The sequence below is a fragment of the Sorghum bicolor genome, chromosome 2 (genome assembly GCF_000003195.3).
Source record: "Sorghum bicolor cultivar BTx623 chromosome 2, Sorghum_bicolor_NCBIv3, whole genome shotgun sequence".
Lineage (NCBI taxonomy): Eukaryota > Viridiplantae > Streptophyta > Magnoliopsida > Poales > Poaceae > Sorghum > Sorghum bicolor.
Genome location: NC_012871.2, coordinates 60,063,220 through 60,207,398, shown reverse-complemented (window position 1 = coordinate 60,207,398; position 144,179 = coordinate 60,063,220). Strand labels below are relative to the sequence as shown.

General features: G+C 42.2%; 8 protein-coding genes and 1 long non-coding RNA gene across 14 annotated transcripts; 5 read left to right on the top strand and 4 right to left on the bottom strand.

Moving 5' to 3' along the window:
- LOC8056008 lies at nucleotides 16,229–17,491 on the top strand. The gene has a single exon (XM_002462378.2). It carries the CDS (start codon nucleotides 16,449–16,451, stop codon nucleotides 16,923–16,925), a length of 477 nt encoding a protein of 158 aa, XP_002462423.1. The 5' UTR covers nucleotides 16,229–16,448; the 3' UTR covers nucleotides 16,926–17,491.
- On the bottom strand, nucleotides 45,023–57,870 carry LOC8060291 (pentatricopeptide repeat-containing protein At5g10690). 2 transcript variants are annotated; one of them, XM_021453760.1, is made up of 12 exons: nucleotides 57,580–57,870; nucleotides 57,284–57,475; nucleotides 54,829–54,961; nucleotides 52,293–52,384; nucleotides 52,056–52,241; nucleotides 51,883–51,951; nucleotides 51,334–51,466; nucleotides 49,061–49,293; nucleotides 48,220–48,297; nucleotides 46,705–46,773; nucleotides 46,447–46,623; nucleotides 45,023–45,878 (listed from the first exon to the last, which is right to left on the bottom strand). In XM_021453760.1, the coding sequence occupies exons 1-12, from the start codon at nucleotides 57,799–57,801 to the stop codon at nucleotides 45,594–45,596; spliced, it is 1,869 nt and encodes a 622-aa protein (XP_021309435.1). In that variant the 5' UTR covers nucleotides 57,802–57,870; the 3' UTR covers nucleotides 45,023–45,593. The 2 variants fall into 2 exon arrangements, with proteins under 2 accessions (XP_021309435.1, XP_002460248.1); XM_002460203.2 differs by having other exon boundaries at nucleotides 45,040–45,878; nucleotides 52,056–52,217; nucleotides 57,580–57,869.
- LOC8060290 (transcription initiation factor TFIID subunit 10) lies at nucleotides 67,353–74,639 on the top strand. 3 transcript variants are annotated; one of them, XM_021454512.1, is made up of 8 exons: nucleotides 67,353–67,705; nucleotides 68,361–68,535; nucleotides 68,621–68,685; nucleotides 68,823–68,885; nucleotides 71,149–71,206; nucleotides 71,313–71,363; nucleotides 72,114–72,228; nucleotides 74,157–74,639. In XM_021454512.1, the coding sequence occupies exons 2-7, from the start codon at nucleotides 68,392–68,394 to the stop codon at nucleotides 72,195–72,197; spliced, it is 465 nt and encodes a 154-aa protein (XP_021310187.1). In that variant the 5' UTR covers nucleotides 67,353–67,705; nucleotides 68,361–68,391; the 3' UTR covers nucleotides 72,198–72,228; nucleotides 74,157–74,639. The 3 variants fall into 3 exon arrangements, with proteins under 3 accessions (XP_021310187.1, XP_021310189.1, XP_021310188.1); XM_021454513.1 differs by having other exon boundaries at nucleotides 67,389–67,705; nucleotides 68,340–68,535; XM_021454514.1 differs by lacking the exon at nucleotides 72,114–72,228.
- LOC8056007 (transcription factor MYB36) lies at nucleotides 88,260–90,488 on the top strand. Its single transcript, XM_002462376.2, has 3 exons — nucleotides 88,260–88,791; nucleotides 88,929–89,058; nucleotides 89,245–90,488. Exons 1-3 carry the CDS (start codon nucleotides 88,656–88,658, stop codon nucleotides 90,086–90,088), a joined length of 1,110 nt encoding a protein of 369 aa, XP_002462421.1. The 5' UTR covers nucleotides 88,260–88,655; the 3' UTR covers nucleotides 90,089–90,488.
- On the bottom strand, nucleotides 90,635–97,432 carry LOC8056006 (glutamate receptor 2.9). Its single transcript, XM_002460202.2, has 4 exons — nucleotides 96,632–97,432; nucleotides 93,210–94,474; nucleotides 92,018–92,725; nucleotides 90,635–91,382 (listed from the first exon to the last, which is right to left on the bottom strand). Exons 1-4 carry the CDS (start codon nucleotides 97,014–97,016, stop codon nucleotides 90,828–90,830), a joined length of 2,913 nt encoding a protein of 970 aa, XP_002460247.2. The 5' UTR covers nucleotides 97,017–97,432; the 3' UTR covers nucleotides 90,635–90,827.
- Nucleotides 100,576–108,904, bottom strand: LOC8060289 (glutamate receptor 2.8). Of its 2 annotated transcripts, XM_021452433.1 has the most exons (5): nucleotides 108,522–108,904; nucleotides 107,089–108,416; nucleotides 102,076–102,391; nucleotides 101,573–101,967; nucleotides 100,576–101,464 (listed from the first exon to the last, which is right to left on the bottom strand). In XM_021452433.1, exons 1-5 carry the CDS (start codon nucleotides 108,793–108,795, stop codon nucleotides 100,835–100,837), a joined length of 2,943 nt encoding a protein of 980 aa, XP_021308108.1. In that variant the 5' UTR covers nucleotides 108,796–108,904; the 3' UTR covers nucleotides 100,576–100,834. The 2 variants fall into 2 exon arrangements, with proteins under 2 accessions (XP_021308108.1, XP_021308107.1); XM_021452432.1 differs by having other exon boundaries at nucleotides 107,089–108,904.
- On the top strand, nucleotides 110,473–117,532 carry LOC8060288 (glutamate receptor 2.5). Its single transcript, XM_021453546.1, has 7 exons — nucleotides 110,473–111,323; nucleotides 112,408–112,618; nucleotides 112,811–112,904; nucleotides 113,118–114,527; nucleotides 114,732–115,047; nucleotides 115,896–116,302; nucleotides 116,652–117,532. The coding sequence occupies exons 1-7, from the start codon at nucleotides 111,017–111,019 to the stop codon at nucleotides 117,210–117,212; spliced, it is 3,306 nt and encodes a 1,101-aa protein (XP_021309221.1). The 5' UTR covers nucleotides 110,473–111,016; the 3' UTR covers nucleotides 117,213–117,532.
- On the bottom strand, nucleotides 119,600–128,371 carry LOC110432246. 2 transcript variants are annotated; one of them, XR_002449657.1, is made up of 5 exons: nucleotides 128,099–128,371; nucleotides 127,191–127,419; nucleotides 120,409–120,721; nucleotides 120,196–120,303; nucleotides 119,600–120,113 (listed from the first exon to the last, which is right to left on the bottom strand). It is a non-coding gene; the product is annotated as an uncharacterized LOC110432246 (long non-coding RNA). The 2 variants fall into 2 exon arrangements; XR_002449656.1 differs by having other exon boundaries at nucleotides 120,196–120,721.
- LOC8056005 (glutamate receptor 2.8) lies at nucleotides 120,579–128,080 on the top strand. The gene is made up of 5 exons (XM_021452259.1): nucleotides 120,579–120,733; nucleotides 121,107–122,431; nucleotides 122,858–123,161; nucleotides 123,448–123,854; nucleotides 127,184–128,080. The coding sequence occupies exons 1-5, from the start codon at nucleotides 120,610–120,612 to the stop codon at nucleotides 127,736–127,738; spliced, it is 2,715 nt and encodes a 904-aa protein (XP_021307934.1). The 5' UTR covers nucleotides 120,579–120,609; the 3' UTR covers nucleotides 127,739–128,080.

The window sequence follows — 144,179 nt, the reverse complement described above, 5'->3', positions numbered from 1 at the left end:
GTGTAGAAAACCCCTTGGTGTACATGGTTCCAATGGTGGTCAAACAGGAGCAGATCGTTGTTGTGGGCTAAACCTCGATTATTACTTAGTGGTGGGTAGCCAATAATTTAGGTCACACGTACAACAGAATACTCAACTCGATCCATGACTACCTCTCCCCTTCTGCTAGTACAAGTTCTACATCGACATATTCAAAAACTGTTCATCTCTGTCCACATTTTCATGTTTTTAGGCTCCAATGACGTCCTCCTTAATCTCTATATGGCATTAGACAAATTTTAGTTATACTAGTTTTATGATTATATTATACATATTTTCGCTACAATAAAAGATAATATATAATCAGTCATATAAAATATTGATCTATTCTATGGTCCACTTTAGATATATTATTTTTTTTAGACAACCACGAATGAAGATGTCTTTATCAAATGATAGGTACTAGCCACATATGTGGCTATGAAAAATACACTATGCAAGTGGCAGGCCTCATGGAATACCACAATACAAGTGGTCCAATTAAGACTTGTCCTCACATAGTAGGTGGGGGCATCTAGCATGTAGAGTGACAGAACGATGTGTCGGAAGGAGAGGTGTTAGGTACTAGTAAAAGAATTAAACAGAGAGACGAATTTATTAAGTCTAATATATCTATTATTAGCACATGTAGATTATTATAATAATTATAGATAAATCATAGATTAATTAGGTTTAAAATATTCGTCTTATAATTTACAACTAAACTGTATAATTATTTTTTCATTAATATTTAATATTTTATGTATGTGTTCAAACATACGCAATGCATGAAAAGTTTTTCGGTGGCTACTGCAAGATGTACTAGTAGGACCCATGCATTTATTGCATTGCCGTATGGGTACCTCGAGAGCTCCACGATTCGATCCGTTTCCGTTTCTCAAAGGAGAAGGAGGTACTCCTAGGTTCACTAGCTAGCTTCTCATCACCAGTGGCCTATTGGGCTTTGTTTAGTTTTTGAAGAAAAAATTTTATGACACTATAGTACTTTCGTTTGTTTGTGGTAATTATTGTCTAATCATAGACTACCTAGACTCAAAAGATTTGTCTGGTCAATTTCGACCAAACTGTACAATTAGTTTTTTATTTTTATTTATCTTTAATACTCCATGTATACGTCTAAAAATTCGATGTAACGAGAAATCTTGAAAAATTTTGAGTTTTTGAAGTAATAAACTTAGTTCCCAAAAAATTTCAAGATCCCCGTCACATCGAATCTTGCAACACATACATGGAGTATTAAATTTAGACGAAAACAAAAACTAATTACACAGTTTGCATATAAATCGCGAGATAAATATTTTGACCCGAATTAGTCTATGATTGAACAATATTTGCCACAAACAAACGAAAGTGCTACAGTATCCAAAATCTAAAATTTTTGCCAACTAAACAAGGCCTTAGCTCATTGCCTACAAGCAGGCCTCATTTAGTTGAAAAAAAAATTGTACAAATTTTTTAGATTCATCGTTACGTCAAATACATGTATGAACATTAAATATATATGAAACAAATAGCTGATTATACAGTATATCTATAATTTGTGAGACAAATATTTTGAGTTTAGTTAGTCCATAATTAAATAATATTTGTTAAATATAAACAAAAGTACTATAGTGTCTATTTTGTAAATTTTTTTAAAACTAAACAAGGCCTAGGTTAGGCATGCAACGGGCGATAGAATTTATTTAGAAAAATTTATATCTTTCTATATCTAAATCTGTGAATACTTAACATTCTATCCATATCCAAATAATTAAATTATATATTTATGATTTCAACATCGTATCGGTTTTCATCCACCGGTGAGCAGTGAGCTCGCTAGCCGTGCGGGAACTGCTGAAGCCGCACGCCGTATACATGGAACTGGGAGCGGGCGCTCCGGAGCAGAGTTTCCGTTCCACGACTTGACATCCGTAACGTTTCCAGAAAAAAAAGACTTGACATCCGTAACCGTAACAGGTTAAATTCCGTTTTGGCCAACGCATCTGACAGACGTCGTGCGCACATGCACTTGTGGATGGATGTGGCCTGTGGGCCAGCTAGCATGCAGGCGGGGGGCAGCTGCGTGAACCAGACAAAAGTTGCCACAGCGCGGTATATAGTTTAGCTGTAAAACACGAGATGAATCTTTTAATTCTAGTTAGTTCATAATTGGATAATATTTATCACAAACAAACGAAAAGTTCTACAGTACCGAAAACTTTTCACTTTTCGGAGATCTGAGTATCCAATTGTAGTAAATACGAGTGTATATTATTACTATACGATATTGATTCAGTGTCCACACGTTGACAAATGGTTGGTTATATAGAAAAAAATATATTATACTAGTTCACAACATTATTTTTTCTACACATACACAATTTAAAGAATTATTAATTGATATGAGACAGCCTAAACTAAACTTATTGTTCATGTTGTCACGGTGGGAGTTTCATGATAGTTTTATTCACATAGATAATTTTTAATGATATGACAATGTATTAAGAAGAAGAGAGAAAAAATAAGTCATTTTTTATATGATTACCAACATTCTATGACTCGTGAAATTAAATGATTATAAAATTATAGAATGAAACTTTTTTATTGAGAGTGGATGTTTTGCTCCATCATGGCAGCATGTATGCCCATATATCTATATAATAATATACTCCATGGTGGTGGATATGGTGACTGGTGGGGAGGTGCCTGGTCAACCACCATGGTGGTGAGCGCGAGCATAACGCGACTACAGGTAGCAAACACGTGTGATGCGGTGGCACAGGCCCAACGCGACTACGGGTAGCCGACACCACTACTACAAAAACGAACTTCCATGATATTGTTACTGTTCATTCTGTGGCGGGCGTTTTTTTTCTCGCTACGGTAAATCGTGCGATTTACCGCAGCGGGCACTTTTAATTAACCGCGACGGACACTTTTGCTCGATGCGGTAAATCGATTTACCGCAGCGGGCAACCTATCATGCCCGTCACAGTAAATTTTAAAGGCCAAATAGCCCACCAGCGATCCGATAGCAAGGGTCATATATATACGTGATGCTAGGGTTTGCTTGTCGAGTGTCCAAGTCCTCCCTCTGCCCACCTCAGCGCCGCTCCAACCTCCACTCCTACGCCTCGTCTCTCCACCCACAGCCCAGTCGGCTCTCTCGTCTCTCCCTTCGTCTACTCGCCTCCGCCGCTCCATCCTCCTTACGCGCGGCGGGTCAAGGTCAAGCCCCACTATCTTCGCCTCCTCGGGTGGCGCGGCTAGGCGCAACGTGCGGCTGCCCGCCCCTCCCTCTCTACCTCCTCGTGCGGAGCGGCTAAGCGCAACGTGCGGCGGCGCGGACGGAGCATGGCAGCACGATGGTGCGGATGGAGCCTAGATCCACGGCGGGGAAGGCGCCAAGACGCGGATCCCCCTTTGTGTCGACATGAGGTACGCCGCTGCTGCTCCTCTTCTTTCCGTCCCCCTCTCTTTTTCACTCATCTCACTGTTCTTCCTTCTCTCTTTCTAGATCCGGTAAAGGAGCCGCCATGAGCCAGATCTGGGAGGTGGAGGCTGGTAACGCCCATCTCCGGTGGCGGCGGGGGTCGTGTCTCTCCCTCCTATGTGGGGGTTGATTGCTTCCAGCGTGAGAAGGTGGATTAGAGCGGATCCATGGATGACGATGGCGACGACCTTGGACCGGTGACGCTAGGGTTTCCCTGGTGGCGGCGGCAACAGCCTGGATGGGCTCGGCGGGCCTGTCTAGGGTTTTTTTGTTTTTAAATCATTAGCCATGACGGGTAACATAAGATGCCCATTGCGGTTAATGGGATTAACCGCAGCGGGCACCTTATGTTGCCCACTACGATAATTCTATTTTCTGCAGCGGGCACAGGCGCCCGCCACAGTGTGGCCACGATTAACCGTGACCTTTCATTCGTGGCGGACGCCAATGACCGCTGTAGTAAACGTAAAGTGCCCGTCACGGTTAACACTTGTGTAGTAGTGCACGTGTGATGCGGCGACGCAGCCCTAGCGAGTGGCGGCGGATCCAGGCCTAGATGCAGGCCCAGTTTAGGCTGCGGGCTTTTTTTTCCTTTTCTTTTTTGTTTTTTAATTGATTTACCGAGATAGACCTTTGAACTGCCTTGGTAGATAACTTATTAACTATGACCTTTAGATTAGAGGAACTCGATACCTACCTCGGTTAATGTAGTGTGCCTATCTGGGAAAAGTTGTTTTGGTAGTAGTGACATACTCCCTCCATCTCAAAGAGTGACATTTTTATTTTCGGATATGACCATTCGTCTTATTCAAAAATTTTATATAAATTATAAAATAAATAAATAATTATTAAAATATATTTAATAATAAAATAAGCCATAACAAAATATATGATATTTAGGAAAAAATTTGAATAAGAAAGATTATCAAATAATATTCCTAAAAGTCAAAAACAACATTTTTTTTTTGACATGGAGGGAGCATATACATAGTCCAGTTCATAGTGCCATTAATTAATTCATCCGCACCTCCTTTCCACTCAACTGCAGTGTCAAGGACCTTTGTCTTCCTCCTTTCTATCGTTTGGTCATCTCTAGGCCATCAGTTAATCTGTACCCGGTGAAGTTTTAGTTAAGCAGCCAGGAAGGACAGGATCAGACTTGCATGGGTGCTTGGCAAGCATCCAAGCATGAGGAGTGTGCAGCGTTGTCAATCAAGCTTATAATAGAGGACAGACGAAACATCACAGCACCACGGGCGGATCCAGAGTATTAGGTCAGTTTCAATTAGACGTTTTATGAGGATGTTATGCACATTTATTAGGGTGCCACGATAGAAGATTTGGCCTTTTTACATGAAACGAAGAGAAGAGAGAAGAAATTTATTTCATCCCCACGACACGAGTTGGGTAGCGTTTCTAACACTATGAAACGAGATCGAAACTCCCACTGAGAAAGCAAACGAGTTTCGTTGGCACAGATGGACGCTTTGGGTAGGCGCGCAAGCGAGGTCGTCCACCGCGCAGGCGAGGCTCCACCGCCTTCGCCCTGCTGCCTGCGAGTTGTTCGCCTCCACCGTGCCACGAGCAAGCCGTGCATGAGCAGGCTCCTCCTCGACGCCTCGTGTGCTTGCTGGCTGCGTGCATGGCGCGAGCGCTGCGGGCTCTGTAACGTTCCGCCTCCACGAGACCGGGCCCACTTAAACATCTGACAGCCTCCACGAGACCGGGCCCACTTAAACATCTGACAGCTTTTTTAAGACATAGTCAGCCCTCACAGGGCAACACCAGTCTTTTCTGCACACTTTGTCCTCACTCATGTGCACTCGGAACAGTCTTTTCTGCACACTTTGTCCTCACTCATGTGCACTCGGAAAGAACTTCCCGGTCGGTCACCTATCTCTAAATTGCTCTAGGCGAAGCACGCTTAACTTTAGAGTTCTTTCGAGATGGACCTCCGGAAAAGAAGTTGCAACTTGTTGGTCCTATTAATCTGTGGGTCGGGTGTTACAGGCTCCACCGGCCGCAAACCGCGTCGGCACCGCCGGCCACGAGCACGGGCGCGAGCCGCACGCGCTCCGCCAACCACGAGCAGGGCGTGGGCTCAGCCGGCCGCGAGCACGGGCACAAGCCGCGCGAGCTCCGCCGGCCGCGTGCACGGCGTGAGCCGCACGGGCTCGAGCCGCGCAAGCTCCCCCGACCACGAGCACGGGCGCAAGCGCTTCCCTGCCACCTCCTCTGTTTTCTTTCTGGCTTGCTGCGCACAGACTGTGAAGAAGAGGTAGGGAGAGATTGGTGGGACCTGAAAAGAATAAATAATCTCTGAAACCGTATAGTAAAATTATACATTGAAAGAGAGATCTATTTTATACTAAAATTTGGAAACTAGGAGATGAAATTTTACATTGAAACTGACCTTTAGTATTGCTATCACCTGATAGCAATGATTACGTAAAATCGATGAAAAGTTATTGTACATATAATAAGAGGCAATGATAAACATGACCATAGCATCAAATGGCAGTGACACTAATACATGCTTTGCGATTCTAAATTCTGTGTTCATGCAACAAACAGTGAGACAGCCGCAATTAGCGTTTGTTGTTTATTTTTTGACTTATTTATTAAATGTAAACGTGTTGGCACAATTTTCACATAATTTTGAGGTAAAATAGTCGAACAGTTTAGTTCTGGAAACGATCATATATATCAGGCTGGCAGACTTCGGCGCGAGGCCTGGCTTAGCGTCCGAGCTGACGGCTGCCTACTACAGACCGAGTTTTAGTTCGTGCGCCTCCCTTGCTACCATGTCTACTCAGTCAACTGGAAGGGAGCTTCTGGACGGCACGAATAATAATGCACGCTCAATTTAGGTATGAAAATTAAGGTTTGTTTAGAGTTCCTCGCATAAAATTATTTTATCATATGCATGAAGCATTAAATATAGATAAAAAGAAAATTAATTTCACAGTTTAATTATAAATCGTGAGATAATTCTTTTAAGTCTAATTAATTCATGATTAATTATAACTGTTACAGTAATCTATATGTGTTAATAATGAATGAATTAGGCTTAATAAATTTGTCTCGTGGTTTCTAGACAAGGTATGCAATTTATTTTTTTATTAGTATTTGAAAATCTCTCCCAACATTCTTCTGACACATCTAATATGATTAAAAAAATTGCAAACTAAACAAGACCTTAAGTGCGCGAGGAGTTAATAAAGAGGAAACTTAGAGCTCGGCAGAGCCATATAAAAATTAAGTCCCTATTTTATGGGTATCATCAAATAGAAAATTTTCTCATCTTATTATTCTCAGTGCATTAGCGTGGGAGCTGGGAATCTTCAAGGCCGTATACTAACACTGCTGGAAAACGAAGTACTCATGTACATTTCACCAAATTTCCCGACGGAAAAATTACATTTAACCTCACAATTATAGGAAAACACATAAGAAAATAGTGTAACCGACCGAAAAAACAATTTTCTATTGTGTGTTAAAAGACATAGGAAAACAACAAAATTTACGTGTGTTGGTATTTCTTAACGTATGTGAAGAATGCGCAAGCGTAAGGATATACTCCCTCCGTACTCGAAAAAGAAATTATTTTGGACAAAGTTTGTGTCAAATATTTTGGGAATATAAATCATGAATAACTTTTAAGTTGTTGAGTTTGAAAATGTGAAAATTATATGAATAGTTTTGTCTTGAAAATACTTTCATAATAATATACATATATCACTTTTTGATAAATAATTTTACGAGAACAAGAAGTCAAAGTTATACTTTGAAGACAATATCACTGTCCAAAATGACTTTCTTTTTGAGTACGGAGAGAGTACTGTTGTAGCACTTAACCCGAAATTATTAAGTGTATTGTATTTTCATAAGGAACAAAGGTATAAAAGTCTAGGCTATTGGTTCGGCGTAGGGAATAAAAGGACGATAACGTGGAGGATTACAAGGGACGAACAGGGCTGTCACCACCTGCCTCCTATTCCTCAACCAAAGGGAATGATGCAAACAAAGGTAACTTTTAGCTTAGACACCATGTCTATGCTATTGGTTACTACTTAGCATTGGCTCGAAACCTCTATCTCTATCAGGAGTCCTCTACTAGAGTATTTATTACTAGAACGAACGACGAAGCCACAAGTATGTAATAAACAAGACTAACATACTTAAGCTATATTATTTTTTAGATTTTAAACTAAAAATTTAAAATTATTTCCAAACCACCTTGAATGTTTACATGGTTAATACCAAAGTTGTAGTGGCACTCAAGCTATAAGTTTGTTGGTGATAAGTTTAAATTTGAGTTTGTTTACAGTCTTGAATATTTGTTTTGTATTCATATATTTTGAGATTCAAATTTGTAGTTATCACTTTTCTATTTGGAATTATTTAAGGACTGAAATATGTTCAATACAATATTACAAAATGTTGATATATATACAAAAAGCTAGCTGTCTACTCAATGGTAGAGAACAATAATAAGTTCTAAAGGTTACACACACTAGAAACAAGAGTATATATATACTAATGACTACCAACATATAACTAGATCAACATCCATGGTCTTGGCAACAAAATGTAATGACCACCTATGCAATATTCTAACGTTGCACCACATCATGGTAAAACTAAAGCCATATGAGCTTACACATAGGTTAGATCTTGTGCGCCCATGATGGGACTAAGGGTGTCTGATCTTTTGTTAGATAAAGATAACTCTCAATTTGGTAGGAACTTGACACACATGATGTGGCTTTCCGATCACAAACATGTAACCTCTACAATTGTAGTACCATATTTTCTCTAGTTATCAATCATGTGATATTCTATCGACCTCGCTATAAAGGCTAATCTCTACATGTGAATCAAAGAACACAAGCAAGAATAAGAAAGAATGCAATCAGTGTTGACAAATGCAGATTCAACAATTGACTAGGGACTATACCCTGCCGAATGATACAATGAAGTATCAAGGACCAACTAGTGGATCATCTAGCAGAGCGTAGTTTTCTGGCAGCCTTTTTCATGGACTTGGGTTAAAAGTTTTTCCAATGTTACCATGACATAATTCAATTTCTACATAAATTGCAAGCATTACTCATCTATTGCCACATTTACCTTTCTGTACATACTCTTGTGCAGCTTGTGTGTGTTAGGGCCTAATGGTCCCAAGGGACTGAATTAGGGCTCTAAAAATCTATCATGACAAATCTTAGCTTATCAAAACTATTACTCCCCACTTGTGGTGCTTGGCCTAAGGACAAGATCAAATGAACAAAGAGTCCCTAGGGCCATCTTGCTAAACATGTCCTTAGCAAAGAGCACACTAAGATATATAAGGTCCTTACTTGTAGAATTTTAAGCCCTAATGCTAACATTGTAGCCTACAATCCTAGTTGTCACACAAAGGTTCTTGCACACAAACTAGCACCAATACTAAGCTGGAACAAGTAAGTAATGCAAGACATAAAAGAGGGCAAAGAGATAACAATTGCTAAAATGCAACCCTAGTCTATGATGGACCTCCATTGAGATAGGCTCCTAAACAGTATGTCTCTCCTAGTCTTGGTGTTTGCTTCCAACCAAAGTCAATGGGAGCCATAGTCTCCCTATGCCACTCAAATAGTGTATCCCAATCTTAGTGTTGAACTGCACCTAACTAAAGTTAGCATCATGAATCACTACATCTCATAATTAACACCACTATCACCTAAAATGCTTATGATGTTGGATCACAAATAAAAGGGGGTGCGAGTCACTAAGTCTTGCTTTCCATTCTCCACCTGCTCAACTAGTAACCATGGTACCATGTCTAGAGTTTCTCCATAGAGAGAGAGAGGGACAAAGAGTCTACTCACCTCTCGCACACTGATACCATGCTAAACCTTGTGACCCTTGGAAGGTCACTGCCATGAAGACCACTTATATTCATTGAAAGATAACACATGATGTGAAGTGCTCCACCTCACAATTGTTAACTCTTGTAGCTACCTCACACTATACAATACTGGAACCATTCATCTATATATGTGTGTTTGTCATGCCAACATATGGCCCTCTAACACACTACATCTCTCACTTTTCTCTCTCAATGAGTTCCATACACCCCTCCATTGAATAAATGGCCAAAAGGCACTAGGAAGACCCCTCAAGGCATATTTATAGCCCAAACCTTAGACATAGTCATTGAAAACTAATGGCAAATGTGCCCTAATGGTCACATGTTGCACAAATGCAACAGTCTGCATTCTTTGGCCATACAGTCTAGTGCATTCCGTTGCAAGTGTCCCTCAAATGGCTAGTATTGACACCCCCAATAGCTAGTTGATGTCACATGCTAGTTTTTTTGGTGCTCACATAAATGACAACACCAAACCATCTCTTGATCACAAAAGCACGGTCAACTTCCAACACCTCTGACAAGATTGTCCAACACTCACAACTCCTTCTGGCTAGACCATTTGGTCAACTTAGTTCTTTAGAGACACCAAACCCTAGCCTCTGTCATTTGTCTTTGGATCATTTGGTGCTCATAATCCATCTACCTAAACTATCTAGTATTCTTTTTTGAACATTGTCTTCACATAGTGCCACTAGGTAGACTCCAACTTGGTAGTCTAGTGTGTGTGCTTTTTCCTTAGTGCCAGATTGTACCTTGAGTGTGCTTTGTTCTATTCATTCCTCTAACTTCTTCTCACAAACTTTGATTGAGGCAAAACTTGTTCTGTTGGATTCCTTGCACCATAACTACGCTCTCTAGACTATATGTTCATCAAGATTGCACCACCATGAGGACTTGAACATCTACTTGAGCCTTTGCTCAATTAAGCCCCCTTCACTGGCAATCCTAACTCTTGAAAGGTCTTCATCCTTGAGTCTTTGGTTGCAATACTTGACACCTCCATGATCCACTTGATTTTGAGTTGTTGATTGCTTGCTTGACTTCTTGATTGACCTCATTGTTCAATCTTGTTCTTCAATTGTCTTATCATCAACCATTGGGGATTTCTCCATTCTTCATGCTTTGTGGCCTAGCATTAACATCGATCCTCCAATCCATATGCTAGCCACACATGCTATGTTGTCCTCAACTTTCTTCTTCATCAATGCTTGAGGACACTTCTTCGTATTCATACTTTATGACCAAACATAAACATGCTTCTCCAAAACACACACATTAGTCACAAAAGCAATGTTGTCATTAACGATAAAAACTTGGGGGCTTAGAAGCTTACAGTGTGCCTTTACTTCTTAGAGTAGCTTTATAGACTTGCTTGGTAGGCTTCGCTCTAGGTTGGAGATATTATTGTGCGGTGAGTAAGCATGCTAGATAAACCATAGAGCAGAACTAGATAGGCATGGATAGGTTCATATTGAGCAAAGTTTTAGTTGCAGCCAAGATAATCTTGGATACATATTTAGATAGATAATGGTCCTTCCATCGAGTTGTTACAAACAACAGTAACTTGGTAAAAGTTGTCCAGACATTTGCAGGTTTACTTTGAAGGAGCTCATCCATCTGATTGGTGAATGATCAATTATTAGGTTTGTTCGATTTATTGTGACTTGAGCTTGAGGAATCTGAGCTCATGACCTGAACTTGTAACTTGTCTATATGTTGTTTGTGATGGTAAAGATGTACTTACCATGTTGTTGTGATGATGTGTAATAAAATGCATATGATGAAATTGGCACCTGTGGAAATTTCTAATGAAGCTGCCTGTAAATTAAACCTATAGTTGTGCAGTTGCATCGGGAATATATATGTACATTCATTTCTCAATGATCAACTTACTGTATATGATACCGTTTTACAGTCGGTGGTGCTATAAACCGACTATACAAACTTTATTTCTACCGTCTGATCCATTTGTTCAAGCAAACTGACTTTACAGATGTATTTGCACCATGGGTTGATATTGTAAAACCGATAGTACAAAATGCATTTAAATTGTTATTAATTGCCTTGCCTTCTTGTAGGAATAGTTATTTTTCTAGTACGTTGAACTGCAATCGTCTATCCAAAACTACCGTATGTAGTAAACAAGGTCCTAAATTGACTGTACTAGGCCGTGCTTTTCTACGGTAGTGGGAGCATATAGTGCACGAAGGAAGCGGAGTGCAGCCGCGGGAAGAGCAAGGTAGTGTAGGAGGAGAAGGAATCACTACCAGAAAGCTGAGATTTCGTGAGAGTGGATTTACTCTCACGAAATACGGTTTTACCCTCACGAAAATGATTCGTGACGAGCAACCATCACACATTAGTTCTCACAGTATTAAGATCAGAAAAATACAATTTGCAGGAGAATGAACCGTCATGATTTATTTTCCTGGTGAACATTCATGACGGCGATCTCCACGAAAATTACATACATCAGGTTTGTGACAACCTTTTCATGGCGGTATTTTGTGGAGGTAGCCGTCATGAAATTAATTCGTGAGAGCCTCAAACTCACAGGAAAATAGTATTTCATGAGAGGGAGGCACCACCACGAAATAAGTTTAAACCTTCATGAAAAATAAATTTCATGAGAGCCAGAAACCATCACAGAAACATGTTCAGCCCTCATGAAATATGTTTTATCTAGGAGTCCAACGCCACCAGGAAAACATGTTCAACCCTCATAAAATATGATTTTCAGTCCAACACCACCAGGAAAACATGTTCAAACTGTCATGAAATATGGTTTTTTTTCCAATAGTCAATCCAAATCATATTTCGATACATTCATGTATTCAACTAATTTCAATCTAGACATATCACAAAGTGTCCAACACTTGCACTCCAAGCATATTACATAGTCTCCAACACAACTACATTAATAAAATACAATATTATCTCATAAGTCATAACCAACTAACATAAGTTCCAGCAGCCAACACATACATAGCTCAAGGTCAACTAGTACAACACCAAAAAGTTTTATTTCAACCTAGGGTCGCTGATTAGCAAAATATATAAGCCTAGGTTAGCAAAATAAACCTAGCATCCATGACGGTCAGTGTCCACAACAGCACCACTAACATGTACTTCAAGTGGATTAGTACTGACATGTGATGGTCCAGAAACCTGCAGGGGATCAATCATGGTCTTAGACTTCAAGAAAAAAGGATAGTTAGGTTTACTATTTTCAATACACAAAAATTTCACAAACCACAGAAGTTAGGTTTAGCTATTTGAGCTCACCAGGGTGGATGTAGTCGCCGAAGGAGGAGGAGCTCCTTGGCCGCCGAGGTCACCACACCCTGCATCGATCCAGGCTCCAAGCCCCGTGCCGCTACCAGACTTCATTATAGCATATGTATTCAAAGCAACAAGCTAGTTATGGTGATAGCATGTATAGTTAATAGAACAACACTTTTGTATCACTAAGCTATTGCTTGACAAACCATGACCATATAAGAAAGATATCTAAGTTTGACAGCATTAACTAAATCTTTGCACGCCCTACTACTGCAATACAATAGTCATGAAGATAATGATATCTAAGTTTGACAGTACAATAGTCTATGGAGATAATGATATAAGAACCCATGAAGCTGCAAGAATTTAAAATATTGTTTACAAATTAGGCAGGGGCAAACTTAAATGTCTTTCTAATTAGTTAAACTAAATCTTTGCACTCCTTTGGGATTTATAATTAATTAATTACTGACTTTGGTTTAGGGTTTAGGGTTTAGGGTTTAGGGTTTAGGGTTTAGGGTTTAGGGTTTAGGGTTTAGGGTTTTCAAATATTGTTTAACTGAAGCAATCAACTTAAAAATTCCATGCTATTCAGATTTACACTTTGTAGATGTTGCATTGTTAATTATTGTATTTATACTATAAACTTATAATCACCAGTGTTACCTAATCTTCCATAGTATACGTAATGCAGACACGAAATGATAATGGAATTAGGCAGGGGTGTGCGAGTACATGTACCTGCGAGCTTGAGTTTTGTCGGATGGGTGCAGCGGTGGCCACGGAAAGTACTGCCCGCAGAGGAGGAGCGGTCGAGCGCCCTCTGCCGCCGCTGACTCCCGAGCTCGCGTTCGTCATCGACTCCATGCCTCTAGATCCACAACGAAGCACAGTGCGGGCTGGGGGAGAGGGTGGCGCGGTGCAGGGCTAGGGGAGGGGGTGGCGCAGCGCGGGGCTGGGGAGGGGGCGGCGCGGCGCGGGGCTGGGGAGGGGGCGGCGCGGTGCGGGGCTGGGCGAGAGGGCAGCGTGGTGCAGGGCTGGGGGAGAGGGCGGCGCGGTGCAGGGCTAGGGGAGGGGGCGGGGCGGCGCGGGGCTGGGGAGGGGCCGACACGGTGCGGAGCTGGGAGAGGGGGCGGCACGGCGCGGGGCTGGGCGAGAGGGCAGCGTGGTGCGGGGCTGGGGGATGGGGAGAGGGCTAGGGTTTTGGCTCTATTTTATATACTTGTGCTTTTGATCCAACGGCTCTGATCCATTAGGGGTTCATCCAACAGCTGGAATACATTGGGCCACATAGTGTTTGCCCAAAAACCGTTGAATGGGCTGAATTGCACTCTTCTTTTCCAAATACTCTCTAAATTGAATAAGACATAATTTTTAAACTATAAATAAATTCAAATAAAAAAAATCAACTACAAAATTTTAGAAATTATTGACATTTACATCTTTTGTGTCAATCATTTCTCCATCTGAATTTAAATTTTAAAATACGAAAACTTCAAACAATATTGTTTGAAAAATTCAAAATTCAAAATTGAGAAATTCAAATGTAGTTTTCCATGACAAAATGATTTCAAATGAAAACATTGTGAACTACAAAGTTCTATAACTTTTAAAGATCTAAAACTTTCATTTTGGTCATCTTTTCAAGTGACATTAATTTATCAATTCAAAATTTGAATTTAAAAAAATGTCAACTTGAAACAACATTTTTAGAGAGTAAATGATTTTAGGTGATAAAGTCATGAATATACAAGTTGTACAACTCATCAAGATCTACAACTTTTATTCTGGTCATTTATTCATCCGGCAAAGTAATAGTAACATTGTTCATAAATTTTACATATCTCTCATATAGTTTATGAAACTATATCAGAGATATGTAAAATTTATGACCAATGTTACTATTACTTTGTCATATGAAAAAATGACTAAAATAAAAATTAGAGATCTTGACCAGTTCTACAACTTTTATGTTGATGACTTTTTTAGCTAAAATCATTTACTGCTTCAAAATGTTGTTTGAAGTTACTATTTTCTGAAATTTAAATTTTGAATTGATAGAACAAAGTCACCGGAAGAGATGACAAAAATAATAGTTGTAAAAACACAATAAATTGATAGGGCGTAATTTTAGAAATATCTAGGAAAAAGAATCACTACATTTGGAGTTAGCATGAGGGAGAAAGACTAGTTACAAAATTTCATTGCAGATTAAAAAGAGAAAACTTTTGTTCATGTTCTTTAATTTCTAGTATTTATGTAATTTATTTTTGTACTGAAAACTAACGACCTATTTTTCGTGGCGGTTGGAATGACTCTCATGAAAATAGACAATTTCGTGGCAGGATAGTCATTTCCATGAGGGGTACTTAAATACTCTCACAAAAACAGCTGATTTCATGACGGTACGTGGAGCGCTCTCATAAAAATAATGTTTCGTGACGGGATTTATGTCACTCTCATGAAAAGGAATATTTTCGTGAAAGTGTGTTTTAAATTCTCACGAAAAAATGTAAGCCTCACAAAATCTCTGTTTTCTGGTGGTGAACAAAGGAGAGGGAGAATGATTCGCACGCTCAATCAAGAGATAAGCTGGAACTGGAAGTCGCGCGCAGCAAGCTCTTAGCTCTACACGGCATGCAGCAGGAGCAAATAGCCGATCGACACCAGATCGGAGCAAATAGCCGATCGACACCAGATCCGCCCCGCCGTAGGACCAAATGACACCATATACGGCCGACTGCTGCCGGAGCCTGACACAATAATGGCGATGCTCTCCGGCCGCGAGGTGGCGAGAGAGAGAGCGCCACCTGCTGGTCCCCGGCCAGTCGGGGCTGCCCGCTGTAGTAGCACACACCGTTGATGCGCGAAGGCAAAGCCGAAGGCGACGGCGACGGCCGCATGCATGTCCTCTTTTGTTTCGTTTCCAAGTCATGGCATATATATAAGCTGTAGTGAAACGCCTTGTCGTTGCTATTGCTACTACCCACCGGGAGGTACGGTGGGGGCCGGCCGACGCTTATCTTGTATCTGGGATCTTTATATTCGCTGTGCCTGTGTGACCCTGTTCGATCTTTGTTTTGTCAGTTTGTCGGCCACTCTGTGCAGCATGCATCTCGGTAAAACGTAACGGTGAGGATTCGTGTGGTAGGTTAGTTTGCTTTGCTTGTTATCTGAAACTAGTGTCATATATAAGCTTTGTTATCTGAAAGTACTGTCCAAGAACAATGGTTGGAGTTCCCCTATATCACTTTGTGTTTTATTATATATATATATATATATATATATATATATATATATATATATATATATAATGAGAAAGATATGCAAGTTTCCTAAAGTTTTTGTCTGACTGAACTTGTGCACTCCGGGCCGGTTCCGGGGGTCCGGGCCTCAAAGCGGGGCAAAGCAACTTGACCTGATGATTCTTCTTCCGTTCCTTATTGCCACATACCTACCAAACGGAAACGTGCGCGAGCCCCGACCACTTGCTGTACTGAGATCTCCAGTAGTCTCACCTCATCTCATGGAACAATGCAACACAAGTTTGGAGCTGTATTTAAACTCGCTTAGTAACATGATTGCTGTTGCAAACTCTATAGTCTCTCTCTCTCTCTCTCTCTCTCTCTCTCTCTCTCTCTCTCTCTCTCCTCTCTCTCTCAGACACACAAACACACGCACAGTCGGCACACACACCCCTATCACCAAGACTGTGCTAGTACTACCGGCCGTGTAATGGAGCAGGAGCTCAACCTTGAGCTCACCCTCTTCCACCCCTCGGTCTCGCCGGAGCCGCCCGGCTACTTCATCTGCATGTACTGCGACCGCAAGTTCTTCAGCTCTCAGGCTCTCGGTGGCCACCAGAACGCGCACAAGTACGAGCGCAGCCTGGCCAAGCGCCGGAGGGAGATCGCCGCCGCCCTGCGCGCGCACGGGGCGGCCGCCACCGCCACGGGCGCCCGGGACGCCGCCGCTATGGGCTTGGGCTCTCGCGATGTCCCCGCCAGGCCCCAAGGCACGGGTACCGGAGTCGTCGTCGTCGTCGATGAAGATAAGAGTGCAACAAGGATGGATAAGGAGAAGGCTGCTGCTGCTGCTGCCGCTGCCGCTGCCGCTCCCGCGCCTGCCCCGCCGAGCAACAAGAGGAGGTCGCCGGACTCCGGCTACGGGGTCGAGCGCGCCGAGGAGCTGGACCTCTCCCTCAGGCTTTGATTGCTGGTTCCTCTTCCTCCTCCACCTTTAATTGGCCCCGTTGTTGTTTGCTTAGATAATTCGATCTGTATGATGAGTGCAATAATCTTTTTCGAGTGCCTGGTATCTCTGGATCCATCAATTCCTCATGTAGTTGTGCAGTTATATTCTTCGATCTGATGATGCAACTTATCGGCAAGAACTATTGTCAGTCCATCCTTCTATCCAAAGGGCGTGGTATTTGGTGTGCTCATCGGTTGTGCCTTGAATCCTCCTTTGTGCGCAGTTTTTATTTAAGCTTTAGCTCGCTTTATTTTCGAAAGGGCCGCATGAGTTTTGCCGCAATGTTTGGAGCTTTTTCAAGTGATTCTAAATTGCGCATATGCCATATATCAAACTTTGTCCAATTTGTGATGTAGTAGTAATGCTTCAACTCTGCTTGATATCTCGCTTCTCGTGTGTCCCAGAGTATTATGATTCCAGTATATCTCGTTGTCAACTAGAACTGTGGCACTAGTACAGGTATCTATTGTACATCATTGAATTGTTGTATCATAGGAACTGAACTTCTCCTAGGATTCCAGTGATGTTTTTTCTCCTCATGAGTTTGCTTGGAAGGCATAACTATCAATTGAACTCCATATATATATATAGGAATGAATTCCCATTTTTTTCCAGTAAGCCACAGAAGCACATCCTCACTAATTTGCCAAAAAAAAAGAATTTGGGGTGAGTGGGGGCCGGGGGTCTTCTGAAACCTTACACAGAATTCCATGATAAACCCATCTCATACACCTTGCCTTCTTGACCTCATGTGTCCCATACTAGGCATATCAAGTGAAATTGAATTGGTCCAAATCCTCTGAACATTCAAGTCAAATATAGACACTCCAATATTAGGGCTTGTCATCCCATGTAATTAATTCAGTTGATGAATTTGAGCGTTGCATGTAAATTTGCTGAACCTTTTTCATACCATACTCCATGTTATTTTCAATATCTCTATCTTCTCCCAAAAGTCAAGTACTCCCTCCATCCTGCAATAGAGTGCATTCTGGCATTTGAGAGGTGTCCCCAAATATAGTGCATTTGGAGAACAAGAAGATAATATTTACTAAAAATATGGGAGACCAAAGTAATTAAGTGCTTACTATTTTTTATAGCGAAACTTAGATTGCACCCTTTAATCATGCAGAATAGAATCAGATTTTAACAAATTAGGAAGTTAAGTGAGGGGTACATGCGTCTATTGCCCTCTCTCTTATTTTATCTAAAAATAGCCACAATGTATTGTATTCCGGGATGTAAAGTAATGTGTAAGTCATTTCCTTTTTTATGCAAGTACAAATAGTCTCACTCAAAACTAAATGTCTAGCATTTGCATAAGATTATATACCCAACTTCTTGAAACTTATTAACACATAAAGAGCTTATGCTTTAGTGAGTTTGTCCATACATCACAAATACGAACCACTTACATAAAAACAAGGTTTACCATGACCACAACAATATAAGACATGAAAGGCACTTTTGTGAAGAGAATGTATCACCTAGCAAAATTAAGGTGAACTTCAATATATTGAGAAAGTAACAATGCACAAGGGATTTACAAATGAATTGATTCTATGTACTCATCCATGTAACTTAGAAAAGGTATATGCGTCGATATATATGTACTTCCTTTGTCCCAAAAACATGGCACGTTAAAAAATTTCCCAAAAAACTTGTCATTCTATCCCACTAACATGTAATGGATCCATCCAGATTAATTTAGAGTACTAATTAAACTCAAGGATATCAACTAATTTGCATGTGTGCATGTGGTTCATTAATTATGTGGGTACAAGTTGTTATTGTGAAAAGTTACCTAGGCTATGGCAACTATTTTTAAGGGAAACGTCTTTAATAAATAGGCGCACCAAGGTGATACTAATCTACATGAAAAATCATCGGATTTATGTTTTTTTTGGAATAGATAGAGTATGATTAGTTCAGGTTGAATATGAATATCAACAAAATCCAACAGACCCAACTCTCATACATATATATCTGATTCATATCATACATCATCGCAAATGGTTTGATTTGTCAAAATGGAGAAGTAAATAAGAGAGTACAAAGGAAAGATGATGCGATCTACATGAACCCCTCCAAAGAAAAGGATCAGAATGTCTTACTATCCAAAGACAAGACTGGCTTCTAAAGGATGTGAGAATGGACCGGAACAGGAAGAACATAAGGAAGCATACTTGACGACAAGGGGGCCACTCCCTTTGCGCAACCACTTCGCTTTCTTTCCTAGCCAGACCTACGGGATATCTCTACTCTCTCTACTCTCCGAGATTAGCTCGTCTTTTAGCTTACTTTGCCGGTTCCCTTCCGGTCGCCTCCACACCGAGAGTGTTACGGCTATCCAAGTAACGACTTCCTTTAGCTGTTATTTGTATCCAAGGTTAAAGGTCGCAACTTGGACTGCCGTTTCAGCTCCATCCTAAAGGATTTAAACTTTGGTCGTATGTGGATTCCTTATATGGACTCATTTATATTCTTATAATTTATAGTACTGATTAAGGGTGAATTATTTTTTGTCCTTTCATTTTAGTAATTCCTTGAATATCTTGTTTTTTCCATTAACAACGACACAAAGTATGTCATCTATGCATAGTATTATGGTACAATATGAAAATTATAATACTCCAAATAGCAAATAAGGAATGCTGGAAGAGAAAGTGTAAGAATAATGGTTTAATCTTGTTTCCATGAGCAACCTATATTACCATGCATGGTCAAATCAAAGTAATACATGACTATCGATACAATATATGTCTACCATTCTCTAGATACTACCTTACCCATTGAGCTTATACTACGACCTAGGTGAGCAACACCTGCATTGAATCTATCAACATTATCAGATAAGTCCAAAATAGGCATTGTCTACTACGGTGTGTGGATAATGAAAATATACTAATCTCTCTTGCATGCGCGCAAAGAGAGAGGATAAGACATGAAAGCACATGATAGTTTTAAAACAAATAGCAATAACTGTATTAGGAATTATGAATAAACCTATCGTTGTTAGCGTTGCAATTGCAAATAATCAAAAGAGAATTCAAATATGATGATCAGGACATGTTCCATGGCATGAGCACCCGCTACCATGCATACATGGATATATGGATCTCTCCAAATAGCTAGTACTAGTTGACGAAAAAAAGCAGTAATATGATATATATATTTTTTGTTATATATGAAAGCATTTCTGATATTTAATGTACATGCATTCAATACTCAATAATTCAGTCAAACTTAGTAGACATAAGCAACAAATAATTAATACAACAGGTTATTTTGGAAACTCAAAATTAAGTTACCACAAATGCACTACAAAATTTGTTGACTACTATTCAAAAAATATTTTTCTCTAAAAGAGATAAATATTTTTCAGATTTAAAGATATGAGTAAATAGAAACAATTACGGAGATTAATTGACCTATTGTTAAATAAACATCCCAAAATTTCTCAAAAATACTTATGGCTTAATCCGAATTTGATTATTAGGTAGCTGAGCAAGAACATAGATATTTATTTTTTTAAAAAAAAAAACTTCTTTAAGAATGATATTCGAATTGATGTGGATTTAGAGCTAGCATAGTAAATTTATAAAACTATTAACTAATCGATAATAAACTGATAACTATATTGGAATTCTTGTGTTAATGTAGAGATTATTAGCCCATTATTTTGTTAACTTATGATCAATTTTGTTCAATATTTTTTTAGTTTGGAAAATGATAATTAGAAGAATCCATCAACAAAAACTATTAATTCACAGGTGATAATGACAAGGCTATAGACTACACGTATATGTATTCAGGAACAAAATTTTTCAACAGTCACTAGTTGAGCAATTTTTACTGGAGCAATTCTATTTATTTGCTAATGTTGTTTTTTCATCGAATAGGAGAGAGAACGAGGAATAAGCAATTGAGAGGATGGCCAAGAGTCCCCCTACACCTTGCCCCCCACTCCACACACACACCGCCTCCACCTCTTTTATAAGGAAGGTAACGTTTTCATTATTTTCTTTGGTGGTGGGGCTCACAATTGCAAACAAGTCCTTAAAAATTACTGCTTGATCCTAAACACTCATCAATGAGCTGTCAGGCCGACTAATTAATTAGGCTCTTTTACACTCTATAAAGTGGTTCCTAACATATGTTGCTTCCCTAACTGTTAATAAAATTAATTGACATATATAGATCTTGTTAGCTCGTGCATGGTAACTTGCAAATCTTGTGGAAAAGAGGATGATCTCTAAGTTTAAAGGATATGGAGCAACTTCAACAATTGGTTAGCAGGGGAGACGCTCAGTTAGCCATCATCGCAAGCTTTTCGGAGCTCCATATGTATATGTATACATGGTAAATTAAATCTTGCGGATAAGAGGAGGGTCTCTAAAGAACATATAGAAGTACTTCCTCCAGATGGTAGTAGTTACCATATCTTTGTAGATGCCCCAATTCCCACGTGCTTTTACTGTATAGAAATTAAGTCTGTTTCAGGCTTCAGAAAATGGAATCTGTGAGCAGTACTGGTACGGTGAGCATATATATATACACAGACATCATCATTCCCAACCTCCAGATCGAGCAGACGAGCATAGAAAAACGCCACATGTACTAAGTGTGTTTCTGTTTTTAGAAACTTAGGCCTTGTTTACTTCACCCTAAAAACCAAAAAGTTTTCAACATTTCCCGTCACATCAAATCTTGCGGCACATGCATGAAACATTAAATATAGAAAAAAACAAAAACTAATTACACAGTTTAGCTGTAAATCACAAGACGAATCTTTTGATCGTATTTAGTCCATGATTGGATAATATTTGTCACAAACAAACGAAAGTGCTACAGTATCGAAAACTTTTCACTTTTCGGAACTAAACAAGGTCTTACTGGGGTACAGAATGTGAAAGCTCAACAATCAACATATATATGCTTCTCAAAGACAGAGGTTGCCTGTCTTGGAGAGCTCGAGTTAACAGTGGTCCTCATGATCCATCGATGAACTCGCAGCGCGCACGCCCAGAGCTGTGGTACGGTAGTCAGCCAGCACACAACTACACAAGTTTTTTTTTTGAGACGCACACAACTACTACTAGTACACAAGATATTGCGCGCACGATGGAGGGGCTGCAGATCTTGTCGTGAAGCGTGACGCTGTGACAGTCCGTACTAGCTCAGATATAGCAATCAATGGGAACTGAATCGATCGAATGGACAAGCCAACGATTACGCCCCCTTAGGCCTTGTTTAGTTACCACAAAAATCAAAAAAAAATTCAAGATTCTCTGTCACATCGAATCTTGCGACATATGTATGTAGTATTAAATATAGACGAAAACAAAAACTAATTGCACAGTTTGCCTGTAAATTACGAGATGAATCTTTTGAGCCTAGTTAGTCCGTAATTGGACAATGTTTGTCAAATAAAAACGAAAATGCTATAGTATCGAAATCCAAAAAATTTTCGGAACTAAACAAAGCCTTAATAAAACGGACAGTTTTTCGTAAAGCTGCTGTCCATCGCAATGGTCCAGACGAAGAGGATTTGATTTGTCCATCATTGACACACTCTCTCTCTCCTTCTCTCTCTCTGCCAGCCACAATCTAAGTAGCTACCAATAATGCAGGTCCAACTGTCCAAGTTCAAATCATTTTTGCATAATAATATACAACACGATCGACATTATATTGTTGAAGTTGAAGGCACCAATTAAGATCAGCTACACCTATACACCTACATGATCGAGTTAGCTCCCCCTCTCGCTATACTTACTGCATTGCTGTGTCATCTAAAACCATGCATGGATCTGTACGTGCTTCCAGTCTGATGAGGCTGGCACTAGCCAGATGGCAATAATATAATGCTTGTTAATTTGCTACTACTACGGATCGACGTACTGTACTACGTTCACAGTGGTCCTATGAATGCTGGGAGCACTTCTCTTATTGTCTCCGATCCATGAGGAAACATATAGGACTATATATAATACAATGAAAAAAAGGGATCTGACAGTGTGCTTTCCCTGGTGAACCCTCCCTGAACAGATATGCTTCCTCCAATCTAGTACTCCATAATATAACTCTAGCTATTTAAGTTTATCCTAACTCAAACATGTTTACCTTTTTGACTATATATTATCATACATAAATTTTATAGATCGACAATATATATACTAGCATTCCAGTGAAACCAGTTAATATGATATAAACAAACCTTTTCATTTTCAGGTATACATGTTTAATTTTACACATTATATTACTAGTCAAAAGAGCATTATTTCCAGGAGAACTGCTCCCTGCATGTGAGGACGTCACATATGGCTGCAACTGCAGCTGCTGATTGCTGCGCGCGGAGCAGACAACGCGCGACGTGTCATAGGGGCAGCCTGCAGCGGCTCGCCAGCGCCCAGCAGCAAAGTTGTCCTCGCTTAGGCATTGTTGGGAGTTTTAGTGAGTTTCATTTATATTAAATACGTTGTTACATAAATATTTTTGATGATATGACAGTGTATTTAAAAAAAGAGAAAAAATATGTTTCATCTAGATGAAATTATCTTGACATGATTACCAACTCTCTATGAGCTTTAGAATTTATGAAACTCTATAATGGTTTATTTAAGTTTCATTTCATTTCACATGACATGGCAGACTTAGAAAAACGCTATGAAACTACCCACTGACGCCATCGCTTTAAAAAAATAATCTCCACCGAAGCTACTCGAGATGGAGGTTCTCCTCACCTCCCTTCTCCTTACCAAAGATCCTGACGCCATCGCTTTAAAAAAATGATCTCGACACCATCCTCCTCACCTCCAACCACCTCTCCTCCCGTGCCTCCGCCATCCTCTTCACCTCTGGCCACCTCTCCTCCCGCGCCTCCGCCATCTTCCTCCTCAACGAGTCGAGCCCGCGACTTCGTGTACCCATCGAGGTGGATGGCAGCACCCTTTCCTGTGACGGTGGATGGCGATAGCCAGGCCCGCAACGGCGGATGCTAGTGCCCCTTGCTTCCAGCCGCTGGCCATCGGCGTCTCTTGCTTCTGGTTGTCGGTGCCCTTGATGGCTTATTGCCGGCTATGCCACGCCAACCTATAGGGCTATAGGGGATGATGGGGCTCGCTCTCCATCCGAATCGCGAGCGGTGGCGGCAGCAGCAGAGAGTGAGGAAGAAGAAGATGTGATTGAGATGTTCACCCTAGTGATGTGCTCGATGAAATAGCAATGAGGCGAGGAAGGTGGTAAGGTAACCTGGTTCTTGATGCAGGATAACGTTACACATGTTGAGCCACATAAACAAACATTATCTCGTTCTTAGACCTTGTTTAGTTCCTCTCAAAAACAAAAAAAAAATTAAGATATAAGCACGTGGGTACAACCCCTGCACGTTGTGCTCAGTCCACCAACTGCATTTGCGGCACATACACGTATATGCGTGGCATCGATCGGTCTGCGGGCCGGGGACGATTGGACGGTGAAAAGTGTTTAAGCAGTACATTACAGTGCATAAACAGTATCACAATAGATGGGCAGTTGTAACACCCAAAAATTTATTTTCAATCAATAGGAATTAATTTGATTTAATTAAGCATTTTTGGTGAGCATTTAATCTAGTGAATAAAATAGTTTTGGTTAAAATTAAAATTTATTATAAGTTTAGAAAATATGGTTGTGCATTTCATGCTGGTGCATATTTAATTTTGTATCGTTTGTCTCTGGTTTGAATTTATTTGCACTCAAAATTTTATTTGGAAAAGGTTTTTGGAAAGGAAAACAGAAAAGAAAGAAAAAAAAAAAAAAGAGAAAAGACCCCAACCCCTGGAAACCAGCAAGCCCAGCTCCCCCTCTCACCCCTCGCGCGGCCCAGCTCTCTCACCCGGCCCATTCTCACAGCCCAGCGCGCGCCCCCTTCCCCTCTCTTCTCTCTTTCGCTGACAGTCGGGTCCCGGTCCTCTTTCTTTGACAGGTGGGGCCCGCGGGACAGCACCTTCCTTCATCGCCCCCGTGTGGCCGAGCCGGGCTCCTATTCCATCCGGCCGGAACCGATCCCGCAAAGCACGGGATTTCTTGCTTGTGGAGCCAACCAATGCCCTATAAAGCTCCCCAAATCAACCCGTGATACCCCTTTCGTCCCAAAGCCCAAGAATCCGAGCCCTAGCTTCGTGCCTCGTTGGATTTAGATCTCGCCGAGACCGAAACCAAGCAGTCACCGCGGCGAGCACTTTCTGTTTCTCCTCAGCGCAAACCAGGTGGCTAGGCGAGTTCGTGGTGAGCCTCTCGTTCGTCTGGTGTTCTTCTTTCGGAGTTTGGTGCCGGGAATCGAGAAACCTGCGAACGCCGGCGAGCTTCCAGGCCGCAGCAATGGCGCGCCGCCGCGGGGAGGCTTGGCTCCGGCCGGCCGCCGCCGTTTGCTCCCTAGATCGACCTCAGCCGTTGGATGGAAGATCCACGGCTGAAATAGAAAGATACCCCTTCGGGGGCATTCTTCATAAAGAGTCCCTGTATAGTTTTACAAATTACCCCGCGGTCCTTGGCGTATTCTGCTAAATACGTTTCTCCGTTTTAAACACGTATTTTCGTCGGTTCAAGTGAAAAGGCGCAATCAGATATTTACAGTTTTGCCATTGGAATTGAATTGGTCGTAAAATATTCATTTTAACTCCGTTTTTGTCCATCCAAATTTCGTTAGATTCGTTTCACCGAGCTCTACATGTTAGAAGTATTAGGGTACTGTTTTGAAACTTTTTAATTCTGCAGTAGCATTTAATTAATTATTTCTCTATAGGAAATCTTAGAAAATTCATAACTTCTCCGTTTTAACTCCGATTTTCGTGAACTTTACGTTTGTGTGATCGTAGCGCTGCGTAGAATATTTTGATAAACTTTTATATTTGTTTTACCACTGTTTGGTGTAATGTTCTAATTATACCTTGTTTGCTTTGTGTATGATTGCCTCCATTGGATTGCGTGTTGTTGATTGATGTTTGGGAATAGACGGTGAGCCGTACGTTGGTGATCAAGACCAAGCTTTTGAAGACCAGCGGGCTCAGGAGAGCTTTGAGCAAGGCAAGTATAGCATTTGGATTTTATTTCTGTGACCATGATCTTGTGACTTGATTAATGTTTAAGCAACAAATGATAAAAATGACTCTTTAGCCACTTGATGATTTATCTGTAAGTGATAACCGGGACAACAGTGCAACCATGAGGGCTATAATGGCTCTGGCTTTAGTTAAGTATAAGTAACTTTTCTAGCTCGTTAGCGGTTACCCGTTGTGGCGCAATTGGGGAATAACAGACCGTGGATTCCTGCAGGTGAATCACACGGACTGACTAATGAAACCAAGCGGCCCTAACTTGTTAGACGAACCTTTGAAAGACTTCATAGTGATCCCTGCCGACCTCCCTAGGAAGGGGGTTAAGAGACTAGCTACCTCGGGCGAAAGGGTAAATCATGACTCATGGGTAAAGATGTGCAACCTCTGCAGAGGGTTAAAAACTGGTATACTAGCCGAGCTCACGGTCAGGAGCGGCCTTGGGGACATCTACATTAAGATGATGAGCTTGTTATGTTATTATGTTCATTTGATTATTGTTTATGCTATGAGTTAATTATGCTTACATTGATCATGGGATTAATTGATTATTTATGCTACCTTGAGAATTGCTATTTAATTATGAACATGCTATCCACTATTAAAAGCTAAATGCAGTCAAACCAGTGTCAGCTATTTGAGCCTCATGAACCCCTGATTATACTTGTTGAGTACGATATGTGCTCACTCTTGCAATTTCCCAACACCTCAGGATATGATAACGAAGATGACTGGAATGAGGATTACCGTTATGAGTACTAGGTTTGGAGTCAACCAGTCAACAGTGTCCCTGTGTGGAGCTTCCGTCGAGAGCGTTGTTTACTTTATGTTATCATTTTTGTATGAGACCATGTGATATTTTATATTCCGCTATGTAATAAACACTGCGATGGTACATTTGAGATTTGTCTGCTTATGTGTGCGACTGTTTCTGGGGCACATATGAGTCTTTTATGCATCCTATTTTGTTCTTAAAATATGGGTGTGACAAATTGGTATCAAAGCTTTGTTGACTGTAGGACGCAAACCTAGTTAGCAAAAGGTCAAAAACTTAGGTCCTTATTTTACTTACTTCATGCTTCCCACTATGGTCTTGTTATTTGCTAAAAATTTATGCTTCTCTATCTTGCTCTATTGTGAAATTATTGCATCCATCTGATCTATGTCTAAAAACTTTTTGTAGATGCCGCCTCGTACCCGCAGTGCTGCACGCATGGCTGCTGAGGAGTACCGTGCCATGTTCAACCTAGGAGGACAACGTGTGGATGGAGTTCCTGAGCTGGAAGATGAGGAATCAAGGGTGGAAGCTCAGGAGGAAGGGCCTGAAGATGAGGAGATGCAAGATCCACCTCCATCACAGTCTGCTAATGCAAGGATAGGATGGACTACTGAGCTGTGGATTCCAGAGGCAGATCCCAAGGCTTTCTTCCATGAGAATTTGGTGTTGACATTGAAACACCATTACCCGGATTTGCAGGCCACACTGGAGTATAACTGCACTGAGCACAAACACCCGCTGAAGAGATCACTTTGGGTTGCAGAGCTGATAGTCAAGACACTGGATGCCACCAAGGGGATTCGAAAGGTGGAATCAAAACACCTCGCTCGAATCAGCCGGGACACGATGAGAGAGAGCATGGCAGATGCAGCTTACCAGGCATTGATCTTTTACCGTGGTAGACGCTTTGAGGATGTTCAGTACAATGCAACATACCACTATCCTCGCTTTGTACCAGAGAAGATGACTTGGGCCATAGAAGTTGCAGATGCTTCACAACCAAAGCTTCAAGCACAAGTGGAGTTGACTTATGAGCTGACACTCAAGGTGATAGAGTTGGAGAATGAACTACACCGTGAGAGGAAGCTGCTGGAGAAAGAGCAAAGGGAAGCGGATGACCTTCGAGCGGAGTTAGGCCGCCCCAAACTTCATAAGAGGCTGCATGTTGAACCCATCTTGAAGGATGCTGCACCCGAAGAATAGAAAAGAACCCATATGTAATAGTAACGTTAGTAGTTGCGAGTTATTTAGAGTCTTTTGCTAGTGTGGTGTGAACTTGGTGTGCTTGCTGATTTGTTATTATGAATATGTGTGATTTGGATTTTTGTAATGAGTGCTGGGAATTTGTGGGCATGTCCACAAGTTCTCTAATTAAGAACCTTAAGTAAGAACATGAATAAATAGTAGTTTGGGGTCATATCCTGTTTCTGTCTTTTGCTGTTTTCTGGACCAGTCTGCAATGATTCTGGAATAAATCAAATTATGCTCGTGCAATGTTCATCAAATTTTTCTGGGAAAAAGTAGACTTTCATATATTTCCAATGCCGCAAGAATGACCATATTATCTATTATGAGCTGTGAGTTATGACTGTTTAAAGTTGAGGTTTCTGCGCAGTCTGGAATTCTGGAACAGTTTCGGTTGTACACAGTTTTTGATTAAACTAACGTTGGAATCTGGTAATATGATCTAAATGAAAGTTGTAGACAATTTCTTTATCTTTCCAACGGTGTACAGCATGTGTCCTTTTGAATTCTGGAACTCGAGATATTACTGATTTTCTGATCTGCTGATGTTGGATGTTACCCAGAAAATTTCAGATTCGGTTAACTCTTGTAATTGTCATGTTGGACATTACTAAGATGTGTTTATATACCTTGGAATGCAGATGGCAGCAAGGGGAAGAGGCAGAGGCAGAGGCCGTGGCAATGGCAATGACAATGGCAATGGTGGCAATGCTCCAATCACCGTGGAGGAACTCATGCAAACCCAAAATCAGATGATGCACGTTTTCATGCAGCACCTGCAGCAACAACCTCCACCAACACCACCACCTGTTCATGTGAGGGACAAGCGTGGAGAGTTTATGAAGGGAAGACCTCCGGTATTTACACACTCAGCTGATCCCATGGAGGCAGATGATTGGTTACGTGCTGTGGAGAGGCAGCTAAACATAGCACAGTGCAATGACTTGGAGAAGGTGTTGTATGCTTCTGGACAGCTTCAAGGTGCAGCTCAGACATGGTGGGAGTCGTATCAAGCTGCTCGCCCCAACAATGCTTCTCCTGTCACATGGCTGGAATTCTGTAGGGACTTCAGAGCTCGACATATAAATGAAGGAGTGATGGAGCTCAAACAAGAAGAATTCAGATCACTCAGGATGGGCTCCATGACTGTGGCAGAATATCATGACACATTTGAACAGTTGGCTCGCTATGCTCCAAATGATGTCAGGGAAGATGCTGATAAGCAGCGCTTGTTCATGAAAGGCTTGTACTATGAACTCAGGCTGCAGTTGGCAGGAAACACTTATCCTACCTTTCAAGCTCTTGTGAATCGTGCTATCGTGCTTGATAATATGCGGAAGAGTCAGGATAAGAAGAGAAGGATGCTGGTACAAGGATCTGGCAGCAACAACCGTCAGCGTTTCAGTTCTCATCAAGGTCATCAGCAGAGGTTCCAGGGACCAGTTAGTCAGTGGAACCGCAACCAACAACCCCAGCGTTTCCAGAATCAGTCGCAGAGTGGGAACCAACGTCCTTCATTCCAGCAACGTAACCCTCGACAGCAGCAGTTTAGTCAGCAAACACCTCGCACCGGGAATTCAGGTGCTACCCCCATGATAAGAAGTGCTTCTAACACTCCTACCAGGTGTTTCCGTTGTGGGAAGGAAGGACATATGTCCTATGATTGCCCAGAGAAATTTAATCCGCAGTACAACGACCGGAGATCCACTCCTAATTCAGCAAAGGTGAACAACGTGGCAGCAGAAACTGTTCAGGAGGGACCAGAAATCATGATGGGTACGTTCAGCATCAACTCTATCCCTGCTACAGTTTTATTTGATTCTGGAGCTTCGCATACATTCATATCACAAGCATTTGTTAGAGTTCATAGCCTTCCACTAGTTGCAATGAAAACTCCTATGCTAGTTAATTCACCGGGTGGGACTATACCAGTTTCTTTATGTTGCCCCTCGGCAAGTCTTTCTTTAAGGGGGGTAGATTTTCCTATCAGTCCCATGGTTATGAGAACCTCAGGTATAGATGTGATCTTGGGTTTGGATTGGATGAAGCAACATGCGACAAATATTAATTGCAAAGAGAGAGTAGTGGCTCTGACAACACCAAGGGGAGAAAGAATCAGTGTCGGTGTAACAATGCAAGCACCACTCACAGCTAAAGTGAACCAACTGAATGTTGATGTTGATCCTCAAAATCTGGTAGTGGATGAGTTTCCGGATGTCTTTCCAGATGAATTGCCAGGTATGCCACCTGACCGAGACATTGAATTTATTATTGAATTACTACCTGGTACTGCACCCATAGCTAAAAGACCATATAGAATGGGGGTTAAAGAACTAGAAGAACTTAAGAAACAAATTAAAGAATTGCAAGATAAAGGGTTCATTCGTCCTAGTTCATCACCGTGGGGTGCACCGGTTATCTTTGTTGATAAGAAGGATGGTAGTCAGAGGATGTGTGTTGATTATCGGTCACTTAATGAGGTCACTATCAAGAATAAATATCCCTTGCCTAGAATCGATGACTTGTTTGATCAGTTAAGAGGTGCTTGTGTGTTCTCTAAGATTGATTTGCGTTCTGGTTATCATCAATTGAAGATCCGGAATTCAGATATACCAAAGACAGCTTTCACAACAAGGTATGGGTTATATGAGTATACAGTTATGTCCTTTGGTTTGACCAACGCACCAGCTTACTTTATGTACATGATGAATAAAGTATTTATGGAGTATCTTGATAAGTTTGTGGTGGTCTTTATTGATGATATTCTGGTATTCTCTAAAACCAAGGAAGAACATGCTGAACATCTGAGATTGGTCTTACAGAAACTTAGAGAACATAAGTTGTATGCTAAGCGTAGTAAATGTGAGTTTTGGTTGGAGGAAGTTTCTTTTCTTGGTCATGTTGTCTCTAATGGTGGTATTGCAGTGGATCCTAGTAAGGTGAGAGATGTGTTGAATTGGAAACCACCTACTGATGTAAGTGAAATACGCAGTTTTCTTGGTTTGGCTGGTTATTATCGTAGATTCATTGAAGGGTTCTCAAAACTTGCAAAGCCTATGACAGCTCTGTTAGAGAAGAATGCTAAGTTTGTATGGTCTGATAAGTGTCAAGCTAGTTTTGAGGAGTTCAAGAAGAGATTGACTACTGCACCTGTGTTGGTTTTGCCAGATCTGAGTAAGAGTTTCTCTATCTATTGTGATGCTTCTCGTCTGGGTTTGGGTTGTGTTCTCATGCAAGAAGGTAGAGTTGTTGCTTATGCATCTAGACAATTGAGGAAACATGAACTGAATTATCCTACTCATGATTTGGAGTTAGCAGCTGTGGTTCATGCATTGAAGATTTGGAGACACTATTTGATTGGGCATAAGAGTGACATATACACTGATCATAAGAGTTTGAAGTATATCTTCACCCAGACAGATCTGAATTTGAGGCAACGAAGATGGTTGGAACTGATAAAGGATTATGACTTGGAAGTGCATTATCATCCTGGAAAGGCGAACGTCGTAGCTGATGCACTTAGCAGAAAGAAATATGCTAATGAGCTACAGGCGACACCTGAATCTGAGGAGTTGTGTGCTGAATTTGCACATTTGAACTTGGGAATTGTAGTGAATGCTATGGAAATTGAGGTCACTCCTACTCTAGAGGAAGAGATATTGAAAGGACAGTTGGAAGATGAGAAACTAAAGGAGATAGCACAGAATGTGGCATTAGGCAAAGCACCAGGATTCAGAATAGATGACAATGGTGTATTGTGGTTTGGAAAAAGGATATGTGTTCCGGAAGTGAAGGCTATTCGTGATACGATTCTGAGAGAGGCTCATGAGTCAGCATATTCCATTCACCCTGGTAGCACCAAGATGTATCTAGATCTGAGGCAGAAGTACTGGTGGTATGGTTTAAAGAGAGATGTAGCTGAGTATGTTGCTTTGTGTGATACTTGTCAGCGAGTGAAAGCTGAACATCAGAGGCCAGCTGGACTGTTGCAACCAATGAAGATTCCGGAATGGAAGTGGGAAGAAGTGGGTATGGATTTTATAGTGGGTTTACCACGTACACAGAGAGGGTATGACTCAATATGGGTGATAGTAGATCGTTTGACCAAAGTTGCTCACTTCATACCCGTTAAAACTAAGTACACTGGAGAACGCCTAGCTGAGCTGTATATGGAGAGAATTGTTTGTTTGCATGGGGTACCTAAGAAGATTGTGTCAGATAGGGGTACTCAATTCACATCTCACTTTTGGAAAGCAGTGCATGATTCATTGGGAACCAAGTTGAATTTCAGCACAGCATATCATCCACAGACAGATGGACAGACTGAGAGGATCAATCAGATATTGGAGGATATGTTGAGAGCTTGTGCTTTGCAGTATGGGGCTAGTTGGGACAAGAGTTTGCCATATGCAGAATTCTCCTACAACAACAGCTATCAGCAAAGTCTGAAGATGGCACCGTTCGAGGCCCTATATGGTCGGAAGTGCAGGACACCTTTGTTTTGGAATCAGACGGGAGAAACTCAGGTGTTTGGGACAGATGTGCTTAGACATGCAGAACAACAAGTGCGGACTATTCGGGATAACTTGAGAATTGCTCAATCTCGTCAGAAAAGCTATGCAGATACGCGTAGGAGAGAGCTGGCTTTTGAAGTGGGTGATTATGTCTATCTGAAAGTGTCACCTATGCGGAGTGTGAAGAGGTTTAATATGAAGGGAAAGCTAGCTCCAAGGTATGTTGGTCCGTTTAAAGTATTAGAAAGGCGTGGAGAAGTAGCATATCGGTTGGAATTGCCTGAAAGTTTGTCTGGTGTGCACGATGTGTTCCATGTGTCACAACTTAAGAAGTGTTTGCGTGTACCTGAGGAGCAACTGCCATTGGAAGAACTCTCTGTTAAAGGTGACCTCACTTATGAAGAGTATCCGATCAAAATATTGGAGACAGCGGAGAGAGTCACTAGAAGTCGGGTCATCAGAATGTGCAAAGTACTGTGGAACCGGCATTCGGAAGCAGAGGCAACTTGGGAAAGGGAGGATGATCTGAGGAAGTCATACTCATATCTGTTCGAGTAAGCACCGTTCAATCTCGAGGACGAGATTCTTTTAAGGGGGGTAGAGTTTGTAACACCCAAAAATTTATTTTCAATCAATAGGAATTAATTTGATTTAATTAAGCATTTTTGGTGAGCATTTAATCTAGTGAATAAAATAGTTTTGGTTAAAATTAAAATTTATTATAAGTTTAGAAAATATGGTTGTGCATTTCATGCTGGTGCATATTTAATTTTGTATCGTTTGTCTCTGGTTTGAATTTATTTGCACTCAAAATTTTATTTGGAAAAGGTTTTTGGAAAGGAAAACAGAAAAGAAAGAAAAAAAAAAAAAAGAGAAAAGACCCCAACCCCTGGAAACCAGCAAGCCCAGCTCCCCCTCTCACCCCTCGCGCGGCCCAGCTCTCTCACCCGGCCCATTCTCACAGCCCAGCGCGCGCCCCCTTCCCCTCTCTTCTCTCTTTCGCTGACAGTCGGGTCCCGGTCCTCTTTCTTTGACAGGTGGGGCCCGCGGGACAGCACCTTCCTTCATCGCCCCCGTGTGGCCGAGCCGGGCTCCTATTCCATCCGGCCGGAACCGATCCCGCAAAGCACGGGATTTCTTGCTTGTGGAGCCAACCAATGCCCTATAAAGCTCCCCAAATCAACCCGTGATACCCCTTTCGTCCCAAAGCCCAAGAATCCGAGCCCTAGCTTCGTGCCTCGTTGGATTTAGATCTCGCCGAGACCGAAACCAAGCAGTCACCGCGGCGAGCACTTTCTGTTTCTCCTCAGCGCAAACCAGGTGGCTAGGCGAGTTCGTGGTGAGCCTCTCGTTCGTCTGGTGTTCTTCTTTCGGAGTTTGGTGCCGGGAATCGAGAAACCTGCGAACGCCGGCGAGCTTCCAGGCCGCAGCAATGGCGCGCCGCCGCGGGGAGGCTTGGCTCCGGCCGGCCGCCGCCGTTTGCTCCCTGGATCGACCTCAGCCGTTGGATGGAAGATCCACGGCTGAAATAGAAAGATACCCCTTCGGGGGCATTCTTCATAAAGAGTCCCTGTATAGTTTTACAAATTACCCCGCGGTCCTTGGCGTATTCTGCTAAATACGTTTCTCCGTTTTAAACACGTATCTTCGTCGGTTCAAGTGAAAAGGCGCAATCAGATATTTACAGTTTTGCCATTGGAATTGAATTGGTCGTAAAATATTCATTTTAACTCCGTTTTTGTCCATCCAAATTTCGTTAGATTCGTTTCACCGAGCTCTACATGTTAGAAGTATTAGGGTACTGTTTTGAAACTTTTTAATTCTGCAGTAGCATTTAATTAATTATTTCTCTATAGGAAATCTTAGAAAATTCATAACTTCTCCGTTTTAACTCCGATTTTCGTGAACTTTACGTTTGTGTGATCGTAGCGCTGCGTAGAATATTTTGATAAACTTTTATATTTGTTTTACCACTGTTTGGTGTAATGTTCTAATTATACCTTGTTTGCTTTGTGTATGATTGCCTCCATTGGATTGCGTGTTGTTGATTGATGTTTGGGAATAGACGGTGAGCCGTACGTTGGTGATCAAGACCAAGCTTTTGAAGACCAGCGGGCTCAGGAGAGCTTTGAGCAAGGCAAGTATAGCATTTGGATTTTATTTCTGTGACCATGATCTTGTGACTTGATTAATGTTTAAGCAACAAATGATAAAAATGACTCTTTAGCCACTTGATGATTTATCTGTAAGTGATAACCGGGACAACAGTGCAACCATGAGGGCTATAATGGCTCTGGCTTTAGTTAAGTATAAGTAACTTTTCTAGCTCGTTAGCGGTTACCCGTTGTGGCGCAATTGGGGAATAACAGACCGTGGATTCCTGCAGGTGAATCACACGGACTGACTAATGAAACCAAGCGGCCCTAACTTGTTAGACGAACCTTTGAAAGACTTCATAGTGATCCCTGCCGACCTCCCTAGGAAGGGGGTTAAGAGACTAGCTACCTCGGGCGAAAGGGTAAATCATGACTCATGGGTAAAGATGTGCAACCTCTGCAGAGGGTTAAAAACTGGTATACTAGCCGAGCTCACGGTCAGGAGCGGCCTTGGGGACATCTACATTAAGATGATGAGCTTGTTATGTTATTATGTTCATTTGATTATTGTTTATGCTATGAGTTAATTATGCTTACATTGATCATGGGATTAATTGATTATTTATGCTACCTTGAGAATTGCTATTTAATTATGAACATGCTATCCACTATTAAAAGCTAAATGCAGTCAAACCAGTGTCAGCTATTTGAGCCTCATGAACCCCTGATTATACTTGTTGAGTACGATATGTGCTCACTCTTGCAATTTCCCAACACCTCAGGATATGATAACGAAGATGACTGGAATGAGGATTACCGTTATGAGTACTAGGTTTGGAGTCAACCAGTCAACAGTGTCCCTGTGTGGAGCTTCCGTCGAGAGCGTTGTTTACTTTATGTTATCATTTTTGTATGAGACCATGTGATATTTTATATTCCGCTATGTAATAAACACTGCGATGGTACATTTGAGATTTGTCTGCTTATGTGTGCGACTGTTTCTGGGGCACATATGAGTCTTTTATGCATCCTATTTTGTTCTTAAAATATGGGTGTGACAGCAGTGCAGGCAAGGATTGGACGTACGGTGATAAACAGCACCGTGAACAGTAGCAGCAAAACAGTGCACTGCTCTACCGCTGTCGTGTTCACCGGATTGACCACCTAGATATGCACGTCTTAAATTTTTTAAAGTTTAATCAAATATATACAAAAATACACTAATAGTTATCATATGTAATACTCAAGGATGTTAAGGGGTTAGTTGCCGTTGTACAAGGAGGAAGCTGGGAAGCGACTGGAAAACCTGATCATCAAGTTGGAGGAGTTATCAAGATGTCCAACGTTGATAGATCGGAAGGAAGGGATTACAAGGACTTCATCAACACAGTTGGATCAATTGGATGCTCGGCCTTCAGTGTTTGCCAAGAGTGATTCGGTTAGAGATGAAGGTATGAGTTGAGTCTTGGGGTTGAAACCTTGTTTGTTTGCTATTTGACGCAAATGTGCGTTTAAACTTTGTATGAACCTGAAGTTGTTACTTTTTGAAATACAAAAGCAGGGGAAACCTTTCATCTAAAAAAATTTAGTTAAACTTTAAAAAATTTGATTCCTTAGAAAACAAAACGTACATTTATTTGTGAACCGAGGAAATACTTGTTAAAACCTGTGGAGGGGAAGTGATGCTTGGTATATATGAATGCATGCTTTGCTTGGTATATCTTGCATCTGGTTCTAAAAATTTTAAGATTTTTTATTATATCGGATCATTGGGCGTATGCAGAGTATTAAATATAGATAAAAAATAATTAATTATATAGTTTGTCTGTAATTTACGAGACGAATTTTTTAAATCTAATTAGTCTATAGTTAGATAATAATTATCAAATACAAACAAAAGTGCAATAGTAGTCAAACCCAAAAAAAATTCGCAAACAAACGAAGCCCATAATGTCATGCATGCTGAGATTGAGCGCTTAAATGAGCCGTAGTACGTGCTGCAAGCCGTATGTACAGTATCCACCCACCTGAGTCAGGCCTTGTTTATGTTCAACTAAAGACCAAAAATTTCCCGTTACATTAAATTTAGCTTGCGGCACATGTATGATACATTAAATATAAATAAAAACAAAAAATAATTACACAGTTTATCTGTAAATCGCGAGATGAATCTTTTAAGCCTAGTTAGTCTATGATTAGATAATATTTGCTAAATAAAAATAAAAATACTACAATATTGAAAACCAAAAACTTTTCATAACTAAACAGGCCTGACAAAGCATAGATTCACGACTCGGGGGTGGACAGGCACAGTAGCCGCATTAGGGTGTCTTCAATGCCAGCTATTTGGCTAATTATTATGACATGGATAGATAAAAAGTAATAAAGAGAGTAATTACTAGCGACAAATAAATAGCTTATCTATTTTATATAGTCTAAGAATCTAAGAGAGTAACATATGAGTCTAATAATATATAAAAAATAAACATATATAAAATAGTCTTTGCTCTTGTCTTTCACCTCCACATAAGCTAGCTACGTAGCTAGCACCATTACCGATGTAGCGCGTCCCCAATAATTAGCTATTTGGCTAGCTATTATGACATGGATAAGAAAAAACTAGCGATAAGCAAATAGCCTATCTATTTCACGTAGTTCAAAAATCTAAAGAATGACATGTAGGTCTAATAGTACATAGAAAATAAACATACATAAAATAGTCTTTACTCTTGTCTCTCATCTCCATATAAATTAGCTACGTCGCTAATATCATTAAGGACGTCCGTGTCCTCAATAGTACGAGACAACAACTAGGGCCTTGTTAAAGTTTTGCAAAAAATTTCAGATTTCCCATCACATAAAATCTTACACCACATGCATTGAGCATTAAACATAGATAAAAATAATAACTAATTATACAATTTGTCTGTAATTACGAGATAAATCTTTTAAGCCTAGTTAGTCCATAATTGGATAATATTTGTCAAATATAAACGAAAATGCTACAGTGCCCATTTTACAAAAAAATTTAGAACTAAACAAGGCCTAGCTTATTGGAGTATATACTATGTCATTGTCACTTCATTATGTGAATCCCACATATAAATAATTTTTTATTCTATATCTTCTCTCCTCCCTCTCTTACTCTTTATGAGTAGACCCATAAACTACCTCTACCTCGTTTTCAAAGCGTTGAGATAAAAGATAATCTTTTCTCTTTTGAATCATCTCTCTTTCATATTAAGAAAATACTGATATAAATTTTTATTAGCTAACTAAAGTGACATTGTTAGAGACGCTAGTTCTTTCAGCAGCTTCCCAGGGCCCTTCCATTGGTTCGTCACCGCACTGCACGGCGCATGGGTCATCGATCCATTCATTGGTGCAGAAAAAAGACAGACAGTAGAGTTTGTTCGCTTGTCTAAAAATCATTGCTGAAAATACTATTCATTAATTTATTATAAAAGAAAAACACTGCTAATGATAGAAAAATACGGTTTATAAAACAAATGAATGGAGCTTATCGATAAGAAGCTATACATACGTACTAAACGTACATCGAGATATACAGATCAGCATATAGCAGCCGCAGAAACTATTGTGCCTTGTTTAGTTTCTAAATTTTTTTAAATTTAGCAACGATAGTATTTTTATTTTATTTTATAATTAGTGTCTAATCATGTATTTCTACTAATTATATTTAAAAAATTTGTCTTGTAAATTACGTATAAACTGTATAATTAATATTTTTATCTATATTTAATACTATATACATATATTAAAGATTTAATGAAATGAGATAAAAAGAAAAAATAGGAAAACAGGGCCTCAGTTGCCGTTGCCGTGGCCCTCTTCTGCCACTGTCCGCACCGAGCACGAGACGAGCCGGGCAGTATCCATTCATTCATTGGTGCAGATAAAGGCATAATGCATGCACTTCATCAGCCTGTTCGTTTGAGTGTATTAGCTCAATCTAGTATCTATTCAGCAGTATTTTTCTTTCACAACAAATTAGTTAATATTTTCTACTATGACTTATTAGCCAAACGTACGAGATGTACACCGTCATGAACCGGCCTCCTATTCCATGTATGCATGCTTAGGTCTTATTTAGTTCAAAAAAAATTAAATACTATATTATATTTGTAACTATAGTAATTAGTGTTTAATTATAAATTAATTAGGTTTAAAAGATTAATCTTGTAAAATACGTATAAACTATAAAATTAATTTTTTATTTACTTTTAATTTTTATATATGTGTATCTGATGAGATATGGTGAAAAGTTTTTAGATACAAACTAAGGTCATTTTTAGTGTGAGTTTCATGACTTAATTTTCAAAGCATCCATATTTTAAAAATTATATAGAAGAGTTTTATCTCTATAAAATGCTCTCTGCTTCTATAAAATCTTTATTAACTTTCTCTTTATTAATATAGTATCATATCAATATATTTAATGTTTATAAAACTCTATTAAAACTTCGTCAAAACTGACCTTAACAAGACTCTCACTGCATGTGCATTGTGCCATACTACACGTACGCCCGGCGCGACAATGATCCGATCCGCGCCCTGATTGGTGCAGAGGAAGCCAGGAAGCCATGCATGCGCGCGCGCAGTCATGCATGCAGTAGCTTTGCAAGTTTTCGTTCAGGTACTACGTTCCTTTCCTCAAAAGGAGCAATTTCTCAGATCCACTCTCTAGTCAACTCCCTCCATCTCTAAAAAGAAAATTGTTATTAGATGCATGTATATCAAACTTTTTAACTTAATTAGGTCTGTAGAAAATATATGCAACATATAGATCTTTAAATAAGTTTATTATAAAAGTATATTCAACATGATACTAATTATATATAATAAATATTAATATTATTTTATATATTTATCGAGAAATGAGAACGACTTCTATTTTAAGATGGAGGGAGTAAACGCTAACCTTAGTACTTAAGTAAAGTTTGAATAAATTTAGGCCTTGTTTAGATAAAAAAAAAATTAGATTTTGATATTATAGCACTTTCGTTGTATTTGACAAATATTGTCCAACTATAAAGTAACTAGGCTCAAAAGATTCGTCTCGCAAATTACACGCAAACTGTACAATTGGTTATTTTTTATCTATATTTAATGCTCCATGCATGTGCCGCAAGATTCGATGTAATGAAAAATCTTAAAAAGTTTTTTGATTTTAGGTGTAACTAGCAAAAGTGCCCATGCGCAATGGGTAAAAAGGTATAGCGTCATCCGGACGCGTATGCCAGGAGAACATGCTGGTATGGCTATTGTCTTCGTCTCTCCTACTCCGAGCCAAACAATCGAATCTGCCTCCAACACATCAATGCCCTTCCTAATATGACTCAAAATCAATGTCGATGTGTATCCGTATGTCTGGGATGTAGGGTTGTGGATGCTGACGAGGCTATGCACAATCGAGTCCGATTGGTACTCGATGATGGAGTTCAATTGGAAGCAACTTTGTGTGGATGCCCAAGGAAAACAAAACGGAGTTGTTTAATTACTAATAATGCTAATTTGACCATACATGGTTCAGATGAACGAGAGCATCAAGTAGCATGTAAATGGCGTCCTTGGTTGGGATTCTATCAAGCCTGAGAACCCAATTGGACCAGGAGTCCAGGAGTTCTCATGCCATAAAACAGAAAATAAACTAAAAATAATAGGAAACCAGATCCGAATAAGAGGAGTATTGTTTAATTAATTTTTAGACCGATGGACATATAAAGATACAGTGGACTAAATTTTTTACAATTATATATTAGAGAAAGACTTACAAGCCAAATATATAATATACCATAAAAATAAAAATGTTTCATGACGAAGTCAATGGCACTTACTATTTGTTTGGTATCATTAATATAATAATAATAATAATAATAATAATAATAATAATAATAATAATAATAATAATAATAATAATAATAATAATAATAATAATAATAATAATAATAATAATAATAATAATAATAATAATAATAATAATAATAATAATAATAATACCGACACTCTTTATTATGTGTAAACAGTAAACTTGATCAAACTCGAAACTATATGATTTGGGCTACGACGTACTACGTACAATTGTACTATTCGTTTCTGCACGCACGCAGCGACCACCCCCAGTGGCAGTGCGGCTGCGGGCGCGGGGACTGCGAGTCTGCACGTGCGACGATATGCGGATGGGATGGCCGGCCGCGCGCTCTCGAGGTGGGCGATGCTCCTGCGGCGTGCGGTGCCACTGCCGTACACCCGCACGCACGGGCATTGGCGGCAGCCGGGACTGGAGTTCGTACGCGCGCGCCCGATCGACCCCGGGACCGGAGCTGGGAACAACAACCCGGGCGCCCTGCAGCCTGCAGACACGACCTGCTGGAGCTGAGGACGGACGCAGTCCGTACATGCCAACTTGAGCAGCTAACACACACTTGCACTTGGACTTGAGCTTCCACCTTGAGCTGCACACATGCAATGCAAAATCCAAACCCAAGTGCTTCGTCGGCCGTCAGTTGCGCGACAATTGCTAATGCTTAGTTTTAAGATCCAAAAAAATTTTAGGTTTTGACACCGTAGTATATTTTTATTTGTATTTGACAATTATTATTCAATTATTATATAATAACTAGATTTAAAAGATTTATCTCGTAAATTACATGTAGACTGTACGATTAGTTACTTTTTATCTATATTTAATGTTCTATGCATGTGCTACAAAATTTGATGCGATGAAAAACCTTAAAACGTTTTTAGATTCTATATAACTAATTAAACATGCCTCGGAATGAAGGCCTTCCGTTTCCGTACGTGTGAATAGGACAGGCTCTAAAGGCTAAAGCAACGACTGATGAGTGCGCGACTGCGGGCCAACTATGCCAGCAGGCCCAGCACCCGCACACAGGACACAGCAACAGCAGTGGTAGTACGTACAGTAGTACTACTGATTACTAAAGATGTTTACGGACCGATCCTTAATAATTAGGCCTTGTTTAGTTCCAAAAAATTTATAGATTTCTCGTCACATCAAATCTTGCGACACATACATGGAGCACTAAATATAGATTAAAAAAATAACTAATTATATAATTTATCTATAATTTACGAGAAAAATCTTTTAAGCCTAACTAATCCACGATTAAATAATAATTACTAAATAAAAACAAAAATGTTATAGTATCTAAAACCAAAAATTTTCACTAACTAAATAAAGGCCTTATTACTACCATCACCGAACCTTTTTCGGTCCCCGGCTGGCTGGCCGCGAGGCTCAAATTAATTAAGGCTGGACACGTACGGGGCCGAGCAGACACAAAGGCTGTCTCGCGCGCGAGGGGATATAGATGCCACCACCAGACACTGACGCTTGACGGCCGGCCAGCAGCTTGCGCAGGCAGGCTGCGCTCGCTCTGAGCGCGCATGCATGCAACCGCTGCCTCGTAGCCGGTAGCCGTGCGACTGGGAATGAAGGGCCGCAGCCGGAGCTGCTGGCAAGCGGGTGGAGATCGAAGGATACGATCACTTAAAATTCACGAGCGCCTTCCTGGAGATCCCGGCCGCAGGTCCCGTAACTCGACCACTTCAGATTTCTAAAGTCGGCTCCGGGTGCCATGCTTCTAGACCCTCAAACTCACGAAAATGATATTTTCAAAACAAACTCTAAACTTGGCTTAATTAGTACATTCCACCTTCTTCCTCTCTGCATTAACGTGACTATGTGGCATGCTGACTATGCTTTGACGTAGGCCCACATCTTGGAGAGAGATAGCATACACCTAGCTAGCTAGTCCACCCAGATCCTTTTGGTTTGCATACCCCTTGATTGAAGGCGTTGTTTAGCTTCCAAAAAAATTTAAGATTTTCCGCGACGTCGAATCTTTAAACGCATATATAGAGTATTAAATATAGATATAAAAATAACTAACTGTACGGTTCATCCATAATTTGCGAGACAAATTTTTTGAGTCTAGTTAGTCCATAGACAACAATTGTCAAATACAAACGAAAATGCTACGGTACCCAAAACTAAAAAAAATTGCCAACTAAGGCCTTGTTTAGTTTGCAAAAATTTTAGTTTTTGGCTACTGTAGCACTTTCGTCTTTATTTGACAAACATTGTCCAATCACGGAATAACTAGGCTCAAAATATAGGTAAACTGTATAATTAGTTTTTGTTTTCGCCTATATTTAATGCTCTATGTATGTATCGTAAAATTTAATATGATGAGAAATTTTAAAAAGTTTTTGGTCTTGGTGAACTAAAAAAGGCCTAATCCGTCTTCTTCATTGCTGAGCGTGCTCATACTGTATCAGTCATCGGGCACGCGCCGCGGCGCAGGCAGCCATGCCTGCTGCATGCATCTCTCACCTCGTCGTCCGTACACGTAGGTAGCTCCCCGCATGCAGGCGATTGGCTCGTACTCGGTCGGGCCAGCGGCCTCCTTGGCAGCCACAGCAGCCCCCCAGCTGATTTGCGGCTATCATGCGCGCACGTATGGTTAGCTGGCTATTATAGTAGCTTTCTCTCCATTAGGCCTTGCTTAGGCCTTGTTTAGTTCGAAAAAAAATTTTAAGATTCTCCGTCACATCGAATCTTTGATTGAATCCGGCCGCCCGGACGAGGCTGCAAGCGCTGCTGGGAGCCGGCCCGCAAGAGGACAGCCCACTTGGGAAAGCCGCACATGCGACTTGCGATCGATAGACACCCATTTTTAAATTCTATTTTTGCTGGATCATAGTAGAGGATAATTCGCTCGCCATTGTAGCCAATAGCCACCATATTAGGCAGCAGCGTATTCGCTACTTCTGCGAACGTACTGTACCTGTACGTGGTAGGGATTACCATGCCTGCTACCTTGCCTACCTAGGCTGCAGCATGCATACAGTGAATCTATGGACCCAGACACTCTGGACCAGGGGCAGAAGCACCTTGGCCTACCTTAGGGGGGCGTTTGCGGGGGTGGCCCGTTGGGGAATTGCGCTCATGGGGGCCAGGTTGTTGTGTTTGTGCACCTGGCTCAATTTTCAGCCCGGCTCCCCAGATGCAAAAATGATGCCTAAGCCTGGCTCTGGAGAAACGCCCGCTGGGTTCGTTTCTTTTGGGCTTGGCTGCGTGCGGCTGCTTACGGCTCTGAGAGAGCAATTCGAGTCACCTTCCACTCTCAACCACTAGTGCCTCTCCCTCACCGCCTCGCGCACGGCGTCGCTCAGCCAGCCGCCGGGGAGGAGCGCGCCCGTCTAGCAGCGAGGGCTCAACCGCCGGCTACGCTCTCGCCGTCTTCAACCGCACGGCAACCAGGAGGCATCCTCGTCGACATGACCACCTCCGACCCCACCCTCGCCGTCGAGATAGCCGCTGCTGCCGCCGACTGCTCGGCCGTCGACGCCCTGGAGTCCCGCGCTGCTGTTAGGAACGCCTAGCGCGGGTGGCCGTCGGGGCGCGCCGCCGCAAGGCGGGCGGGCACCGGGAGGGCGCAGCCGCCTAGCGCGTGGCCGCCGGGGCGCGCCGCCTCTGCTCGCGCGGGCACCAGGAGGACGCCACCGCCGGGCGCGTGTGGCCGCCGGGGCGCGCCGCCGCTGCTCGCGCAGGCACGCATGGCGCACGTGGCCGCCGGTGCGCGCCGCCGCAGGGCACGGGGCACCGGGCAGGGACTCGTCGGCTTTGAACACAAGCCCGTTCTGCACGACCATGGGGACGCGGGTCCAGTGGAAACAGCGCAAGGACGTGATGGAACTCGCCGGCATGACGACTTGGCTGGAGCGGTGGCCGTGTTCACAGAGCCGAGTGTGTCATGGCTGCCATGGACCTCCACCACCGTCGCATTAGGCAGACCCCATGAGTGTTCGATGAAATGACTATGAGGATAGAGAGGAGAATGGTGGGTGGTAAGGCTACCATTTGCTGGCCACACGGTAGGCATATCCACTGGTACAAGCAAAACAAACACCATCTCACTCGAGCCAGGCTCAGTTGGCACATGGTGCGCAAACAAGAGTAGTTGCATCAGTAGGGGCTAGCTTGGCAAAGCCTGGGTGAGCTGGGCCACCCTGGTCGGCTAGAGCCAGGTGCGCAAACACGCCCTTAGCTACCCACCCAGAAACCTGTGAGATAACAGGTGCGATCTCCAGGGAACCTACCGTCTCCCAAATGGGAAGCTGCATATGCACCTCCCCAGGGCCAGGACACAGATCCGCAGATGGCCCTATTGCATGAGGTGACCAAGCGGCCCCCATCGGAGTGCTCGAGGCCGTTCATCAACAGTCGACACCTATCCACCGTCCATACGTAAAAGGTCACAGAACATAAAGCAACTGTGCACGACAGCAGGATTCTGGATCCCATTCGCAGCAGCAGGCGGCAGCAATACACTTCACTGCACACACTACCACTGATCAGTGAACACTGGAACATCTTTTAGCACAGACCAAATGACCAACTATCTCTAACCTTTTTGGGTCCCGGCCGCGAGGAGCCCAGCACCAAATAAAGACTGATCGGAACGGCAGATGCAAAGGCACTCCCCTCTGCAGCCTGGTGAGATCGAGACCGAGAGAGCAGGGATGCCACATGCCACCAAACCGGTCAGGACCATCCCTGCGCGGTGGCGCTGGCGCCTCAACCGAAATGCTGGGCGGGAATCTCCGGTGCCCTGTCACTTTTTGCTCTCTGCATCAGAAAACATCATACACAGCACGCAGCCACAGCAGGTCAGTATCAGCCTAGCGGCTTCCTTTGACAAAACCTTTTCGCTCTCCTTGTCCAACTGGAGGAGGACCATTACATGACTAGTTTGCTCGGCATCACGATGTGGAGTTGCTATAAGCTGACGAGTAAAAGACACACCAAACTAGCTTAGCTGCGGAACCAACCGCGGTTGCAGGCCTCAGGCGTCTTGTTTGGGTCTTGTTGCCCAGGATGTGCCTGCGTCGGGGATATCTGATTCCGACGAGTCGTAGTCGCCAGTGAAGCTCCATAGTATGGCGAGGGAGAAAACGCCCAAGGGTCTTGAGCTGGATGTGTAGCTTCCTTCGTACATGTTACCACTCTTCACCACAATCACCATCTCGGACTTCTCTCTGAGGAGGAGGTCAATGACGTGCTCCACGGTGGTTGAAGTAGGCACGCACAAAGGTGGCCCTCTAGACATCGATAGAAGAGGTGCATCCAGCTGAAAAAAAGGAAAAAATGAAGTCCAGAATCACAAGAAACTCAATTACTGGCATGATGTGCATTTCTACTCTTTTATTGTAGAGGAAAATGTAAATATATCACTCTAATTAACCATAGTTCCATGAACCATCATGTTTTTAGTTAAAGGATACTTGATAAAAGGATTTAGTCTTGTTTTTTTTCTTTATAGACATAGGCCTTGTTTAGTTTCCACCCAAATACTTTTCGCCAAATGCTTGGACTCATGCATAGAGCATTAAATATAGATTAAAAAATGACTAATTATACTGTTTGCATGTATTTTGCGAGACAAAGCTTTTAAGCCTAATTAGTCCATGTTTGGACAATAATTGCTATAGTTACAAATATGCTACATACCTAAAAAGTTTTCTTTTTGCGAACTAAACAAGGCCATAGGTAGCTTGGCCAAAATCATTAAGAAATCGACGTGGCAAAAAAGGAATCTATCGCTGCTGCTGAAACCAGTGCCAACCGTTTCATTAGCTTTGCGTACAAGGATCAACCATGTGTTGCTGACGCGGATTGAAGGAGACAGCACAGCGTACCTTGGTACAATCATCACGATGAACAATGCCAACACAACCTCCCCAATCATCGACAAGAGGAACTGCACGATCTTTCAAGAATCGCATCACAGCCTTCCGCAAGATTAAGTCTGCAGGTAATGGTCGAGATTCTTGAAATGGAACCATATACTTCTCAACTGGATCATTCAAGATAATCTACAATTTCAATGGACAGAACTTCAGATTCAAACAAACAGAGTAAAGTAGAGAAAGGGATACAAGATAAGAATGTACCACCTGTGGAAATATGTGGGGCGTTAGAAGAGAGTTGGTGAATCCAGATAAGCTTTCAACTTTAACTGCGACCTTTAACAACAGCAAAGAAACTAACTTAAAACATTATTCCTTTCATTTCTATACATTTAAATTTGTAAAAGTGGTGGTAGATAAATAATTAATTTACATATGTCATATGCTCCTATTCTGGCATTGGTCTACCGAGCTAAGTTTCCAATTTATTGAATTCAGATACACAATTACATGCAACAATACAATTTTAATCAGGTATTCCATACATTTCAATGCATGAGAACTGCCACAGTAACTATTGGCAACTACTACATGTCTCTCATGTATTTCAAAAGCCAGGCTGGCATTGCATAAGAAAGAAAACAAAAGTAACAAGACAAGTACGGTTCACAGCTTTCACAGAATAGTTTCATTTAAATGGCTATAAGCTGGAAATTCAGTCTTGCCCACATAATAAGCTAGGACATGATGTTCCACACCACATAAGGGCTTGTTTGGGAGGAAAATTAGTTCATTTCCCACCTCAATCTTTCCCACCCATATGGATTGGGGTGTTTTGGAGTGTAGCCAAACAAGCCCTAAATATGAAGTAATTAGAAGAATTTTCAGGCAGGACTGGTTAAGTCAAAACCATAATTGATGTATTGCTATGGCTGGTGCCTTGATATTCATGACCAGTATGAAGTACTAAGCTATCTTGGAGTTATAAAGTTCGCCTGAGTGATGTTATGAATCTTCAATGCATAAAGATGCTAGGAAGTGCTGGCCAATCAACAACTTGGCAAAATAAGGTATTTAGAAATTTAAAGTGGGAAGCAATCACGATAGTGGCCAGACTGAACATTCTAATTTTTGAAGCGGTCAAACCAATACTAAAGCAGGGATAGCTGCCTCTTACTTTGGTTAATATGGTCAAATAATTAGCAAATTAGCAAATAGAACAGCTAGAGACATAAAGCACAGAAGCTCAATTGGCTTTCGTATGTTTGTTTACAAAACTACTTCCAGCAACAATGTGCATGCCAATAGCATTTTTGGAACAAATAGGAAGGCTTGTGCCCCTACTGGTTAAATATTAATAGTACAAACAACTTAAGTACAAAAGTTAAAGGAAGAGGAAACATCAAAAGAGAACATCTAGCCATTCACTAATTGTGGGAAGTAACTTTTGCAACAAGCAAAGTCATGCTTGAATTCAAACTGAACCATGGCCAAGACTGGAATGACATTAATCGCATATAAGTTCATGTCACAAAACTAGCATTGCATATGGTAACACTAAAGAAATGCTTCATAGCTATTTCATTCAAGCATCATTGTTAGCTGAAGCGACTGATAAAGGAGTGGTAGAGGAATAGAGATAAATTAAGGTGGCAAAACATGTGAGAGAATCTACAGTGTTAACAAAATGACAAATGAAAGAGGCTCTAGTTCTGCTCTATGAATGAAGCATATATAGTAATTACTATTTTAAGAAATAAAATCCTAGGAGAAGAAACATACCAGTCCTACTCTACTTGTCCAAGAGAAACATTCCTTCTCGTTCACTATTTGTCTTAGAAGGCCTCTAGCCAAATCTATCTGAAACATTAATCTGGGAACTGTAAGTACAAGGGACAAGATCCATTAAAAAATTAAAAATGTTAAGACTGAGCAGAGTTAACATTCAGGGGTACAATTATCTAGATAGATAAGCATAATCATGAACATGGCGTGCTACCTTGAATATGGTAATATGGTTAAATGTGACGACATATAAGGCAGTTTAACTGAACACGGGAACAAACATGTCCTTTCAACAACCCTTAGACCCCCTAGATTTTTACCTCATGTCATACTAAGCTTCATAAGATCATAAATTCAGAAATCGTAGAACTGTTGATTGAATCGCATCCATCTATTGCCATCCGACAAACGGGAAAACATAAACTTTAGAGGCACAATGAGACCTCTTGGACCTAGCAAAAACACTTTAACAAAGTAATTTATACATTCTCATTTCTTCATACAAGCTAGACACTGAATAATTTACTGATTGATACCACTTGAAAATACACTTTGTCGGAAGTGCTTAGTAATAATTTCCCTCATTGCAAAAGAACTCTCCCTACAACAGTAAATATAATACATAAATAAAAGACATTTCCATGCATCTCTAGCAGGTGTTTCAACAGCAAGCACACAACACACCTAATATGCATCTTGATTCTGAAGGACTTGCAGTTTTGCTTATCCTAGTCAAATTTAGTAAAACTAAAACCCAAGGAACCAAGGTGTTGCATATATGTAACAAATTCAAATCACATTTCCAGACAGCTAATTTCATCCTAGGCTTCATTTCTACCTGATTATTATTTATAGCAGCTTCCATTAATAGCTCATGTGCCTCTTCTTTGGCAGCACGGCTAATTGCTCCAACTGAATCCGGCCACATGCGCTTGTTCAATCTCATGACCATATCAACATCACCTCTGGTAGCAAAAGCTCTCATGATCGAAAGATAGAGATGAGGTTTAGGTCTCAAATCTTTGTTCTTGCCAGCATGCTTTATTATATCACCAAAAACACAAAGGGCCCCTATGATAATAACCACCAAAAAGGTCCAAAGTATATCAGTACAGAAACTTAGTACACATATCATAAACAAGAGGTTTTTTCTCTGTAGAACAGCTTTCACTCTCACAATCCATGATCTAAAAGACTTTCTCAAGGTAATTTTGGTTGCCTCATACACATTTATGTTCACTTCAACAAGGACAAAGAGGTTGGACACTAAGATGGAAGTACACATAAGTTAGTCTGTTTCACTCCCTCCGGTCCAGTTTATCTTCCGACAAGGCAGTCTTCTAAATTACACTTTGACCACTCATTTCTTTTATGTTTTTATGATTACAAATTTATGATTACTGGATAGTGTATTTGATTACAAATCTAGCATCATCAAGTTTGTATTATAATAGTTAAAAGTTGTTAGCCAAATTATTGGTTAGAGATTATAAAGTTTGACTCATGACCTATGTGAAATGCCTTATAAACTGGACCGGAGGGAGTAGTTCTGTATATTCGTACAAACTGAAAATTTTAAAATTCTCAAATTTATACACATACTTATGTTAGTATATGCATAGTTATTGTATCCATTTTTCTTTCTTTCTTTTACACAGTGTCGCAAATATTTGTAGGGGCACATATATTACAATGAAGTATATGTTGAATGATAGTTGGATACTTTGAACAAATGTAATAAAGGAACTAAGTTCAGGTGTACTCGAGATAACATTATCATCCTAGGACCAACTAGATTAAGAATTATGGATAATGCTGAATTGCTAGAGAGAAATCAAAGCACATGAACTTAAGGTAGTGATAAGTTGTCAAAACATTAGAATAGACACAGAGGCAGAGCTTGGGTACACAAAAGAGAGGCCAGGCTAAGCAAAATAGTGCTAATTTTGATATTCTCATTTACTATGCAAGCAAGGAAACAAGTACTTACAAATCTGGAAAACATTTCACCTGCATGAAGCTCCACCATGGAGGAGCTTAATAGACCATAACATTTAACACCTGGGTCTGAAAACCAGGTCTGATCCTAATCCAAGCAATTGCAAATACTACCATTTAGGCCTTATTTAGTTGGCGAAATTTTTTGAGTTAGGCTACCGTAGCACTTTCGTTTGTATTTAGCAATTATTGTCCAACCATGGACTAACCAGGCTCAAAAGATTTGTCTCGCAAATTACAGGCAAACTATGTAATTAGTTTTTTTTATCCATATTTAATGCTTCATGCATGTGTCCAAAGATTCGATGTGACAAGGAATCTTGAAAATTTTTGGGAACTCTTAGGCCTTGTTTAGATGCAAAAAATTTTAAAGTCTGGTATTGTAGCACTTTCGTTTGTATTTGACAAACTTGTCCAACTATGGACTAACTAGGTTCAAAAGATTCGTCTCGTAATTTACAGGTAAAGTGTGCAATTTGTTTTTTTTTAATCTATTTTTAATACTCCATTCATGAGTCTAAAGATTCCATGTGATAGGGAATCTTGTAAACTTTTGGAATTTTGGATGCATCTAAACAAGGCCTTAGTAGCCAAAGGCATCAAATATTGTCAAGTAATTTGCTTGTGCACAATAGTAATGTGAAATCAACTATACGAACAGCAAGTTGTCTATACTTCAGAAAATGATTTTGGTGTAAGTTTTAGACACTGCATGTGATGATTTAAGATGTACAGCACATCGGTGAAACAATTATAAATATTTATGCAAACACAACAGACCAAGAAAAGTTTCAACATTTTAGTTTTAGATACTTTAGATTGGATATGCTGCTTGGGCAACTGGGACATAGAAGGGTAAAAATAAGAATGTGCTAGGTCAGTTTTCAGCGTTAAAGGAAAACTAAATGCTGAAACACTGCAAAGAAGTGTCAATTGGAAAATAAATCAAATGTGAGGATGAAAAGTGGATGCTAGGTTACCAGTTAGTTATTAGTCAGACACCAATGCTATTTTTCAACATGCAAATTCATTGTAGTTTTTTTTTTCTTTTTGGAAATTCATTGTAGTGTTGGTGTCAAAATTGTGCCACTAGAAAGAAGATACCGAGCTTACCATCAATGGACCCACAAGCTAGCAAGGCATCTACCATAGCAGTGTATGCAGTCCTGTCGAGTGATATTAATGAAGATTTCATCTCCACAACAATATTCAAAACTGAATAAAGGTCCCGGTTATTTCCTAAACCCTGCAGAATGTTGACTTGTAAAATTAAGTAACCAAAAAATGATAGCAAACACAACAGTGATCAAACTACTTGTTCAAGAGGTCTAAAAGGCATCCTTCAGAAATCCAATTACGTTTCTCAATTTTAAGGCTGTATCACATTTTTTATTTTTCAAGAAGGCAATATCATCTTCTTTTTCGACAATCATGAAGCATTCTCATGAGCAAAAAAGAATGTTGTGTAACAACCACTCAAATGTCATTTTCTGATCATGTCAAGTTATCAACAAAAGAAGAGTGTAGCCTCTACTATTATCTAACAATGCAGTGTAAGAGCACTACAAAATATCACTGCTTAATAATGTAAAATGAAAGGAGAGTGTAGCCAGAAGCCAGCAATTGTTATCACTAACTGCTGGGCACTAGCAGGCAGCACACCTTAAGTAATGTTGTGTAGGTAACAGCATCCGGAAGGAGTTCAGGGTTACTTTCCTTATTAGCTTCTTCCTGCATTGCAATATAATCGATTCATTTTTGTTACACAATGCAACTATTTGTATACCAAAACAATTTTGTGGCTAAAACTGGCCTTTCCAATACTTGTGTGACACCTTCATATCTTCAAGAAATCGGATAGCTTTATCAATCTCTGCTGATTTTACACAGGCAGAAATGATGGTATTGTAGGTCAATCTATCAGGCTTCAACCCTTGACGCAATATCTCGTCTTTAACAGTCAAAGCTCCGAGAGGGAAGTTGCTCTTAATGTACCCCTGGAGTATGTTCAGTTCAAAAAACTATGTAGTTACAATGGTGATTTGCTTAAAACTAAATAACAATATGTGTACCTTCATCAGTAAGTTGTATAGTAAGACAGAGTGACCCTCATAAAGGACCTTGCGGAAACGGGCAACAAGAGCATTGGCACGCCTCATATCTCCTGGATAAGTTGAAGTTCAATTCCATTAGTAAATGGAGTTGCAGGAACATGAGCGGAGTGTATTTGTAGAATAGTGACGCTATAAAACAGTGTTTTCAAGAACAGAGTGGTTCTCAGTCTTATCTTTAGTTGGCATGCAACACAAAACACCAGGGCCTACTGATTCTAACTTTATTATTTGGTGGTGCCAAGTTCTGTAGCATTGGGATAAACAGCTTCAAAAGGGATCCAATTCTTTAGTTGTGTTGGTTGTTTGGTGGATTTGGAAGCCTTGGAATAGATGTGTTTTTGAGGGGACCTCTCCTAGTCCCAATGCTTTAGTGCAGGACAGATGCGGCAAAATATGGTGTATGGCATTGGCAGGGGCCAAAGGCCTCAGTGCATTTGGCCATAACCTGGGTGTGTAGGCAGTTTGTTGGCCACCTTTCATTGGTGAGTCCTTACGTGTAAACCCAACCCTATTGGAATCACTTTGACTCCTTTTTATTCTTAATATAATGATACGCAGCTCTCCTGCGCGTTCAAGACAAACAAATCTAGCAATACACAAATGGGCATAATTGTCCAATTCCTATCAAGCTTAGTCCCAGCTACACTAGGGAAATTGGGAATGATGAAAACAACTATATCTAGGAAATAAGTAAATTCCCCTAAAAAAGGAAATAAGTAAATAGAGTTAATACTTTAAGTGATAATTACTCATCTTGTCATACTTATTTGAGTTTTGACTATACCAGTTAGTATCTGCACATAACACATTTACAAGCCCTGTTTGGAAACATTGTACTCCCTCCGTCTCAGGATATAAGGCATGCACGTATTTCAAAATTCAAACTTTGTTATCTTTGACCAATAATTAGTCTACTAATATAAAAAATTTATAGTACAATCATGATAATATTAGATTTGCCTTTACAAATACTTTCTAATGATACTTTGTTGTTGTTATAAATTATATATAATAGTATAAATTAACAATTAAAGTATGATCTTGAAGACCGCACCAAGTCAAATCGCGCCTTATATCTTGAGACGGAGGGAGGATTGTTTATCACCGGCATTCCATCTGCAATTAGTTATGCACAAGGATACAGAGGTAATACTTTTCACTGGTAAACTTGCTGTTTGGGTGGGGGGACCAGCTATGCAGATATCTGCTGAGTCGGAAGTGCAGATAACATGCACACACATGCAGCCGTTCAATTACTATTCCAATTGGTCCAAGTTTTGCAAGTAATTTGAATCTGCAAACAACTGTGATGCATTGAATTTTCTTCCTTCTACATCATGCTCAAGAAGGAAAAGTTATTTAGCCATAGAAATCAGAGTAAGCTAGTGATAATAACCATTTCATCGATCACTGAAATTTCAAAACAAAGCATAGTAAAAGATCAGACCAAACTTCAGTTTTGAGAGCAACACTGGACAAAGTTTCAGATTAGAACTCAAATCGATGCACGGACCACAGAAAGTTCAGACCAAAGCATCAATTTGGGCTTGCAGGAAGAGCTCACTGTCAGTGTTATCGATGGGAACGCCATCCTTGCAAAATCATCGTTGATAGAGAAGGGAGCAGAACTCCAAATCACAGTGAAAAGCCAAAGCCGTGGGACAAACTTACCATCTGCTACAAGCAATGCAGATCACAAGAACTAAGTGTGGTGTGCAATGATGATTCGATGGGCTTGTCGCTGTAGCCGATGTGATAGTTGTTGCCTCCATGGTTGGTTCAGCGCCTCGGCCGTCAAGGGCTCGGCAGCAATAGTCATCCTGATACTAGCTGTCTGATCGACGACATGAGTTGAGGTGTGTCGTGATAAAGAGGAAGAGAGGCATTGCTACAGATGGTAGTCGAATCAATGCGCTAGAAGGTGGCGGTGGCGGCAGATGATGGTATTGGTATGGGTGAGCAAGCGACAGATGATGGCCAGTGCCGGCAGACTTCACAACCACAATGCTATCATCCAGGAGATGTGTTCACGAACCAGATGTGCCCGATAATTGTCGATCTTTTAGTCAGAGCTCGGGAGAAGTATTTTAACTTTCCAGATGTAAAGGTCCAATCTGAACAGTTTAGTAGTCTAACCAGCCATTCAAATATGCTTTTACAAATTAGCTCATATTATTTTCCAGACGTGATTTACAATGGCCTTTGGTCCAAAACCACCCTTCCAAACAGCCTCTAAGCAGAATCTAACCCACACTAATGGGCATCACTGTGGATATGTATCATGTAGAATTAAACCCAAGGATTAGAGTTTTCCCGTGAACAAGGCAAGATAATTTTGAATTCTGGACTGATGTTCTGATGCTAAGTTGGGTTTGGTGAATCAGCAGTTCAATGAAGAATAAAACTGTTCAAGATAGTGGTCAATTTCTTTGGCAGAAGGAATGTAAACCAACTCTAGTACTGTGGAAGATTAAATGATCAATCTTGTACCAACCTGCTTCAATAAGGGCATTTAGAAAACCACAAATGAGATGAGGAGAGAGCCTGGGGCTCCCAATGGAAGAATCTTTCTCAATTGATTCCAGTATTTCAAATGCTTCATCAATCCTTCTTGCTATACCCAGGCCCTTCAATGAAAAGCAGTACAATACATAAATATTTCAAACATAAAGATTTCCCTAAGCTAAATTGGAGCAATTAGCAGAATGTACTTGGGAAAAAAAGGGTCGGTCATATATAGCCTGCAAACAAACAGATTACAAATATGCACTTAAATACATATTCTAAAGGACAAAATCCTGAACAGAACAATAAGAAGGCAGTTGGTGATTAACATGGTGAGCATTCAGACAATCTGAGATGTACATTTGATTAAAGTTGTATAGGGGCATAAAATAGTAGACAACTCTGTACGAGTTGGAAAATTACCACCTTACATTAAAGAAAAAAATGAAACGTAATAACACTGTTGTTTTTCAGACAAATAAGGTCGTTTAAGACTTTAGCTGATAGAATATTGGTGAATTCAAATTATCATCACACACAAGCTCAAAAAACTGCCTAGAATCTAAGTCAAAGAAACAGACGTACTGTAACTGCTCCTAGTAGATCTAGTAGGCCTTGTAAAAATGCCCTGATGTTATCATGAACGAACTGCTTCTGGTTAGAAAGATACAATGGACCTCTTTTCTGATTTTTCATAGGGAACTGAGAAAGAAACCATTGGAGGGCTCCTGATTCCTGAATCTACCATTACAAGTTTCCTTAGTATTGTGGGATATGTACCTAGATTTCAGAAGGGTGCTTATTTCTTGGTTAGCAAAACTGTCTCTTCAGAAAGGAAAAGGAATAGCTGTATAACACTCAACTCAATCAAGGCTACAACATACATCTATGTATCTTATTCAAGCGCAAGCCACTAAGCATCATTAACACGTGTTTCTCCAAAACCATGCTTTTCCCTTGAAAATACGCAGAACTGTGTGTCATTGCGCTAAGAAGAAAAGAGTTTGATACAGCTAGTTTTTCAGATTATATCCATTCCCTTTTTGATACAAAGTGATCCCTGCCAAATTATCTAGCCTCTACTGGCCTCATGTGACATCAGGCCCTTAGCGCCGGCAGGCGCAAGTGTATCTCCTCATCTACTGCCTGTATACAGGGTAAGCCATTGTTGAAGACAGTGTCATTCATTTCGTTTCTTCCAGATCATCCAGGTGCCAAGAATGGCGAGGGAGTTAAACCCCTTGCACATGGCCTTGCTAATTCATCCCTCTATCCTGCACCACCAATCCACAAACACCTTGCCATCCAGAATGGGTGTTATTGTTAACTCTTGCAGACTGTAGCGACTGAATATCTGGTGCCAAAAATACGAAACTCTGGCAAATACACACGTCATGAGCAGGTGCTGGATCATACTTGTCAATGTCATTCCAAAAGTCGGTTTTTCTCTTGGAATGGAACCTATAGGAACCAGCCCTTTCTGGTGTACCATTTCAGGTATGCTATGATATATGTATAACATATATTTGCAAACTATTACAAAAATAATAGAGAGACTGTATAATGTATCCGAATGTAGCCCAGGCCCAGTCACAGCATAGGCCTGCCCGATAGATTGCACTGCCACAGGCCCTTCAAACTCCAAAGCAACACCCCTTAAGGGTCTGTTTGGAGGCCACGTAATCAGTCAAAAACCCTTGTAAGTTACAAGCCCGGATATTTTTTCCACCCCAAAATGTAATTTGCTGCTTGGGTGACTGGTGACCGGTGAGACCACTAATAGTACAACTGGTTTTGGCTAAAACAGCCGGAGAATTAAGTATCAGTGTGTACAAATTACATGGATCGTTTACTAACAAATCAGGGGTAGTCCAGCAAATCGATGCCATATCAACCTCAGCAAACAATTAGTAAACAAAGACGAGTATAAGAATTAAGGCCTTGTTTAGTTCCCACCCAAAAACTTCACTCCATCCCATAGAATGTTTGGACACATGCATGGAGCATTAAATATAGATAAAAAAATAACTAATCGCACAGCTTGTATGTATTTTGCGACGAATCTTTTAAGCCTCATTAGTCCATGATTAGACACTAATTGCTATAGTTACACATGTGCTACATTACCCCTAAAAACTTTTCAGGGTGCGAACTAAACAGGCCTGCATGCCATTTCTCTTCCATCAATGCCAACTCACTAATTGCTATAGTTACACATGTATTAGGTCATGTTGTCGAACTCACAGTGTTTCTTCAGTTCATCCCCACAATTCCATCGTTACTCAACCAGTTATACATTTTTCAGGACAGGTCATGTTGTTGGACTCATGGTGTTTCTTCAGTTCATCCCCACAATTCCATCGTTACTCAACCAGTTGGAACAAACAACTGAGCAAACGAGTTTTTGCAAGTGTCAAGGTTGCGTGCATTAACAGATACCATACCTTGAGCAGGATGCCGTAGGAGACACCGTCGACACCGCACCCGTTGGGCCCGCGCATTTCCTCGAAGAGCCGAAGCGCACGGTCGACGTCGCCGCAGCGCACACAGGCCTCTAGAACCGCGTTCATGACGATGGTGTTGAGCAACCCGCCCCCACGCACACGACGCCGCGTTGCTTCCACCTCCTCCATGATCTGCACCGCACCGCACAACCCAGGTCAGCACTCGGCACTAGCAAAAAATAGAACAATCCGACCGCCGGGGGAGTGGACGGGGAAGGAGAGCACGCGAGGCAAACCTGGGCGAGCTGCCTGCGGCGGGTGAGGTCGACGATGCGGGCAGTGAGGCGGCGGAGGTCGGTGGACGGAGAGGCGAGCTGGGGGCGCGGGCGGGAACGGCGACCGGGGGGCCGAGGGGAGGAGAAGATTCTGGAGGCATCGAGAGGCCGGCGGAGGCGGGGCTCGCGCGGCCCTGGCCTGGGCGAGGGGGAGACAAACCGCGGCGGCCTTATCAGCATCATCTCTTCTCTCGCCGCTGGCCAGTGCCACTGCCGCCGACTGCGTTTCGCGAGCACGAACCCGCGGCGCGAGTGGATAAAGCTGGGGCCGGCCTGGGCGTGGGCTGCTAGTTTTTTTATTATTTTTTTAGGATAAAATTCTCATTAGGTCTTGTTTTGTTGGCGAAAAAAAATTATTGTAGTATTTGTATTTGTATTTGATAATTATTATTGTTTATTTATAAACTAATTAGATTTAAAAGATTTGTCTCGTAAATTGATGGCAAATTATGCAATTAGTTAATTTTGTATTTATATTTAATGTTCTATGTATATGTCCAAAAATTTAATGTGACAGAAAATCTTAAAAATTTTAGAAAAAAATTGGAAACTAAGGCAAGTTCGTTTGGCTGATAAATCATGATAGAAAGTACTCTTGTCTAATTTATTATGAGAAAAAAAACACTGCTAAATGCTAATAAGCTCAAGCGAATAAGCCACAAATAGGACAAAACGAGCCTAGCTTGGCTGCAATAGGTAATGCCCAGCTTCCACATCTGGTGGTTGCAAGGCACGTTGAATCACCACTGGAAAAAAGATTCGACAAAAGAAGTTCTCTGTTGGAGATACGAGGATGAAATTTCTCATTCATGTTTGGGTGGCATTTGAATTCTGTTACACACAAACTGGAGCATCACAAAAAAAATGGGCCACCAGATACTTGCAAAGCCCAACCTGTAATTTGCATACTCCCTCTGTATTCATAAAAAAAATTGTTTAGGATAGCAACACGGTCTCCAAAGTCTAACTTTAACTTCTTATTTTTATTTATCAAAAGGTAGTATATGTATATTTTTATAAAATGTATTTTTCAAGACAAATCTATTCATATGGTTTTTATATTTCCAAACTCAATAACTTAAAAGATATTCATGATTTATATTTTCAGTGTTTGAACCTAAACCTTGTCCAAAATAACTTTCTTTTTAAGTACGGAGTGAGTATCTTGGAGTTGGCTGTTGTTATTGTCCGATTAGAGAGAAATAGTGATTTCTTCAGCCACAGTTGCCTAGTTGTAAGCCAACTTAATAGCCTTAATTTCGTGGAATACTCTTGAGGATGACCAGTATAAATTGTTAAATCCATGATCATTGTGCGCTTTTCAAAGACACCACATGATGGAGAAAATCGCATTCGTTGTAGCCAAAGTTGGATTATGCTGCATCAAAGTGGCAACCTGCAAATAGATTCCTCGACCAGCAGAGGGAAGTCCATGGGCTCTTGGACCCAATTCTAAAGCAAACCAAATAGCCTGGCAAAGCTACACTCAAAAAACAAGTGAGTTCCATTTTTCAAACAATCTACAGCGCGAATACTTTTCATCAATGTTTAAAATTATTCTATGAATTGAATCTGACTTGCAGTACCTAAAGCAAGTCTAAGGAGCCACCAAGCAAAAACTTTGACCCGTTGCATGGTTTTGTCAGCCAATACCTCTTAGGATTTGTACAACTTGATGGCTCTGAACGGGTCGGTATGCCAATACTTGCATGTTTTTTCGTCTGGCCTATCTATATCCATCTCCTATTCTCTTCCGACCTTTGGCCCACGTCCCGTAAGGCGGTATAAAACAACACCGAACATATTGTCAGCACTAGACGGTCGGCTGACCAAGACAAGCCTGCAGGCTCGGCTGGAGTGGTAGCAGGGGCTCCTTTGACATCTCGGCCCAAGCGTTTTGACAAGGCTCAACCCGAAGACATCAGGCCCAGTGTGGACAGTGTAGTCGAGTGATATATATACATGTTGTACCGAGAGAGAGAACTATGGAATTTGTGAATGTTTCTCTGAACCTCTAAATGCAGAACTCCTCCTTCCTCCTGTTCTTCTTCTTCCCCAAGCATTTTCCCACTTCCCAGATCTGATTGCTAACACATATATCCTTGAATCTGTCCACCGAAGGAGTTTTAGTCGGATCATTTTCATCAATCCGGAAAATAATAAAATCTCAAGCAGCTATGCATATCGCAAAAGGAAACCTAAATGGACACCAGATTGATCCATATTAGAGAAATAGATTAAAGTTAACAACATCCAAAATTATCAAGAACCAATAAGATTAGGACCAAGTTAAGAGCCATAACCAGATGTCCTCAAATCAAAGGATCGAATACCTGCTAGCATGTCCGAACGACTAGGAAACCCGAGCTTGCGCAGCCTGCGGAACTGCAAATGTTCAGCCGGGCGTCCCCTCGGAGGCATGGCGGCCCGGTGATTCGCCTCCACACACACTACCACTGGCGACTCCTGCCTCCAAATGCGATGCTGCCACCGCCTCCAACGTCCTCCAGATGCGCCACCGCGGGCCTCGCATCAGCAACCGGTGCCGCCAAACCCGCCCCACCGTAAGAAGCCCGCGTGCCATGTGTCGTTGCTCCGCCGCCAACATTGCCGAACCTTGCCTCGAATGCACCCCCGATGCTGTCGTCGCCCACGAGAAAGCCCGGGCAATGCCCGCCCCTACCCGCCGCAAGCAACCGTAGCACCGCTGCCGCATGGCCGTGTCTGTCGCGTGCGTAGCTTGTGAGGCTCCAAAGGAGCGAGACTGTGAGAGAGTGGTGGAGAGAGTCAAAGGATTGGGAAGAACAAGACGAGAGGTGGACTTGAGGAGCGGTGGGGCTCAGAATATGAGGGCATTCGGTTCTCAAAGTGCTGCTTCTGGCTTGTTTTGGCCTTGTTTATCCTAAAAGTTTCCGTTGTTTATATTTCGACACATGCATAAAGTATTAAATATAAATTAAAAAATAACTAATTTCATAAATTACGACTACTTTGTGAGACGAATCTTTTAAGCGTAATTAGTCCAGGGTTTAACAATAAATGTTATAATAACATATGTGTTAACGACGGATTAATTAGGTTTAATAAATTTGTCTTCCCTAAATACCACCGCGACATCTCCATGTGATACCCGATATGACACTTTACAACTTGGAACTAAACAAGCCTGAAGCTAAAGTGCTAAGCATCCATTTTGCATGGTGGCTTCTTAAAACGAAATTTTTTAGTCTTCTTTGTCCATCAGTTCAATTTGAATCCTTTTCTAACATAATTATTATATATTATAATAATATAATAACTGATAAAATAAGTAAAATTTATTTCCATCTATTGTTTTGTCTCTTCCTAACTACTAGGGCAGTGGAGACCTTCATATGTGAGCCAAACTCATGACACATACTCATACAAGTTAGGACAACTCAGGCGTACAAAGTCGATTTTAATTTGTATTGGATCGCACCCATATCCAACATAGACTTATGATCCATAGTCATACGAGTTAAAGCAATTCGCGTCTAACAATGACGAATATCGAGTCCGATTTTAATCTGTATTAGATTACACCTTACATATATCTCATACGTGATTCAAACTCATCACAACTCGCATCTAGCAATGACATAAGTCCAATTCCTGTACATATTAAGTCCTTTTGCAACACACGGGCAAGTTTGCTAGTTACTACAACATGCAAAAGGGTATCCGTGGTTTCCTGGAGAAAAAGAACTGTAATTTTTTCCATATCCCATTTTTTGTGTGAGGTTGCCACAATACATGAACCATGTTAGGAATTTGGTAGGTTATTTGTTCAAGATTTAACCGGTCATGGATTTCCTTCCAAAAGGGGCAGCAAGGTTGATTCCAAATTGATGTGTTTCCATTTATAAGAGATATTTTACTTTAAATGCTTTTTGATGCTAATAATGGAAGCCTGAAAATGAATTCAGCGGAATAAATTGGGCAGTCCAAAAAGAAGCTGAAGAATAATATTTTGCTTTTATAATTTTTTAGCAACAAATTAATTTAGCTCATGGACAAAGCGCCTGTGTTGATCAGAATACCTTTATTTCTTATGCCAAGGCCACCTCTTTCTTGGGCTTGCAAATGGAGATCCAAGATTCGTAGTTGATGGGTTTCTTTTGCTAGTCATTTTGCACACCTTGCCACGAGAAGGTCCTAATTTAGATGTAATCTTTGCTAAATTTTTCTTCGTGAAAAGCACATTACTCTTGTAGTACATCAGATCTGAAGAAAAAACCAATTGAATTAAAGTAAGCCTACCAACATGATTGAGATTGTTTGCTTGGCTGTGAAGGATCAAGGCCAGGAATGAAAGGCATACTAGAGCCTTGGGACACGGCGGACCATCGAGGTGGTGATGTGCGAGAAGAGAGCTTGGCACCGATGGACTAAGTAATGATGAAGGGCAAGCTAAAGATTTGAGATACGATGGACCGTCAAGACGGTGAACTACGAGTAGGGATCTTGCCGCCAATGGACCAAGCCAATGGAGAAGAGCAAGCAAAGCTAAGGTCGATGGAATTGAAGGCTATGTGATGCTTTGAGTGATCCACATCACTTATGTAGAATAATTTATGGATTTGATGATAACATCAAGTGGCATGGTGAATATGTCAGATAATCTTTCCTCGTGTGCACTACTTGAAAGAAACTAGAAATGTGCAAGGCAAAGATATGAAACACATGGGTTTCATTTTAGTGGCCATGAGGTCTTGTAGTGAAGTTTAAAATGACTAGGTTTATGATAGATAGTTGTATTATTAAGGGGGGTTAAATATGTTTGCATCGGTTATCTGATGCCATCTGTGAGGTCCTAATTTTGTTGACATTAGACACAAAAGTGGCAGATCAAATGAGTTTGAAAAACTTTTTGAAATAATTTAAAAATGCTAACACATATGCTTAAGACGGTGGTTGCCTCATGGGACAATACTTGGAGCTAGCAAATTTAGAAGGTTTGAAAAAAGAGGTGATTTGGGCTTTCTTTTGGGTTGTTGGACCGACCCTAGCGGTCTAACAGCCACCCTGGCCGGTATGTGCGTGGTCACTAGGGTGGTTGTGGGGATATAAACTCCTATATCCTCATGGGCCAATATGGGCCGCACCATCAGAGGTGGCTCGGTCCACAAGATGAAGAAGTGCGGCGCACGATGCTGGTCGGCGTGCACCGTAAGGCTACAAGATATTGTACCAAATAGGATACTTTGCTTTTAACTCTGTCTTTTCAGGATATATAAGGAGGGGCATAGGTCCCCTAGAGGACAAGTCATACACAGATCATCTCAACTCAACACAATCCATAGCAATACAATCAGACGCAGGACGTAGGTATTGCGCCCACACGGCGGCCGAACCTGGATAAAAATCTTGTCCGTGTCTTGCGTCACCATCAAGTTCGTAGCTTGCGCACCGTCTACCGATAAACTACTACCGTGGGTATACCCCAAGGTAGACTGCCGACTAGCTTTCGTCGACAGTGGCGCGCCAGGTAGTGGGTGTGCGTACTGCTCTCCCGAGGAACAAGATGGCCATCATCCCCGACTTCGCGGCCATGGCGGGCGACTTCACGTTCACCGTCAGCTTCAACAGCTTCACCGCCGCGACCACGGTGGAGGCGTAGATCCGATCTGCGCCAATCACTTCTTCATCGACGTCGGTCGTGACTCCAACCACGCTGGCTACGACTCCGACTACTGTAGCAATGTTTCCGACCACGCCGACAACGCCTCACCCGCTTCCCTACTACAAAGGGAGGCAGATCGACAACACCGACCTGCTCGGGCTATCGACCAAATTGTTTGACCTACTTGCTCTGACCACCAGTCGCAATAATAATCGCCACGAAGAACGGCGCTACGATAACAACGACCACCGTCATGACAAGTCGAAAAGCTCGAGGGCCAGATAATTTTGTCGTCACCGACTAGACTTTCGTCTAAAGATAAGTACACTTCTAATATTTTATTTATTTTTAGCATAATATTTTTTTATTATTCTTTAAAATAATTTTTTGGTTAGTCGACTAGTTTTTTCTCCTACACGAGTTTTCCAGAGCTGACACTGTCTCCGACTCCTCTCTACACGTGCATGAGATTCGTTCTCTGCGTTCCGGGTGGTCGGCAGTAGCTCTCTGGCGAGGCTGGCAATCCTACGCGTGCCTATGTTCCGCACCTCATGCTGATTGTTGGCTCGACCAGAGCTGGTACAAACTCTAGGATGAATTAACTACTCGTGCTAATTTTATAATAAAAAAATCTAAAACTTATTTCAATGCCGATTTTTTATCTAAAGTTTATCTAAACCTGGGCATTCGGGTTACCCGATTTTTTCACGTCGGGTAATTCAAAATTCGGGTAACGAAAATTGTTACTCGATATTAGTTTCGAAAAAACACTACCCGCAATTTCGGTTACCCGATAATTCGGGTTCGGGTTCGGGTATTCCCGATTTATCCGAATTTTTAAAAACAACACACTATACAAATTTTAAATAGCAATTTATATATAATTTTAGCAGCAATTTGTATAGAATTTCAATAGCATTTTGTAGAGAATAATATATTACTATCACTTGTTCAAACAAAGAGAATTATGTTCTAATAAATTGATAAGTTCTAATATTTAACTAACAACACATGATAAATATAAAGATATAGACAAATATTTGGGTAATTCGGGTAGTTCGGGTACCAGAAGATATTAGCCGAATTACCCAAACTAATTTCAGATAATCAAAATCGCTATCCGAATTTAGGATCAGGTACCTCGGGTTCGGGTAATTCGAGTCCGGATCCGGGTAATTCAGGTACGGGTAATGGGTATCGGGTAATTTGCCCAGGCCTAAGTTTATCTATACATCATGTACTACCTATTCTCTATATTTATTTTTCAGGTTTTTGGCTCAGTCCACAAGCTACGCTCGAGGACTCGTCGACTATTCCCTACACTGTGCTCGGGGACTGCTCCGACCACCGAGCACGTTTACGTTCCCAACCACGCTCGGGGACTTGTCGACTTGTCTCTGCGCTGTGCTCGAATACTGTGCCGACCACTGAGCACGTTTACGTTCCCAACCACGCTCGGGGACTTGTCTACCAGTCTCTACGCCGTGCTCGGGGACTATGCCGACCACCGAGCACGTTTACGTTCCCAACTATACTCGGGGACTGGTCGATCAGTCTCTATGCCGTGCTCGGGGACTGTGCTGACTACCGATCATGCTCGTACTCATCAATCACTCCCTGCGCTGTGCTCAGGACTTGCTTCGATCACTCTCCGACCACAGCTTACGGACTGCTTTTCTCAGTTACATATGAATTGGACTGGATAGTTTTAATTTTTTAGACCTTGCTACAAGTCTCATACTTCGTCTTCCAGCAAGCTCGGGGACTACATCGATACGATGCATCTAGCGATGCATGTTAGTATCAAAAATTTTAAGATGATTTTGTTTTTAGACCCTGGCACCACGTGCCTACGTCATCTACTACCAGGCTCGGGGACTAAGTGGGCACACTTCACCTTATGGTGAATATGCTTGCTTTTTTGAGGTCTATACTTTTCAGAAAAGTAAAATGGGCACACTTCACCAGAAAAAAAATCTTTTTTGATTAAGAGCACCATGCATTCTTCGAACAACCTGCTTCTTCGATGTCGATGTTGATCAACTGTCTTTTGAGTTGATTAAAATACCGTTGTAACTGTTTGGGTGACTTTCCTGGTTATTGAAGACGTCAAGCCTCACTGATCGAAGAAGCTCAAGACGGCGTGTTAAATCATAATACATGGTGCTCGGGGACTAGCTGTGGGGGTATAAACCCCTATACCCTCATGGGCCGCACCATCAGAGGTGGCTCGGCCCACAAGATGAAGACGTGCGACGCACGATGCTGGTCGGCGTGCCCCGTAAGGCTACAAGATATTGTACTAAATAGGATACTTTGCTTGTAACTCTGTCTCTTCAGGATATATAAGGAGGGACAGAGGTCCCCTAGAGGACAAGTCATACACATATCATCTCAACTCAACACAATGCACAGCAATACAATCAGACACAGGACGTAGGTATTACGCCCACACGGCGGCCGAACCTGGATAAAAACCTTGTCCGTGTCTTGCATCACCATCAAGTTCGTAGCTTGCGCACCGTCTACCGATAAACTACTACCGTGGATATACCCCAAGGTAGACTGCCGACTAGCTTTCGTCGACAGTGGTCCACTTTATCGATTGTAAAGTTAGCACCTAAGCTAATGAAAGTGGTCCTAGCGGTCTAACCGCAGGGCCATTTAACTATGCATTTGGTCGACTATTGGGCAAGCACAACATGTTGTCAAAGGGCAAGAGGTGTGCATGTGCTCGAGCCAGCTAACCGAACAATAGCTCGCTCCGACTAGGCTATGCACGAGCAGACAACCAAACAATAAGCTTTGCATGTGCACGACCTAGCTACCGAGAGCCTAGCTATGCTGGCATGGCTTGGCTCATCCCATCACGAAACCAAACACGCCCTAAGTTGCTTGACCTTGCCAACTAAAATTATTTAGGTCCACTGGCTCAGCACATTAGTTGCTCACTAGTTTATTATTTTGATAGGGCACCGAACCGTTAGTTCATTTCCGCATTTAATTTAGCTAGCCCTTGTGTTTGTTTGTTAGAAATTATTCAACCCCGCTAGTTGGTCATATCAATCCTATGTCTAGTTGTCTGCTGAAATGTTTTTGCCGTTGGTTTGCTTTGTTTTGACCTAGTCTTACACAACTTTTGCGTAGATTGATGGAAAAGAATTTGCTCGACTTCGTACGTGGAGATTCTAGAGCAGGTTTCTCCCACCGCGATTTTGTGGACCGCATCTTTTGAGACCTATTTGAAATGTATGAACTTCACAAAGATTATGTTAGGAGTTCGTTCGTATTTAGGGGAAAAATACCCCTCCTGAGCCCACCAACTCTCAACTCTAGGCCCACTGCAGCCCAACCCAATAGCTCTTCCTGAGCCCACCAACTCTCAACTCTAGCCTGGCGGCCTGCTTGCCTCCCACAGTGATGGCAACGGGTATAAACCCGCTGGGTTTTGCCATCCCAAATCCATGCCCATTAATATAAAATATGCCAACTAAAAAATCCATGATCCGTCACCGGTTTGATTTTGTGCCCAAACTCATGCCCATCGGGTCACGGGTATTTAACGGGTTGCCCGTGCGCGTCACAACATGTCATAAGATGGTCATCCAGTCAAGTGAGCAAGTCTACTCTATAGCGCACCAAAATACTTAAAGTTGAATCAATTGGCAAGGTGGGATTCATGTTATGTGTTATTACACTTCCGCAGTAGAAATTTACGAGTTGTGACATAACACTCACCTCTAGCATGCACTGGGCCATGACCTGCTAATGCTCGGTGCCAACATCTATCATATCTTTGAGTCCAGATGAACCGGGTGCATGCACTAAGACGCGCTAACTACTTGCAACTTTCACATAAGGAGCTTCTACTAAAAAAAGTATGGAGCATGCATGTTCTCTATTTCGTTTATTTTCTTGCATTTTGTACTTTATGTACTAATTATATTGTGTGATGATATGGTGAACCGGGTTTAAAAAACTCATAAGTTTGCGGGTTTGGGTACTACGCACCAAGACCCATGCCCATAAAATCACTGGGGTCTAGCTTTTGCCCCATTAACAAATCCAGATAGCGAAGTTGAGGGACCCATATCCTTAGCCTAATACAAGAAATGCATCGGGTTTCGACCCATTGCCATCTTTAGGCGCGACCGCGTCTGCGCCGTCGCCGCTCGCGTCTCCCGTCTCGCCTCGCCTCTTCCCGTCTCGTGAACGCGAACTCCTGCGGCGCAGCTCGTCAGCTCCCGTCGTCCGTCGCAGCCTCGCAGGCGCCCGCCAGCCGGCCCCGGTCGCGCCCCCGCAGCCGCAATCCGCACGTCCCGGCTGGCGCCTGGCCGGCTCCCGGCGACCCTGCCCCCGCCGTCCTGCCCCCGCCGCCATCACTCCACCCGGCCATCCCTCAGCATCTCGGCTCCAGCCTCCAGGCTCCAGCTGCAGGTCACGGTGAGAGCCCCCCAGCCCCCAGATTACTGAATACTGATGCCTTATTTTTGTATGATTTCTAATAATGCATTTTAGTTTGCAACATTTTCATTTCTAGGGTATAAAAGGGTAGAGTGGAAAAATATTATGTTAAGAAAGATGTGTCAAAAAGTAGTGCCGGAACTAAAGAGAGCCGGCTTGAGCAAAAAGATCACGGATAATAGCAACTAGAAGCATACCCCGCGGTTGCTGCGGGAATTGCGGATCAGTGGATTGTGTAGTATGATGATGTAGACTATACTTATTTGTTATGCTGGCGTGGACACTATAATTGTCATGTGTGCTATTGAATTTTAATTGTATATATGTGGTAGTGTATTGCATGTTGAGATAAAATAGTTATTGAGGTTTTACTTAGTGGATTTTAATTCAATGTGGTAGTGTGCATTGCTTAGGTGGATAGCTTGCATGCTTAGAGAAATAGTTAGTGGGGTTTAGGATTATAAGAGTTATAGAAGATAAGAAGATAAGATTTTTTGCTATTAGTGTAGCTAGTAAGATTTTTTGCCCTCAATTAGTGTAGCTATATTGAGTGAGACCTTCCTGAGTCTACTATTAGTGTAGCTAATAATATTTTTTGGCCTCAATTATTTAGCCCCCCTTGGTCTGTTTCTAGATCCGCCACTGGCAGGACGTGAGGTCCAAGGATGATGAGCAGCAACAGCGGCGGCAGCGCAGGAGGCCCTGGTGGGGGCATGGGTCCGGGAGTGGGTGGAGGTGGGGACGGGCGGCATGACGACGAGGCCGCACTCACCGAGTTCCTTTCATCCCTCATGGACTACACCCCCACGGTATGGTGCCGCTGCTTCCCTCTCACCTTCTTTACAGTGTTCTGTCAGTGGTTTAGCCCTGATGCTTGGTTCGTTGGTGCGGAAGATTCCCGACGAGCTGGTGGAGCACTACCTCGGCCGCAGCGGGTTCCACTGTCCCGACCTTCGCCTGTGAGTGCTCGTCCTCCTTCCAATCTCTCTCCCTGATGGATAGTAGTAAGCTGAGATCTGATCAGTGCCATGGATTAAAGTTAAAAGCACGAATTGCTTGATTTCTTGCACACATAATCTGATTTCGTGTTTTACAGAACGAGACTGGTTGCTGTAGCCACCCAGAAGTTCCTAGCAGACATTGCTAGTGATTCTCTTCAGTGAGTAAATTCATAGTCTCGTTATTACAAAGCAAAATGATTCCCTTCTTAATATCAATGATAACATATTCAAGAATGAAACAGTATCGTTCTTTTCTTCCATGTGAATGCAAATCTTCTGTGTGATTCCATTGTTTTTGTTTGGTTCAGCAAGTTTATTAGGCTCCAATCAAAATCCTTAATTGGATGTACTTGTGAAATTATTCATCCGCACATGGTTTTTTAAGGTGTCTCTTAGGTGATAAGGCTTGCTCGAAATCTAGGCGTCCCTGTCGCCATGATCAAATATCAGCAAAAGAGAGGGAGGGAGGGGAGAAGAAGAATGTGAGGGTAGGGGGCCATCAAGGACAAGAACCCGAGCTGCTGCCATCCTTGCTGGCTCCAGCACCGGAGGCTGGCACAGAACTTGCTCCAGTCATCTGTGCCACAGTTAATCTTTAAGGGGACGGCAGCAGTGGTCGATTCGAGAGCGCAGATCAGTGAGGAAAGGGAAAAGAAGTGGGAGGAAGGAGAAGTTTCAGGCAGTGGCAGTGGTGGTGCATCTGGAGAGAGAGGGAGAGGGAGCTATGCTCCATGGATACATGGGGGTGACCATGTGTATGCGCACTGGAGCCGTTGATACCGGGAAGAAAGAGGGAGGCGTACTTTTGGGGCAGCCAGGCTTGTCGTTGCTCCAACATGGTAACAGCGGGAAACTGATGGGAATAGCATCCAGTGAGGAATCGGTAGATTAGGGATTGAGGGGAGAATGGAGGGTTTTGCTTTATGAGTGGGTGAATTGGGCTCTAATGAGTTAGTGGGCTGGCTGCTAATAGTTATTGTGGCCCATCAGAGCTTGTATTTACCTCTTATTCTCTATTATATATCTTATTATATATTTTATGTGCCATATTATTTACTTTTCAAAAAAAATATTAAAACATATCCCCATATTGAGATTTTTGGAAAAAAAATGGCGCATCTGCATATCCGTAATTCTGTATCATGTATCCGTGATACATAGACCGAGGGAGGGAGCACTAACATGAGGGACAGATGTGGGTCTCACCTTACTGCCTTAAGAACCATGCATCCACAAGTCAATGTTAATAATATCGGAATGATGACGAAGGTTTTCCTATTGTTACAACATTTCATGTTTCTACTGTTCCATTCAGAATATGTTGTGATCCTAGTTATCACTTACTTGCATTTATGCTCGTTGTAACTCAATAATCTTCCCACTTGCTGAAACATTGTTTGCTTTCTGCTGCTCTCACAAACTTACTGTTCCACCACAGTGATGGATTAGTCCGTTGGATATTTCTTGGTAGAAAAGAATATGCCCTGTTTTTCATTGTCTAAATATATAGTATGATCTCTCTTGGAATTTTCTATACTAGCCAAGGGTTCCATGGATTCCTCTGCATCATTAAAGGATTTTTTTTTAAAAAAGGATTACGTTCTGATACATAATGGATGTGTCTATACTTAATTTGTGAGATCTATCCTCATTTTAATGTTAAGTTGTCTCGTGCAGGGTGCAGGTTGGCAAGTTCTAAAGTTACAAATAGTGTATAATGACACTTAGTTCAGTGTGACTCCTTAGAGTTTCGTGTTATATCATACAACGTGCAAAATTTAAAAAATAATTATAATTGCCCCCCTATTTTTGCATAGTCGAGTTACTTTTATAAACATGTTATATACCAGCTGTGGCTTGGTTTCTTTAATGGAAATCCAAAGGGGGGTAACAGTGTAACATGCAATTGTCTTCTTCAAAGTTTTTTAAAACATACAAGATACATTTACAAAGTGAATGCCTAATTTTGTTGAGATTCTGGAATTATATTACCAATGGTGCTCATTCTTTATGTGGCCTGGCTAATGAAGTGATGAATAACTAAAGCATACTGAAATTAGAAAACAGGTCACTTATGATTTATTTGGTATCATCATCATGAGTTACCAACTAAAAAACATTCCTAATTAATTAAAGGATGCCTGATCAATCATCATGATAGGCTCATGTATTACATCATGTGCCTTAAAGCTGCAATTTGCAGTTGTAGTGGCAGCAGGCTAGCGCCTAGTGGAGAGGCTCCTAGTTTGACACGACTTGAAATGGCCATTCTGCTGGCAGCAATCTGGCAATTACAATTAACCTAGGCAGCATATGGCAACTGAACTGTAGGAACCGCTAGATGACTAGAAGAGGTGGCAAACTGATGATCTCTCCCCCCCCCCCCCCTCTGATCTGACATTATTCTTTCCCTTGAACTAGGCACTGCAAGGCCAGGGTAGCTGCACCTATCAAAGACAATAAGAGCAAGCAGCCTAAGGTGTATTTACTCACTAGTTGAACTTTTCATGTTCGTAGCGTTAAATCTTGTTTAGTATCCTTACTGCTTACTTATCACATTTTTATTTTAAAAATGTTATTTTCAGGATAGACGTCTTGTATTAACCATGGATGATCTTTCTAAAGCTTTGCGTGAGGTAACCATGTTTCCATTTAATTCTGCAGTTTGCACTTTTATTTTTTTGTTGGCAGCAGCTTACCATTTACTATCTTCTGTATTCCAATAGTTGGGCAGATCTGTATTCTTGAGAGAAAAATTAGTCAGAAGCGCATTATTTGGTTTAGACACTAAAGCAAACTGTTTTGTCAGGACTGGAAATTGAATCTCCCCAATGTTTTCTTAAACTTAAACAGTTATGTAGCCAGTTTGATATGCTCTTGCTCCTCACAAATTTCCAAAAATTCATAAGGAAAACCAACTGTTAGCGGCAGTTAAGAACAGAGCACACGAACAAAAACTTAACGATACAGGATAGATATTTAAGCAAATATCATGTGCTGCACAGTTGGAGATCTTAATGATGATTGAGTTCCTTCAGACTAGATGCGATCAATTCCAGCAACCCAGCGGCAGTGTGCCAGTGCCCATATGTGTTATGATCCTTAGATCACTGGGGGATAACCATTGCCAGGAAGATAGCCGGGCAAAATCGGCGTGGAGGGAGACTAGAGTATTTGGGGGAATTGGATTGTTTGTTCTTCATTGTTTTTTGCTCCTTGGTACATCACCTCCCTTTATAGAGGACTCCTGGCCACCTAAGGAAGGCCCAATCAAATCATACCCAAACCTATCTCTAATTGACCCAAATCTATTTTTACCTCTATTTGATCAAATCCCTGTAATTGATCTAATCTAATCCCTTTCCTAATCCTTATTCCTTCCTTAGCAAGGGCGCTATAGGCCACGCTACAGCACTGCAGGTACTGTTCACACCAACCCAGGCTGGGCGTCCTGGGCCCAACACCCATAACAATATGACCTCTATCTTTTGCAAGAGTGAGGTACACACAATCTTCTGTTATTAATATTGTGCATGGACCTAAATATACAAGGCCATATGGAGATCATACTAGTGTGGTTTTCTTTGCCTGTACTGATTAGACCATAACTGTCAACCTTACTATCATTGTAAGAAAGAAAAGTGGGATCTGGATGCTAAAATCTGAAGTCACAATTTACCTCCCATTTAAATTAAATGTGTAATAGTGGCTATTGCAATCAGTAAATGAATGTTGGCCCTCAATCTCCCTGCACAGGTGAGCAGCTAGCTCACCAACACACACACCACGGCTAGAGGTAGAAGAAAGGAGTTGGGGACAGAGCACACACACAGCACAAGCACCAGCTCTGAAACTCTGAATGTGGCAATTCTGAACTGCCTTTTCCATTGCATTGCCTAGTGCATATATACACAATTTAGCACCTTTACATGGTACACTAGTACACCTGACCTACTACATGGATGAGATGAGATGAACCTCAACTACCAAGTATGACTGATGTATGCCACTACTATCTAGTGTACTAACTAGTACAAGAAGTCATGGCCTATTGCCCATACCTCAACAGTACTCAACAGAGCTGTGCCAATCCTGCTGCTGCAGCAAAATCAAAGAGAGAGGGGGAGTAGCAGATTGTCTCACAATGAATGGAGCAGCTAATCGAATTTCAAATTGTCAATAGAACATTGCATATTCTGAACTTCTTAGTGACGACACCCTTTATAGGTTTAATGGTTTAACCATCGACAAGACGACCATTGTATGCATGGAACTAAGCACTTCCGGAATCTAGAACCTAGTCTAGAACCTAGGAATTTCACTAAGAACAGTACAATCCCTGCAGGAACGTGGAATTTCCTCTTTCCTGCCAAAATCTTGCAGTCCGATTAGCACAACTCTTAAGGCTGTTGAAAACTGTGGTATATCTTCAGCCACAGCAAATTATCTTTTCCAGTTGACCTTTAGTTATCAATCAATGTATATTTAGTACCATACCAGTGCTATTAAGCACGATGATGGTGTTTTTCTTCTTTCTTATATTCCAAAAAAAGGCATTGTTTTTTGTGCTTTATACCAAAAAAATACAAAGTTCATAATATTGATAGAGAGATTCTTCAGCGTCCATCATTGTTAGGGATTGGCCAATAGTGGGCCGACGATGCAACCCACGCAGGCCCAGGACAACATACAGGCCCAAGATGACAGAGGCAAGCAGCACAAAGGAAGGGAGCCAGCAGCAGTGTGAACCATCGAACATTGCCGAAGCCAACTCATCCTCTTTCCCTGTTAATCTTCCCCAACTCCCTATATTGAGCCTCCTGCTTCTCTTCCTCTCTCCGATTCCCCCCTGCTTGCTACTTCCCTGAACTCTATCTCTTGCTGTATCAGTTACCTGAGATCAGTGCTCTTGTTCTAGCGAGTGGGTTCCTAACAACCATCCAGATCCTTTTAGAAATTAGATTTGGTAAAATCCTGTTTTCTTTAACGTGTGCTTCTGTAGTACCTCTAATTTGAAGTTCCAGTATTCCAGATTCCTTAATACTACTTAATAACATCTCATGGCATCATTGTTGGAAGAATGGAGTAACTGATAAATGTAATCCTAATTCATAAAATCTTAATCCTGTTTAGGCTTAGGAACTTCGGTTAAGTCATATTCCGTTCGTTTCATAGTAACTATTGGCCATGGTCACTGGACTACTTTCCACCACATTAGGTCTTGTTTGGATGTAGTCGGATTCACATCAATCCACATGTATTGAGGTGGATTGGAGTGGAATTTGAACTAAATTCCACTCCAATCCACACCAACACATATGGATTGAAGTGAATACGACAACATCCAAACAAGACCTTAGCTTTTGCTCCATGAGTGTGATCTTATACCCTGATGGCCTGATATACTGACATGGGACTTCTCTCTGCAGCACGGTGTGAACTTGAAACACCCGGAGTACTTTGCAGACAGCCCTTCAGCAGGAATGGCTCCTTCGACAAGAGAGGAGTAGATTGGATTAGGCCAACTTGTACGAAGTGTCCAAGTGGAACTAGAAATTATACAGGAATCATGTGGAATGAATGAATGGGGATGCTGGCATTCTTGCCCGATCAGTTCGATGTAACGGTGGACTTGCCATAATCTCCAAAGTGTATCCCCATTGCTATTAGGGATGTATTATTTTTAGAGTACTGCTAATATGATTAGTATTTTTCAATTACCATTGCCACTGAGATAATCCGGAGGTTGGATAGGTCTAGTTTATCTAATCCAGTACCGAAACTGCTGGAACACAAGTAGTTTAGCCCATGCACTTTTTATACAAACTGTCAATCATTTGTAACCCTACGGGGCCCAAAGATGATTGGGCAAACACCATGAATGTTTCAAACGAAATCTATTTTTCTACATACATTCAAACGGAGTATTTTGCGAGCAATTGTCAAATTAGCCCTGGCCCTAGGAGAACATCTCTATGGACAATTCTCTAGGTCCCTTGTTCCTCCATCATTGACAAACTGATTAGTATGTACTTTCACATGACCACACTGATTAATTGTCCTTGCTTTTGTCTCTAGCACAACACTAGAAATCTTACACAGGCACGAAAAGGTCGCCTCATGCTATATATATATCATCAACCGTACTGATGTACCATGCTCCACGATTGACTTCGATTTGTGAATTCCTCAACGTGAAACAAATTTCTCCCTACGTTTTTTTTTTCTCAAAAAATAAATAAAAGCTTGACGCACTTCATCTTTTCAATGCAGCTTTGGATTTCTGAAAGGGACTAGCCCTAGTATCATATTTAGGCCACCAACCCACCATGAGGGATTTAAAAATCTTGCACAGTCTGGTCACTCTCCAATTTCTATTTGCATGGTCATCGACATAGATATTTATATTCACAAGTTTCTAAGGTCTATCTCAGTGTTTTCACTTGCATATATATAAATTGACAAAATAACAAGAAGATGAAGTGTTGACTTCATCCCAAGTTCACAACCATTTTCTGCTGACGATTTAGAAGGATTAACAAAATCATGGCCGGCGCAATGATATGGTTTAACAATCCAGACAGTAACTGATCTCTAGTATGAAAGTGATAATCATTGAATCGGCGCAGTCGAAAACTTGCCCCCTTCGAATATCCTTTAGAATTTACCTGATTCATTGGTTAACTGTTTCAGACTTTCAGTAGTTACGTAGGTCAAGTTGATTTCGCAAACAGGACAAAAGGATCTTCGCCAAGTTCAGTTAGGTTAACCTCGTCTGTCACATCCAAATGAGTGAACCATCATTGTTAACCACCTAAGTGATTTTCATGATGAGATTCGTGAGATAAATAAATAAAAATAAGTCACAGGTTACTTCTATAGATCGACAGAAATTGGATATCCTAGGTCAAGTGGATAACTTGGATATCTAACACTGAACTGAAGTACAGAAATATCATGTTGCTGAGTTATTGCCTTGCAGTAAAACAAAGCCTCAAGTTGTTCACTTGGTCGCTTTCATTTCATCTATTATTCTGCATGTTTAATGGAAACTGTAACAGCCAGCTGCTACAAATATAGCCGCCCACTTGTCAGAGAGTGTATATTATCTGTCATTTGATCATTTCTACAGAGAGAATACAGTCAATTTCACCCCTTATGTATATACTATATACAACAATTAAGCTTTTGCAAGGACAGTACCCATCCTCAGGTCAAATCGTTCGACCGGTAAAAAAGAAATTAATTAGAAACAAGGGCTTTTGACTTTGCTATGGATCTTCGCTAATCTTTTGAATTCCCATTGTCCATCTTCTACTCGGGCCAGTAAGATCCTAGCTAACAAGAGAGGTCATGACACGACAATATGAAATGGACTCATCCATGACATGAGGCAAAAGGTCAGCAGGGTGTTGTAGTCTCTACATGGTTCAGGCAGGAGGCTAGCTAGCTAGTAGTACCTTCAGTTTTAAGAGTTCACAACGACTAGAAAAAAAAAGTAAAAAGATAGATTAATGATCCGAGCCTATCCTAACACAGCACGATGACAATACTTTTCTGCTGCCATTATTGACAAGATTACGCATGACACCATGCTGATGGCCAATCACAGTTTCAAAGCGCCATGGGGATTCCTGAACCCAGACGCTAGCGCAGGCGAAGACAAGGGGAAAAGGCTCAGAAGCGCCACCATCCCAGCAGCAGCAGGCTCCCAGCATCGCTTTACCCAACCCAAGTCGTCCACCACTTTGATGATCGCTTTTGAGTGATGAAAATTTTAAACGCGACGGATCATTCCGGTGTCACATTCTTTTCTGGGAAAAAAGGTGGCAATGATCCTGCCTTTCCGGTGTCGCCTATCTGCCAGTCGTCTTGTCCTCTCTCGTTTAATTTCCAGCACAAACCAGCAGGTCAATGTGAGCCTCTTTTGTGCCGGCTGGATGGTGTGTTGTGGGTATCCAGGAAAGTGCCCGGGGCTGCAGGGTGTTCTCACTGCTAGCTTCTCTCACTCGCGGGGGTTTCGTGAGCTGGTTCTGAAAATTGGTGTGAAGCTCCATCCAGCCGCTTGTTGTGATGCTGATGCGTAGGCTGCTGGTGAGGCTCCAATCATCAACTCCATCTTGGCACATTTTGTTTTTATTTCAATGTGCTGAGAATTAAATCACCTCCAAGGCTAATCCTCGTGATACGTGCTATAGATAAAAAAGAGGGTTCGTGGCCTTTTCTAACCCTTTGTAAAAAATCTAGCTCTGTGGAGGTTTTACCTATGGACCGAGTTTTTTTTAATAAAGTAACTTTCTTAATATACATCTAGATTGTACGCCACCTAAAATTCCATCTAAATTACCCACTCCTATTATTACTAAAAATAACAAAATAGATAATTATTTCCAAATATGACTACCGATGTTTGCTATTATAAAAAAAATACACCATAAAAAAAGTACCACTAACTTGCTATTATAAAATACCACAAATATTTCTAAAGTACCCTCTTCTGCCACTTAATGGTAATATATGAAAAATAACTCCAAGTAAAAGTTTATTTGGCAGGACTCTTCCTCAAATGCTCCTCCAATTCTGCTATTGTTCAGTAGAAAATGGCTCATCCTAAAATGTTTGATAGCACTTCTCGAACTCCTGTGCAGAAGCTGCCTCCATAGATATAGAGCCGTGCCAAACAAGACCTAAACATATTATGCCTGTTACTTTGCAGAACATGTAAATATGTGATGTTTTCTTAAGAACTCACATAAAAAGTAATGTTTTCATAAGAACTCACATACCAATAATTTAGCAAATGCATTGTAATTTTAATACTCAATGACAATAAAATTATATAAGTTACTGAATCCGTCCCGGTCAAGCAAAAACCACTCAACGGCCAAAACGGTTCGACCATGCTGCTTCTAAGAAAAGCTGCTTTTGGAGAAGAGAAAAGGAAAATAAAAACACCCAAGGGCACTCAGAGACAACTAGCTCTACATGCATAGTGCAGCCGACGTACATGTTCCGGCCATGTGAGCGTGACAATTCGTCCAAGCTGCTCTGCCTTTTAATTTATGTATAGTGAGAATACCGGACAAGATCACTATCACTTTCTTCAAACAAGACGATCGACGAACCTAGCTGCAGATGATGATCCGTATACCGTGACAAATCTGTCACCTTAGTGCTGTAAATTTGCAGTCACTGTCATCGATCGACAACTTAACTTTCAATTTTGTAATAATCAAATTCAAGTCAACATGGGCGAATGTGTAGCTTCCTTTTCTTACGGTTAGTTAACATCCCTAGCTAACTGTTTTTTTTTGGGCGATCACCTAGCTAACTGTTAATACGTTAGCCCGATAACCTATGTTCTGCGCATATAGCTAGGTTAAAGTGATAAAGTCTTCTGTAAGATGTCCTTAGTATAATATGTATGGATATCTAAAGTAACAAGTATGTTTCACATAGCTAGTTAACTTTTGCACCTCCAATATTTGAAAAGCAACGGTAGAAGTTGCTCTAAATAGGACTTGCAATTAATCATATTTTTTTGGTAGAAAAAAGTAGTTTCAGCTTCTACGACCGCACAAGGTCAAGTTCCGCAGTCAAGTTCTTACTGGTTATTAAAAAAAAGGTCAATTTCTTACTAGAGTTTTCTGCTCATCGGCTCATTGCACTCTAAGCAAAGTGAGAACACAAAAGAAAAGAAAAATCATAAACAAAATATATTGTTGTTTTGCATCCATTTTTCTGTAAAAATGTTTAAAGGAATGACTTTTAAAGCTTTGCTCATCAAACAGATGGTCTCTCTTGCATTTTTTGAGCTTCAGCAATGCCAATAACACATCAATATGTTCCTTTGAAGATCGCATGCATAAAGAAAAGTAAATTTTTTTTTGTCTAAAAAACAAGATCATTAGGCATACACCAAATTGCTAAAATAATGTATTTGGCTCCCCATAATGATTAAAATTAGTTAATTTTGACCTATGCCCATTGGCCAATTCCCAAGCATGTGGGTTATGGCTTTAAAGGCTTAACATATTGATAGTAAAAAAAGAGGTATTTAAATATTTCACTACATGTGCATTCACACAAACCCCCTTCTGTCCTTTAATTTCATCTAGTAACAAAGATCAAGACTTTAATCCAGGCCAAATCTTGAAATCCAGTGAAAGGATGTTCAAATCACATTGTAGTTATACTTCTCCAACCTGTGGCGATGTTAATTTGCCCAAAAGACCTTGTCCAAAAATAAAAAAAGCAAAATTTTACCTTCAATTTCATGGATTTGACCAAGACACAAGAAGGTGAATTATATTAAGGCAAAACTCAAATTGAAGATGTAAGCTTTGTGTGAGACAATTTGATTGAGATGGCCGTACGTAGACATTCTCACAAATTTCCTAGCGACTTTTTCTTTAGCAAAATTGCTCCAACAACACGTAGCCAAAATGAATTAAACAAAAAATCACCTAAAACTTGTTCCGAAAATCCAAAACAAATAATTTTAGACCTAAAAGAGAGTAAAGCAATTTTATTCTCAAAATAACATTATTTTAATGAAAAGACTACAAAACTAACCACGCCTTTTAAAATTACTGTACTTGTGTGTATTCAGTCCGTACCAGCGAAGGAGTACGGTTGGGATGTGTGAACCCACGATTCCGTGGAATATACATGCACGGATAGCTGTGATATCTGAACCATCAGACTTGGTATACGTGACAAGAAAGCTAGGTAGCCACACTAGTGCATGGTATGGTATACTATGCAGCCAAAGTCGCTAATGGCCGCCGGCTGATCCACTATGCACAAAGCTTTGCGACATTTCAGTGGCATCTTCTCCACAGCGGACAAAACACGACGGAACGGGGCGGTACGCCGCAGGAACTTTATGCGCTGGACCTTATTTTCTCACTGCAATTCTCGTGGAAATAGTCTTGGAAGACATTCTGCAGCGACTATTGGTAACTAAAGGCCGGCTCTGCGTTGGCTAATAATATAATCTCTGGTATGAAAAGCTTTAGCAGACCATTCTAATTTTTCACCACAAGTGGTGGTGAAGAATGTTTCCGCTTTCACAAATGACGGGCGCTGATATGATGCTTGTGTCTAGTGTTGAAAGAAACTTCGAATGGACCAACTGCGACGCAACTATATATGCAACATGCATGTCGTCATTAACAGCGTGATCGCGATCAAGTGTTTGAATATCGTTAATTAATAGGCAACAATCAATACATTGTTTGTCAAGATGCTTGTGGGGATCATTACTGCAATAATTTGGGTTAGTATAGAGTTTATTTGTCGTGACAATATTCTCAAATAGAGCGATTTTTTTCAAGTTAGAAGTGCGAATCTTTGTACGAGCATGCAGACGGATGAGCCACCAATATAATATGCGTAATACGGGTTGGTTGGGCGACTGCCCAATCCCACTAGCAATCGACAAGTAGCTAACTGAAGAGTTTATTACTGGATCCGTACCTATATATTTTCTTAACTCTAATTTCATACTTCCTGTTGCTGTTTGAAATATGAGGAATTATTATCTGTACATCCGCCGATCGAGGAATGACGACCTACTCTTCATTAATTCGCATAAACAACCGTCATTACTCCACAAAAAGTTTTGTAACGAAGGTGTATTTGCCTTGTTGGCTAGTGATGACAATGATAGTGAAGTCCATGGAGTTGAAGGAAAATACCAAGATCCTGTGTGTGTCACAAATGGAACAGTGTTTTTCTTTTTTTTAAAAAAAAAACATGGAACAGTGTTTAGATTGAGGAGTGCTCCAGAGACCGGGAGTGTAGACTGTAGAGTGAATGTATGATTTCCATTAGAAAAGAGACAACATGATGGATGGATGAGATATGACAGAAATAGCTAAAATAGATATCCTATACGTCTGTCTTTTTATGGGTAAGTTAACATACTCCGAATAAGATTTAGATGTCGTCTACTCGACACGGTCTCCAAAATAAAGATTTGACCTCTTATTTTTATAAAAATATTTAGAAAAAATGATATATATATATATATATTTATTTATGAAAGTATTTTTCAAGAGCTATTCATATAATTTTCACATTTGCAAACTCAACAATTTGAAAGTTATTGATGATTTATATTCTCAATGTTTGATTTAAATCTTATCTAAAATGACTTCTAAATCCTATGCAGAGGGAGTATGTCTGAAGCCAAACACAAGACCGTTGGAAATAAAATATGCTAATGTTAAAGAAAAAATATGAAGAATACGGCACTCTTTATCCTGAAAATTTGTCACCTTTTCTCTCAAAAGAAAAATTTCCTTTTCCAATATTGTTATATGTGTGTCCAGCAATTTTTCCTTTGTTTTGCTGAACAAAGAATCGTAGCCGGACAGTGCATGTAATTATATATATGAGTGTTACTAATCTAAATAACCATCAGTGTGCAATCCATGTTACTGATGCCCTATATGCTAATCACAGTGTGATTTGAAAATATTTAGCTTGTTAACTTGCTATAGCTGTCAGTGGATATACATATATATGTACGTTACGTGAGATCACCTAGTTTCCCAATGATAAGGATCCAGTTTTATGCATGTGGAGTTGACAATATAACTTAATACTGCTGTTGTCGATGCGTTATTGGTGTGCAAACAAGCTGACTTTGGTTGCTTTGCTATATGTAGGCCATCATTGAACATAATAACATTTGACAACTAGGGCCGATCTGTTTGTATGTACTTTTGAGAGGAAAAAAAGAGTGATTCAGGTTTAGTTTATTAATTGGTTAGATTCTTTCCAATGGACTTGGCATAGGTGATCATATTGTCTAGTTCTAGACTTATTTTCGAAAATAAGAGTCAGCAGACAATGTGTTTGCAATCGTTTTCATCCTAGTGTTCGCTGACAGTGAGATGTAGCTGCCCTTATGAAATGTCACAAAATAGTATTGATAATTAAACATGTTATTTTGACCATGGAACATAATATCGGTGGTATCTGACTTGCACTATAATAAGGACCTTTTTGGATCACTTTTAGATTATTAGAATCTGGACTATGAATAAGATTATAATAACCTAGATTATGGATTATAATAATCTAAGTTGTATGGATCCTTGGATATACTATAGGTGCTGAACTACAAGATTAGGCCTTTTGAGCACCTATAATCTCCTATTAGTAGGTTTGGATAGGATCAATTTGTTGATTGGATTATGATAATCTAGCAACCCAAAATCTAGTATGTTTGGATTGTTAGATTCTGTATTTTATTAACATATGATAATCTTGTGATTTCTTGTCTAGCATAGGAAGTATCACACATGTTGATTTGTAGATTTTTCATACCGTGAGCCCAAAAGGGCATCATGTTGAAACCTATTGAAAGGTCCTTGTTTGATTTTGGTAATTGAGTGACAACTTAGGTGGACTAATAGTGTTTATGTGAGATACACAGGAGATTAGTCCACAGGTGATGATGTGATGATGGAGGAGCTCATTGCACATGAGACATGACATGGAGTCATGTGACCAAGGTGGAGAAGATCAAGATGAGGTTTGGCTCGATGGACCGGTTGCAAGAGTGAAGGTCAAGTCGGAGGCTTTGAAGCGAGGGACCACGTGTGACGGTGAAGCTTGAGCAAGACTTGGCGCCGATGGACCGAGGCAACGGTGAAGAGCAAGTGAGGTCAAGATCGATGAACCAATACGGTCATGTGATGATATGAAGTGGATCATTTGGTGATTGGTTGGTGCATGTGTTGCATCAACATTGGAGGAGATGGAATGGAAAGCGCAAGGCAAAGGTGTAACCTAGGGCATTTCCATTTCACCGGTCATAGGTGTGTAGAGAAGTTTATGACCGGATTTAGGATAGATGGCCGTACTATCAAGAGGGGCAAACTTGTTTGCATATCGGTCATCTAGTGCCACTTGAGCGATCTAACTTTGCATACGTGTTAGGATCGAGTGGCGTGGCAAGTTTGAGAGGCTAACTCCTTTGGGAAAATGATTGTGAAAATGCTAACACACATGCACATGTTGGTTTACACATTGTGGTGTTGGCACACTTTACAAAGGAGGTGGAGTTCCTAGGGTTGAGAGTGGTGTGGGTTCGGTGCTTTTGAGAAAATTAAGTGTATATTTTCTATTGCGCCGGTGGAAATTTTGGAGAAGTTGCGGGAGAAACACTCACCGGACGCTGGTGTTGGTAGCACCGGACGCTGGTCCAGAGCGTCCGGTGTGGTGTCAGTCTGTGGCGCAGATGTGCAGAGTGCACCGGACACACCGGAGTGAGTCCGGTGCTCAGCGTCCGGTGTGCGGGCGTTTTGGCGACCCTCTCTGCGCATGAGTCCGATGAGCACCGGACGCTCAGGGTGCATCCGGTGGCTCGCGTCCGGTGACCCTGTGAGTTCGCGGAGCTCTCTGTGCACGGGTCCGGTGTGCACCGGACGCATCCGGTGCGACACAGTAGAGCGTCCGGTGGTGCTGTGCAAGCGCGCGTGCGTAGTAGCCGTTGGCGGCAACGATCGAGTTCAAACGGCTAGTGACACGTGGCTGATGCCTGAGCACCGGATGCTGGGGGTTGAGCGTCCGGTGGCTCCCTATGAGCGTCCGGTGCCCACGTGTTTTGTCCAGTGAAGGGGCAACAACTAGTTTATCCTTTGGGGCTATAAATAGAGGTGGTGGTCGGCCTTGGCTGGGGCTGAGCACCCTTGGGACTTAGTGTCCATGCTTAGGGAGTGCTAGGAAAGCCTCTAACTCACTTGTGCTTGCAAGAGTGTGAATCAATAGCGAGTGAGTGATTCTAGTGCGTTGCATTGAGAGATTGCATCGAGTGGCACTAGTTGTTCGTGTTGCAAGCCGGTGGTGCTTGTTACTCTTGGAGGTTGCCACCTCCTAGACGGCTTGGTGGCTTGTGACTCCATCGAAGCACGCAAGGAGATTATGCGGTGCTCCGGAGAAGAGATTGTGAGGGGTACGGTGCTCACCCCGCGGGGATCGCGAAGAGCAACTCTAGTTGAGCGAGACGTGAAGAGCGACAAGTGGTCTGGTCGGGTCAAGTGCTAGAGCTTGTGGTAAGCACTTCACGTGGGAGAGTATGACTTGCGAGTCACCACTAGCAAGAGGACCGGTGGCAACCTTGGAGCTTGTCTCAACGGGGACGTAGCTTGGTGGCAACCAAGTGAACCTCGAGAGAAAATCATCGTGTCAACATTGTTCTTCCCGTTGGTTTGCAAGTCCCTAACACAAGCTTGTGCTTACATTCATATACTTGTGCTTGTGTAGTTGCTCTTGTAATTAGTTAGCTTGTGTAGCTTGCTAGTTACCTTCTTGCTTGTGTAGCTAGAAGTAGTTCCCTTGCGTGACTAATTTGGTTTGTGTAACCTTGTTAGTCACATTGCTTAGTTTGTGTAGCTAAGTATTTTTGCGCTCTCTAATTTGGCATTGGTTGCCTTGTTATTGAGCATTGCTAATGACCTTAGGAGCTTTGTGCTTTTGCTTACTAGTTGTGTAGGAGCTCCCCGGTTTGCAAAGTACTAGTGGCATAGGTTTGTGTGACCTTGCTCCTAGAATTGGTTAGGTGAGCTCTTGCTAAGGTAGCACCTTGCTTGCTTGTTTAAGGATCTTTTTAAGGTGCTAGAGAACTTAGATAGAGGGGTGTAGTCTTGGCTAGACCAATAGTTTTAATTCCACCATTGACGATAGTAGGAAGCCTCTTTCTATGGTGGTTCCTATAGTGCACCACTAGACAAATCTAGTGCATTGTCCAAGGCTCTTTTCATTGCTAGACTAGACAATTAATCATCGCTGCTTTCTCTAGTGCATCACTAGACCACTTTGATGCTCTCTACTTCTCCTCTGCACCTATAGCCTCACCGGATATCTCCAATGCTACTCTTTGAGCACTCTAGTGCTTTATTCGATGCTCCTCTAAGTCCACTTCTTAACGTTCTTTTCTCTAGGCTTTTCTTCCTTGACATCTTGAACTTCTTGCTTGTCTTCTAGGGTCTTCAATGCTTATATTTGATGTTTCTTTGATGTGTTGATTGCTCGATCTTCTCCAACCAAACTCAAGTCCAGCTTTGTGTCCTAAGAGCTAATGTACCTTGTATACAAGTAAAAGTTGTTAGTCCAAATGGTTATGCTTTCATTAAACCACTAAAATCAATGTTGATGGTCACTCAACATCATTGTTGATCATCAAATGTTTCGCCAACGTGAAGGGTAAATCAACATCATAAGTAGTAATAATGTTTTCAAATGGCCTAGTTCCACTTGTACATGGAAAATATTGGGATGCAGCAAAATTTGGTCAAATTCATCAAACTCAAGTTGGAGAAGCAAATAGACGTGATAGAGAGTCTAGGGGCCACTTGGTGGGGTCTCGACGGACCCCACCAAGGGGTCACCTAACACCACCTTTGCACCCTACCACATCACTCCACACTGAGAAAACACAATTTGGAGCAATCCTATATGTTGGATTAATGTCAGTTGCATCCAAGGGTTGGTAGAGAGCTTCATAAAGATTGGTTGGGCCACCATTGGTGTATGGACAACTTCCACAACCACCAATCAATATTTTGCAAGCGTCAACCGCCATGGAGGATGATCTAGCACCATAGGATGGTGAGACGATGGATCCTATAGGTCGGCCAACCCTTGGGGTGCCTGACCCCACCAGGAGGCTCCACCGATCTCCCTCCTTCTCCTACAAGTACCCCCTCCATGCTCCTACAAACTATAAATAGTGGTGTTTGCACCATGGGAAAGCATCACTCAAGATCAAGATGATCACTCTCTAAGGAAGCTCTAGGAGCTAGTGTAGTCCACTTTAGAAAAATTAACAACATGTGTTGGTGAACCATTGGGACCTAAGGATACTACTCAGTATAGAAGCACAGTAGGAGGTTTATAGTATTTGACCTTCCTAGGAGAGACATTTTCCACTCCAACATTGTTAATCCTATGTGCTCCTACTACTCAACATTGGATAGTGGTAAAAAGAATTTTGAGATATGTAAGTGTGGAAGTGCCACAACCATTGTTGGTACAAGGAATACAAAGTGTGCCTCCACACTTGTCTCAGCCTTCTTTGATGCAAATTGGGCGGATGCCCTAATGGTAAGCGATCTATTGGAGGATTTGTGGTTTTCCATAGTTCAAACCTTGTGTCATAGAGTACTAAAAAGCAACCCAATATGGCACTGTATCAAGATCTATTATTGAGGCTGAACACAAGTCTGTGGCCAACACAACAATAAAGATAATTTGGATACAATCCCTATTAGAGGAACTTGGTGTTCAAAGTCCTTAGACTGGTAGATCATGGTGTGACAATATTGGTGCTAACTATTTAATATTTATCATCTAACCCTATTTTCATATCAGGACTAAACACATTAAAATAGACTATCACTTTGACAGAAAAAGGGTGTCTCAACAATAATTGTTAGGTGTTTGATATGTTGCTATAGGGGATCAAGTAGCAAATGGATTCAACAAAGCGCTCGGGGTTCGGCAACAATTGGGAGAATTTCAACACAAGAGGAAGGATATTAGAATCATCTGTATTTTAATGACAAACTATAAACCTGTAATTGCTTGTCTAGCATAGGAAGTATCACACTGATTAGTTTGAGATTGTTTGCTTCCATGTAAATAGAATTGTGATCACCTTCCTAGATAAGCAATCACATCTGTAATTACCACATTGAGGGTTGTTCTCAGCACTATAAGCATGGAGCCTTAAGGGCAAGTACATTGCTACATGTCAATGATCTACTAGTCTCATACTCTATCTCATGCAATGCCACGTAGAATTTTTGTTCATGTGGAGGAAAGAGACAGGAGAGAGATAAATAGGCGAAACAACCACCACATATGTTAAGATTTAGGACTATGAGACAACTATTATACCATTATATGAGTTGTTGTCATGTAACTCACAACTTTAATTTTGTTCTAGAAATTAATTAAGGAATGAGTTATATGATACAACTTAAAATACAAACATTGTACAAATATAAAAAGAAAAAATACCACCTAGAATAGAAGAGAAGAGAAAATACCCATTACTGGCCGGTTATAATGTATAGAAATGTATTCTTTGTTAGTTAGGGCAGTTCTAGTGATAGAAACTAAGTAGTTTATATAGTATTGGACTTTGTGTCAAAGAAACTATCTATTTCAGTGCAAGATTTGTTTCTAGCGTGCTCACATAAATATTGGCCAATTGTTGCCATGTTGATCTCTCTCTCATCTCCGGATCGTATGTGCACATATCAAATAAAAACCGACAACTTGGTGTGGCACCGTCCTCGACTCCTTGCCAGAATGAACGAACTGCTGGTCTCTCCTCGCGTTGCTTCCCAAAAAATCATCTTTCTTCCTCTCCGGAATCCAACCTCCAAATTCAGAAACTAGGCAATGCATATCACACCACCCCGTCCTCCATCTTGAGAGCTTTCAATTCTGCTACAGAGCTCTCGCTGGTTTGGAGTATCAGAGGAGATCGAAGAAGCTCGCACTCCATGCCTGTCGCAGCTGTTTCCACGCCAGTGAGGTGCCAGCCCGGGCGGCCGCGGCGGTGTGAGCCACTCAGCCAAGCGTGCACTCACGGGAGGAGAGCGTAGAAGCAGTCAGCGGCGACGGCGCACTCGATCCGCATGAATGCTGATAGAAACTAGTCGTTTCTCCCCAATGGTGTTTTTGCTGTTTCTTTGTGCCTCGTTCCTAGTATCGACGTCGTTCCCTGAGGAAGAAGCGGTTTATTTATTTTGTACTCTATGGTAATTAATAGACATAGAAACTATCATCATTACATCATTGGAACTGTCCTAGGTCCTATAAGCCATAAGTCGTTGCTCGTCGCCATAATTGCCTTTGGCCTCGGCCAATAATTTAAATGTACACTTGAATTTGCAGTTTGCTTGCCTGAACAAAAATCATGCATTGAACCACACTGTGGCAGCGGTTGACTAGTACTGGACACATTGGCAGGATACAGCGCATAGCCTTACCTGCTTGATAAATGTTTTTCTTAGAGATATTTGTGTGCAACTTGAGAATACTTTAGAGAAGCACTATCAAATGCGTGTCAAGGCCAGAGGGTCGTTCAAGTTGCATGGACTAGCCGACCAGTCATATAGTAACACAGGCTAATTAATAGGGTGGCTTGTGGCTAGTACAAAAGGTTATTCTTTAAGAGGAAAATGTTCTTTAATTTTATGGTCTGTAGGAGATGTCGTAACTATACTGAGAATATTTGCATGAAAAACTATTTGTGCTAATTGATGCAAACAATAACTTCCAGTGGCGTGATATAATAATGGTTTTAACATTGCTAATTAGTCACAAGTTTAGAAGGCAAACATGGAACAACATGACAAAGGAATTGCGTTATAAATTAAACTGGCCCCAATCATTTGAAATTAAAATCTCCAAGATAGTACAGTAGGGGCGTAAGCCGAGTCAGATAGTAATGCAACTAATACAATCTTATGTAGGCGCATGTGGTCCATATAGTACTATACAAATATTGATCACGTCTTACAGTAGTATCATATTTCACAGTAAAAATTATAGCAACTATATATATATACACCCGACTCCTTTAATACGCTACTTGATACAAAAAATATAAGTAAAAGTAATATAGATGTCGTACTGATGGACTGTTTTGTACGTACTGTGAGGAAATAAAACTAATTAATGTTACACATCAAGGTCCCTTCCTATATAAATAAAACATCGAGCCATCCCTGGCCACAAGGCTCACTGGCTCAGCCTGTCAGCCAAGCCACGCCTCCTAGAGACCGTGCTGCGCCGCCGTAACGCCATTTCCAAGCCACTCTCTCTCTTTCTCGCGCGAGAGAGAGGAGCTCGATCGGTGGATCGACTTCACCGCCGCGAGGCACGAGCAGCTCGAGATGGGCAGGGCGCCGTGCTGCAACAAGGCGACGGTGAAGAAGGGGCCGTGGGCGCCGGAGGAGGACGCCGTGCTCAAGGCCTACATCGACGAGCATGGCGCCGGCGGCAACTGGATACAGCTCCCCCACAAGATCGGTAGGAGCACTAGTTAGTTGTATCATCTGCATATATATAGCATAGCTGCAGCCTGCAGCGAACTCGATCATCGGCTCATCGCTCGCTCCTGCACGAACGCTGAACGGGATCGTTCGCTGCGATTTGCTCATTTGTAGGGTTGAACAGGTGCGGCAAGAGCTGCCGGCTGCGGTGGCTCAACTACCTCCGGCCCAACATCAGGCACGGCGGCTTCACGGAGGAGGAGGACAGGCTCATCTGCAGCCTCTACATCAGCATCGGGAGCAGGTGAGCATACGCGTCGTACAGTTCATCAGTAGCTAATATTCAGCGCGTCCAATTCAAGATTTCAAGCACCTTTTCAACCACTGCAACTCAAAGAGTTAGTAGTAGATCAATAATCAGCAGCCCAGCTAGCTTGCCGAGGGATTTTACTGATGACCATTCATCATATGTGATATGTCTCGGCATCAGGTGGGCAACGATCGCGGCGCAGCTGCCGGGGAGGACGGACAACGACGTCAAGAACCACTGGAACACCAAGCTCAAGCGCCGCCTGCTCGGTGGGGGCCGGCGGCCGAGGGCAGAGGCGCGCCTCCAGCTCCTCACGAACCCAACAACCTGGCAGCACCACAACTCCTTCGCCTCGTCGGCGCTCGAGAGGATGAAGGTGAGCATGCGCCTGCACAGGCGCCACCAGGACCAGGCTCGCCTCGACAACCCGGCGGCGGCGGCGGCGGCCTTCACCTTGTACAACTACGGCAGCAGCCTCGGTGCGCCGCTGTGGCCGAGCCTGTCTTCCTCGTCTTCTCCTTCGCCAGCGGCGAGTGAGAGCTCAGAGATGCTGCCGCGGCAGCCACCCGGTGCAGGTGCTACTTCCACTGGTTACTCCGGCGGGCTCTGGACTCACATGCCAGGCAGTTTCGGCTACACAGGCGCTGGAGTGCAAGAGAACATCGACGGCACCTGCACTCCGCCGCTTTCGACTAGCACCGGAGAGACCATGACGGCAGTAGGCGTGGAGAGCTCCAGCTCGACGCCGACAGCAAGCTCTGCCTCCGCGACGTTTGGGAGTAGCATGGACGACGAGATCGACATGTTGCTCCGGCAGATTCAGTGCTTCGGGGAGAACAACGGCCACCACATCGGCGACGAGGTGGTGACGGTAGACGGCATAGACCACTGCTTCCGAGCAATAATGGATCATCATGAGATGGCGAACGGCAACGGCAGCGTTGGCTCTTGGAGCTCCTGCTGCTCCACTCCTGGAGTGGATTCAGTGTTCGATGATTACGTGCAAGGGTACAACCAGTGCTAGAAGCTTTGCAGACATGCACTACTAGCTAGCACGTGTAAGATATATATATATATATAGATTGATGAAGTTTGTTTTAGTTGTGGACGTGTGATATCATACTGAGTCGTAGATAGTTTCAGCCTCAACTCTGAACATAGGTGTGTTTTCTTTTCTGAAGATTTGAATCATGATATGTGTTGTCAATGCTGGAGCGGTAGCTTGACTAGCGACATGCACTAATCTCCTCCAGAAATTCAGGATTGGAACATCAACTTAGTATTGTGAAGTTCTGCACTGAGTAAAAGCCTGGTGAAACTGCTTGTTTATGAAATGCTATCTCTTCTTTGGTTAGGCTTAGGCGTTTGTATATCGGATGCCTCTTAATAACCATCAACAAAGCTTTGACTCAGTGACAGTATTTGATCAATTGCTCAAGAGTGACTAAAAACCTGGACAGTCTACGGGTAATGAATTTTATGTTCAGATAATGTTCACTTGGAAACCGCAACAGTACATGTGGTACTTAGCAATTGCTGGTGAGTATCAGGAGATATATATCGGCACCTCTGTCAACAAAGATTTTACTATGTTAAATTTTCTAGTTAAACTAGCCATGACAACAACCAGCAGTACATGTTAACACACTTGTATTCAAGATGAAACTAGAGGCAGGCGATACATCTAAATCAATCTCACGGAACTGTATGCGATATGACCATAGAGTTCTTGGTGCTAGCGGTGCAAGATAAAAGAATGCTAGTTACTCCATTGCCCCCTCAGAATGCATGTATGCAAATGATGGTGGACCAAGATCCTGATTCGAAACTTCCCTGCCCGGAGTTCCTTCTCCATCTGGTGTGCTTCCTGTATCAGTGTCTGAATCAACATTCTCGATGATGTGATTAGACATGCTCCATGGACTCTCAGCTGTTGGAGGATCTATATCTTCCATTTCAGGCTCCTCATTATCCGGAGTATTAGAGCTATTATCACGCTCATGAAAAATCTTGAAGAGAACAGCAAGCAATTCATGCCATGATATCTGACCGCTGCCATTGATCCAATGACTCCGATGATCATAAAGGGAAATAATTACATGCAAAATCAGTGCCAGTAATGAAGTTGTCCCAGTGATTATGAACAGCCCAAGAAAGCTATGCAACGTAAGACTGCTTGAAGTTTGGGAGTCATCTTTGTCTGGGCACGACGTATCACCATACAACTGTTTCTCCAGTTCATCCATTCTGCCATTTGATGCTAGTTCCAGTATTCCCCTTGAAATTTCAGGTGTAAGTGGAGAACCTCGAGGAAACGCCTGCAGGAATAGAGAGATGAGAGTCATAAAACATGCCAATAATTAATATATAAATGCTTTAAAATGCCATGTAAGTTATTAATCATTTATAAAGGCATGTAACAGTGGGCCAGTTATATCAACCACTTGCACAAACCCTGTATAATGATGAGGACAATTAAATTGATCATAATTTTCACCTAGTTGAAAACATACTGAACTAGCACCACACAATAAAGAGAAAATTGCATGAGAATCTGGTAAAGTAAATTTGTTTGTGCTATTTATACTTCTAGAAAGTAGAAACATGTAATGTAAGCCTTTTATGCCCCCCCCCCACCACCACCACCAGCACCACCCCCAACTGGAAGCCAATAACATGGCACCACATTTCCATAAAGTATATGCTTGTTGAGTTTCATTTCCACAAGAAGACAAATCTGATCATTCATCTCATCCTTTGCCATTTTTATATCTGGAAGATTTAGGAATCCCAGCTCGAATATCAAAAGTTTCTCTCATGGCATCAGATTTTTAGAAAACTATGATCTAGTACAATAGCAGAGTTCTGCAACAAAGTAGATGCAATTTGATCGCTAAGCTGTACTGATTACTGAAAACAGACAACTGCAGAGAAGTAAAGAAGAGTCACTTACATAACCAAATCCATCAAATTTGTAAGTTGGCCCAACCATAGTGTACTTGTGGCAATACTTTGAGAGAAACACTTTGAGGTATGGTATTTCATCAACAATGACGGCAACTTTTCTAGTTGATAGGGCGTCATTGTACTCCTCAGGAGAGCTGAAGGCCTTCATTTTTGTTTCATTAATTTTCAACCTTTTCAAAAGCTCAGGCATGAAAGAATCATTGAGGTAGCCAACATAATCCCCTCGTCTGATAACTTCATCTATATTGGTGACTGTTGGTTGAAGCTGTTCTACCGTGAGAATTGAGCTTAAGCTTGCAGTATAACTCTGCTGCAATATTAGCACCACAAAAAGCCAAAGAACTACTGCAATTCTTGATAAATTGTTCACAATCCTCTCCCTATGAGCAAATACAAGTGTTGAGAAGGAGAAGTAGAAGACTGATCCAATCTGACTGGCTGGCGGTCCTCTGAATTCCTGATTCGTTCTGTGCTCGATAAACCAAACTATAAAACCTGTGAAGACAATAAAGGCTCCAGTTCCTAACCATAGATCAGCTGTTAATGGTTCTAGGAATGTCCATGCAGTCTTCTGTCTCTGGTCCCGAACTGGAACCAGCATGCGTACCCCTGACTCAGTATAAGGAAGAGTGTAGTCCACATATAGAGAACGGTTGGCCAAAATTGTTATGTCACCTACTACCGCATCGAATTCCTGCCAGGAATTAACATAAAACTGGTTGATCTACTTTGGAAAAACATAAACCATTTTGCACAGAATAAACTGCAAATCATTTGGGGACAATAAAATGTTGCTACTGATGCCACTTCTATTAAACAGGAAAGCCAACAACATATTACAAGTGCTACTTGCTATCTAAATTAAAAGCTTAATAGTGTTAGCGACGGTTCATTGATGTCATTCGACACCAATGGTTACATGCTGGATCCACCCCTTTGCAATGGTTTCCATCCGTAAGCTACCTTAGACATTAACATGGTGGACAATCTGTAGACAAATCACATGCTTCCAATTCTGTGCACTCACGAAGAGCAACAAGGACAACAAATTGCCAAGTTCAGATCACTTTTGATCATGTAATAAATGCACATACCTGGCCAGTTTTTAACTACAAGTTCAACACCTCCAGTTTGACTGTAACAAGGAATAAAATGCAAGAAAATAGGTCCATACATACCTTAAGATAAACTTTGTAGACGAGTTCATCATAAGTTCCATTACTTTCTCCTTTTCCATTTCCAAATTCCACATAATGCTTGGGAACTTTGTAGGGAAGTTTACCAATGACTTCCTCAAATACATCAATGCAGAACCCCTTGGGGGTACCATCTTCAGATCTTATAAAACTGCTAAACCCAGGTTTCACAGGTACTCCTATTTTGAGTTTTTTATTCACTGGCAAAAGCCATCCTCTAGGTGTCGTCTCACTGCCTCCTGGCCATACGATAGAAATTCTGGATATGTTCAATCCTGGAGTCCAAAAACCAACTGCTCTCCTCTCCCGACCAGCTATATTGATAATTTTGTAAGTTGTTGATACTAACTGCATATCCTGAATGACAAATTGCCCACTAATGCCTGTGAAATTAACCTTCAAGAATGCATCACGAAATTTTTCAGCAGCCCTAGAAGTACTTATTTTGTCGAAATCAGTGGACCCATTGTTTGTTTCAGACGGCACAAAGTCTGAATTAACATATCCGCCCTTCTCTGCTGCTAATGCTATTGCCCATACTGTATCATATGCATATAGACCAGACGTTATGGGCTCATTAATTGATGTACCAGGATTTTCCAACCTATATTTCTCATGCCATCTTTGTCTGAATTTGTTCAGTCTCACAGTTTCTTCAACATAAGGCTCAATCCCAACAACACCTTGCATCACATCAAGTGCAGGATAACCAACTACATTGAAGATATCTGTCAAACCATATGCTGTAATCCAGACATAGCCCTGGCCCATCATTCCCTCATCCTTTGCAAGCTGGAAAAACTTAAGGGCTAACTGATATGACATGCGCACAACAAAGACGCTTGTCCAATTTACTTTTAAGCTTGATATAGCATGCTTTATCTCAGCTTCTCCAGCAGAAGGATGGATCTTGCACCTGTACTGCACACGAGTATCGACATGTCCCAGGGCATCAATGAGATCAGGGATGAATCTAGTGTTGGAATCATTGTCCTCGATGATAGGGATGACTTCCCTCCAATTGTATTTATGGACAAGTGAGGCAATAGCTTCAGCTTGGCAGGAGTCGTTCCATGCCGTCCTGATAAAGTATGGGGTCTGGCTGGATGACCGGGACGGGCTATTTGCAGAAAAGGAAATGATTGGAACTGATGCCTTGTTCCCAAGCTCTGCAAGAAATTTAGCTTGGCTAGATGTCTGTGGCCCGACGATTGCTTGCACACGGACATTTTTTAGTAGATCAACACCTGCAGTATTTCCCAAAGACCCAAACACATGTCAGCGAATAACGATTCCTGAAAGCGAAAAGTTTGGTGCCATTCATTCATCCTACCTGAACATGCAAAATTAGTTTGAAACCTGCAGCAGATCCAGGGATTCTGAGACTAGGATGCGAAAGGGAAACTTCAGGGGGGAAAAACAAGGTTTAAAGTACGCATCTATGGGCTTATCCTAACTGAAAGCAAGGATGAGCGACGTTATGGAATGTATGTATTGGGCATTGTAACTCTCAGGCGTCCATAGAACCATGGGAAACCCCCAATTTATACGTATACTACTACAAACACCAAATGCGGTCGTGGGGTAGCGGGGTACCTCCTCCTTATGCCGGGAGAAAGGAAACGGCGAGCGCGGCAGGAGCGGATCGGTAGGGGCAGGGCACCGGCGGCGTGGGGGACAGCGAATCCTCTGCCGCCGGAAGTGTCGCCGGCCGCCGGCCGAAAAGTGAAAACTGAGAAGCGGGATGTTGGCAGGTTGTTGATATGGGCTCGAATTCCCTGGGCTGGGCAGTCGCGTTGGGCTGAGCTGGTGTCCCGGTCCTCGCTTGACACGCCACATAGGCCATTGGGCCTTCCTGGCTTGGGTCGAACCGATAACTACACCAGCTACTTAGGCCTTGTTTAGTTCGCAAAATTTTTGTAGCATTTCGTTTTTATTTGACAAACAGTGTCCAATCACGGAGTAACTAGGCTCAAAAGATTTATCTCACAAATTACAGGTAAACTGTACAATTAGTTTTTATTTTTGTCTATATTTAATACTTCATGCATGCCACCAAAGATTCGATGTGACGGGGAATCTTGAAATCTTTTGCGAACTGAGGCCTTGTTTAGTTCACCCTGAAAACCAAAAAGTTTTCAAGATTCCCCGTCACATCGAATCTTGTGCCATATGCATAAACCTTAAATATAGACGAAAACAAAAACTAATTACACAGTTTAGCTGTAAATCACGATACGAATCTTTTGATCCTAGTTACTCCATAATTGGATAATATTTGTCACAAACAAACGAAAGTGCTACAGTACCGAAAACTTTTCACTTTTCGGAACTAAACAAGGCCTAAACAAGGCCTTAGGTTCCGCTCAAAAAATCGCAAAAAAAAAGGTTCTGCCAAAAAAAAACTACTACTTAGGCCTTGTTTAAAAAAACAAAAACTTTTGAAGATTCTCCGTCACATCGAATCTTACAGCATATGCATGAAGCATTAAATATAGTCGAAAACAAAAACTGATTACACAGTTTGCTGGTAAATCACGTGATGTATCTTTTGAGCCTAATTATTTGATAATAATTATCAAATAAAAACGAAACTGCTACGGTACCTAAAACCAAAAAACTTTGAAAACTAAACAAGGCCTTAACACCGTACTTGCCTGATGATGGCTTGCTACTTGCTAGCTATCTGAGTTCCAAATAACATCTCCAAAAGTTCCCAAAACCCACTCTCAATCTAGATTTATTTTAGCAAGACTAAAAAAATACACTACTAGCAAACAATTCCCTATCTCAACTCCCATTCTTTTCTGCACTTGTGTTCTGTGGATATTTATAGCTAGGTGCGCATAGCCAACCATTTTTTTTTTCTTTTTGAACTATTGGATATTGGAGATGCTCTACGCACTGCCCTCGCACCCTGCCTCGCGCGCGGCCTAAGCCTAACCACCAACCGGCAATTTACACTGTACACAGCCACAAATGGGGTGCGGTGCGCCGGTGCCAAACTGCCAAGCTTGGGGTTGGGGAGTGGTGTCTCCGGTCTCCCACGACAGCTCTGTCAAAGACGCTTGCAACAACCATACATCCATGATCCATACAGCTAGCTGATAATGTGAGCTCTTTCCAACAAGCTTCGGCGCAAGATCAAGCAGCTCGACAATTAGGTAGGGATATATATATATATATAAAGGAGAAAATGTCTATTATAGGAGCAAGCAGAGTACTCCGATCCGGGGATTCGCTCGCATTGTGATTTATTTTGCGAACGAACATATGCAAGTCTTGTTGCAGATGCTGAAATTAGTCATAAGCGCACAGCAGGTGGTAGGCTCGAGCTCGACGAACGCACGAATGAATGAAATGAAGAGCAGTAGTATAGGCGGACCGCGCGGGACGTATCGTACCTGCGGACGCGGCGTCGACGGCGCTCGGCCCGGCCGGGGTGTCCCGGAGGTGCAGCGTGACCCTGGTGCTGTAGTTGGCGTGGCTCGCGTCGGCGTAGAAGTCCTCGAGTGCCAGCTCCATGCACGCCCAGCTGATGTTCCCCAGCCATGTCGTCCGGTCCAGGATCACCCCCACGTCCACCCGCCGCCTCGCTCCGGCGGCACCGGCAGCTGGGCCCGCCGCCTGCCCCTCGCCTTGCTGCGCACCGACGACGAGGCAGAGGAGGAGGACGGCGAGAAGACGACGACGAAACGAGAGTGCCGATACGGAACCGCTTTCATGGGGACACCTAAAGGAGGAATAAACCGATTCTTTTGCTCGGTTGGGTAACGGTCGTCGCTGCATCTAGCACCAATGGTGACTAGTAGTTGCCCTCGGTTGCACGGCCTTTCTACATGCAGTGATCGATGCAGCAACACGCCACGCCACACGGCTTTGCCGATATCAGTTTCCGTTTCTCCCAAGTACTACACGCGCTTACATACGGCCGCCCCGCCGCCGGTGCGCATCGCGCCAGCCAACAAAGGTCGCGGTCACCGCGCGGCGGGGGCGTCCTGGCACATTTGCCGCGAAACTCTACACAGCCATACACAGCGCTGATGAGTGCGCGCCCCCGTGCCGTGGGAGCCGAGGCTAGCTACGGGATCTCGTCTGCACATGTCGACTAGTCCTTCGATCGGCGACGCAATGCGAGCCCCCCGGGTAGTTTCGTATGGCGTCGGCACGGCGTGAGAGGGGCGCGCCGCGCGCGGCCGTGGCGAGAGAACTACTTGAAGCCGGCCGTGGCTGTGGTGCCGTGGGAGCCGCGTCCGCGTGTGGTGTAGCTCGAGCGCCGAGAGGAGGCGTCGAATCAGACGGTGTCGTGCGGTCAAAGTCTTCGAGACAGCAGTGTTCTGGCAGCTGGAATTGAAAACCCCGGTGGTCCTTGTTGCCATGTCCAGTAGGAGTATGGAACGCCGGGAAATGAGATCGCCGCCCGCCCGGCGTTGCTTCACGTCCCGGCCACTGAAACGGTCCAAGCTGGAATTTTCTGCGGCGGCTGTTGACAACGATCTCGCGCGAATTTTTAAATGTCAAAGATAGGTGGAGGTAATAAGAACTCGATAGCGACGTCGATCGATTATTTATTATATATCCAGGGATTAAACAGGATGGAATCTTTTCTACTATCTGCTGGATATTAGTTCTCTCGTGGAAGGGCCCAACGCGGCAACGACCTCCGCCATTGGAGTCGTCGGAGGTGGCAGCGACTTTACCATTGACTTGTATTCGCTATGCAGGGCGTGGACGACGACGATCTTTTCAGTGTGGGGACCTTTCGGGCGGATTTTGTTCCATCTTTGAAAAAAAAAATCTCGCCTGACCTCAAGCTACAAACCGAAGCAAAACGTCCTATTTGGGCCTTGTTCAGTTGTAAATAGTTTTTGGATTTTGACATTGTAGCACTTTCATTTGTTTGTGTCAAATATTGTTCAATTCTGGTCTAATTAGGATCAAAAGATTCGTCTCGCGATTTACAGGCAAACTGTTTAATTAGTTTTTGTTTTCGTCTATATTTAGTGCTTCATGCATATGCCGTAAAATTTGATGTGACGGAGAATCTTGAAAACTTTTTGGTTTTTGGGTGAACTAAACATAGCCTTGGTTCCCTTGTTGATGATGTATCGCCGTGAGGCTCGTGATTTCTATATTTTACTCGCTGAGACGAACAAGTGAGGCTTTTGCGATTTTTTTTATTTGCCTATTGTAGCACTTTTATTTGTATTTGACAATTATTGTTCAATAATAGACTAACTGGCTCAAAAGATTCATCTCGCGAATTATAGACAAATTGTGTAATTAGTTATTTTTAATCTATATTTAATACTTTATGCATGTATCGTAAGATTTGATGTGACGGGAAATCTTAAAAAAAATTGGGAACTAAACAAGGCCTGAGACAAAGGATTATAGCTAAAGAAAAAAGTATAACAAAAAATTTGAAAGGAGGAAGAACTCATAGTCAAGGTCATTATAAAATTTCTTCGTAAACGCAATTTAGCTTTAGAGAATCCAGTGAGCAAGACCTCAATGACAATTTCTTATGTTGTGAACGCAATTTGGCTTTAGAGGATCCAACAATGAGCAAGACCTTTAGTAACAATTTTCTTATGTTATGCTGAGATGATTGAAGAATTTGATTTGATAATGCGACATCATCTTAGGCACATTCAAAACAAAGAGATTCATTATAGTTATCTTATCCATAAAATTCAGAATGATGAGTTGATTTCTCTTATGGCCTCTGACATTGTCTTCGAATGTTAGTCACCAAGAACAAATTAGTCTGCTGGTATGATGTGTAACATTTATATATACTGTTAAAATTAAAGTTGAGAGTACTTTCTTGGTTTCTTAAGGTAGATGACACATCTAGTGTAAAATTAAAGAAGAAGGAAAGGAAGAGTGACAACCCTTAACACTCAAGCCATACCAATTGAGCGGCCTGCAAGAAAAGGATACAACAATGCAATGGTTGACTGCAAAGACGGGGGTAATCTCAGCAGTAGGGTTCCACCGACGGCCTAAGTATCTGTCTAGGATAAGCACATTTACTAAATAATCAATATCGTCTTGAAGTAACTTTGGATACAAATCTATTTCATTGAAGGCACAAGGACATTGCCACCATCGCCTCCTAAACCACCAAGAGATGGAAGGAAATCATTGGACGGGCCGGAATAAACATGGCACTACCATTATTCCTATGCTCACATGGACTCCTCTCGATACACTCTAGCAACGATGAGGTTGGGATGCTACATATGTGAGAACTGGCGCGCTTGGTGGGAGGATGCTCGATGGTCATGCCTATGCGCCTAGAATTCAATTAGCACTGCTACAAAAATCATATTTAAGACAACTCATTTTACTACATAGATCGATCATAACTATTGTGGCCCCTGCGTATGTAGTTGGCTTGGACCCCACGACTATGGACCACCCCTAGAAAAAGGGTATTTTCTAGAGGTTGTCTCTTAAGTTAATGGTCTCTAGAAATACTGCTGTTTTTAAAAGTGGTTCGTATAGCTAGGAAACCGTCTTCGAAAACCACTAAAAAATTTCTTCATTTTATTTGTTTTTAATTAAGTTGGTTTTGTAATAAAAATTTGTGGAGGAACAAATTAAAACATACAAGGTATTACAAAAAAATAAGGTTTCATGTATACCGATATATTTTTACGATACCTCACTACATTTATAACATAATTGAAACCACTATAGAATTTCTTAGTTTTGTTTTAATTAAGTTGAGTTTTGCAATGAAAACTTTGTGGAGGAACAAATTAAAGCATATGAGTTATTATGAGAAAATAAAGTTTCACCCTCTATACCCAATATATTTTAGCAATATTTTGATAAGTTGACAACAAGTGCTGCCAACTCAGTTGTGTTACTTATAGTAGAACTTGTCCACCTGAATTTAAGTCCTTGATTTGATGAGGGTGTTTGTAATTTTTTTAAAAAATTATTTCAATATTTAACAATTTGTTCTTCTATTTAGTGGTAAGTGACATGTCTATCGATCTCGAGATCTTTCGGTGTTCATAGGAGCAAGGAAGAAAACTAACTTCACTACTGAACCTTTTGCGAATTTAGCTATTGGACTTCCTGCAATTTACAATGTTTAGTTTTCTTAGGCCTTGTTTAGTTTCGAAAATATTTTGGTTTTCGGAACTGTAACACTTTCGTTTTTATTTGACAAACATTGTCCAATCATAGAGTAACTAAACTTAAAAGATTCATCTCGTAATTTACAGGTAAACTGCAACATTAGTTTTTATTTTCATCTATATTTAGTGCTTAATGCATGTGCCACAAAATTCGATGTCACGAAGAATCTTGAATTTTTTTTTTGATTTTTGGGTGAACTAAACAAGACCTTAGACGAGAAGTTTATATACAATATTATTTACAATTACTTAATCTTAAAACACCCTATCTTAACACGTTACACGTAAGAAGGATGAGCTCCAGCTAACCTGCATATAAACAGCGCCATGCCATTATCCTTGAGCTCTTACAATGAAATGAATTAATCTGCACGTATCATCATCGATCAGCAGTTGCCCATTTCCTGCATCCTGCCAGAGAAGTCAGAGAAGTCGGGAAATAGCAGTTGATCAGTTGTGGGCTGTGCCACTTTGATCACCGGAGCCGTCAGGGTTGGGAGCTGCGGCCACCTCCTCTGCCTCGCCGGCGCCAGCCAGCTCGACGATCTCATTCTCACCTGCAGCTGCAGCAGGTGCCGGGCTCGGCGCACCAAACGACCAGTCGCTCATGTCGTACGTGTGGTTGGACACGCTGAGCGGGCTGCCGGCTTCCATGCGCACGACGGCCGGGGACGGGGAGGCGCCCGCGTCGTTAGCGCTCCGATCAGCCACCGACCCGCCGCCATCCTTGTTGGTCCTGAACGTGTGCGACGAGAGGTCCCTGTCGTCGAGGAGCTTGAGGAAGATCCGGAGCCTGTTCCTCCATGGCACGCGCGACGCCCAGATCCGCCGGCGGTTGGCCACGACGAAGATGAGCAGGTGCAGCGCGCAGCAGAGGAGGGAGGTGGCGCCGGTGATGAGGAACAGGCCCCAGAAGCTGTCGAAGCTGAGCCTCTCCGACGTGAACTGGCTGCCCTGCGCCGCGCAGCCGTCCGCGTCGCCGAACCACTTGCGCTCGATCAAGCTCATCTCGTCGCTCTCCGTGAGGTTCAGGATCGCCCGCGACAGGTCCGCCACGTACGGCGACCCCTTGGGGAACGCCTGCGCTCGATCGATCGTCCATGCACGAGCACGACACAAGTTACTTATTAGTAGCCGATCGAAATGCCATGTCTAGTGGCAGCTGCAGGCAGGTGAGGGGGCGCTTACGAAGCCGAAGCCGCCGGTCTTGTTGCTCTGGGCGATCTTGGTGAAGTTGTCGCAGTAGGACGTGAGGAAGAGCCTGAGGTAGGGCGTCTCGTCGACGATGGCGCCGATGGTGCCGTTGAGCAGCGCCTCGTGGAAGCTCTGCGTGGCCTGGTACGGCTCGAGCCTGGACTGAGGGAAGCCCGACTTGTCCATGGCCGCCCGCATGAAGGAGTTGTTCAAGATCCCGACCTTGTCCGTCCCCCGCCACAGGGAGGTGAAGTCCCCGATCGCCGGCTCAAGCTGCGGCACCGTCAGCATGGACGTCAGGCTCGCCGTGTAGCTGGACTGCAGGATGAGCACCACGAACACCCACACCACCACCACGATCCGCGACAGGTTGCTCTTCAGGTTCTCCCCTGCAGCATCCACCACCGATCCAAGCACGTCGTTACCAATGCGGCAATGGCGGATCACCGGCACCGCAAGCAGCCAATGCAAGCAACAGGGGAAGGGAGGAGCATTACTATGTGCAAAGACGAGGGTTGAAAAGCCGAAGTAGAGGAGGGTGCCGATCTGGTAGGACGGCGGGCCACGGAACTCCTCGTTGCTGCGGTGCTCCACGGCCCAGACGACGAAGCCGGTGAAGACCAAGAAGGCGAAGCTGACGAGCCAGAGGTCGTAGCTGAGCGGCTTGAGGAAGACCCAGGCGGCGCGCTTGCTGCGCTGGTCGCGCACCGGCACCACCATGGAGATCCCCGACGACATGTACGGCAGCGTGAAGTCCACGTGCTTCGACCGCTCCGCCGTGATGGTGATGTCCGCCACCGCCGTGTCGAACTCCTGTGTACACGATGCAGCTAACTTAAGCTCAAATTGTTTCAAATTCTTGGCTCGGATACTTTGGACCTACTCCCTCCATCCCAAATCATTCCAAGAATCTTAAAAAATCAAAGCATTTCAAGTTTGACTAAAATTATAGAAAAAATTACAAAATTTTGTGAATCAAATAGATATATTATGAAAATATAATTAATGGAGAACCTAATACTCATTCCGTTCACGAAAGAATCAATTTCTAGAGCTGTCCTAAGTTAAACTTTTTAAACTTTGATTAAATTTCTAGAAAAAATAGTATCAAATTGGTATCATTAGATTCATCATAGAATATATTTTCATATGATGCGCATTTTATGTCATAGATGTTGTTAATCTTTTCTATAAAGTTAGTCAAACTTAAAAAAGTTTGACTGACACGGATTCTAGGAATTGATTCTTTCATGGATGAAGGGGGTAATACTTAATTGATATTATAAATGTTATTATTCTACCATAAAATTTGGTCAAACTTGAAATGCTTTGACTCTCTAAGATTTTTAGAATAACTTACAATTTAGGATGGAGGGAGTACTATTTTGTAAGCCATGTGAAAATTTAGTCTGTTCTGAAACATAAGCAAATTCAAATTAGAAGAATCTAAATACTGCTAATGTTTGTTGGTATGTAACAACACAAATTTATGCCAGTCAGAGTCAGGTAAAGGTTTTTTTTCCAATTGCATTTTTCTCCGAAAATTTTGGTAAGTCACAATTTATTTGTGGCGTGACCACATGTTCGAGGTTGTCCAAGTGATATCCAAAGCATAGGTTGTTAGAGTTTTGGTTTACAAAATCTCCAACAGTCTCTCAATACCACCCATCATCCTCATAAAGATGTCATATTGGAGAGATGTGCTATTTTTTCTTCTCCAACAGTCCCACAATACCACTCCCATATTTTAGTGGCCACCAGTATTTTCTCTCGTCTCCCCTCAAAGAAAGAGGAGATACAACTCCCCAATATCATAGAGACCATCCCAACTATCACTTTTCAGTCATATTTTCTCCCACCTTTCATATGGTTATTGGGGGAGATATATTGACAATACTGCTGCAGCATCTCCCTCATAAATCTCGAAAGTAATATTGGGCTACCATAATACTACCTTATTGAGAGAGTTCTATTGGGGGACCGCTGGAGATGCTCACTTCTCTTACTTTGAGTCTTTGATCAAATTTATGTAAATTATATTAATATCTAATTGGATTCATGAAACTAATTTAATGTTATAGATATTTTTATTTTTCTATAAACATGATTAAAGTTAAATGATTTCAATATAGGACAAAAATGATTTTGGAACAAAGGGTATAAGTTGAGACTGAAGACCTACGAAAAAGTGTGCAACTCTACTTCCGTCCTTAATCAAACTGTCTAAGGTCCATTTGGATGCCTAGGTATTTTAAGAATTCGGATAAAAAATCTTATAATCCTAAGATCTCTTCCAAGCAATATCTCAGACACTGAATCAGAGATTATTTTTATCCAGAATCTAGATTTAGTATCCCATTCAACACATGCCCTAAAGTTTGACCAAGCTTATATAAAAATATCAATATTTATGACATCAATAAATATATAACGAAAACATATTTCATGATAAATCTAATAAATCTAGTGATACTTATTTATATCATAAATATCAAGATTTTTTAGAAACTTAGTCAAATTAAAATTGTTTAACTCGATATTATAATTGATTTTTTTAGACCGAGTGGGTAATTATCAAATTAACCATACGTCAGTTACCTAGCAAAGCAGTCCTAAACTCCTAATAAAATATTGTAAGGAAATCCTAAAATAATTGCTCTTGCGTGGTAATAGTATGCTCACTTAGGCTAGTCTCAATGCATATTTCATGAGAGTGTCATGCACATTAAATAGGGTGCCACATATGCAAAATTGCTGACTTGGCAGGGTCATTAAATGAAGGAGTTTCATCAGATGAGAGAGGAGTTTCATCCCCATAAAACTTATCTGGCTCGGTTACCTAGTTTAGAGTCTTGGTAACTGTGCCATGAAACTATGTATTGAGACTAACCTTATACATCAGTACTCGATCATATATAATCTGAAACAAGTAGAGTTACGACTTTCGAGACAGAAGTTGCTAACTGAACAATTATTATTAGGTGTCACTAAGCACTTAAGCAGTACAGTGCCTGCATCTCCTTGGTCACACTCACACACAGGACCGATAACGATTTGATTCCGACCAGCGTCTATTTTACCTCAAATTAGACAATTGCCATCTGGGCATGGGTTCACACTTCAAGCAACCGGCGTCACAGAAACTACATACACCGGTGCGTCATATAGTGTCTGGATTTGTATTTTTTATTATTTTTTTAAAGATTTAGTTGTGCTATTTTTTTAAAGAAAACGACGGTCAATATTCATGCACTTGTTATAACTTCGTCAATTTCAAGATCTCACAAAAGAATAAAGAAATGACTACACCAGTGCTGCTAAATATTTTATTACTAGCCTATATGCTGCTTAAGGGGGTGTTTGGTTGGGGTAGGTACTATGTAGCATTTTTCGTTTTATTTGATAATTAGTGTCCAATCATGGATTAACTAGGCTTAAAAGATTCGTATCGTAAATTACTCTCTAGCTATGTTTTTAGTTCATAAATACTCTATATTTAATACTTCATGCATGTGTCCAAACATTCTATGCAACATGAGTTAAAATTTATCGGAGGAAACAAAACAGGGCCTAAGTGAACTAAAGCCTTGTTTACTTCCAAAATTTTTGGCAAAATGAGCACTGTAGCAATTTCGTTTGTATTTGACAGATATTGTTCAATCATGGACTAACTAGGTTCAAAAGATTCGTCTCGGTTATTCCGACCAAACTGTGCAATTAATTTTTATTTTTATCTATATTTAATACTAAATGCATAAGTCTAAAGATTCGATGTGACGGGGAATCTGAAAAATTTTGTAAAATTTTTGGGAACTAAACAAGGCCTAAATGAGACTCAGTTGAATAGATTCCTTATGGAACGGGTAAAACTCAATTAGTTTCAAGTTCTCATGCATTTGACACTACTTGCATTTGAAGCTAATGATCCGTTTAGTGCTAGATGATGTGTTTGTATCTACAACGATATGACTTAATTAATTTATGCTTTCTTAAACAAACTTATAACGGAATCGGTCAACTCCTTATATATGCAACTCTTCGTTTGGTCCATGCATGGACCAAGGATCAGTCCTGGAGCCAATTTTGTGTGACAAGTATGTCTTGGAAACGGTCAACCGGTCAATGCATTCCGAGTCAAAAGATACGGTCAGCAACGATAGAGAAGTTCAGAAATATTCCGTCCCTTTTTAATTATCGCTTGTGCTTTCCGAAAAACAACTGACGACAATTATATATTAAAAAATATTAATATTTATAATACATAATTAGTATCATTAGAAAAATCTTTGAATCTAGTTTTTTAACAAATTTATTTGGAGATACAAATGTTGCACGTATTTTCTATAAATCGAGTCAAACTTGTGGTACGCACACCAACAGCGACAATTAAAAAAGACAGAGGGAGTACTCCTATGTGACAAGACTTGACTAGAAGACAAATGTCATGAACGCGTGCTTGGACAAAGTCTATGCTAAGGAATAATCTGAAGTCAACGAACCCACGTGCTCTTTTTATATTATAACTATGGCCTCGTTTAGTTCACCTGAAAACCAAAAAGTTTTCAAGATTCTCCGTCAAATCGAATTTTGTGGCACATGCATTAAACATTAAATATAGACGAAAATAAAAAATAGTTATACAGTTTAGCTGTAAATCACGAGACGAATCTTTTGATCCTACTTAGTCCATGATTGGATAATATTTGTCACAAACAAACGAAAGTGCTACATTATCGAAAAATTTTCACTTTTCGGAACTAAACAAGGCCTATATTATGAAAGACCCAAAAAATTAATTCGAGAATGTAACTAATAAATAGTGTCCTCACCGAAGAAAAAAAAGACAAGACAAGAAAAGCAAACTAATGCCTATGCAATTAGGCCTTGTTTAGTTTCCGAAGGGAAAAATTTCGCAACACTGAAGCACTTTCGTTTGTTTGTGGTAATTATTGTCCAACCATGGATTAACTAGACTCAAAAGATTCGTCTCGTCAATTTCGACCAAATTGTGCAATTAGTTTTTATTTTTGTCTATATTTAATACTCTATGCATGCGTCTAAAGATTCGATGTGACGGAGAATCTTGAAAAATTTTAGGTGGAACTAAACAAGGCCTTAGGCAACAATTGGCTTGTGCAATACTAACTGACAATCAATAGCTGCTAGAATATCCTATTTAGCTACAAAACTTTGTTTTGTTTACAATCCCTCACGGCTTGGCTCGGAGTGAGGTGGTGGTGATTTGTAGGAGGCCATTTCTCTCTCTCTTAATACAATCACTGCATATCCGAGAAAAAAAATAGCTACTAGATCTGATATCTATAATCAAATCTAAAACCTTTGTTGTGAAGGAAATGCACTCCTATGTCATTTAATGTAGATTTCAACACGAATGTTTCGTTGGCATTGTTATAGAGACCATAAAATGTCAATCTTGCAATGTAAAACATGTAGTAACAGAATGAGAGTATGTAGAAATTAACAACTTGAAAATTTGATATTGCACTTACCCCTTTGCCGACCCTCTCGATTAGAGCATCGTAGCGCATGGAGCCCACTAGCACGTACTCGAACGGCAGCGCGTAGGGCAGCAGACGCACCGCCGCCTCGAACACCTCGATCACGAACCCGCCGGCTACCGTCCGGTTCGTTGCTGGGTCGACGTCGAGGTGCATGATCGACCGGTACCCAGGGTCGACGCGCCCCGCCGGCATCGCCACCTGCAGCTTCCGGCCGCTCGTCGGCTGGACCCAGCCAATGGGCACGACGGTCGAGTCCGCCGGCCAGATCACCGGCGCGAGCCCGCTGTTCGACGCGATCCCGCCGCGGCCGCGCCCCAGCTGCCTATGCAGTCCGGCCTTGTGCGTCCAGAATCCGATGCCCCGCTCCTTGGCGTTGTCCATGATGTTGACGATCCGGAAGGCCGGCACTGGCAGCTCGCCGTTGAGGAGCTCGAACCTGCCGCCGAGGCCCTCGAATGTAGTGCTGGTTATTGCCTCGAGGAACTTCTCACCGGACATTGACTTCCCGAGCCCGGAGAAGTCGGTGGGGCCGCTCCTGCCGCCGACGAGCCCCGGTAGCGACGACGACAGGTCGTCGCCGGTGCTAAGTCGCTCGGCCGCGGACGCGACGGCCCACGCGGCGTCGTACGCCCACAGCGCGTAGCATCCCATCTCGGCGTGAGCCGGATCGGCGTCCTGGTGCTGGCGCATGAACCTGTGCGCCCACCGCTTCCGGACGCCGCGCAGGCGTGCGGTGGGCGGCACGTGGGGCGCGAGCCCGATGACGCCCTGCGGCGGGTGGAAGGAGCCGAGGAGGCCCGTGAGCCCGTCGGTGATGACCCACGCGTACCCCTCCGCCATCATCCCGGCCTCCACGGCGGCGGCGAAGACGAGCTCCGCGAGCTCCGTGCGCGCGTGCACCACGAAGGCGCGCGTCTGCTCGGACTCGAGGCGGTACATCGCGGCGGCGACGGCGTCCCTGGACGCCCCAGCGGGCAGCGCGCAGCGGTAGGGCACCTCCGCGCGCGCCGCCGTGAGCGCGTCGACGAGGAACGGCACGAAGGCGGCGCCGTAGTCGTCGTCCTGGTAGATGGGCACGACGCGGCGCCAGCCGAAGTAGGTGGCGAGCGCGGCGATGGCCTCCGCCTGCGCGGCGTCGCTGAGCGCGGCGCGCGCGAAGAAGCGCGCCTCGGAGTGGGACACCGACGGGCTGGTCGCCGAGAAGGACACGACGGGGACCTCGGCGCGCGTGGCGAGGTCCGCGACGAAGGCGGACTCGACGGAGGACTGCGGGCCCAGGATGGCGCGCGCGCCCTGGGTCGTCATCAGCTGCAGCGCTACACGCACGCACGCACGCGCACGCGACGAGCGAGACGACGTCAGGCTCAGGCAACGGAGGCGACGGAGTGGCTGGGGGCGGATGGGGGGACACGTGTCCATACCGGCGGACGCGGCGGCGACGACGTCCCCGCCGGAGTCGTGCTGCAGAAGGCGGACCCGCGCGGAGGCGTTGGGGAAGGCGGCGTAGAAGTCGTCGAGCGCCATCGGGATGGTGGTGCTGGCGATCCTGCCGACGGGCGAGTCGGCGTCGATGATGAGCCCCACCGCGACCGTCTCCGGTGGCTGCGCCGGCGACGTGGCCGGGATGAGCGAGGCCAGCAGGCCGATGAGGTAGAACACACGGAGGAAGGGAGGGTGCCGGGCGAGGCCGGCCATGGGTGGGGACAACTCCCGGAAATGAGACGAGACAGGGGCTGAGGCCTGAGGGGCACAAGGCACACGAGTGGGGCAGCGAAGCAACAGTTTGGCGGGCCTTTGACGACGAGGCGAGAATTATCGCGCAGCCGCAGTCGTGGGCGACATGAAGGTATCTTGGTCTTGGTTTTTTTTTTTTTTTTGACAACAATCTTGGTCTTGGTTTTTTTTTTTTTTTTGGACAAGTATCTTGGTCTTGGTCTTGGTTGGTGGGTTCCATTCCGTACACGCGGCGATGAGGATATTGAGACTGAGATAGTGAGATGGGTGCTGAATGGGCCTGAGAAGGTATTGGGCCACAGCACGACGGACGTCAAACCAGGCCTTTACCCGCCAGTACTATGGGCCTACGGAAGAACAGAGGCTCTCCAGCCAGGATGACAACATGAATGTTTTATGGCCCAGATTGGCATTCTGGCAGGCCGCAGGCGACAGTCTCTTTCTCACTGCGCCAACAGTCATCAAACCACTAATGGACTGATACGGCGGATCGGGACAGGTGAAACATTCCTTAGAGTCAACGTCGGCTAGTTGGGATCTGGTGGAGCTAAGGGCAGTCTCAGTGGGGGTTTCACCAGGATGTCATGCATATTTATTAGAGCGACATGTCAGCAAAACTGCACTTTTTGCATGAAACGAAGAGGAGAGGGAAGGAAGTAGTTTCACCATGGTGAAACTCTGCTGGCGTTGTTTCCCACGCGGTGAAACATGATGAAATCCCCACTGAGGACTAAATCGTTTCACCATCTTGCATGTGATCCAATCATTTTACAGTAATTAAATGCTTTGCCCAGCCTAGGAAACATCAAGGTGAAACTCATGCATTGTGGAGATTGTTTCATTGTTCGTTTCATTGATGCTCTGTCAGCAGATTTGTTTTGGAAACAGTGCATTGAAATGGGCCATTGAGACTGGCCTAGAATATTTACTCCATCAGATGTGAATTTGGTATCGAGTATCCTACTCATATCCTACTCATTACAAAGGTAACAATAAGACTTCTGGGCTTGGCACTTTGAGAAAGCGTGGTGTGTCTTCTAGGTCCGTTCGGCATATAAAATGCTTGCACATCGTGAACATCTAGCCGGATTAGCGAGGGCCTCGATCGGACAGGCAAGCAGTTCAGAAAGAGAGTAGTCTACATTGTGAGGAGTTGAAGTCCCTTCCAAAGTGCGAGTGTTACTGTTACACTTTGGACGATTTGGTATGTAAGACGGAAAGCTATTCACAAGGATATATAAATATCTACCAAAGCCTGCTTTTGACACACAGTTTTGTTACTAGTTTTGTGGCTGATCTTCAATCGGTGGAACCACAAGCCTGTAGTCCAGAGAAGCTCCACTTGGTGGATTCCTCCTCCATCGAGGCTGATGAAGATCAACGTTGATGTTGTTGCCTTAGTTAAGAGCTCAGGAAGTGTCGCTGCTGCAGCTGTTGCGCGAGATTTCACTGGACGTCTCTTTGGGGCCTCAGTAGTGGTGATGGAAGGCGGCTTGGAGCCAGAAACAATGGAGGTGATAGCATGAAAGGAGGGCTTGACTCTTGCTAGCGATTTGTTACTGCAGGTGACAACGTAGGAGTCGTTGCAAGCATTCATGAAGGAAGTATATGAGTCTTATGGGCATGTTGTCCATGAAGGGAGAGAGTCAAATGTGGATGCTCATAATCTAGGAGTTGTATCGTCTATGCTGATTTAGGGAGAGACATGAATGTCAACAAAAAGGATAGCGCCGTCATCTACGATGACGGAGCGGGCATAGGAGCGACCGAGCGCCTCAGCCCCCTCATGCTACTACCTCGACCCACACGACATCTCTCAAAGTCTCAATCAAGCAAATGACTGCATGCACCATAGAACCGGTGTATCTATTCCCCTCGTGCGAAAAGACAGAGCGAGCATAGTACGGCACCATTCGCAAGTTAAAGTCGCAGGTCCATGCCTAACTAATGACGTCCTAATTCGTAGCAAAGCGAAGAGACTTGTGACTTTCAGTTCATTTCGGCGCCATGGTTGCATCCATGGTCGTCGTTCCGAGCTCATCGCCATCGTACGCCGTCCTGTTCATCGGCCGACCATGCACCAAGTCAACCGCGTGCGCTAGTATATATGAATGCACCAAGCTAGCTATATATAGGGAGCACCGTGTCAATCCCAATTAATTCTTCCCAATAAGGAAGAGGAATGGTGGACTGCAAGAACATCGTCGTCTCCGTCATCGTGCTTCTCTCTTCTTGGCTACTCTTCGTCGGCCATGATCATCCTAGACTGCTGGGGCGGGCGCAGAGGCCGCTGACCGCGCCTGCGGCTGCAGCTTCGAGCGTCCTCCATGTCGGGGCGCTGCTCGACCTCGGGTCAACCGGCGGGAGGGAGTCACGGGCGTCCATCTCGCTCGCGCTCGACGACTTCTACGCCTCGCGGCAGCCGGACACCACCGTGGAGTTGCACGTCGCCGACTGCAAGGACGACGAGATCACCGCTGCTTCGGCTGGTATCCTATATACTTGAACGTTTTTATTATTTATCTCGTGCTGTTAATTTCCTTTTGCTAGCGATAACCACGGGATCCAGACATCCATAATCGTTGCCAGCTGCCAGAGTGTACTCCCTCCGCGCCTATTTAAAGTGTCCCATGAATATCATGCCAATCGAATTTTCTCAGGTTTAACTAAATTCATAAAAAATATTAGAAACATTTATATCTTTGAATAAATTTATTATAAAAATAGATTCAATAATCTATCTAATGATAACTATAAATATTAATATTTTTTTATATTTAGTTGACTTTAAGTACATTTGACTTCTTGACAAACAAGAATGACCGATAAAAAAGGTTATAGATAGTTTTTTCTCTGTTCCAAAATAAGCGTCTCTATAATATTTGACTATCTGTGTCAATCAAACTTTTATAAGCTTGACTAGGTTTTTTAAAATATTAGTAACATTTGTATCTCAAAATAACTTTATAAAAATAAATTCAAATATCTATTTAATGATACTTATAATGTACTGTAAATATAAATATATATATTTACATATTTTGGTTAAAGTTTTGACTCTTTGAGAAGCGAAAACGACACTTATTTTAGGACGAAGCGAGTAGTGTGTTATCACAAGCTATTATGTTATAGACCCCTATTAAAGTATAGCTTCTCAAATGAGCCATCATTTGAAAAAATAATTTTAAAAACTATTAAGTTCATCTAATTTACTTTAAAAATAAACTATTTGGCCATGATTTTTTTTTAAAAAAAATTGATCTTGCCGTCTTTGTGTGACTCTAATTCCTTAACGTCGTTGGGCCTTCTCTTTGGGAAAAAAATATGATCAAATCCAGACAAATGCTCAAGAGGCCAAATGCTATGGGCCTTATTATCTGATCTAAACAGAGCCCAATGCCGGTTTGAGTCGCCCGCCCGTACACGCCCGGTTCGCAGGCGGGGACTGCGGACTGCGGAGGGGCGGAGCCGCGGAGAGCGGCCAGCGCCGGTGAGGCAAAACCACCGGCAGCAAAGCCGCCGAGACGTGGTGTCTGCCCATGGGTGCCGCCGTGGGTGGGTTCAACCCTGCAGACCCGTGCTCCAGCGGATTTTGGGCTTGCCAAGTAGAGGACGCGGTTGCTGGCGGAACGGCGGGGAACGAAACCCCGCCGCTGGCCGAGCGACAGAGCGGCCGCTGGCGCGCGGCCGCTAGATGGGAAGCTGGCTCACCCATCACTCCTGGTGCAAAGCCGTGGCTGTACCGGCGAATCCGTGGCGACTATCAATGTTCAGTACCAGCGAGGTGAGTGCGTTGGGGATTGTCCCAAAATATTAATGGTTGCAAGTGTGTTGCAGTTGCAGGTTATTCATATATCATAATGCCTGATGATATGAAATTGAAATTCTTGCTAGTCGATAGCCCCTTCAATCCACACCAAAAATGGTACGCATTAACTGCCTTAACTTTGGGTTGGGAATGGTGCTAGTCTGCTAGACAGTGCAGCCATGAGCTTGTTTTTATTGGCGTCATGGAATGTCTGGCAGCTTTCAAGATGTGCGCTAACAGCAACCAAGAGGAGCTCGCAAAGGCACTCCTGGAGAAAAAAAGAAAAGAAAAATATAACCAGGGAAGAGTTATTGGAATCCACTGGAGGAGCTTTCATTGGTTACTATGGCTAAGGCTTAAGAGTTTAAGCAGGCCAGGCCATTACAATAAGCTTAGCTTAGCTTTGAACACCTTCGATCTTGTGATAATCCGATAGGATTGAACTACCACAGCATGCGTGCCATGCTCAATGTAGTTACTTACTACACTAGTGTTGGACAATGGCAAATCCATGCTTATAACTCCCTTTTCCTATGTTGCAGCAATAGACCTGCTGAAAGACTTCAAAGTGCAAGCCATCATTGGGCCAAAGACATCAATGCAGGCGAGGTTCATTATTGGCATCGGCAACATGACAAATGTCCCCATATTGTCTTATTCGGCCACCAGTCCTTACTTGTCAGCTAAGCAGTCCAAGTACTTTATTCGGACTGCCCTGGATGATGCCTCCCAGGTCCCTGCAATAGCTTCTCTGATTGAATACTTCAGTTGGCGCCAAGCCGTACTTATCTATGATGATTCTGAATTTGGTAGAGGCATTATACCATATCTTGTGGATGCTCTCCAAGACATTGACACACACATCCCATACCGAAGCATCATACCTTCTGTTCCTACTGATGACCAGATAAACGTGGAGCTTAACAAGCTGAAGACTATGCAAACTCGAGTCTTTGTCGTGCATATGTCATCCGATGTTGCAGCACGCTTCTTTGTCCTTGCACATGATGCTGAGATGCTGGTTGATGGTTATGCCTGGATTGTGACCGACAGTGTAGGCAACATGTTTAGCACCCTTGATGGGAACACAATCCATTCAATGCAGGGTGTTCTTGGTGTGAGGCCTTACATTCCACGATTGGATAAGCTGCTCAACTTCCGCGCTCGATTTCTTTCACGGTACAAACAACAGAACCCAGGTGCACCTGAACCAGCAAATCCAAATGTTTTCCACCTGTGGGCATATGACACAGCGTGGGCCATTGCAATAGCCCTAACAAAGGTTGGACCCCTTACACTGGGCTTCAAATCGCCATCATCACAGAACAGTAATGACCTCAATGATCTGCGCGTGCTTGGTGTGTCACAAGATGGGCCAAGACTTGTTGATGCCATCCAGGCCACCAAGTTCCAAGGCATATCAGGTGAATTTATTCTAGTTAATGGCCAGAGGCAGGCATCAGTATTTGAGATATTTAATGTGATTGGTAATTCATATCAAAGTGCTGGGTTCTGGACACCCAAGTTTGGCCTAAGCAAGAAACTTGTTACCTCTTCTGGTCCAAGTGACACCGTTGGATTGAATACACTTATTTGGCCTGGTGGGTCGGCACAGGCTCCTAGGGGTTGGGAGTGGCCAGTGGCTGGAAAGAAGTTGAAGATTGCTGTGCCAGTAAAACCTGCTCCTAACGCATTTGTGAATGTTAAGAAGAATCCAGCTACTGGAAAATTCGATGTGACCGGATACTGTATAGATGTCTTTGAAGCTGTCATGCAGGAGATGCCGTATGCTGTCCCCTACGAGTATGTTCCTGTTGTGGACCCTAACATGGCCACCAACTCGACCATATCGTACACTGAGATATGTCACCAGGTTTCCTTGAAGGTAAGCTTGAAAATATTTCACATGCCATATGCCGCACTTGTGCTATTGACTTGATCTGATCTGTAAGATTCAGTATGAACCAGAGAAATAGTAATAGGATAAAAAAGTTGGACAAGGAAGAAAACAGACGAGCAATAGTAACTCCAACATATTAACTCAGACAAGTATGTGATCTAATTACTCTTACTCATTTGTGTTGAACAGAAATATGATGCAATGGTTGGGGACACCACAATAATCATAAATCGCTCCTTGTACGTGGACTTTACATTACCTTACACAGAATCTGGAGTGCAGATGGTTGTTCCCATGAAGAAGAACTGGAGCACGAGCTTGTGGGTTTTTCTTAAGCCTATCGAACCAATTCTATGGGCAGCCTTCTTGTCTGTTTTTGTATTCACGAGTTTTGTCATATGGCTTGTTGAGCACAAGGAAAGCAGGGATTTTGGTGGCAGCGCTTGGAAGCAGCTTGTCAACATTGCTTATTTCAGCTTTCAAGCACTTCTTGCTGTTCCAAAGGGTGAGCTACAAAAGCTTCTCACTATCTCACTTGCCAACTTTTACTATCCGTTTTGCTCTTACCTTCTTACACTAAACAAACCTTAGCTATAGAAAGCATCTGCCTATTTTGTTTGTATGTATAATTTGCAAAGTTTTTCAACCTTTTTGCACTTAGCTTCTTACACTAAACAACCTTCACTGTCGATGTAGAAAAATACAATTGTTGTTTTTGCAACTTTAGATATTGGTATCAAAATTTAGTTAAACCAAAATTGGCAACTTTGACCATACATTGTCTTCTCTTAACTTGCAGATTTTTACCATCATTTTGCGCTTACCTTCTTACACAACCAACCTTCACTACAAAAAGCATCTGCCTATTTTTTTTTTATGGTAACTTGCAGCTTTTTACTACCTTTTTTTACTTAGCTTCTTACACTAAATAACCTTTACATAGATGTTGAAATGCAATTAATGAACTATGGAACTATCTATAAAAGGATCATTGGAATCATACAGTGCTGGCTAGTTTAAAACACAAATATTAGCATAACAGTTTCTGTATATATTATGAGGACTAATGTATAGTTTTATACAATTGTTGTTTTTGCATTAGACATTGATACCAAAATTAACTTAAATAAAAAATTGGCACCTTTCGATCGTTTGTGTTGCTAACATTTTAGTGAGGCTCTTATTCTCCTTTCATTGCCTTCAAAGTTTATTTTGTTTCCAAATATGCCAAATTCTTTGGGAACCAGTTTGATGACCAATTTTTTTTTGGTAATACAGAATTTTTTGGTAGGCATTTTGCTTGCTAACAAAATGTACATAACCCTGATAAGTTTGTGCTATATATTCTTGCAGACCCAAAACTGAAGAAATGGTTATCAAAATTTGCACTAATAAACTTGGTGTTACTAGTTTGGTTGTTGGAGAAACTCTATAGTGCAAGCTTGACCTCCATGATGACTGTACATCAACTCCAGCCAACGGTTGATGACTTGAATCAACTTATTAGTAATGGGGATTATATTGGTTACCAGGGTGGGTCTTTTGTTAAGGATTTCCTGAAGAGCCAAAAAGTAGAGGAGCACAAAATTAGGAAGTACAGCTCCACAGATCAGTATGCTGAGGCACTGATGAAAGGGAGCTGGAATGGCGGTGTTGCAGCAGTATTCGATGAGATACCGTACCTCAAATTGTTTATGTCGAAGCACTGCAGGAACCACAGTATTGTTGGTCGTGTTCACAAGACTGGTGGATTTGGCTTTGTGAGTGTTTCATTTTTTTTTTGTCCATTTCATCCATTTGCTTCCTGACTACTTCCTCAGGCCATAGATGTATGTCATTTTGGAAATAGAAACTTAAACCTAATGCCACTGTTTAATCAGGAACTCTTGTAGCTTTGATGACGTGGTTAAACTTTTGAAACTGTCACTATCCAAAAGGGCATGCGATTTGTGACTGGTTGGGAGTATATATAAATTGTTGGCTTTGGGTAGTAGTTAGGCAGGTGGACTTATGACTTGTCACTAACATTTCAATTTTCCTGTGCATCAAGTTTGCATGGTTTACGTTTCAAAATTATTCATCTTATTCTGGTTGCTTTGCAACTGACAGGTTTTCCCCAAGGGCTCTCCACTCGTCGCCGATGTGTCAAGGGCCATACTGACAGTGACAGAAGGAGACAAGTTTGCGGGCATTGAGCAGAGATGGTTTGGATACGAGGTGACCTGCAACAACCAGGCAAATGCCATTGAGTCAGGCTCTGTTATTACCTTGAGCAGTTTAAGAGGAGTGTTCTTCATAACCATTGGTCTTTGGGCTGTTGTGGGGGTAATCTGTGCAGTCATATGGTTCCGACCAAGGCAAGAAGAAGAGCCAGTCCAGGAAGCAGTTGCTGAACTTGCTGTTGAGCATGTCCGTGGCAACAGAGATGAGAGTATTATTTGGCGCATTGGCAGAGACAGTCATCTGCTCATTCAGTTGCGTGGTAATCCACCACGGCCTGCTGATACAGGAGCTAAAGAAGTGGCTCAGCCAGAAGCTGGTCTTGATGGTGTAGAGCCACCGCCGGATACTATAAATTTGGAAGGACCGGATGAGCAGGTGCGCTTGGTGGAGCACCCATTGCTAACGGCTGCAGCAGAAAACGACAAGCGTAATGAACAACGAAACTGAAGCTGTACAGTATAATTTTCTGCCAAAATGAAAACGAGCACGTATAGTTTCTATTCTCTTGTATGCCTCATCGCAGTGCGGTCTCTGAACTAGGTGTGGACAATGCAAACAAGGGTCTACACTGTGCACATGCCAACCTTGATTTACCTATGTTCTCAGTCACCCATGGGCCATGACAATGGAGAATAGTTGGGAATTAGTACTCCTTATTTTTAAAATTATAAGACGCTTTGATTTTTTTTAAATATACTACAAAAGCTATGTATCTTGGAAAATCTTAAATGTCTTATAAATTAATTTATAATGAAGGGTGTAACTTCTTTTTTTTTAAAAAAAGTTAAGTTTCATTGCTTATAGGCATATTCTAGAAATGAGGCAAAACATTCCCCAATCAAAGTTCTGGAGTGCCCTTTGATATCTTGTTTATTTACTCTTGCGAGCTTTATACCTATCAAGTATTATAGGAGTACTGTGTGGACAAATATATGTATAAAGCAAATGAAGGAACGAAAAAGAAATATAAATATCAAATTTCCCCTAATGCTCTCATCTCCCTCCAAGCCGTGCAGTGTTTACATCTATGATCACATACTCCACTTTCATCCTGTCATGTGAATGTTAAAATTTGAGCATGTGCACAGGTTCAAATGAATGTGTTCATAGAAGTAAGGTATGTGCGCACGTTCATATGGGTGAATGTGCATATATGTATGAGTGACTATGTCTATACTTTGAAAGTGCACTAGTGGTTTTCAAACTTGTTCGACTATGTCATTCTAGTTCCTAAACTCATAAATCAACCATTCAAGTCCTTAAACTTGTCCATCTATGTCATCCCTGTCCTTAAATTCTCAAATCGCTTGTTGATGTCCTCAAACTTATTCTGTTGTATTATCTAGGTCCCTAAACTTGCAGCGCACCCGTTTAGCTACTCAAATTTATTCAGTTGTGTCATCTCGGTCCCTAAGTACTATAAACTTGTAAATTTAATTTATATTTATAGAACTGCCTAAAAATTATAAATCTAATTTTGTTAGACTCCTGGTAACTTGTACTTTAAATTAGATTAAAAGAAATCACCATGTACTTTTTATTTTACTCATATAGTTCAATAAGTGAATATGCACGTACATTTTTAAGATTTATGAAAATATATGTGCTTGTAACTACAAGGTTAAAAAGAGAAAGCATATGGTGATTTCTTTTATTACAATTTAAAGTACATGCTAGCAGGAGTCTAACAAAATTAGATTTATAATTTTTGGACAGTTCAATAAATACATATTGAATTTACAAGTTTACAATATTTACAACGTTTAGTGACCGAGATGAAACAACTAAATAAGTTTGAGGACCTAAGCAGGTGCTCTGCAAGTTTAGAGAATGAGATAACATAGATGAACAAGTTTGAGAACTTGAATGGTCGATTTGAGAGTTTAAGGACCAGGATAACACAACTGAATAAGTTCGAGGACCACTAGTGCACTTATAAAAAAATATTGAAAGAGATGTATCCCGTAAATAGATTTTTGAGCCATGTGGTGTCTGCTTCTGGGCCCATGACCATGAGGCCATGAAGGGACAAGGGAGAGATGCATTGAGGTAGAGATGGAGTTCAGGAAGGACTCGCTGAACGTAACTTTGGTATTGGGCATGCCCATGGGCCATGGCAGCACAGCTGAGACCTGAGAACGTTCAGCCACTACCTCCTCAATCCGGAAGGATGGCATCGGAGAGCCACCACCGGCGCCACAACAAGTATAGCTTACGTTGCTCCCCGTCGAAGTAAAAAAACAGGAGCACTGTGCGCCGATGAGCATAACGAAATTGAAGCTGCACATATTCATTTGGCCAAATGAAAATATCACTACTTGTGTCATCATGCAAGTAAAAAAAAAAACTTGACCTACGGAGGTTATGGTCACCCCTAATTATTTTGTTAAGAAGACCTTCTCACACAGACTAAAAAAATCCCTAGCGGAATTTTGTGAGAATTAGGCCGGGCCTTAGACTTATGTTTTGGTTGTGGGATGGACAACGGGATTTCTTTTTCCTGCCCTAGCCTGAAATTTGCTTTCATGGACAGCCAAAACTCATGACCTTGGGTGCTACTGAGTTTACAGTCATGTGAAATGTAGTAATTTGATCATTTCATTTAATTTGTTTAGTTCTTTTTTTTGCATGGATTTAATTTGTTTAGAAGGCACATGCCAAATTGCTGTAATACTCTGAAATGTTTGCAAAAAGAAGTGCTGGCACTATTATCTCGCTATATTTATAAAAAAATTCACAAATAATCAGATCGCTCAGAGTAGGCCGCAAGGATGCCTTTCTCCGTGTAAGTTGAATTTCCAACAATAGCAGCAACCTTTGAATACGCATGCATGTAGATGAAAAGTCAAATGGACTATGGATCACCGTTGCCATTCTGAATATTTTTCTCCAACAATTTCAGTTGCTACAGTCAGAAAATCTAATTTCCGCAACTACCAGATGCATAAATTAATGAAAAAAAAACTGTGTTATGCAGCACATATTTCAAAAGTCAACAATCAGCGAGCAGATTCTCTTAACGCAGAGCATGATACTTTAATTCCCTCGAGGTCACTCGTCAGTTCGTACGTACCCTCACAAGAAAGCTAAGCCCACTGACTTGACTGCTCATTGTCAACACTGTTTTGATTGCTTCTGGACGGCGATCTCATGCTTCGACTCGCAGGACTGCCAGCAGTGAGTTCCTTTTGACCTTTCTCGTCGCAATTATATTATCACTTCAGGGCCAAAGATCGATTGGCTTGACCAGGGAACCTGTCCATACCATCCTCGGTTGTTACCAGGAATTTCCCAGAATCTCTGCGCAGCTATCAACTTCCCCATGCAGGTATTCAGACCGGTTGAATTCTAAATTATAAATAGAATGTTAACTCTTTCACAAGGAAAAAGAAGAAATGATGGAAGGACAAAATTTTAATTCAGAGCTTACAGCTGTCCAGATCATTCTTGGTTTATTCGCCAGGAATTTCCTTGAATCTCCACTGCCACCGGCTTCAGCATGCAGGCACTCAGATACATCATATTTAAAGGATAGCACCTTTCACAAGAAAAAGAGATGGAAGAGTTTTAAATTTTAGTTCATAGCTTACAGAACTGAAATATAACTGGACCAAGTCAAAGCACACAAAAAAAAAATCCAGACCTATAAGATTTTCCATACAAGACTGCATTGGCACACTCACATTCTCTAAAACTTACACAACTCAAGGGGATGGAGTTAGCAGCTAGAACCACCTTCTCTGTGGTGTTCGTTATCCTCAGTTTTGCTCACAGAGTTCCCATAAGTGGAGCAGCAACACTCAATGTTGGAGTGATCCTCAACTTGCAGTCATTGGTGGGTAAGATGGCACATACAAGTATTTTGATGGCCATGGAAGATTTCTACGCAGTTCATAGGGACTATAAGACAAAGCTGGTTCTTCACATCAGAGATTCCAATGCAGGCAATGTCCAAGCTGCATCAGAAGGTAACTTTTGGGTTATATGTAACTGTCAATAAATTTTACTGGATGCAACTTTACGAAACAAAAAAACATAGATTGTATTTGGGTTTGTGTATCACAAAGAGGTTAATCCATTTTAGTCCATAGTAAACACATCGAAGGAGCAGGTTCGTATTTTAACAACAAACTATCTATTATGTGTTCTATGTAAGCAGTTGGCTAGTTTGCACCTCCGATATCTGAAAACCTGAATCCACTTATCCACCACTATCCCAAGAAATGTCTAGATAGCATATGTCATTGCATCATCTCTACTTGATATCTATATTCTTAACCACAGTAGAATCTTCATAGATGTTCTTAAAATTATTCTTTCCTAATTCAATTACATACACAGCTGTTGACCTGCTGAAGAATTACAATGTCAGAGCCATAATTGGACCACAAAAGTCTTCAGAGGCAACTTTTGTGTCTGATCTTGGGAACAAGAGCCAAGTACCAGTTATCTCCTTCACTGCAACTAGTCCCACTCTTACATCTGGCTCCATGCCTTACTTTTTGCGTGCAACACCAAGTGATGCAGCTCAAGTGAACTGTATTGCTGCTCTAATTAAGGGATATGGATGGAGAGAAGTGGTACCAATCTATGAAGACACAGACTATGGTAGGGGTATCATACCATACTTGGTTGATTCCCTCCAAGAATTTGGAGCTTCTGTGCCCTATCGTAGTGTGATCCCTGTATCAGCAAGCAGTGACCAAGTTGAGCGAGAACTCTACAAGCTAATGACAATGCCAACAAGAGTCTACATTGTGCACATGTCATCCTCGATTGCCTCTACTCTCTTCACAAAGGCCAACGAGTTAGGAATGATGAGTGAAATGTATGCATGGATTTTAACAGATGGGATTGCGAATATCGTTAACTCACTCAATCCTCCAATTCTTGATTCAATGAATGGTGCATTGGGTGTCAAATTCTATGTGCCTAAATCAAAGGAACTTGATGACTTCACTGCAAGATGGGATAAGAGATTCAAACAGGACTACCCAAATGATCCGTCAGCTCAGTTAGGCACCTTTGGACTCTGGGGTTACGATACTATTTGGGCATTGGCACAAGCAGCAGAAAAGGTTAACATGGTCAATGCCATATTTCAGAAGCAGCAGGACAAGAAGCCCTCGACATGTTTTGAAACTCTGGGAATCTCAACTATTGGTCCGAAACTCATAGATGCAATCTTACAGAATAAGTTCAGAGGCCTAAGTGGTGACTTTGACCTTAAAAACAAGCAGCTGCAACCTTCCACATTCCAGATAATTAATGTTGTTGGAGGAGGTTCACAAGGGATAGGCTTTTGGACAGCAAAGCATGGAATTATCAGGACACTGGATCAAAATGCATCAAAAACAACAAATGCAAACTCTATGCTTGAACTTAATCCAGTGATTTGGCCAGGAAAAGTATATGTTGTGCCTAAAGGATGGCAGATTCCTACTAATGGAAAGAAGCTCCGAGTAGGTGTACGGACAAGCGGATATCCTGAATTTATGAAGGTGGAAAGGGATCCCATCACAAATGCAACAACTGCTACCGGATATGCCATTGATGTATTTGAAGAGGTGCTGAGGGGACTACCATATGCAATACATTATGAATATGTAGCATTTGATCATGAAGGGGCGAGCTATAATGATTTTGTCTACCAAGTTCATCTTAGGGTAAGAAATTGATATTCCTATTTTGCTAGTAAGATCAAGGTGATTGGGTTATTCTCTCTGGAGTTCTTTTTTCCAAAAAAGTTTTTAAGAATTTAACAATCACAAGTGAACTGGTGCTAAAATCAGATATGCAGGTAGACAATTAATAGGGTGTGTGAAAAGTTAAAACTAAAGCATTAATTCATTGTTTTATTAGTACTAAAACCATATTTAGTCAGCATTATTAGTTATACGAATCCTCTAGTTAAGGCATAACTCACTGGATATTTACTCAAAGCATATTAACAATATGATTCCTTTTCAGTTTGTAAAAGAATGGCACATTGTAAGGTGCACAGAGATTAAGGAGTTACATACTCATCATTCAATAATTCAAGTAAAATAAACAATATTGTATTTATATAACACCAAATACCATGTTTGCAGGTATATGATGTGGCAATCGGAGATATAACCATCAGGTACAATAGAACTTCATATGTTGATTTTACCCTACCTTACACCGAGTCTGGAGTAGCAATGATTGTTCCAGTGAAGGATGACACAAATAAGAACACATGGGTTTTCTTAAAGCCATTAACTACTGATTTGTGGTTTGGAAGCATCGCATTCTTCATTTACACAGGGATTGTCATCTGGTTATTGGAGCGACGAATCAATAATGCTGAACTGGCTGGTTCATTTTTTCGCCAGCTTGGGATAGCAATATATTTCTCCTTTTTTGCAGATAGTGAGTGATGATATCTGAATTTCTTCTTTCAGTTTGACATACTGCATTGTACACATCTAATAAATAATTGTAAAAAATAGACATATGTCTGACTTTTAAACTTACTAAAGTTAGGATGAGCAGGAAGTGGAAAATAAGTAACATATTCTCCAATATTATCACATAATCATTTTTCATAAATGTTTGAAAATACATTATTTAGAAAGTACAAGAAGGATATTTTCATAATAAGAACCATTCATATTTATTTGAAGTTTCTTATTGGCGGTTTCCCATCATTTTGCAGGGGAGAGGGTGGACAGTATTTTATCTAGATTGGTTGTCATTGTATGGGTCTTTGTACTAGTTGTGATTACGTCAAGTTATACGGCCAATCTATCATCGATTCTCACTGTGCAACAGCTTCAGCCCACAGTAACTGATGTTCATGAACTCATTAGAAAAGGTGAATATGTAGGGTATCATAGTGGATCTTATGTGGGGAATCTATTAGAAGAACTTGGCTTTGACAGAAGAAAGATCAGAGCATACAAAACTTTAGAAGATTTTGCTGATGCACTCTCTAAAGGGGGCAAAAATGGTGGTATTGCTGCAGTCATACATGAAGTTCCATACATCAAGATATTTCTTGCAAAGCATTGCAAAGGTTACACCATGGTTGGACCAATTTATAAATCTGAAGGCTTTGGCTTTGTAAGTTAATTACACCAGATATATTTATATCTATTAGAAGGATTTGGCTTTGTAAGTTAATTACACCAGATATCTTATCTTATACTCTTATAAAGCAAAACCCCACTACCTATTTCTCTCAACATGCAAGCTATCCAACTAGGTAATCCACTATCACACCCCACTACGTATTTCTTTAACATGCAAGCTATCCAACTAGGCAATCCATTGTCACACACAATTAAAATCCACTAGCTCATGCAATTGTAATGTCCACATCAGCAATTTACCTATTTCTCTAAACATACAAGCTGTTCAACTAGGCAACACACATTCTAACTTATTTATATTTCTTCTTCATACCCGCGGCAACACGCGAGAATCCTCCTAGTATTTATAAATCTGAAGGCTTTGGCTTTGTAAGTTAATTTCTACCTTCTCGTGATCAAGAAAGAAATGGAGAACTCCTAAAAAAATACTTATTAAAAAGAAAGGACATTTGGAAATAGGGATATAAATTAATGCACTTGCTAAGAGCCTAAGACCCAAGATAATAACAAACAGGTCTACTAAAAAAGGCCAGCATAGATAGATCTTATGCACGATCAATTATCACAAAAGGACTATGTGACTACTGTAAGTCATACAATCACTTGTAAGGAACTTTTTGTTAGTATAGGAAAAAATATGGTAACAGACACCATTGGAAAATGTTGCGAGTTAATGCACTGATGACTGGCAGCTATTTGCTATTATCTTTCTTGCTATTGCAAACTCAATAGTGGCATGCAAACCTATGTATAACGTAGTATGAGCGTGTTATGCACGAGGTGGATATTTTGGATAGGTAACTAGGCCTTATGCTTTGCCAAGAGCTTGAGAGATTGAGGGAGACTAGAATTGTTTCTTCATAATTGATTGCTTGATTATATCAATAGAGTCTATAGATATTTATGTCCCTTCTACTTCACCTCTTTTGCTAAATAACCTATTTGGGACTAATATGAACTGCAAATACAAAGATAATTAAACTTATAAAGATATCTGGGCCGAACTATCAGCCCGTCGGCCCAGGCAGCCTGTTGGCTGCCCATGACATCTCCCCTGCCCTTGGAGACCCAGCTCGTCCTCGAGCTGGATAGTTGCCGCAGACCTATTGGACGCAACCGAGGGTTAAGCCTTTTACATCTCGGCTTACCTTTGTTATTTAAAACAAAAATATGAAATAAAGGTGGACTACAACTATGTTGTCCGGGATCCCATGGAAAAGACCCAACAGCTAGCGTCGCATGGACTGAAAAGAGGAGGATGTAGCAGCCAATGAGTCCGCTGGGCGCCTGAACAGATGAGATGGCCACTGCAATTCGTGGCACAGGTTGAACTGTCGGGGGTGCTGGTCGCTGCGTTCCCATGGTTGTTGCCGGAAGACACGAAACCTGGAACGCCACAGGAAGAACAGACGAGCTCGAGTAGTCAAACCATCCGGCTGTGATTTGCCAGTGCGCCGGAATGAGGAACATGCGTCTCATCCGCACCATGCGACGGACAAGAAATCCTCGCACTGCTGCTTGTAGGCGCACCGCTGCTTGCTCCTTCAATGCTTTTGTTACATGAAAAGCCTGCGCTCGGCGGCGTGCCAAGAGTCCCCGTGCTGCTGCCTGGAGGCGTACAGCCGCCCGACGTTCATGTTCCTCCTTGTCCTTCGCCTGGAGATGCGCCCTGAGGCGATCCAGCTGTGTGGACACATCAGCAAGGATGCGTAGGGTGAGGGATACCTGATGGAGCAGGTTGGGGCATGGGGGCGATTTGAAGCGCAGGTGCAGGAGCTCGGTGAAGCGACGCCACGCCGGGGTGCCTTCAGCGTGCTGGACTTGTAGGAACCAAACCCGGGCGTCATCTTCCAAATTACGGAAAACCAGCCATACCTTTTCTTCCTCCATGATGCGCTCTCGGCGGAAGTAGGAGTCGCACTGGTTGACGAAGGCCACATGATCAGATTTCCCCGCAAATTTAGGGAAATCCGTCGAGGCAAAGCGTGGCAGCGGCGGTGTGTTGTGGCGGATCTGGATCGATAAGTGCGGCGGCGGCGGCTGTGGTGATGAGGGTGCGGCGGCGGCTGGTGGCGTTGCTGTGGCGGCGCGGCACGATGGATGAGGTAGGCGACGCGGCGATCTGGATCGGTATCTGTTTTTTTTGGAAACGGCTGATGGAGGATCAGAAGTGCTGGAGGATTTGGTTGATGGAGGATCGGAGGTGCTGGGGGATCCGGCTGATGGAGGAGGATCGCTGGACTCTATCTGATACCAGATGTTATGCACGAGGTGGATATTTTGGATAGATAACTAGGCCTTATGCTTTGCCAAGAGCTTGAGAGATTGAGGGGGTATTTTGAGATAACTAGGCCTTATGCTTTGCCAAGAGCTTGAGAGATTGAGGGAGACTAGAATTGTTTCTTCATAATTGATTGCTTGATTATATCGATAGAGTCTATAGATATTTATGTCCCTTCTACTTCACCTCTTTTGCTAAATAACCTATTTGGGACTAATATAAACTGCAAATACAAAGACAATTAAACTTATAAAGATATCTGGGCCGAACTATCAGCCCGTCGGCCCAGGCAGCCTGTTGGCTGCCCATGACAGAGCGCCAATGGAAATCGTGCAAAGGTATTTTGGTTGGGATGGGGTTGGGGACCTTGTGTTTGTAATCGTTCTCTCTCTTTAGTGAAATGGTACTCAACTCTCTTGCACATTAAGAAAAATAACTAAAATTAAATTTGTTCAAGAAAACATCGATAAAAAAGAAATGTAATCCTAATAGGGATGAAAACAATTGGAAACAATATTGCAAAATAGAAAACAGAAACAGCTGGGTCAGGATTTTTCCCATGTTTGTGCAATGAACAGTTAAGTGCCAGTTGCAAGTGAAATTGGTTTAAAGTGACAACTTTATTTTTTTTTTTTACAAAATCGGAATAATGCAGAAAATGATATTGGACAGTACTGGAATTTCTCGCACCTGCTTTCACCCCTAATAATCCTAATAGACCAGGACAAGGAGAAGCAACATCCATTCATATATTTTTAAAAGGAAATATAGAAGATACCATTCACAGATTTCTGTTTATTATAAATCACTCAAATTTGAATATGGAGTTATATTAATGATAAATCTAACCACAAAAATGAATTTGCAGAAGCTGGAAACAACAATGCAATTCATTGACCTTACCCTTTTTTGGATGATTATTGAGGATCTTAGAATGCTAGCCATTATAATTTTTAGTAGAATTGACGCATTACTTAACCAATTTGTATATTACTGAAATTATTTTAATTGTTGACTAGGCATTACCCAAGAGATCTCCTATGGTCAATGACTTCTCCAGGAGAATCCTCAGCATAACAGAAGGAGATGCCATCATTCAGATAGAAAAGAAATGGATCGGAGATCAACATGTCTGTCAAAATGATGGTGCCATCGCCAGCCCCAGCAGTCTAAACTTCAGAAGCTTTTCTGGACTCTTTCTGGTCACAGGTGTTGCTTCAACTTCTGCCCTTCTTATAGCCCTGGTGATGTTCCTCTACAAGAATAAGCACAAGATAAGGAACAGTATAAGTCGAGTCCAGACTAAGGGAGGATATGGATCAGCGCATGCAAACAGTCAGAATCAAGAAAGAGAACTATATTGCAACCAGGCCCAGAGCATGCAGGTGACAGTGTCAAATGATCTAGATGATGATGCATGCCAACAGGAGATAGAAATATCAATCGAAGTCAGTAGTCCTGGTTCTGGATTCCCATCAGGTCCGGGCTTTGCATCTTGCGAAACACCAAGCAACAGTGTTGTGCAATGCAAGTCAGCCTATTCCAGATTTTTCACACCTCATGAGCACATGTGATGTGCGTCCCCTCATTTCAGTCAGTACTCAGTACACCAGCTGATGAGCATTTTCAGTAAACAAAATGCACATGTGAACTAGTGCATCCCTGCATTGCGTTTCAGTCAATGAACCAGCAACCCAACAGTAAGATTATTGCCTGCGAAAACTAGTCAGGTGTCAAATGTACATCAACCAGGCATAACTATAATCCAAGCCCCGCCAGAGTTAGACTACGATGGTTATTCACTTGTTTGTATCGGATTAACTACCCCATTATACTATCAGAGATGTAAGCATAAGAACAACTAGGCATCTACCCTTACGGAAACATGAATCTAGCATGAGTGCGTGCAAATGCGACCGCGAGCTTGTGCTCACCTAACTTCCCATGGGCGCCGACGTGCAGAGCAGGAGCAATCCTCATCGCCTCCAGCCGCATCTGCCTTCCTGGCAGCCGTCGCATGCTGCAGAGTTGCCCTCCGCCCGATAGACAGTAAGACTGCACCGTGGCCTCACCGTCCCTAGCTACCCGTCAGCTGGCTACACAGCACCACCCAAGGGCCAAGGCGGCTTCCTGCTTTGGCGGCGGTGGCCGCCGGTGCCGGCAGTTCCTTTTTCCGGTGGCTAATGTGAACCGGGGTCCGGGGACGGTTAACGCTTACCAGTGTGCAGTGTTTGGCCATCCTAGTAAGATAGTGGGCCGAAAGGAGGGGTGCGTTAGTGGGCTGGACCAAACCAGTTTCGTCTTGTGTTTGGCCAACGTTGACGGATCGTTGATGTAGTATTCATAAGTGCCCGGAAAATATGTTTAAGTGTATCACCTTATTTTTTTATTACATAGTATAACTTGGACACTCGCAACACATCCACACTCACACTATGAGTATACACATGCAAACTCTACTCATATAAGTATCTTTGAAAACTAGGTCGGCAAATCCTCAACATCGACAAAGTCATAATAGACGTCTCACTGTCGACGAAAACATGGCTACCACTAAAAACACAATACCATTAAATCCTCAAAATATTACATCACCTTATACTATTGTTGGAGTATTATTTTGAAATAAAATCAAGAAAGGTTTGCATGATTTTTTTTTAATTATCCGGCGCGAGAGATGCGACCGACCAGTCTAAGCTGTGGAGATTTTGGGAATCACATTGTTATCTTCTTTCCTTGATATATAAATGTGAAAATTTCAGTCCATCATATCTTTATATGTCCACAAGTCTAAAGATTAATTAAATGATGTTCCTCTCGTTCGGATCTAGTTTCCTATTATTTTTATCTTTTTTTTTGTTTATGGCACGAGGACTCCTGGTCCAATTGGGTTAGAGAAAAAAGTTATGGGCTGAATCTAATTCGGAAGCCTAACACGTGGGCTCGATCAAAAATCCAAAACGACCAGAAATTTTGTTTTTGTTTTTTTATTATTAAAGAAGAAGAAGAATAAGGAACTACATATTAGAACTTTGATTTTTATTTTGCCTCCGATTGACGTCTAACTAAATAAAAAAAGCGGAGCAAAATAAAGAACGTAATTCTTATTCTTTTCTATTTGACTATTATAAGAGTTGTATTTAGAATACTTAGGATGTAAGGAATCTATTTATATTAGGACTCGTACTCCATATTGGTTTATACGCAAGTTATTCTAACTCGTATGAGCATAGGTTATATATATAAGTCCAGATAAAAAAAACTCTTCATCGTTCGTTAGTTAGAGAAAGACAGACAAAAAATGGATGGATGAAAAAAAGCCTGAAATTTTGTCTCTTTATTACTAGATAAGAAGGATATATATAATTAGATAATAGAGATATAGATATAGATCTGATAGCTTTTTTTCTTCCGTTGTATCGTACGTATATTTTTACTAGTATTACATAATGGGAAGATTTGCAACCGTTAAAGGTGTTCCCCTGAAATCGACCAAACATGATTGAAAGCACTTTTAAAAACGCATTGTTTTATGACACCGTTTTTATGCCACGTGAATCTACGCATCCAACACCCCGACACCACGTAGCACAGGTCCCATGGAAAAAAAATGAAACCCCAGGCGCACAATCATCTATTGGGCACAAGAAGATAAAAAAGCTTTTTTCTTGTGTCGATTCTTTTGTATCGAAATAAGAATCATTTTTCTTCTTATTTGTTTTGTCAAAGATTACTTGTTGAGTAATCATTCGATTAAGTCTTAAATGAGCCCCTCTAAAGTTTGAGGCAAATGAACACATTTTTGTTCTTCGTCTCTGAGTTATATATCCTCGCGGAACTCTGGTCATTGAATCAAATTAATCTTAATGAATAACTAATGATTTCTCTTCTTTTAACCCTCTTTTTTCCCATTAATAACAGTTATGGTAAAACTTCGTTTAAAACGATGTGGTAGAAAGCAACGTGCGAGTTGAAGGACATGATCGATTGTGGATCTTGCCATCCATCATTTTTCATAGTAATGAAAATGCTCTTGGCTCGACATAGTCTGTTCTATTCGTTCCGAACCGAATTTGCGTTGGGTTATTTGTAAGTAAAGTAAATAGTACACGACCTCGAGAGGACAAAGTATTTTTAGAAGAATTTTTTACATAAGAAGAGCAAGTTTTTTCTTTGATGTTCATCAAAACCAAAACAATTCATTTTTCTTTCCATGAACCACAAATGTGAGCGTATTTGATGTTCTGAAACTTTCCTGTTCTCTTTTTTTTTCAGCCATACTTTTTCTACCATCCAGCAGTGTTTTTCTCTCACAATAAATCAGCCAACAATGATTTCAGCCTTAACTTTTTCACACCTGCCGAAGAAATCTCAGGAGGTGCGGACAAGAGCGAGCCAGAGAGCATACCTGAAAGTGCAGAAACGTAGCCACACAGCACAAACATTAGCACCTAGCTAGCTTCAGACGAGCAGCAGTTGAGGTTTGCAAAATCCAGAGTTTTTTATTTTTGACTAATCCGATGCATCTTGGATCTTGCAGACTTCGATGACCAGCAATCTGATTCTCCAGCAACCAAATGGCATTCGCAACTTGCAAGTCGACGACGAAGGTTTTCTTTTGAACCACATTGACTTCCGCATGCTGTCTTACACAGCAGCATCAGCATGAGCTGTGTATGACAAAGCCAATTCTTCAATCTGCAGAAATCTCAAAGCCTCTTTTGAAAGAACAAGTAAAAAGATCATCGCAGCAAATAAAAGTTAGGTCAGTGACAGTGGACACATTTCTATTTGTGAGGAGAGGCAACTAAGTTCATATACCTTAATTCTCATAAAAAGAAATTAATCTGCCTTATTTCCCAGGTAAAATTCTTTTTTGCTCAAATTTGGTTGATTTTCTTCCCATTTTTTTTTAAAATAATTCAATCCTTCCAGGTATTTGCAAAAAGAGTATCATCGAGAAAAAAGGGATAAAAGATAAGGAATGAAATTGAAGAACCTAAATAAATAACAGAAGAGGAGGCCAATACTCCCTCGAGGAGCGTATGCTATGAAAACCAACTAACTATGTAAACTATAATTAAGCGCACACGATTCTAATCCGATGACTTCCGGTGGAGGTGGGACAATTAACCGCTTAAATCCTCCCACAAATCCAATCTTATTCATTTTTTCAACTCACCCCCACCAGCAGCGATCGCTCACGGCGCCCCTCCTGAGCGGCGCCAAACAATCCTTAGCTCTAGTCCTTCCAAAGAAGTGCACCCCGAGCAGAGCTGCGTGAGGGTGATCCAGCTTGACACAAGAGAGCTTCAAGATCTCAAGGTTGCAAGAACCAAGGCCAAAGCAATAAGGATACTTATGGGTTACCCGTTGGTTTACATTGGATGCTGCTAGCAACCCCAAGTTCTGGATCCACGAAACATAGCCAAAGTTGCTGCTGAACTGAAGCGAGACAAGGTTTGGAGCATCAACCGAGAGGAGGCCCTTAGGGATTTTGCACTTGATCATGGTCAACCGCTTGAGCAGTTTAGACTGTATCTTTGTGGCCTGGGCTATGAGACAGTCGTTGAGCTCAATCTGTTCCAGAGAAGTGCACCTTGAACATAGTTGCGTGAGAGTGGTGTCATCTAGACTAAGATGGATAAACTTTAAGATCTTGAGGTCAGTCTTGACAGAGACTTTGCCAGCAACATCTTGTTTTACAAGGGCTTCGCTATCAACAATGAAGCTCATGTACTCCGGTGTCGGGTTCCCATTGTGATGCTTGGCGGAGAGCTCGATTTCCTCTGCCTTGTGCCTGGCGACGTGGGAGATCCAGGTGTTGGTGTCGCCGTCGTGGGTCCAGCAGAGCTGGATCGAGACCAGCTGCACCAGCGGCCGCCGCGTGAGGGCGCCGGCGCCGTACAAAGAGGCGACGCGACTCGGAGCAGATAGGAGCAATCGCTGTTGGTGGGGTGAGTTGAAAAAAATGTATAAGATTGGATTGGTGGGAGGGTTTAAGTGGTTAATTGTCCCACTTTCACCGGAAGCCATCAAATTAGAATCGTGTACGCTTAATCATAGTTTGCATAGTTTATACATAGCTAGTTGGTTTTCATAGCATATGCTCGTTACAACTAAAGCCACACACAACTCAACATATAGGTTAGTTCTAGTGTCCGTTGCATGCTAAACGTCACCTTTGACTTCGCACAGTCCTAGATCCCTAGGTCTTTGGGCCAAAATAGTTTGCCGGCTCGGTCCGGACCATGATAGAAATAAAATAAATTACCAGATCAGCCGTCGCGTCCAGTCCAGATGATGGCGCAGCTACTCTAGAAGCCGGAGTGGCCAAGCCTAAGGGCGCCACGGCCAGCCCTGTAACCTGCACAACCACGCACGCCTAGCGCTAATGGTGCTGCGGCCACGGACGATGCACGGCCAGGGCTCAGGCCGCCATGACCAGGGCTGAGGGCGCCGTGTCCATCATCTACATCGGGCAGCGGCCATCCATCCATGGTGACGTCACGGACGGCGGCGTGAGGATTGGCGGCGTCGAGGGTTAGGGCGGCGTCGCGAGGGAGATGAAGGATCGGGGACATAAAGCGTCGAGAGATAGATAAAACGTAGATAAAACGTCGATCAAAATGCATGGTTGACAGGAGGGCAAAAGAGTCACATTAGGAGATAAATACATGTATTAGGAATTATAAAGAAGATAAAATACATCAAATGTCATAGAAAACAAGAAGACAACGTTTCGAAGGTTATTTTTATGAAAACGACGATTGCAGTTCTATATTTGCGAAGCGCGTTGTCCAAGTCCTATATTTATAATTTTCTTCTTTTCCCATGCTTCAATCATTCAATCCAAAGGCGCTACTGTTACTGGTATTCGTTCTAGATGGTCTTGTGCGTAGCTGTGTCACCTGGAGTCGTCCCACTTCTCTGTTCTTTCGTCCAAATCGACTCCCACGGCAAAGTTGCCGGAATTGATTCGCGCACTGCTCCTGTTGCTCACTTGGCTGGAACCACAATTCTGCCCCGCGCGTTTACTAGTTCAGCTGGAGTGTATATATCTGCATCAGATTCCTTTCATTCTTCCGTAGTTTCTGAAGATGTAGATCTGATTTGCATTGTGCCAAACTTTTGCACTGATTCGTCTTTTTTGAACCAAGATTTTTTGTGTTGGATTATATACAGAAGAAGAAGAAGAGCAGTGCAGGTACACTCATACATCAGGTTGTAAAAGAGTTTCACTATCGTCATGGTTTCTGATTCCCTGGCTGGCCGCCTCCCCTCACGGGAATCAATGGAAAATAAGCTGACGAAATAACCAGGATATTAACAGTAAAAGAAACTGACCAGGCAAATTTTTGTGGTACAAACGATCGACTGAATCTGTGTTTTTATTCTCACCATTTGGCTACAAGTTTCATTATTCTTTTTGCAAGTACTAGGACCATACCCGTGCCATGCCACGGGTGTTAAAATCCAAATCATGTTTCATACTCTCTCCATCCTAAATTATAAGACGTTTCACTTTTTTTTTATCTTTGACCACTCCTCTTATTCAAACATAGTCAAGTTTAAGTCATTTCTGCAGAACTTTTATTAATAAACCAAGCCACGATAAAAGAAGTGATATTTTGCACAAAATTTTAAATAGACGAGTGGCTAAACTTAGTGTCAAAAAAGTCAAACAACTTATAATTTGGGATGGATCGAGAATTTTGCACTTACCATATGAAAAAATGCCCTGTGTACGTTATGGTATCCATTCGAGTTCAGGCATAGGCAACCGAAAAAAAAATAGTCAAATATCTTGTAAGCCCAACTTACAGTTTACTTTAGCTAAGCACCAAAAATTTACAGGGAGGCATAAGGTGGTTGGCTTCACCATGCTAGTGGTAGATAGGAGATGGGTGATATGCTACATATACACATTCACGAACACAACACAGATATGCCAATAATATATCCTTTAGCTCTCAATCGTCGGCTTTGTGCATACAAGAACATAAATTCGATAAGCATGTTTGTCTTTGCATAGCAGGATCGATCATTCTACTTTAGAGCACTTTGATCTCGATCATAACTAATTTCAGCTTTCTTCAGTAATGAACTTAGAAGTTGGGACTTATCCTCGCAACTGGACCATATTGACTTGACTCCAGGTTGTCTTATGACAACACAAAAAAAAAGTGTTATTGTGGCAAAGCCATTCTTTATTCTGCAGGAATAATCCCAAGTCTCTTTTGAGAGGAAACAGGAAAAACAAATTCAACGCGCTCTTTTCTTCCAGAGAACCAATTCGATTGGACTTGACTTGCCTAGCTTGCTGCAAACCTATCAGAATTTCCCAGGGCTTTGCTCTATAGCCAATAAGCAACAAAGTCATGTAACAAAAGTAACTAAACAAACATTGATACCGAGGGTTTCTATAAGTCACTGTTTTCTGTCACAGGTAATAATATAAATGAATCCGTGAGGCTTATTAGATGACAGAAACTACCAATTGAACTACCTTGAAAGTTCCAGATCGATAACCGCCAATATTCAGAAGCAACACAACCTTTTGTCCCAAGAACAAATTCCACAAAAAATTCGATTTGCATGTAGCTTGCGGCAACTCAGCTGAACTTTCCAGAGCTTGGACTACCAAACAAAAAGACCAGAAATCAAATAAAACTAAGGTAGGATATAGAAATTAACAATCAACACCGAAACTGATACAAGATGGCCAGATGTCATCAATTAAGTATATACTACTTCTTTCGTCCACAAATAAAAGTACTACTAGTATTCAAATTTTATCAACAAATATAATAATTTCTTAGTATGTAATCAGGAGCTGGCCAATCGGAAGCTAGCTAACCATCAATTGTGCTAATCAAGACTGGCTGATTCAATGATGGGCATACAATTATCAAAAAAAAATGATGGGCATAATAAATGACTTTCCTTCTCTACTTATTTGCCCCTCTTTGATACCACTTGTAGCATTTGCTTGTATACCATTTACAGAACTTGCATACCACAAGTCTGAGAGTTGTGTTCCATCCATGGGATCATCAAATTTCGAATTCTCAGTTTTTTTTAGGAAACTAGAGGGGCTTGCGCCCCCTACAGAACTATTTTATTGAAGCAAAGAGCAACAGTTTAAAAATTAATTAGATTAATCAAATCTCATAACAGTTTACAAATTAAGAAAGAGCAGACAAAAAGGTTCAGGAAACGAAAAAAGAAACAAAAAATGATGAGCACTAGCTCAGAATCTAAGCTAGATTGTGAATCCATTGACTAAAAGCTTCTGCAAATTTTGGGCTGACCCTGTGATTGAGCAACTGAAATTCCTTGAAAATAAGATCATTTCTCAAGCACCAGATTGCCCAGCAAAGCAAGACTACTGAAGAAAATTCTCAGTTTTGAGAATAGACATATATGCAGTCCTCCTTGATCCTTGATTTCCTCTTTTTACATGGCTTCCACCTCTTGTTGAAGCCTTCCCTTTGTCACCAAGAGTTGTTTCCCTTTGTCACCAAGAGTTGTGAATCATTGCTTCACCGTGATTTTCAAACCTAGATAGCTTCTTTTATCCTTGAGGAGTAGCCATGCCTTCTTTCCTTCTTGGAAAGAACTTCTCTCTTCAATGGAAAGTTTGACTTGGCTACTAGCTCTCTTCCTTTGTAATCTATCTAAAAAAATATAGCCATACAAGGAGGGGCATCCACAGAAAATTATTCTTGTGGGGGAAATTCTTACCATTGTTCCACTTAGGAGCACTTGGCATAGGGACAAATCTAATTTGGCTTCATTTCTTCTCCACCTATGTCATTTTTTGGGTTGTTCATGATGTTGATTTCTATTTCTCCCATACATAGACATCAAACTCTAGTCTCTAACGTGACTATATCAGTAGTCTTGAAAATATGTTAGTCAGGCACAAGCCATAGATCATCCTCCTTCTAAGGAAAATGGCCCCTAGCTAGGGCTATCTGTGATTTTGGTGGTTGAATGACAATATGATTTATTTGGACTAGTGTGGTTTGCTAGTGTATTGTAGCACTCTGTGTCAAAAAACTGCTTATATGCATAGCACCTCTCTTACACTTTTATCCTCGCTTCATGTAAAAGGGTTAACCCAGAGGTGCTATGTTTGGAGCGACCAGGATTATAAGTTGGCACTCACCCTCCTAAACTTCCAAGGTGGTACTAAACCACCAACCACAACCACACATGGGCCTCATTTGCAACTAGTACAAGCTACTAGTGGGCTAGGGTGTTACATTACAAGGTTCTTAGTCTATTGGATTGGATGCAAGGATAGACTTAGACAAAGGCAACATGAAGATCAAGTGATCAACACCTCAAGCAAGACAAAGAGTTGTTTTTGAACACCCTAGAAGAAGTACAAGAAGTCCAAGACATCAAGTACTCTAAACCCTAAACCCTAACCCTTATTTAGTGTAAGTAGTAATTAGCATCTTTTAAATGACTATCCTAATAATTATAGTAGTCCAGGGATTAACCCCAATTATTAACACAGGATAGCAATCCTGCCAACACGGAATAGCCATTCCGCCAAAACACGAGGTAGCAACCTCGCCAAGTTCCATCTCCAAGTATCCAGTTGAAAGGTCCTAATATGGCTAGAGGGGGGGGGGTGAATAGCCTATTAAAAGGTTCTACAAATTCACTAGAGCAAGAGGTTAGTAAATAAGAAAGCGAAGCTTTTTGCTCTAGCTCTAAGGGGTGTTTGCAAGCCACCTATCCAACAATTCTAGTTGATATTATCACTAGGCGCACAAGAGCTATGTCTCTACTTACACTAGAGAGCTACCTAAAGTTTCTATACAAGAAGTAAACTACTCTAGTTTGCGGGAAAGTAAGAGAGATGGATTGATCTTTATACCGCCGCTAGAGGGGATGAACCAATCAATAATATGAAGTCCAATCACCGGGAGAAATCCAAAGAACAATCACAATGGAGACACACAATTTTTCTCCCGAGGTTCACGTGCTTGCCGGCACGCTACGTCCCCGTTGTGTCGACCAACACTTGGTGGTTCGGTGGCTAAGAGGTGTAGCACGAACCTCGTCCTCACTAGGACACCACAAGAACCTACCCACAAGTGAGGTAACTCAATGACACGAGCACTTTACTAGAGTTACCTTTCGGCTCTCCGCCGGGGAAGGTACAAGACCCCTCACAATCACCGGGAGATGGCCACGAACAATCACCAACTCGTGCCAATACTCCTCCGCTGCTCCAAGCCGTCTAGGTGGCGGCAACCACCAAGAGTAACAAGAAAACCGCAGCTAGAACGATCCCCAAGTGCCACTAGATGCAATCACTCAAGCAAATGCACTTGGAATCACTCCCAATCTCACAAAGATGTTTAATCTATGAAGGAGATGAGTGGGAGGTGTTTGCTTAGGCTCACAAGGATGTCAAGTATGTTAGAATGCCAAGAGTGTGAGCCCTAAGCCGGCCAAACACGTATTTATAGCCCCTCAAACAAATAGAGCCGTTGGCTCTTTCACTGGGCAAAACTCGGGGTCACCGGACGCTCTTAAAGGGGCACCGGACGCTCAACACCAGCGTCCGGTGCTCCAACGTCAGCCGCGTGTCAGAGTCTAACGGTAACCTGTAGAGCACCGGACGCTGGGCAGGTTGGCACCGGACGCGTCCGGTGCACACCAGACTCATGCGCAGAGAGCTCCGCAAACTCGCAGGGTCACCGGACGCAAGCCACCGGACGCACCCTTAGCGTCCGGTGCTCACCGGACCCATGCGCAGAGAGGGTCGCAAAACGCCCGCACACCGGACGCGCACCACCGGACGCTCAAGCCAGCGTCCGGTGCCTATCGTCCGGTGCCTTACCCTAGCTGGGCCAGGCACTGTCTGCACCGGACGCTCGAACGCAGCGTCCGGTGCTCTAGAAGCCAGCGTCCGGTGAGTGTTTTCTCAGCGAGAAACACTCCCGCGACTACTACAAAAATTCCCACCGGCGCAATAGAAAATATGCACTTCATTTTCTCGAAAAGCGCCGAATCAAACTCCACCACCTTCTCAAAGTGAGCCAACACCACAACGTGTGTACCAACAAGTGCACGTGTGTTAGCATTTTCACAATTATTTTCTTCGAAGGAGTTAAGTTAGCTCACTAGGTTCTAAATGCATGCACATGAACAATGACACCTAGTGGCACTTGATAACCGCTTAGCCAAAGAATTCCCCTCTTTATAGTACGGCTATCTATCCTAAATGTGATCACACCCTCTATGGTGTCTTCATCACCAAAACCAAAACCCTAAGCAATACCTTTGCCTTGATCTCCATAGGGTTTTGTTTTTCTCTTTCTTCTTTTCCAAGTTGAGCACTTGATCACATTGTGGTCATCACCATCATCACCAAGATCATCACTTGCTCCATCACTTGGCATGTACCAACCTCATTATGTCTACACACACTTAGCATAGAGGTTAGTACTAGAGTTTCATCAATTATCAAAACCAAACTAGGGCTTTCACTAGTGAATCCAATTTGCTCATCAAGTGAGGGTCTGGGCCGCTCGTGACCGTGAGCACGGCTGATATATCAGTTTTACACTCTACAGAGGTGTGCACGTTCACTCCAAGTCGTGATTCCCATTTGCCCGGGGTCATGACTCCCCAAAACACTGCCAAGGTGAGCAAGCAGGGTCTCACTACGAGACCTTTCACAGGGTCCAACTAATAGGATGCCACTCGCAAGTTTTTGCCGGGGCGCTCGGCAGTCGATACCCATAGCCATAGCGTACTGATCAACCGACAACTTAATATTCATTACCCAAGTTACTTCCTCACGCCTACCCGGAAAGTAACACCCTACTAGTGGAGGTCCTGCTAATTAGTCAAGCTAGAGCCATATAGCTTGGAGCTGCACTGTAAGTCCTAGGGCGCCGCTCCCTGACTAAGTCCTTACGGAGAGCAGAGACGGGTACGCCCGGTAAACCGGACCACCAACAGTACCCGCTCCCCCTATCACCACCATCATCACGATGCTCGAAAGCATCCAACATCGTCATCACCGCAGTGACCAAAGGTTCAGCACAGTTTAAGCATCAAGTTAAGTAGAGAGTAATTCTTGTTTAAGCATGTGTATAAGATGAGTAGAGCAGCTAAGCAAACCTAGTATAGCCTAGACTACCCATATACATAACCCCAGGTGAACAAGGAATGGTAAGTAAAGCTAGTCATGTCCTTAGGGTTTGCATTCATTGGACACATGCATGTAAAGTAAATGACATTAATGAGTAGCTTCAAAATGATCAAATGGTGTCTGCACTTGCCTTTATTCCCAGTGTATATCTGCTCAGAATTCTTTGACTTCTTTCTTCTGATCTCCAACTTCTGCTTTGATTGTTGGTCCTCAGCTCCTGGTCTTCACTGTTGACGAACCACGCTTCTTCTACTTGTAGCAACCAAGCAACACAAACAGACAAACAACAATCACGACTAAGAACAAGCATCAATCAAAAGAAAAGCTTTGAAAAAGAAGAGCGCAATAGACGACACGGCTTATTGTTACGATCGAGACAACGCGAGAACGATTGAGAACGGAGCTATCGTTAAACGGACACGACTTTCGAGGTTCGGAGTGTAACGAAGAAGACAACTATACGTTGGTCGTATTTTAAGAGAACAGGTGATGGACTTTTCAGAAAAAATATGTGAAAGTTGAGTTGACCAAATTATAAAGAATTATAAAAGTTAGGGTTAAATGTTAGTCATATTCTATTTATAAATAATTATATACTACTGAAGCCAATCAAGCATTTATAGTTTTAAAAAAATAGAATGTATGAAAGCAACTAATTGAGTGATTATAAATCATGTTTAAACTAATCAAGTTATAATTAATAAAGAAACATTAAGGTTGATATTAATAACATCGGCATTTATTTATTTACAAAAGATCAAAATTATAAACCTAAGTTACTTTTAATCAAAAAGTCATTAAATAAATATTAAACAAATTAATTATATAATTTATGTTTAACTAAAAGAATCATAGTTAATAAATACTTAGGTTAACATTAACAAAGTTGATATTAGATTATAAAAGAAAATACCAAAGTGTAAACCTAAATTGTTCGTTGTAGATTAAAAGGGCATTTAGTTAGACATTAACTATTTTGTATTTATGGTGAAAATCTAAATGGTCAAACGAGGTAACTACTACTGCTAAAGCGTAGTTTACGACGATAAGAAACTAACGCGAACAGAACAGGCTCAGTCGGAATTAAAACGCACATTCTATGGCCAAAACTAGGTCAGTGGCAAAACCGTGACAAAGTAGAACTATTTTTCGCATTTTAAATAATTAAAAACTGAATTTTAAAAGCATGCTGGACTTATTCTATAAAAACCAATGGATCTAGGGGCTAAACTGCTAAAACCGAGGACCTAGATCAAATTCTTTTTGAACTGGCTGGACCGCGGGTTGATTACTACAAAGGCCGAGGGCCTTTTTGCAAACTTGCTGGGGTCGCCGAGCTGTGGCCGGCTGACCGGCCACGTGGCCGCGCAGGAGAGGGCCGGTGCATGGGCTGTTCGTGTGGACCGGGGCAGGGCGTGGTCCACCGGTCCACCGTGGACCGGGGAGCCGGGTGGGGCTCGCGCACGGCGGCGGCACCATGGCCGCGGTGCTCCGGCTCACCGTGGCGGTGCTACGGGGCACGAGGGGACACGTCGAGGGCATGGGCGGGATGCGCGCGCTGGGGCGAGCGCGATGTGCGCGTCAGCGAGGATCGGGAGTGGCCGTGGAGGCGGGTGCGCGAGGCGGAGCGGCTCAACGGCGGCGGCGCAACTACGGCGAGGGCGTGCACGCGACTGAGAGAGAGAGAGGGCGAACGGGAAGAGCACCGACGGATTCCTCACCTCAACGCGAAGCTCGGGGGGCGGTCCTCGTTGCCGGAGACATTGCGGCAGCGGAGATCGTCGGCGGCGCGGAGTTCAGGACGACGGCGGCTATGGCGGCTCGCGGCTCGAGCACAAGAGGCGGCGGCTGCTGCCCTAGGGTTCCGTGGGGTGGGGGGCGCGGGGCTCTAGGCTGGGCCTTTATAGGCCGACGAACCTCGTGGGGCGTGCTCGGACTCAGATCAAACGGCGGTGGCGGCTTCCGAGATGTGCGGCGAGAGGAGGGAGACGCGACTGACGCGTGGGTCCGCAGCGTCAGCCGCTTGGAGCGACCGACAAGTGGGCCCCGCGTGGCAGCGGGTGCGCGCTGCTAGCGGGCCGAGGCGGGGGCGCTGGGCCGCGGCCTGGCTGGGTGAGAGAGGGGGAGTGGGAAGGTGGGCCGAGGGAGGGGTGGTCGGCCCAGGTTGGAGAAAAAACACTTTTCTTTTTATTCAAAAAGGCTTTGAACCAAATTCTTCACCACATTTATAAACTAAAATTTGATTTATTAACTTGAGGTTATTTTAAGAATTATTTTCTTTACTACTTTTAGAAACAAAACCTATTTTCTTTTAAACATATTTTTCAATTATTCTTGACTCAAATTTGAATTAGGTTTTTATATATGACTTGGGGTTTTTTTTTCTGGAAACCAAAAGAGACTAAACGTGGCTCGCTAGAAATTTTATAATTCATTCTTTTTCACAAGCCAAACAAAGCTAGGGCACAAAGCACACAACAACAAAACAAAACACTCATCACTTAACTTTATAAAAGTTTTAAAATTCCACATTTTTCTCTCTTTTTGAATTCAATAATTAAATGAATCTGGGAATATTTTAGAAAAAAATTTAAATCCTTATTTAATTTAGTGTTTTCTAATAACAATCCAAAATTAAAAATTTTGGAGTGTTATAGTGTTGTGCAATGGTTGCCTAGAGCGGATCTTCCAAGCTAGTGATGAAGAGGGTGATTTGAAGACGCTTGTTGGTGATGCCAATCTGTATCATGGACTTAGCGACATTGTCAATGTAGTCGGTCATGTTGTTGGTGTACTCAGGTGGTACGGTGCTGAATTTACCAAGGATGCATTGGTTGTAGAGTGTCCACTTGATTATTGGCGCATCCTTAGTTGAAGTGGTGAACCCGAGGTGCATATGCCTGTTAAATTAAAGGTTGCATACCGAACGTGTTGATTTCTTGGCATATGATACAACTCATGTTGTGGTGTTAAATTAAAGGTTGCATACCAAACGAGTTGCTGTGATGGAGGTACAGGGCACCTCCTTTCCTGGAAGCTAGAAGGCCAACTGTAGACGTTGGTGGTTGGATCTAATTGCCTAGACACCCACAGGATTGGCTGGGTGCCATCCAAGTTGGGGAAGGCACGGTAGCAGTGATGCCACGAGCAAAATTTTTGATACCTTTGTGATGAACTATAGGGTACCAGATGAGTGATCCTCCATGTTGCTTTTGAGGAAGGATTTGTCAACGGGGATCAGGATGTGTGTGGTCTCCAATTCATGGCTGGTGTTGGTAGTGATGGTTGCCTCGACGTTGGTGATCAAAGCATCCTTGTCGTTGACAATTTTGTTTAGGCACGGCAGCAAGGGTAGCTGCAGTGTTGCTAGTGCCATGGACAAGCTGTTCGATACCTCCCTAATGGTCTCTAGGGTGTCGATCTAGCCAAAGGTGATTGTAGCATGGTTGATGCCGACGCTATGGATGACTTTGCTGACACTATGGATGGCGTTGGCGATGGCGCTGGTGGTGTTGCCCGATCAGTCATTGGTGTGACAATGTTGGTATCGTTGATGGAGTTGTTGATGGTGGTCGAGATGTTGAGGGTTGGTGGAAATATAATGGTGGCGGTCACAACGGGTTGCTTGAGTTCGACATTCTCCATCAATGACCTGAGCTTTCCTGCGGTGAAGGTACTCACGTGGTTGGTTCGCTGTTTGTTTGCAGCAAGATCATTGTTGGTGGCATCAAGGTTGGTGGTAGGATCCATGGTGGGTAACCATAGGTTGTTGCTAGTGTGGTGATGATGGCATCATTGTAGCTATATCATTTCTTAAGGGTGCGCTGGCTTGCTTTTAGGATGGCGATCTCGTCGAGTTTTCAAATCAGATCTAGTTTGGCGTTGGTGATAAGGAGCTCCTAGAGTTCTTTGATGATGGCGATGGTGGAAACCATGGATGCCTGAAGGATCAAATTGGCCTTGCGATACCAAATGTTAGGGGCTTGGCTGGTGGTGGCTGGCGGCATGGCCAGGGTGGCACAGGGAAAGGGGGTAGCGCTGGAGAGAGGGGGAGAGAGAGACCAGTGGTGCTAGAGAGGAGAGAGAGAGAGAGAGAGAGGATAGGGTTAAAGCCCTTTGGCTATTTATTTCGTGATTGCAATAGTTACATGGCCCCTTGTATTTATAGTCCTAGGAGACTTGACCCTAAGCAATCTCAGACTTGGCCCCTTAGCAATCTCAAGAGATCCTTATAGTAATTGGATTCCCCTTTCCTAACAATCACAACTCTTTCCAAATCCACTAGAACTCTTATTAAGGTAACTAGATATTGATGACATGGCGATAACGGTGATGACGGTAGTGGCAACTGTGCTGCCCCTTCCTCCTAGGCGTGTAGCCCCCTCGGGGGTGGCTGCGAGGCCCACCTAGGGTGGCAGTAGGGGCACTGGTGCCCCCTCCATGGGCCCCTATCGGCTCGTTCTCGTCATTGACGTTCACAACCCGCATTTGGTCTATGACACTTCTGATCTTTGTAGAAATTTTTGTAGACTATTCACCCCTCTAGGCATATAGATCCTTTCAACTACCCCCATGTTCACTTGCATTGCTTGGCATTGTTACAAAATTGGTCGAACAACATACCCATGGCATGGCTCCATCCTGAGCTACCTAACTATCTTTGCACCATCTTTGCATGTGGATAGGGAAATCTTATTAGGAGATTGAGGTGCATTGTGAGTATTGTTTTAGGATATTTTAGAGATTGAGGTGCATTGTGAGTATTGTTTTAGGATATTTTAGGTTATGATTGTTTTTTGCTTGGAGTAATTATTGGGTTGCAAAGG

Coding starts and splice junctions, on each gene's coding strand:
- LOC8056008 (XM_002462378.2), top strand. CDS start 16,449: ATGGAGCAGGAGCTCAACCTTGAGCTCACCCTCTTCCACCCCTCGGTC.
- LOC8060289 (XM_021452432.1), bottom strand. CDS start 108,795: ATGGCCGGCCTCGCCCGGCACCCTCCCTTCCTCCGTGTGTTCTACCTC. Junction 102,392..107,088: donor TCGAGAGGGTCGGCAAAGGG/GTAAGTGCAATA, acceptor TCGTGTACACAG/GAGTTCGACACGGCGGTGGC. Junction 101,968..102,075: donor AACCCTCGTCTTTGCACATA/GTAATGCTCCTC, acceptor TGGATGCTGCAG/GGGAGAACCTGAAGAGCAAC.
- LOC8056007 (XM_002462376.2), top strand. CDS start 88,656: ATGGGCAGGGCGCCGTGCTGCAACAAGGCGACGGTGAAGAAGGGGCCG. Junction 88,792..88,928: donor ACAGCTCCCCCACAAGATCG/GTAGGAGCACTA, acceptor GCTCATTTGTAG/GGTTGAACAGGTGCGGCAAG. Junction 89,059..89,244: donor TACATCAGCATCGGGAGCAG/GTGAGCATACGC, acceptor TCTCGGCATCAG/GTGGGCAACGATCGCGGCGC.
- LOC8060291 (XM_021453760.1), bottom strand. CDS start 57,801: ATGATGCTGATAAGGCCGCCGCGGTTTGTCTCCCCCTCGCCCAGGCCA. Junction 57,476..57,579: donor GCCGCAGGCAGCTCGCCCAG/GTTTGCCTCGCG, acceptor GGTGCGGTGCAG/ATCATGGAGGAGGTGGAAGC. Junction 52,242..52,292: donor TATACAACTTACTGATGAAG/GTACACATATTG, acceptor GTAACTACATAG/TTTTTTGAACTGAACATACT.
- LOC8060288 (XM_021453546.1), top strand. CDS start 111,017: ATGGTGGACTGCAAGAACATCGTCGTCTCCGTCATCGTGCTTCTCTCT. Junction 111,324..112,407: donor GATCACCGCTGCTTCGGCTG/GTATCCTATATA, acceptor TCAACCCTGCAG/ACCCGTGCTCCAGCGGATTT. Junction 116,303..116,651: donor AGACTGGTGGATTTGGCTTT/GTGAGTGTTTCA, acceptor TGCAACTGACAG/GTTTTCCCCAAGGGCTCTCC.
- LOC8056006 (XM_002460202.2), bottom strand. CDS start 97,016: ATGCAGCGACGACCGTTACCCAACCGAGCAAAAGAATCGGTTTATTCC. Junction 94,475..96,631: donor CGTCGACGCCGCGTCCGCAG/GTACGATACGTC, acceptor GAAATACTGCAG/GTGTTGATCTACTAAAAAAT. Junction 91,383..92,017: donor AATTTGATGGATTTGGTTAT/GTAAGTGACTCT, acceptor CTATTCCTGCAG/GCGTTTCCTCGAGGTTCTCC.
- LOC8056005 (XM_021452259.1), top strand. CDS start 120,610: ATGGCACATACAAGTATTTTGATGGCCATGGAAGATTTCTACGCAGTT. Junction 122,432..122,857: donor TCTACCAAGTTCATCTTAGG/GTAAGAAATTGA, acceptor CCATGTTTGCAG/GTATATGATGTGGCAATCGG. Junction 123,162..123,447: donor TTTCTCCTTTTTTGCAGATA/GTGAGTGATGAT, acceptor ATCATTTTGCAG/GGGAGAGGGTGGACAGTATT.
- LOC8060290 (XM_021454512.1), top strand. CDS start 68,392: ATGATGAGCAGCAACAGCGGCGGCAGCGCAGGAGGCCCTGGTGGGGGC. Junction 68,536..68,620: donor TCATGGACTACACCCCCACG/GTATGGTGCCGC, acceptor TTGGTGCGGAAG/ATTCCCGACGAGCTGGTGGA. Junction 68,686..68,822: donor CACTGTCCCGACCTTCGCCT/GTGAGTGCTCGT, acceptor CGTGTTTTACAG/AACGAGACTGGTTGCTGTAG.